At 37.1% G+C, this 143288-nt stretch overlaps 12 protein-coding genes across 20 annotated transcripts; 9 read left to right on the forward strand and 3 right to left on the reverse strand.

Annotated features, from left to right (window-relative positions):
• Positions 1-8530: 8530 nt before the first annotated feature.
• LOC141652654 (uncharacterized) lies at positions 8531-15181 on the forward strand. The gene is made up of 15 exons (XM_074460206.1): positions 8531-9276; positions 10052-10149; positions 10294-10394; positions 10484-10562; positions 10704-10764; positions 10855-10901; positions 11004-11096; positions 11207-11297; positions 12779-12827; positions 13725-13841; positions 13952-14099; positions 14209-14301; positions 14380-14448; positions 14748-14790; positions 14871-15181. Exons 1-15 carry the CDS (start codon positions 9219-9221, stop codon positions 14969-14971), a joined length of 1248 nt encoding a protein of 415 aa, XP_074316307.1. The 5' UTR covers positions 8531-9218; the 3' UTR covers positions 14972-15181.
• Positions 15182-15592: 411 nt separating this feature from the next.
• Positions 15593-19115, reverse strand: LOC141652655 (E2F transcription factor-like E2FE). 2 transcript variants are annotated; one of them, XM_074460208.1, is made up of 11 exons: positions 18649-19115; positions 18444-18511; positions 18123-18175; positions 17888-17965; positions 17731-17784; positions 17555-17648; positions 17158-17225; positions 16989-17061; positions 16840-16901; positions 16342-16741; positions 15593-16215 (listed from the first exon to the last, which is right to left on the reverse strand). In XM_074460208.1, exons 1-11 carry the CDS (start codon positions 18741-18743, stop codon positions 16124-16126), a joined length of 1137 nt encoding a protein of 378 aa, XP_074316309.1. In that variant the 5' UTR covers positions 18744-19115; the 3' UTR covers positions 15593-16123. The 2 variants fall into 2 exon arrangements, with proteins under 2 accessions (XP_074316309.1, XP_074316308.1); XM_074460207.1 differs by having other exon boundaries at positions 15714-16215; positions 16840-16910; positions 18649-18922.
• Positions 19116-21646: 2531 nt separating this feature from the next.
• LOC141652656 (anaphase-promoting complex subunit 8) lies at positions 21647-25807 on the forward strand. The gene is made up of 4 exons (XM_074460209.1): positions 21647-21860; positions 22338-22647; positions 24011-25261; positions 25480-25807. Exons 1-4 carry the CDS (start codon positions 21775-21777, stop codon positions 25582-25584), a joined length of 1752 nt encoding a protein of 583 aa, XP_074316310.1. The 5' UTR covers positions 21647-21774; the 3' UTR covers positions 25585-25807.
• Positions 25808-35867: 10060 nt separating this feature from the next.
• On the forward strand, positions 35868-80271 carry LOC141652657 (jasmonate-induced protein homolog). Of its 7 annotated transcripts, none has more exons than XM_074460210.1 (3): positions 35868-36004; positions 79431-79752; positions 79843-80271. In XM_074460210.1, the coding sequence occupies exons 1-3, from the start codon at positions 35883-35885 to the stop codon at positions 80038-80040; spliced, it is 642 nt and encodes a 213-aa protein (XP_074316311.1). In that variant the 5' UTR covers positions 35868-35882; the 3' UTR covers positions 80041-80271. The 7 variants fall into 7 exon arrangements, with proteins under 7 accessions (XP_074316311.1, XP_074316313.1, XP_074316314.1 ...); XM_074460212.1 differs by having other exon boundaries at positions 79434-79752; XM_074460213.1 differs by lacking the exons at positions 79431-79752; positions 79843-80271 and adding exons at positions 36549-36864; positions 36989-37432.
• A 9550-nt stretch (positions 80272-89821) lies between these two features.
• LOC141652663 (jasmonate-induced protein homolog) lies at positions 89822-91589 on the forward strand. Its single transcript, XM_074460224.1, has 3 exons — positions 89822-89915; positions 90402-90720; positions 91188-91589. Exons 2-3 carry the CDS (start codon positions 90418-90420, stop codon positions 91380-91382), a joined length of 498 nt encoding a protein of 165 aa, XP_074316325.1. The 5' UTR covers positions 89822-89915; positions 90402-90417; the 3' UTR covers positions 91383-91589.
• Positions 91590-93816: 2227 nt separating this feature from the next.
• Positions 93817-99170, forward strand: LOC141652659 (uncharacterized). Of its 2 annotated transcripts, none has more exons than XM_074460220.1 (3): positions 93817-93903; positions 94790-95105; positions 98740-99170. In XM_074460220.1, the coding sequence occupies exons 2-3, from the start codon at positions 94800-94802 to the stop codon at positions 98929-98931; spliced, it is 498 nt and encodes a 165-aa protein (XP_074316321.1). In that variant the 5' UTR covers positions 93817-93903; positions 94790-94799; the 3' UTR covers positions 98932-99170. The 2 variants fall into 2 exon arrangements, with proteins under 2 accessions (XP_074316321.1, XP_074316320.1); XM_074460219.1 differs by lacking the exons at positions 93817-93903; positions 94790-95105 and adding exons at positions 96962-97107; positions 97428-97743.
• Positions 99171-101521: 2351 nt separating this feature from the next.
• Positions 101522-102858, forward strand: LOC141652660 (uncharacterized). The gene is made up of 3 exons (XM_074460221.1): positions 101522-101609; positions 101868-102183; positions 102464-102858. The coding sequence occupies exons 2-3, from the start codon at positions 101878-101880 to the stop codon at positions 102659-102661; spliced, it is 504 nt and encodes a 167-aa protein (XP_074316322.1). The 5' UTR covers positions 101522-101609; positions 101868-101877; the 3' UTR covers positions 102662-102858.
• A 2025-nt stretch (positions 102859-104883) lies between these two features.
• Positions 104884-106668, forward strand: LOC141650966 (uncharacterized). The gene is made up of 4 exons (XM_074458699.1): positions 104884-104948; positions 105490-105542; positions 105630-105805; positions 106395-106668. The coding sequence occupies exons 1-4, from the start codon at positions 104884-104886 to the stop codon at positions 106584-106586; spliced, it is 486 nt and encodes a 161-aa protein (XP_074314800.1). The 3' UTR covers positions 106587-106668.
• A 4857-nt stretch (positions 106669-111525) lies between these two features.
• Positions 111526-113780, reverse strand: LOC141652664 (uncharacterized). The gene is made up of 2 exons (XM_074460225.1): positions 113631-113780; positions 111526-111981 (listed from the first exon to the last, which is right to left on the reverse strand). Exons 1-2 carry the CDS (start codon positions 113750-113752, stop codon positions 111828-111830), a joined length of 276 nt encoding a protein of 91 aa, XP_074316326.1. The 5' UTR covers positions 113753-113780; the 3' UTR covers positions 111526-111827.
• A 9961-nt stretch (positions 113781-123741) lies between these two features.
• Positions 123742-127058, forward strand: LOC141652662 (two-component response regulator ARR17-like). The gene is made up of 5 exons (XM_074460223.1): positions 123742-124062; positions 124206-124294; positions 124486-124563; positions 125205-125275; positions 126368-127058. The coding sequence occupies exons 1-5, from the start codon at positions 123906-123908 to the stop codon at positions 126672-126674; spliced, it is 702 nt and encodes a 233-aa protein (XP_074316324.1). The 5' UTR covers positions 123742-123905; the 3' UTR covers positions 126675-127058.
• A 186-nt stretch (positions 127059-127244) lies between these two features.
• LOC141652661 (uncharacterized) lies at positions 127245-129121 on the reverse strand. Its single transcript, XM_074460222.1, has 3 exons — positions 128908-129121; positions 128510-128576; positions 127245-128392 (listed from the first exon to the last, which is right to left on the reverse strand). Exons 1-3 carry the CDS (start codon positions 128974-128976, stop codon positions 127497-127499), a joined length of 1032 nt encoding a protein of 343 aa, XP_074316323.1. The 5' UTR covers positions 128977-129121; the 3' UTR covers positions 127245-127496.
• Positions 129122-132143: 3022 nt separating this feature from the next.
• LOC141652665 (GDSL esterase/lipase At5g14450) lies at positions 132144-135933 on the forward strand. Its single transcript, XM_074460226.1, has 5 exons — positions 132144-132505; positions 133852-134061; positions 134158-134330; positions 134457-134730; positions 135471-135933. Exons 1-5 carry the CDS (start codon positions 132241-132243, stop codon positions 135719-135721), a joined length of 1173 nt encoding a protein of 390 aa, XP_074316327.1. The 5' UTR covers positions 132144-132240; the 3' UTR covers positions 135722-135933.
• The last annotated feature ends 7355 nt before the right edge of the window (positions 135934-143288 follow it).

Genomic DNA, 143288 nt, shown 5'->3' on the forward strand with positions numbered 1-143288 from the left:
TTTCTCGTAACATAATTTCTATTTCTAAGTTATGCTATGACAACAATGCTTACGTTCTCTTTACTGACAATTTTTTCTTTGTAAAGGATCGTCGAACCCAGAAAACCCTCCTCCAGGGCCGAGCAACCAAAGGGGTGTATGAATGGCAACCACCACCCGTCGTCAATCAGGCCGCGCTTCATCCTAGAGGAACCACGCCTCCTTCGTGGAAAGGAACCACGCCTCTTTCGTGGCACCATAAGTTAGGTCATCCCACAAACGATGTAACCAAACTTATTAATAAAAATTTCTCTTTTCGCATTCCTAATTTTGATCACTGTGATTCGTGTTGTGTTTCGAAGAGCACAAAATTGCCCTTCTCTGTTTCGTCACTCACCTCGCACGCACCACTGGATTTGCTTTTTTCTGATCTTTGGACTAGTCCGGTTCAATCTTACGACCATTATAAGTATTATGTAATTTTCGTTGACCACTATACCAAATATGTATGGCTATACCCTTTAAAACGTAAGTCCGAAACCACTACAATATTTATGCAATTTAAAGCATTAGTTGAAAAGTATTTTAATCGACCCATACGACGATTTTTTAGTGACAATGGTGGAGAGTATGTAAAATTAAATCAATCGCTTCTCATCAATGGTATTTCACATAGCACTAGTCCTCCACACACACCGGAACACAATGGCTATGCTGAGCGATGGCATAGGCACATCGTCGAAACCGGCCTTGCATTGTTGAATCATGCCGGCCTCTCCACGTCCTATTGGCCTCTCGCCTTTTGTACCGCTACTTACTTAATTAATCGCCTTCCCACAAAAGGTTTGGGAGGAGACACTCCTTACTTTAAATTACATAATATACCACCGGATTATAATAAATTACACAATTTCGGGAGTCTATGCTACCCATGGCTCCGACCATATACGAAACATAAATTAGAAAACCGTTCCATCGCATGTATTTTTGTAGGTTATTCGAATACACAAAGTGCATATCACTGCTTAGACCCAAAAACCCATCGCATTTACACTTCTCGTCATGTAAAATTTTGTGACGATTCCTACCCATTTCGAGACACTACTTCGCCTCCTACTCCTTCTCCATCCGTCACCACTGATGAATGGTGCACCCTTCACATTCCACTCCTTCCTCCCTCGGCACCTACTACCACTACAGTCCCGGTTACACCCTCCAACCCGCCACCCATTCCTCCTGTCAAACCGCCAATTACTCAGGTTTACACTCGTCGCCCTCAATCCTCAACCAATGTTACTTCAAACCATGATCAACAACCTCCTACCCTCCCTTCCTCTTCCGCTGCACCCCTCCAACCAAATCCCAAGCCACGTAAAGGTCCAATGCCACCACCAACTAGGACCATTGTCACTCGCCTCGCCAATGGAATTAGAAAACCGAATCCGAACTATAGCAACAATCTAGCTCAAGCTTCCTCAACCAATGATATTCTACCAAATACGGTCAAGCAGGCACTTGTTCTCCCTCAATGGCGTCATGCTATGCAAGAAGAATTTGATGCGCTTGAGCGAAATCAAACCTGGACTCTTGTTCCACGCACCTCCTCACAAAATGTTATAGGTTGCAAGTGGGTTTACCGAAACAAATTTAATCCTGATGGTACCCTTAAACAACACAAAGCTCGTCTAGTTGCTAAGGGATTTCATCAACGACCTGGTATTGATTTTAATGAAACCTTTAGCCCAGTTATTAAACCTACTACAGTTCGTCTCATCTTAGCCTTAGCTGTCACTAACTCGTGGTCTCTTAGACAATTGGATGTTAATAACGCATTTCTTCAAGGGACACTCACTGATAATGTTTTTATGACACAACCTCCTGGTTTTGTAAATCAAACAAAAATAGATTACGTATGCAAATTAAACAAAGCAATTTATGGATTAAAACAAGCTTCACGCGCTTGGTACACCGAATTAACCTCTTACCTCCTATCTTATGGTTTTAAACAATCTATATCCGACTCTTCCTTGTTTATTCTACACACCAACGATACTTTTATTTACATGCTCGTTTATGTTGATGACATTATAGTCACTGGACCACACCCTACTCACCTTCGTTCCTTTATTGATAAATTATCGCAACGTTTTTCCCTCAAAGACCTTGGTCCGCTGTCTTACTTTCTAGGCATTGAAGTCACTCACAACTCACATGGTCTTCATCTTAATCAATCTAAATATATTTTTGATCTTCTAACCAAGTTCAAAATGATAGATGCTAAGCCTAATACCACTCCGATGGCTTCCTCACCCACCTTAACTCGTGAAGACCATCTACCTATCCAAGACCACTCTGATTATCGTGCTATTGTTGGCAGTCTCCAATACCTCTCTCTTACCAGACCCGACATTGCCTTTGCTATTAACCGTCTAGCTCAATTTTTGCATCATCCCACCGCCACTCACTGGACTGCCCTAAAACGTCTCCTGCGTTATTTGCAAGGGACTCAAACCATTGGCCTTCAGTTGTACAAAGCTTCCTCTTCTCGCCTTCATGCCTTTTGTGATGCAGACCATGCTGGTGATAAAGACACCTATGTTTCCACCACGTGGCCTTGCTCTCTCCACTACTGAAGCTGAATTTCGCGCCGTTGCATCCGTCACAACCGAGACACTTTGGCTCCGTAACCTTCTCCACGAGCTACATATCTCCGTCACCAACCCTCCAGCAATCTTCTGTGACAACATCTCAGCTACTCTCTATGCCCGAAACCCGGTCTTTCATTCCCGCATGAAGCACATGGCTCTATCCTTTCACTTCGTCAAACAGCAGTTGCTTCATGGTCACATTCGAATTCAACACGTTGCGAGCAAAGATCAGTTGGCAGATATTCTCACCAAACCGCTTCACAAAACTCACTACCTTGAACTTCGCTCCAAGATTGGTCTTACCCCTCGGACGTCCATCTTGCGGGGGCGTATTAACCATATTTCCTATAATTAGGAAATATTCAAGTAAATCTTTGTATATTGTAAATATAGCATCTCATATCTTTTGTAATTATAGTTCTTACCTTATTTGCACAAATTGTAAACTATATAAACCATGTACCATCAGCTTTGTGAATACAACTTATTATTCCCATAAACTTCTAAGTCTTATATATACAATGCAGCAGATGAATCACGGAAACTAAAATTAATCCAGCTATCGCTGTTAAACCTATGACGTAAAAATGGTTATTGTTAATGGCAGTAGACAGTCCCAATAGTCTGTGTACCCGACCCATTGACATTTCTACCTATGTAATTGATAACGCAATTGTTGTAAACATTTGGCTGTGTTCGTTGAAGTTCATCCCTAAGACGTAACACTTCTCCAACGCGGTGCTCAAACAAATGTAATGTCCAAATATGGTTCCCATCTTTACATTCCGACTCATGAAGCCATTGAACTGTTCCATCTCTACAAGCTGCTAGACAATATTTACCTGCTCTTTTCCTCTGACCAGAACCTCTCATGTTGCTACAGACAGCTATCAGCTCGCCGCAAGGTGGGAAACCCGGCACTGGGGACCTGAACTCAACCTGCGTATCACCCTCATCCGACGGCCACAGGTACTCCGATAAACTGGCCGACAACTTTTTCCTCCCATTTCTTTCCAGAAACGATGTTCTGAAGAAAGTTTCTATTGCTTTTGCCACTTCGGATTTTATATTGTCACAAAATCGGAAGATAGTATTAAGGTCTACTGACAAATCATAATTTGGCTCAACAAGATACAGAGTTTTCTCAGAAGACGCCACATTTTTTCGGTCCAAACCCTGGTAATTCGTTATGGTTGTTTTTAGGCTCTTATTTAAGTTTTCGTGTATCTTGTTATTATGTTCTTCGATCCTCGCCATTAGATCCCCTCCAATACTCCTTACTGTCACTACAATGTCTGTATGAGATTAATATTGAATTAGCAACACAAAATGATTAATACATTATCAATATTCATTGTAAAAGACTATTTGTAACAAATGAGGTTTTAACCAATAAAACAGCGTCTTATAGTTATGTATTAACCATACTAGTACATAAAGGCAGCTAACTTACCTTTTAATTGATCAATTTCACGCAAGGAAAGGCAATCTTGAAGACTCATCTCCGCAAGTATCTGGCTAATGAGAGCTAAACAAACGGCCGAGGAGAAGTTTTAAGGTCAGGAATTGAGATTTTTACAAAAGAAATGAGGAATGGAATCTAGGGTTGGTTCGACTTTAACTCGCAATTTATAGCGAATTTGATGATCAATGCAAACACTGAGAAACTTTTGTGTTCAATCAATGCAAACACATTGAAACTTCTGTCTTCACTTTACCTTTTTCTCAGCTCTCAAACACTTCAAAACTCATTCTTCTTCCTTAAGTTTCCTACGCGTGAACAATATTCAAAGCCTAATTCTTCTTCCTTAAGATTCCTGAGTAGGTCTCCTGAGAGACGGTCTCTTAATAAGCTTTATTGAGAGACCATTGTACAATTTTAAGAAAAAGTGGTACTAAAGGTAATAAAATAGGTACAAATCATGATTAATGATAAAATGGGTATATTTATTATGTAAATAGGTATGAAATTACTATGTCACGATCAACCATAAAAGAGGTACGAAATACAAATAAAAGGGTACGAAAAATTGGTCTCTCAATAACTTAGTGAGAGACCGTCTCTCCCAAGTTTTGCCCAAGATTCCTACGCGTGAACAATATTCAAAGCCTATTATTAGTAGATTTAGTACACCATGTGTGAATGGAACCCTCCTTTGTTATTTATTTCCATATTTGGGTGTACCGTGTACCAATCTAAATAAAGATTTTGTGTTCATTTTACTCTTTTCTTTCTCTATATACAAGATATGCGCGTAGGCAGTATGTAAGAATCTCTCTTTTCACAAAAGAACAAAATCTCATTATAGACGGTAACTATCCGTCTATAACTAAAGACGGGCCAAGTAACATACCACATTACGCATCAGACAAACAACAACTTGCGTGGTGGGGCCCAAAAATGTCACACCCGTCTCTTGCTATAGATGGATATATCCGTCTATAGTAAGACTTGCTGTCCCAAAAGAGTCCGTCCTAGACTCCTAGCCCTTGTGGGTGTTCAGACTGTTCACACACTGAAGTGATAAAACTGATTCAAGTAACATGGTCCGATAAATCCGGAAAAGGGGGTGTTCACACACTGAAGTGATAAAACATTAAAACCGATTCAAGTAACATGGTCCGATAAAACCGGAAAAGTGGGTGATCTGAAATCTGTTGTGCGGAAGCGTGAATATCTCGTGTTGGGATTCTGGTGCACCAGTGTCAAATTGTCCATTATCCATAATAGTACGATATTGTCCGCTTTGGGTCAAGCCCTCACGGATTTACTCTTGGACTCCTCCCCAAAAGGCCTCGTACTATTATATTTTCTACACTTATATTTTCTAGACACACTTATATTTAACAAAATCGAAACTGAACGGAGATTATCAAACTGAAGGAAATTCCACTCTCCTCTGTGAATTAGTTTCCAGAGCATTCTGCCAGTTTTGGCGACTTAATAACAACCTTATTTGTCCCCCACTTCGAGCCCGACCTCAACCGATCCGAATTGACCTATTATTCAAGACATTCAGATCAGGTCATACTCGGCTTTTAAAATTTGGGTACGAATCGTGTCATGCTGGGTCATGTGCCCAAAAATAGAAAGTATTTTATGTCAAAAGGTGTAGCGTTAACCCTCTGGATAATCAATCACCTTTAAATTGTTGAAAGATGTCAAAAATATTAGACTTTGAATCCACATTTGATTGAGTTGAAGTTAGAAGTCCGAACCCTAATCCCCTTTTCACCAGCAGCTGCAGAAGACATGGCAATTCAGGATTGTCTTTCTTCGAGTGATGTTGAGCGTTTAAAGTGTAAGCTACCTGATTTTACTGTTGTTTATTCATGCTGTAATATATTCGGAGCAATAATTTATTGTCAGTTTTTGTTTTTCGTAACGGTATAGTTTTACTGTTGTTTATTCATGCTGTAATAATATTCGGAGCAGTAATTTAGTGACAGTTTTTGTTTTTCGTAATGATATTAGTTTGATCATCTAGTTTTTCAGAATTAATGATGAATTAGAACTTGATGTAAACAGATATTAACGTGACATTGGAGAGTAACGAAGGGGAATTTCTGTCGCCGATACGAAAATTTCTCCAGGAACAAAAGGATGAAGTTTATGAAGTTGTTAAACCAAATAGTGATGGGTCAATCCCCGAAGATGCTATCTTCTCCTTGCGACCAAGGGAAATACTATCCCCGAAGTTTATGAAGTTGTTAAACCAATTAGTGGTGGACGAACTCATTGAGTCTTTTGAGAGGATGTATCGGGAAAGATATAAAAGAAAGAAGGTGTCGGCGGGGATGTCAGAGTTTCTGTGGCCATCAGGTAAGGGTGATACTAAGGTTGAATTCAGGTCACCTGTGCCGGGTTTCCCACCTCGTGGGCAGCTCAGAGTTGTGTGTACCAACATGAGGGGTTCTGGTCATAGAAAAAGAAAAGCAGGTGGTGAATATTGTCTTGCAGCCAATAAAGACGGAACAGCTAACTGGCTTCCAGAGTCGGAATGTGTAGATGGGAGCCATGTTTGGACAGTTCATTTGTTTGAGCGCCGTGCTGGAGAAGTGTTATATCTTAGGGATCAACTTCAGAGAACAGAACCAAATATCTACAACAATTGCGAGTTTACTTACATTGGTGGAAATGTTAATGGGTCCGGAACACAGACTATTGGGAATGTCACTACTAACCAATTGTTGGGCTTCAGCCTTCAGAAAGGTTTATCAGCTGGTGCAGAAGTTTAGTGAGATCATTTCTTGATGATAATGCGCATTTCGTCATAGTTTTCCTTCTCTGAACGACTGTCAGTTACGACCATTCATTGATCATATTTTGTTGTAGACCTGTAGTACATGCTACCAAAGTGATCATTTTAACAGATGCTAACTAGTATAGTTCATTGTAAGGATGCAAGTTTTTGGCTTTACCTTGTATTCCATGATTGTAGCATAGTCATTAAGTACATGATTAATAAAAGTTTGGTATTTGTCGTCCTCTCCATTTTCACCAATTTAAACTGCATTCCTGGATCCCCATGGATTTTCTTCAATCTAGTTACTGCAGAAATAATCGAGATAGAAAATTTTGCAACTGAGTTTAGACTGATGGTTCTTGGTACGCCTTATGAGAGGAGGATGCTTGTCAAACATTTTTCTGTGTAAACCGAGTGATGCATTTTTTATATTGACTTGCTGATAACTGCTGCACATAGTAGTCAATGTCTTTGCTGATCAAGGGCTGAATTTGATTCGCTCAATTGGTTGATCACTGAGGCATTTTGCAGGAATGTACAAGTGCGCTTTGAAATTGAATTAATGTTAGGCTCATCTTAATGTGTCCTAACTTCTGCATGTAATCTTGCAGGGGTATCGAAAATTACTTGAATATCAAGCAGGTAACTGAATATATCTCTGACGAGCCGTGGGGATGGTACAAGTCTCCTTAAAAGCTGTGAAAACATTCAACAAGACGCCTTTCAAACGACCTTACTGTTGTTATCAACAGAGGATTTGAGTCTGTTTGCATCTTTCGGAAATCTGGCTTATTTATCTATTTCATTGTCTCAGTCAATTGTTTACCTTTCTATTTTGAGAATGCATGTAATGGCCAATTTGATCCTCTACATTCAATTTGGTATACTTGTCATCTAATAATTGGTCTCTTCCTCTTTTTTTGGTCTTTGTGTTAAAATTAAAGGTAAACAAATGACCGGTACGGATGGAGTACTTGTATATGTTTGTGGTGCACAATATTTGAAGCTCAAGTTGTTAGGCTGCTGTTGTGTGGTAAATGCATATGCAGTAGCTATCTAAGGGATATTCTTCTTCTGCTGTAGTCAACATTTTTTGGTTAATTTGGATATTCTTTTGGGCAATGTATTTAATCAATGTCGGCAGATCACCATTTTATTTTTTTTTGACAATAATTAACTGTCCTAGGAATAAAACGAATCTACAAAATTCTACATCATGGTGAGCCAGTGAGGTTGTGAATAAGTCCCATTTAAGTCGCATTAAAGTCATATTTATGCATTTCATTGATCTAAGATGTAATGAGATATATTCTAAATTTCTAAAGGAGTGCTCCTAAAATCGGTGCCAAATTAAGAAGTCTATTTAACTGCTTATTATAATACGATTATCCATTAACGAAAATGTCTCAGCCTAGTAGTTAAGAAGGAGATATAGTGAACCGCATAGGTCATGGTTCAAATCCCTCTACTCCCATTATTATAATGCTCTTGTGGCTCATTTAACAAAAAAAAAAAAATATAACAAGATGATTATCCACTTGTAAGTGTTATTATATTACATTAATAAAAGAGACTAAATTATCCTCACTTATAAAAAGAACTACTCATATTACCCGGAGGCTTTAAGATGAAAATACAAAGGCAAATTAGGGTCAATTCTATTTTATTTTTCTCGTTTTCAAACCTTCCAAAAACATCTTATTGAGGTCCAGACCGGGTTTAAAGTTGTTCAAACCTAACCGAACATGAATAAGGGTCCGATCGGACCAAGCTGGGGTTGGATCGGGTAGATTAAGGGCATGGGACTCGACCAATCGAATTGAACCGAGTCAATCCAGGTCGACCGTCTTGTTGCCACCTCTAGTTAAAAGTTGAGACACATTGAAACTTGCATTGAGGGTACTCCAAGATCCTGAATTGGACACAGATCGATTTGAATAAGTCTTGCTTAAAACCGTCTTTAACTCTTAATAGTATTTGTGAGGATACTAAAGTGTAATATTTCCTCTGCATGCCACTTGTATATATACACAAAGTATATCTCTCTCCCTTCCAATCTTTTCTGTGCAACTTAATCAACAACAATCCCGCATCTCTAGATCTTCATTATCCTCACTCTTTTTCTTCGATCATTCTTCAAATCCTTTTCCTTAAACTCATCAACATTTCCCTTTTCAATTAATCACTTAACTTTTTGAATCAAATCTCCATTTAACAACAAACCCAATTCACTGTTGTATAAAAGGGCACATTTTGATCATCCTATAACACTGAAAGATCACTTCTTTCTTCAAAATTTCTGACTTTTTTTGTGTAATTTTTGTGGGTTTTTCAAGTTTTTACAATGGGGAGTTCAGATGAGAGAATTGTTGCTGTGATCATGGTCGGTGGACCCACTAAAGGTATGAACTTTCTCCCTTAAGGCGGTTTTACACTAATATATTTTAAACGGATTCAAACACAACCCTATTAGTAGTTACAAGTAGTTATTATAAAAATCCGTTTTACAATAAATTTGTGTAAGACCGCCAAAGACATGTATTTGTGAATAAATCATAGTTTTTGATTCAATTTTTTGTTAGTTTTGTTATAATTTTGAATGTGTGATGCCCGGAATATCCTAAGTAGAACTGTTGATTGAATTTTGGTGAATCTAGTTAATAGATCAGGCTTGTTCACTTTCCAGCTCCGTTTCAATTATTTGTTTACCTTTGATTAAAATACTTCTCGCAAAGAAAAGACAAGAAAAGAAAAGGTAAACAAATGATCGGAAGTTAGTGAGCATTTTACACTAATATGTTTTAGACGGATCCAAACACAACCCTATTAGTAGGTAGAAGTAATTATTATAAAAATTCGTTTTACAATAAATTTGTATAAATTTTGTTAGTTTTTATATAATTTTGAATGTGTGATGCCTGGATAAATTATCCTAAGTAGAACTGTTGATTGAAATTTGGTGAATCTAGTTAATGGATCAGGCTTGTTCACTTACCAGCTCCGTTCCAATCATTTGTTTACCTTTGATTAAAATACTTCTCGCAATGCGAAAAGAACAGAAAAGAAAAGAAAAGGTAAACAAATGATCGGAACGTAGGGAGTATTTTGCATAGTGAATTTGTACTTTATCAAGGTAATTTTTGGTGGGAATTTTAATGCTTTGTTGGTGATTAATAGGTACTAGATTCAGGCCATTGTCTTTGAATATTCCGAAGCCACTTTTCCCATTAGCTGGGCAGCCTATGGTTCACCATCCAATCTCAGCTTGCAAAAGGGTATATATTCTGTTACCAATTTCACCTTATTTGATTAGTTTCGGTTACTCCGTCTGCCCAAGCTTTTTGAGGTGAACAAATGATTGAGACGAGGGACTATATGATAGTTTGGATTCATTTCTCACATGTTTCATTTAATTGTAGATTCCAAACTTAGCACAGATCTACTTGGTTGGTTTCTACGAGGAGCGAGAATTTGCTTTATATGTGTCTGCCATATCTAATGAGCTTAGAGTTCCTGTCAGGTGATCTCTTCCTCAACTTATTTCATCTTCTGGCGTTTCTTCCTATCAAAGTTTAGTATTGATCGTTTTATGTTCTCTTTGTAATTCAGATACTTGAAGGAAGACAGGCCTCATGGTTCGGCTGGTGGCCTATACAACTTCAGGGATATAATCATGGAAGACAGTCCGGTTTGTAACTTCTCCTTTTTACTTCTTGTGGAACGGCCATGATTGACCGACATTTGTGATCTTTTGTTTCGTGTGTTTCACAATTGGGTTTCGATAATTGTTAAAGGCTTATAATGATTGATAGTTTTCATTATATTGCAGTCTCAAATATTCCTGCTAAATTGTGATGTTTGCTGCAGTTTTCCATTGCCAGAAATGCTTGGTAATTTATCGACATTGCTCAGTGCTTTGTTTCATGATGAGTCGTCCTGGTGAAAGAGTTTTAAATTTCTCTTTCTTGTGTTTTTTTCAGAGGCTCACATAAGATACGGAGGAATGGGAACTATACTAGTGAGCAAGGTCTGTCAGCGCCTTCCGCTGTATTGATAAAGTATATTTGCTTGTTTGGTTTCAATTATGTTATGTATATTTAGTTGGTGATCATTAATTGTACATGAACAGGTCTCGGCAGAGTCTGCTAATCAGTTTGGTGAGTTGGTTGCTGATCCTGACACCCATGAGGTTTTGCATTACACTGAGAGGCCCGAAACTTTTGTAAGTGCACTATTCTCAGCTTGGGTCATGGCTGTGTGCTCTTATGTTATGACTATCTCAACATTTGATTTGATGCATGCTTTATTGTTTTAAATATAATTGTGTCGCAGGTTAGTGATCGGATAAACTGTGGGGTATATGTATTTTCACCTGAAATATTCAATGCTATCCAAGGTGTCTCCAGTCATCGGAAAGATACAGGTAAATGACCCAAACAATCATCTTTACTTCTTCCTAGTCCCTGGCTTTTACTTTTCATTTACTTGGACATCAGAAATGCAGAGTTACTGTTAGTTCCCCCCCAAAAAAATATGAAACCTGCGGTGCTGTAATACTCTGTAGCTTTTCATTTTAGATATAATTTTCAGTTCTGCAGAACTACACAGTTACCTGCAGTGCCGTTAGTCCATCTGCAGTACTCGGATAATTTATGAAATATCAACATGTTTATTTGCTTAAAATGAAGTGTTCAATTGTCAGACCCATGTCTAAAGGTTAATATGGGACACGGGGAACACAGGGTCATTCAAAGAGTTGAAGTGAAGTGCAGAAGTTAAAAAAAGTTTTTTTACATAAATAGTTTATTTACACTGAGAGTTGAACTGTCAGACCCATGTCTGAAGGTTAATATGACACGCAACCATGATCATCTATGTTACTCAACAAGTCAGCTGCAACCACAAGAAAGACTTAGTCGCAAACTGATTTGGGGTGGGCTACGATAAACTACTGAGCTGTTGTGATGATGTCATGAATATTAACCTCCATTTCATTGTGTTCTTCCCACTTTTCAAAATTATGTGAGGGGAATTTCGAAAATGGGAACATGAAGAAATGGAGGAAGCTATGTTACTCTGACTCTTCTTATTCTCTCATGTACCCGTTCCCTTGCATAGTTGTTCCCGACATCAACTTTCTGGCATGGGTATAACACTTAGACACCTCATTTTAAGCGAAAATATGTGTATTTTTCATAAAATTAGCTGAGACCAACACTTGGACACGCTGTGAGATACTTCTAAACGAGTCTTAATAAATAGTAATGTAGGGAGGAAGTACTAGTTTGTTTATGATCCTTGTAGAAGGCGAACAGTCTCAGAAAGGAACCTTGTTTTGGCTCTAGATATCCCATAATGTTATGTAGTCAAGCAAATAGGCAGTTATCCTTCTTGACTCTTGATTGTTTATTTGGAAATACATTAATGGCACGTGTTTTCACTTGAATGTGCAAAGAATGTAAGTAGTGAGGCCAATAAGTCTTAACATGTGTTCACTTGCTATCTCCATTATGTGCAATGCTTAACAATAGAAGCTTGTGATTCAATTGGTGGTGTTGGGATCTCTTTATGTTGCAGTATCCTTAAAATATTATCGTTGTACTAACAATGTCATCCTGCTGAGGAAATCTGACATGTAGCAGGATTTACTCTCCTTTACTTTGAAAGCGATATGCTTAGTTATGTACTCTGTATAGGCCTGATTCCTTTTCAACCTTACTTTTTAATAAATGGTAAAGTTTGCTATCTTCACCCACGGACGGTTCGAAAGGATGATTCATGTCAGCCGACCCCAAATCATTTTGGGATTAAGGCTCTGATGTTGTTGTTGTTGTTGGTAAAGTTTGCTATCTGCAACAATGGACTAAGATTCTCTAGTGTCTAATTCTGAACTTTTTCATGCAGCCAATATGAGGCGTATATCAAGCTTTGAAGCACTTCAATCAGCAACGAAGTATTTCTCTTCTCCAACTTCTTTATTGTATTGTTATGTAAAATATACAGGGCCGTCTAATGGGTTTGAGAGGCCATGTTCTAAATGCCAAAATGGGGCCTCGAAAATATAAGGAACTATATCGTATATTATATATTTTGTTCAAAGCAATACAAAAAAATTCATATTTTTTACAAGATATTAAAAGAGATCATGCATTTTGAGGCCCTAATATGTTATGGCCCCGGTTCCAAGAACCTCTTGGAACCCCCTCTTGGAACCCCCTCTTAGACGGCCCTATTAAAATTTACTTCGTACCTATTAAGCACATGTTTTACAGCTATATTTGTGAATTAAACTTGTATTTTAGTTCGTCACTCAGTTTACGACTGTAGGGTCCCAAACTTAAATCATTGAACGTGGAGCTTACATTCCTGGCTAGGGCTTCTAAATTTGCTATGTTCTAAAATATTAGAGTTAGGCATAGGTTTTTAAAATCATGTCCTAACACTCCTAAGAAATTTGAGCGAGTGCTTAAACTCCAGTGCAAATGATATTATCTTAATTATATATCTCCTAGTTCTGGCTACATGCCTACGTGTATCGATATAGTCCTGTCTAGTATGCACTTTTGTGAGATTTTAGAAAGTTGGCAAACTTTTTAAATCTCCTAAGCGTGGAAAATTTTTCAAACAAGTTGAGAATAAATAGTGGAGAACAGGGATTTCTGTATATGTATTTAAGACAGACAAGTAAATTGTACAGGTTTCTCCATAAACCTTATTCGCATTTTGAGGCGTGCGTTCACCCATGGACGGTTCGAAAGGATGATTCATGTCAGCCGACCCCAAATCATTTTGGGATTAAGGCTCTGTTGTTGTTGTTGTTGTCTCCATAAACCGAGTTTTTGTGTTGCAGGAGTTTTCCCTCGGATTTTGTGAGACTGGACCAAGATATATTGACACCGCTTGCAGGGAAGAAGCAATTGTATACATACGAGACCATGGACTTCTGGGAACAGATCAAGACTCCTGGGTAAGATATATCCATCAAGTTAAAGGCCTAACGCAAGTCTTGCAGTAGGAGACTTGAGACCATGGTATACATACAGTTGATCGTTTTACTATCACTTCTTGATCTTGCAGGATGTCTCTAAAATGTTCCGCTCTATATCTTCACCAATTTCGAGTCACTTCCCCTCATCTTTTAGCGAGTGGCGACGGCTCAAAAAGTGCAACAATAATTGGTGATGTATATATCCATCCATCCGCTAAAATACATCCAACAGCGAAGGTATGCCCTTAAATCTGTAATAAACAGCCCATCATCTGTCAGCGAGACTTGCTTTTTTTTTACTACACACCATTACTCCAAAAGTGATTTCTCCACATGGCAATGACAGATTGGTCCGAATGTGTCAATTTCTGCGAATGCGCGTGTTGCAGCTGGTGCAAGGCTACTGAATTGTATTTTACTTGACGCTGTTGAGATCAAGGTGATCTAAACACATTGAAAGATGGTATTTTTCACACAACTGTTTGCATGATTTAACCTTTAATGTTCCATCATTCAGGAAAATGCGGTTGTTATCCATTCAATCGTTGGCTGGAAGTCATCCGTTGGAAAATGGTCCCGAGTACAGGTGAATAGAAACCCCCTTTATTTTTTATGGTGTTGCATCGCTATGTTGCTCGGACTCTTCGATATTACCTCGCGTACCCGTGTCGGACACTGGACACGGGTAGGACACTTGGACACTTCATTTTAGACGAAAAACATGAATTTTTTTAATAAAATAGATGAATCGACACTTGGACACGTACCCGTTTCGGATACTTGTGACCGAGTCCGAGCAACCTCTAGGTTGCATGTAAAATGATGAAAACTGTTGTTTGAGGTAGCCGATCAAGCGTTCTAATTTAGTTTGATTCCTTTTAACAGGCTGAAGGAGACTATAATGCCAAACTTGGAATCACAATTCTCGGTACTTTTATTTTCTTCTGTTCTCCATGACATTTCCTGGTTCATCCTCATTCTTGATGTTTTTCTCTTCATTTTTTTCAGGGGAATCTGTGATTGTCGAAGATGAAGTTGTGGTAACAAAGAGCATTGTTCTTCCGAACAAGACCCTCAATGTCAGTGTCCAAGAAGAAATCATATTGTAGTCATAGATATTCATACTTCCATGAAAGGATGAAGGATCTTCCAAAACAACTAGGGATGACCACAGATCGAATATCTCATTTTTCCTCGGACTTTGCATACTGAATTTTGTTTTGTTCCCTATGTCGACATTGTATACCTATAGAGCATATTTGTATATGTTTCATACATTTTCTGAAGAGAATAAATGAATTCAAATTACTTCAAGCATTTTTCAGTTCTCTAAAGACTCACCGAAGCTCTGTATAGAAATATTGCGGAGTAGCAAGGTTAATATAATTCTTAGCGTCATTATAATCGTGATTACGCCAAAGGAAAATCGTTTTTTTTTTTGTTTTTTTAACACACGGCAAGGCTCCATTCCCGCCTGCCTTATCAGTATTTTTTAGGCAGTGTCGAAAAAGGTCTACTCATCTCTGATCTGCACTCGATACCTATTACCACGGCTTCAGTACCGCACTTCAGTTCTTGAAAATGGTTGGAATTTGGTTTAATAAAAGACAAATAACAGAGAAACTAGCTGGTTCATTGTAATCAATTGTATTTGGCCCGTCTTTTATTATAGACGGATAGTGTCAGTCTATAATGAGAATTTGTACTAGAGCATACAGGATACTGTCTTCTTTAATTTGCACATCAAACTATTTTTTTTTAGTATTGTTTGAGACTGAGTTCATCCCACTTGATTTTTTTACTGCAAGTAATCTCGGAATGTTTCAGACGAGTATCGAGCTCTGAACCCAGTTGAGGAATTATAAAGGCTACATATAATGTAATTTAAAATTTTGTAAAGTCATGGGAAAATACAAGACTACAAGGGCATCTACTTTTCAGAAATACAACAGCATCCCACAAATTGAACAGCTTGTGAAATGCAGTTGCAGATCAACTATATGCGCAAATTACACAGACGGAATTGGATAAGAAATCCATCTACATTCTGATTTCCCCATCCCATCCAAATTCATTCTCTATCGTGTTTTATAGGTCGAGTGATGAAACCAATGGAATGAGTGAGCTTTCCTGTGATTGCGCATATCCTTAAATCACTGTAGTTGGGTGCATCGAGAATATGCGTCCAATGCCAAGCTTGTATCTTGCAGTGAGAGCGTGAGACACAGAGACAGTCTTCTGGCTCAGTTGAAAGAAAATTTTCAAGAAACCTGCCCGACAGAAGTTCTTCCTGCTACTTCAGAGTACCACGAACTCCATGCTTCCACATAATGATCAAAGAGGTCCTTCAATGCTGTCAAATTAATCGGCAAACAATTTTAATTAGAAGACGAATAAACCATTCTAGTGCAACTACTTTTTTTTAGATAGTAAGCAACTAAGCAATATACCAGCCTGTAACTAAAAATCTGCATATTACCTTGATTGTGATACTGAGGGCGATAGCTTGTGGCAAGAGTTTCCAAGTCATGGACACTTTTCGAGTTTTTTTGTTCAGCAACACTTGCTTTGGCCACAGTAACAGGAGCAAAAGGGCCATACTGGTAACTTCTAGAACTCGATTTTGGTTCTTGCTCTAAAGAGGTTGCATAGAATTCATTTTCCAAATTTTCGGTTTTCACTTGGAGCTTCACCTGCTTTGATGCTTCTCCCAAGGGATAGTCCACCTTAGTTCTCTTAAAGTTGATGTTGCTGAGGTCAGTCCCGAATGTCCTTTTCTTGGGTTCGCTCGAGAAAGGGATAACTGAATTAGTATTCCCTGTTCCTTCCCTCAAGCCTAACCATCTGAATGCCGGCTTCCTGTTCTCTGTTTGAGTAGTCTGGAGAGTAAATCAACAAATAATCTTCAGAATTCTAGACTACTGGAACAGCAGTCCTGAATTATTTCGTCCAGACGAAAATTGAACTTAATTTTTACCTTTTCAATGAGTTGCATGGAGGATAATACATTGGCTATATCATACAATCGTCTCACTTTAGCTGCATTAACTTAAGGAAGGAATTATTAGTAATAAATCGACATTTTCTAACCATGAAATCAGAACAAATGAACAGAAAAACTCGTACTTCGCATCACTTGTGCATTAAGACCATCTCCAAGCAAGCACTTTGCAGCTTCCTCCAGAGAGATCAGCTCAGCCTGAAATTATAATAAACAGGAATACAGGATGTAAGTAAAATATAGCTAGTTAAGCGAATGACGGTACTAAATACAAGATCATAAACTTATACTCACCTCAGAACAAAGGAATAGCTTCACAAAGTTCTGTGTTAGAAGCCCCAATGACTTTTCCCTTCTGTTATCTGTCAAAATACCAGTAAAGCACGTAAATTTTCACATAAGTCGGACAAGAAACATGTCTTCCATAAACTCAATCCAGCAGTAATACAAAACTCGTCTAATAACCAATTAACAACCTAACCCCAGTGCCTCGCAAGCTCCGACAAAATGGGGTTAAGATATACGCAACCTTATCCCCTATAATCCTATATATCAATATAAAAAGGTGCTTTTTATCGAGAATTGCATCTGATGAACTACTACTTCACAACAAACTCGCAAATAATCGAGAAAAAATAGCCAAAAAGCAGATGAAAACTAAAAGCAGATAACTTGAGGGCATCAGTTTTACCAGGCTTAGAAGCACCACTATGGGTTGGTGCCTCCGATTGGCTTCCGGTGTCAGGGTTAGAAGCTACATCATCATCAAAGTCTAAAACCTGAAACTGTAACATGTTTTGCATTAATCTTGCTGCAGCCAGAAAAATAGGAAATCAATAAACCAAAAACTAAACACCAAAGACTCACCTTTACTCTACTTCTTCCCTCTGCAGTACCAAAATTCTCCTTCAAACCATCTTCCTGATGACCGAATCAACCCCGTAAAACATAGTTAGCACACCAAGTTCGCTTAAAAACAAATCACTGATTGAACTTAACTGAATTAAATGTTCAAAGGTGTTACCTTTAACAAGGCAAGAGCCTTAGGAATTGCCTTGTAGCCCTTCCATGTGTACTGATTTTTCGCTTTTCTCGCTAACACCTGCATTCATGTGCTATCTAATTACACTATAATCGAAAAAACTAATTAATTCATTCCATGTCAAATCATTGATATAATGCAAGTACAATTTTTAAATTTTTTTGAACCATGTATTAATAACAGTAATTTGAAAAGAAAAAAGAATGATGAATCTTACCCCTACACTCTCCAACACATTAACAATATCATAGATCCTTCTTCGCTCGACTCCTACAAGAAATCCAATATCACTTTCAACATAACTCATATACAAATATCAGTGGCGGAGCCAGGATTTGAACTCAGCAGGGGCAAATGGGTAATTACATAAGAAAAACTCGAAAACAATTGGAAAATTTTAACTAAAAACTTTGAAATTTTCATCCTCGAGTGGGCCGAGCAACCCTGATAACCCTCCCCTAACTCCACCACTGAAATATGCAACTAAAACTAAAGAGGATGAATTTAGAGAAATTCAGATCTGATCTAGTTAGTGTACCTAATTTACTGGCAGCATCATCTAGACCAATCAAATCGACATCGTCTCGATTATACAATCTCAAGAAACTGCAAATAACAAAAAAACTAAATCAATCGATAACCAAAAAAAAATCAAAAAATCAATGAACAAACAGTAAACACCCAAATAACACAAGAAATCAATTAAATTTAATAAAAAAAAAATAATTGAGAAAGAAACTTACTTTGAACAAAGAAGGCCTAAGGATTTCTGCTTTCTACTATAACCATGATGCAAAGATCGATTTTCTGATGGTGATTGCAAAGGTGGTGAGGCCATTGATGAACAAAAAGTTTCACTTTTTTCCTCTAATTAACAAATACCCAGAAAAATCAAAAGATTGCCCAGAAAAATTCGAAGAAATCCCAGAAAATCCAGATGAACAAAATTGGAAATTTCGAAGAGATGAAAATCTGGGTAAAATTTGTGTGATTATAAAAGGGGGATTTTGAAACATCAAATTAAGCGGGAATTTGAATTTACTTTAGGTGAAGAAAGCGGCTAAGTTGTGAGCCATGTGTTTTTGTTTGTTGTGAAATGACAATATTACCCTCAATAATGGGTAGATATTGGGTTTTTTATGAGGGGTTTTTGGTAATTTAAGTAAGTGAATCTTTGTGTTTATGATAGTGATTATTTTAATATTTTTTTGTTGTGTTTTGTATGTGGGCTTGTGGCACGTAGAGGGATGAAAGTAGGATTTTTTTAATTTTTTAATAATTTCCCGCCGATGTTTCAAAATGTGAATATTCATGGAGGGGGGAAATGGGCCGTCAACAAAAGGTACCCGCTCAAGATACTCTTATTCAAGAGAGTGTATTTCGGAACTCCGAGCTTCTTAGATGTTTTCAAGAGATGGTGGGCCACTCGGCCAATTTGGGAGGTACCACTTGACCCGCACTCCGACTACCCTGAGGTAATTTTTGTTAATGCTATACTTCGTCAACGTTTCTTTGCCTTAGAGAGCTGTGATTTTCTGTCTACTAAATTTTTATGTCGTAAGTCACTTGATAGGCTAGGTATTTAGGAGCCTGTAAGAAATTGATTAGTGCGTATGCCATGCTAGTAATTATGACTTTGGAATATGCTTCATGGTAAATGGATTATATATATGGGTAATTATTATGCCATAAAATTATGAATTGATTTGACTTTTTAATTCATTGTCTATAAGGTCTTGTTTTTTTCGACTGAAAAGAGTTGAACCGAACTTAATAAAACTTAACTGAATTTAATTGAACTGGGCTGAACTAAATGGAACTAAACAGAACTGAACTGAGATGAAGCAAAAGTTCACTTGTGAAAAAATGAGTTGAATTGAACTGAAATAGGCTAAATTAAGTCCAAAAAAACAAGGTTTAAGAGTATATATGATTATTAAGATTAAGATTGTCATATATCATTACAATAGGATTATATTATGGGTAATTTGTATTAGTGTATACTCAATATGAATTGCACTTCTTTAACAAGCTTAATACATGAGTTATCGTTCATATGAATAATGAGCTTAGATGAGTGGTTAAAAGATGTAAATATCTCATCCAAGAAATGCGTAATTCGGTCAAGTTGGAGCACTCTTATCGAGAATCTAATCGAGTTGGCGACTGGCTTGCCAATCATGAAGTTAATTCTGGTTTAATCGCTACGCTATTAGAATGTCCTAATATGGAATTACAATCTATTTTGCGTAAAAATATTATCGGGGTGACTATTCCCTGTATAATAGTTTATTAGCTATCAAGGTTCACCCCCTTTACGTAAAAAAAAATTATAAATTACACTTTTGTACTCTATATTTCTTACTGCCTAACTACTCAAATTAATCTACTCGTTTGCTCGCTGAATTCCTTGGGTTAAGTGTCATGTTCATTCAGAAAGATTTAGGATAATTTACTCTCAATTGAAGGTATATTCAGTTTGCTCACATTTCACCTTTTATTTCTACGCTCCTGTAAAGCAAGTACATATTATTCCCATCATCACTCAACTCAAATATATCAATATTTTTTCCATAGGTCTTGGTATAAACGGGTGGGGCGAACAGACGGGTAAAAACCTCTAATAAAATGGGTAGGAGGAACAAGGTGGGGCACCCCATGTGCTTCTCACTTTATGCAAATGAATATTTTGTGAGGGAAAATGGTATCCATCTATACGTATAGACGGATAGTGTCCGTCTATAATGAGAATTTGTGATATTCTTTAGAGTTGCTGAACATCTAGATGTAGTGGGTGACTAAATGATGAATCTTATGTCCAATCAACTGTGCTACAAAACATCATGTTATTAATGAACAACAATTATTGCATAAAATTGATTTAAAAGTATTATTGCAAGATTTTGTTACTTTTATGTTTTATTATAAAACCGTTTTACAAGAAACTTACTAATCGATAAACTCATAATTAATTCTACTTTTATAACACTTCATTTACATTAAAAAAAAAAAATCTAAAAGAACAATTTTTTACACATATATATATATATATTTTATTTTTTATTTTTATGAGAGGGCGTCCCTACATTTGGTGCGCATTGAGTTAACCCCCAACCCCGGATATATGTGATATCAGTCATATCACCCACACTCCGAGAGTGACAAACTCATACTTAGCCTTCAAGCCATTAAACACTCAAGAATAATGTATATCAAGTAAGCAATTGAAGAGTGATAATCAAAATTTATAAGGCATAGACTCAGCAGTCAGCCTTATTCAAGAATAACAGACTGAATTTTATAAGACTTAAACCTAAATTACTTGGGAATTCGAATCAAGTTGTAACCACCATACTCCACCTTTGCGGAAATCTTTAACTTCATAGTCGTTAGTTTTTTTATTTGGATCAACGAAACTTGCACTTAGTCGCAAACCACTAGGCTAAGACATCTTCGGTAACTTTATAGTGGTTAGTTTTTTTTTTTTGGTGTTGACAAGGAGTATCCCCAAACGATTGGAGCAATCTCGCCCGATCGAAGCGCAATTTAATGGGTTGGCCCCTCTCAAGTTTGATTGACTTTTTCGTTCTCGCAAAGTCGGGAATCAAACCCCCGACCACTTGTTTAAGAGATGAAAGTCATCGCTATCGTTATCATTTCCATTTTGAGTCAACTTTGGTACTTTATAGTGGTTAGTGAGAACTAATGACACTCATAATTAGACATTTAAATTCAAAATAGAACCGCGATGAGTAACACTAACACACTCACATATCACTTTCCCATACGGATGACAGAACTCCTTCCTTCAAACCAATAATTACCAACTTTTTCAGAAATCTTGTTAAAACTCAAGAACACTGCAAACAATGGATGCCAAAGAAACATGTCGAAACGAACTCAGAACTGCAATTCGTCAACTTAGCAATCGTGGTCTCTACACTGCTTCCAAATGGTCTCTTTCTCTCTCTTACCATTTTTCTTCATTATATTTATGCAATAGTATTCAATTTGCATCTTTTTAATTGATTTCTACGATTTTATCATATGGGTATGCCCTAATTTGTACCAAGATTTGATTTTTGAGGAATTAGGATGTTATTTGATTTGTTTTCTTTGATGGGTTTGGTTTAATTTGTCAAAGATCTGATTTTTAATCTCCAAATTGTGGGTTTTTGATTGCAAGATAGCCTGTGGGGTTAGAAGTTTTTAGTGATGTTCATGATTTTGTGTGATTTATGATGGATGGTGGCAGTTTGGGGAATGTTTAGGGCGGTTTGTTTTGCATACCAAGTGTTCGACGAAATTCCCAATCTTAATTTTTTGCTGTTTGTTGTGGAAAAATTAGTATTTCATTCGTTTTCGATTCAAATATCGATTAAAACAGCTCTAGCGAGGAAGATTTACTGAAAAGAGGCTGATTTTGTTCCAGGGCAGCAGAACAATTATTAGGAATTGAGCAAGACCATTTGAAGTTCACGCCTTCGCATACCCGATTTCAGAGAGGGAGCTCTAGTATTCGTCGTAGATTTAGAACTAACGACCCTACTGTAACGCCGAGTCCTAGTGTTTCATATGTTACTCCCCCACTACCAGAAGACGATGATGATGCTGTGGACAATGATTTTTACCTTTTGGGTAAGACATACTTTGATTGCAAAGAGTATCGAAGGGCTGCCCATGTACTTCGGGACCAGACTGGACGGAAAGCTGTCTTCTTGCGATGTTATGCCTTGTATTTGGTATGCCATTTTCTTAGCATTTTAATCATTTATGCTTTGTGGTGATTTAAGCTGCTTCATGCTATGAATGTTGACATTGATTATGTTTGAGAACCGTAGGTTGAACTGGTGGAATATAAATGTTGATAAAGATATAGGAATCACCTAATAGTGATACACCTAGAAATCTAGAATACTCAAACTGAGAGGAATATAGTAAGCAATTATACAACTATTTGTTAATATCAGCCCATTAACAAGGCCTGCAAGATGTTTCTTAAGAGAGTAGATCAGGCCAAATTGCTATTTCAGTGTCAATCGTTCATTGACAAATTCTGAATTTTACCCTAAAGGCCTAAAGAAGAACATGCCATAGTACGAGTTCCAGAATAAGACGTCCTGATCCCTGAACCCGGCTTATATGTTTAGCTATTGGTGTGTATGAGCTTGCGTGATTTTGTGGGGAAGAAGTATAAATGTCTACATCTATAGTTATTGCAAGCATATTCCTTTTAAATATATATTCCCTAGCTCTGTGCTAGATTTGGAAGGAAAGGGAAGGGAGGGGACAATTTCCCTTGTTTGGTTAATACGTTGGTTTGGAGGAAAACAGAGTTGAGGGAAGCAATTGCCAAATTATAATTCTTTCAACATAAGAACAATTTGGAAGGAAAATACCCTCTCTCCATTCCTCCCCGTCCCTGTTCTCCCCTTTCATCTCCCCTTCCACCCTAGTACTTTATCCAACCAAGACCTCTGTGATGAGGTGGAAACCAGCCTTTTTACGTGTTAGTGGCCTTGGAGCATTACTGCATACTTTGAAACCCCCAGCGTGGCCTTCCCCTACTTCATCCCGGGCCAAAGGTTTTTAGAAGAAGCACGAGGATAATTGCGTGGCAGGGCTATATGGGACATATTTACCATTTCAATCTTGATTAACCCATCTGATTATGCTAATTAATTGTTAAAAACCAGTATATGTGCAGTGTGCCCGTTCTTATATTGATGCGTGAGACACTGAGAGCACACATGAGCCAAAAGATGTTTGGAAGATTTTAGCTACTTCGGCTATTGTCTGTCTGCAGTCATCATGGTTGGGTGTATTGTATTTAAATTCGTGTGATCTATATACTTGAATGCAGTCTACCTTGGCTAATAGTGGTATTAACTGTTAATTCTCTTAGTTTTATTTACTTTTCATGTTAAAAAAACACTGATTTGAGTGCTATACTGACATTGCCTCAACCATTTGTCATTAGACACCAAATTAACCACCATTTGTCGTTTCTTCTTGTAAAAACTTGCATCAAATGTAGTAGCTACTGTTTTTTAACAGTACTTTATGGATTTCAAGTTACTGACTTGCCCGTGTATTGTTGCTAAGGCTGGGGAGAAGAGGAAGGAAGAAGAGCTAATAGAGTTGGAGGGTCCCCTGGGAAAAAACAACGTTGTGAACCGTGAACTTGCTTCTATTGAAAGGGAGCTTTCCTTGCTAAAAAAAAGACGCGTTCTAGATCCATTTGGAATGTATTTATATGGACTTGTGTTAAAAGAGAAAGGAAACGAGCAATGTGCTCGTGAAATCCTTGTCGAGTGTGTAAATAGCTATCCATGGAATTGGAACGCTTGGCAAACTCTGCAATCTCTCTGCACTTCAATCGAAAGTTTGAACATCCTTAATCTTAATACCCATTGGATGAAGGATTTCTTCCTTGCAAATGCTTATGAAGATCTCAGATTACACAAGGAATCATTGGCCAAGTACGAGCAACTCCGAAAAACCTTTTCCTGTAGCAACTACATACAAGCTCGGATAGCCAACGTGCAATACCATCTAAGAGAATTTGACCTGGTCGAAAACATCTTTGACGAGTTGATGACAAATGATCCTTACCGAATAGAAGACATGGACTTGTACTCGAACGTCCTCTATGCAAAGGAAGCGTTTTCTGCTCTGAGCTATCTCGCCCACAAGGTATTCTTAACTGATAAGTATAGACCCGAATCATGCTGCATTGTCGGTAATTATTACAGTTCGAAAGGGCAGCATGAAAAAGCAGTTTTGTATTTCAGAAGGGCTCTTAAGTTAAACAAAAACTATTTATCCGCCTGGACGTTAATGGGCCACGAATTTGTCGAGTTGCAAAACACGGCAGCAGCAGTGGATGCCTATCGTCGGGCTGTAGACATAAACTCGTGTGATTATCGGGCCTGGTATGGTTTGGGCCAAGCTTATGAGATGATGATGATGCCTCTCTATGCATTACATTACTTCAGAAAATCAGTATTCCTGCAGCCGAATGATCCACGTTTATGGATCGCCATGGCTCATTGTTATGAGAGTAACGAGCTTCATATGCTTGAAGAGGCAATCAAGTGTTATAAGAGAGCTGCAAATCAACAAGACACCGAGGCTATTGCTGTCAATAGGCTGGCGAAATTGCACGATCAGCTAGGGCACCAATCAGAAGCTGCATTTTACTACAAGAAAGATTTGGAAAGAATGGAAAATGATGAAAGAGAAGGGCCAAACATGGTTGAAGCTTTAATGTTTCTTGCTAAATATTATAGGTCCCAGAAGCAGTTTGATGAAGCCGAGATTTATTGCACCCGTTTATTAGATTATGCCGGGCCTGTAAGTGATCCAACTATCTCTTCATTCTAAATTCGTCTTTAGCAAAGTCTGTTGCAAGACGGTTTTACTGTAAGATATTGTTAAACTGAATGTTATCTACCCAAATATCCCCCTAAATGTACTTAGAGGTATTTGGTAAATAACATTGCGGTTTACCATAAGTAATAGCATTTCGCCTAAAGTATTGACCAGAATATTTGATTCACTAATCTCTGCAGGAAAAAGAAACAGCAAAGAGTTTGCTAAGATCAATAAGAATGGGGCAATCTGGGTTCTCATCAATGGATGTGGAGCATTTTCCACCCTTCGGATCGCGTTCATAAGTGTTAATTACAGAATTTATTTAATGTCAGTGAAATTATTGTTTTACTGCACAAATTCTGTATATGCTATATCATGCATGCTGAAATTTAGTTGGTTCATGGTAGATGTAATGTAACAATAGAATTTTGCAACTTTTTAGTCAGTCCTGAAATACTTCAAATTATTTATTAAATCTAATTGTATCTTTAGGAGACGAAATTGATTAGAACTTTTCATAGTAAATTTTATCGCTATTCGTTTAAATTTAATTTGGCGCTTGTACACCGTATGTATACTCTGTATTTATCAATCTTAGAAGTCGTATATATATGAGCAATAGTGGGCATCCGAATATATCAATCTTAGAAGTCGAATATATATGAAATAGTGGAGACGGAACATGATAAAATTATTATTTAGCTTGAAACAAAAATGCAATAAGCATATGTTCTTCCACTGATGTTGAATGTAACACAAGCCGGGGTACGGTACTATATAAAGGCTATTCAGCAAGCAATGTTAGTGCATAACAACAGCTTGAGCAACAATAATCAATCATTCTTCTTTCATCACTACAAATCTCTTGTTGTTCGAGGTAATACGTCTTTTGCTGCTTTCATGTTTGCTCGTATATATTACTCCCTCCGTCCCAATCATATGAATTGGACGGAGGGAGTAGTAGTACAAGTTACTCTACTTTATACTCAATGTATTATTGAGAAAAGTCGTTCAAATAAATTGTGTAGCATGAGAGTTGTGTATTGGAAGTGTTGTGCGAAAGGGTGAATATCTTGTGTTGAGCCTCTGTTGTAACTAGACCTGTTAAAACTCGACCCCGACCTGTTTGACCTGAACCCGAAAAGATTCGTTATTTTAGGGTCAAGATCCTACCCGAACGGGTCGACCCGTTGGGTCAAAGGTAAATCATGAATTTTATTAAAATATTAATATTTATATACTCCCTCCTATTTCATATGTTGTTCCCTTTTCAATAATATAATACTCACATATATTAGAAAAAGTGGAACAACATATGAAATAGGAGGTAGTATTATATTTGTAATTTTTTTTATTACTTAAAATTAAGCACAATTAAAAAATCAATTCTATATAACTTTTATAATATTTAATAGTAATAAAATTTTTAAAAATTTTTATTTTAATAATTATGTCAATATAATTAATTTAAACGTTGAATATGAATAAAATATTAATTTTAAATATGTTTTACATTTTAAAAAAAATATTTTTTAATTAAAAAAATCGTTTATAAAACACAAAATCTCACCGTTTCCTCTCACAAAATGCTCATTGAGGGGTGTAGGAAGCACATGGGGATGCCCCAGCTTGTCCCCTCTCCCTTTTTGTGAGAGGTCACAAGCTTGTGACGGGATTAGCCCGTCACAAGCAAGACTAGCTGTTTATAAAAAACGTTAAAAACTAGTTCTTGACCCATATTCTGACCCTAATCCGACCCATATTCGACCCGTTTGACAGGTCTATCTGCATTTGTGCCCACAACCCCATAATATAATGATTTTGTCCGCTCTAGGCCAAGCCCTCACGGATTTACTCTTGGGTTCTTCCTAAAAATGTCTCGTACTATTATATTTTATAGACACTTATAAAGATGGGACAAGGGTTTGCACCCTAACAAGACGGATGATGAGGACAAATATGTTAGAGCCTCCCCGCTTATTATCCAACTTGGATAGGAGCTGGGCATTACTCACTGATGGGGCATATTCTGCACCCGCTGACCAGTCAACACATTGAGTAAGGTCAAAGATATCCGCAGCAAGTCAACGGCTTAGACAGCCTAACCAACGAGGCCTGTCGGCCTGTCACTTGGGTCTCGGCTGGTACAACGGCTAGCCGGGGCACATATCCGCGAACTCATATCCAAGACCCCTCGGCGGTGAGTCAACAGGGCCCGCCGGCCTGCCATGGGTCCCTCAGCCGAGGGTAGATAAGTCTTTCCACCTGCTAGCCACTTGGCCACTTGGCCACTACGTGACAAAAGGTGAAAGTCTATAAATATTCCTCAACTATCATTGAGGAAAGAATACACAATTAAACCTAAGAATCACTATTCATCTGGTAATATCTTCCTTATCTCTCTACAATACATACTTCGCCAAGTAACATCTTATCTCTCTAAGTTTACTGACTTGAGCGTCGGAGTGAGTTCGCTCGGTCCAAAGCCGAGCCCTCAGTTTGTTCATCGTTTCAGGAGACCGCAAGGAGGATTCAACTAAAGACGTCATTCTACAAGCACGGGTGGTAACTTATAACTGCTCTGGAATTACACCCGGAACAATTGGCGCCGTCTGTGGGGAAAAGATACTAGAAGCTAGTCACATTCATTCCCAAAAAAAAAAAAAAAACAAAACAAAAACCCACCCAAAAAGCTAAGAAGATGTCAAAACAACAAGAGGTATTCAGAATCGACGAAACCGAGTTCGCAAGATGATACCGTCCACAGTTGCGGGAGTTGCATGCCCTCCACCGGTCGGGTAATTCAACCGGAGTACGGGATGCCAATAATACCAGATACGCCGCTGCCCGCCAACCAGGTCACCATCATGGGACATGTGGTTGATGTAGCAAAACTGAAGCTACTCCTGGACCTCATTAGTAGTACGTCGGCTCACACTGTCACACCGACAAGAGCGGCGGAACCCGTCCAGGAGACCAGGGCCCAGAATGTGACTCCAAGAGACTTAAATGGAGCACCGGAAGAGGCCGGCCCCTGTCAAGACGCCCGGAGGAGCGCAGAATGCTAGTGGTAGACCGAGTCCTTCCCGCACTCGCGGGGAGGACGCGTCGCCGCAAAGATCGACGAGGCACCCCCGAGGAGTGAAAGAAGTCCGACTCGCCGAGTCGAAGAAGAAGCCCGACTCACCGAGTCGGAGAAGAAGCCCGACTCACCGAGTCGGAGAAGAAGCCCGACTCACGAGTCGGAGAAGAAGCCCCTCCCGCCACGGGAGAGGAGCGGACTAGGAATGCGAGGAGCCGATCGCCGCGTGTCGTTCGACACGTGGTCAGACAGCCCCTCAATGCCTACGTCCTTGAAACCGCCGTGCCAACCAAGCTAAAGTTGCCGGCGTTCACATACAAAGGGGATAGCGACCCCACCGACCATGCCGAGGCCTTTGAGTCGTACATGTCGGTGTGGGAGCAACCCGACGAAGTCTGGTGCCGAGTCTTCCCAACAACCTTGCATGGGATGGCTCAGAGTTGGTACAAGGGGCTGCCCGACGGCTCGGTATACTGTTACGCCGACCTAAGGGATGCCTTCTTAGCTCAGTACTCTTGCAATAAAAGGAGGGCCGTGGAGACATCGGACCTCCTGACTATCAAGCAGGAGGGAGGCGAGTCTCTCCGAAGCTACGTAAAGAGATTCGACGCCAAGGTTCAGCAGATTCGGGAGATTAACCCCGAGCTGGCGGCCTTCGCGCTGATGAAAGGTCTCCCAAGGGGAGACTTAAAAAATGAGCTCATCAAGTACGGAGGCCTGGGCTTAGACGCCGCCAGGAAAATGGCCGACCAGGCCATCAAGGTAGAGGACTATCACAAGACCTGGGTAGGCCACAGCGAGGCTGGGCACTCAGAAAAGAAGAGCCACCGGGAGGACAACCCGGATGAAAGACGCCGTGACAATAATAGGTCACGGTCTGACAAGTCTGCCAGGAAACAGAACTCGGCGGACGCAGGGGGGAGCTCGGGACTGTACTACCAAAAGCGGTACAAAGATCACACCCCCCTGGTCGCATCGGCCGCCGAGGTCTTCACCCTGAGCAAGGGCGAGGGCCAGAAATGGGAAAGGCCCCCCAAGCCGAAGGGGGACGGTGACACGAGCGCGATCGCGAGTACCACGGCCACACCGGTCACCTTATCGACAAAGGCATCGAAGAATGCCATTGAAGAGCTGATCCGGAAGGGGAGCCTCGGCAAGTATGTTGCCAAAGGCCAAAAGACCGATGCCGGCGGCTCAAACAAGAAATCCGTCTTTGAACGGATAGGGGTCATCCACGTGGTCATCGGGGGCAACGAGAACTGTGGGTCCGCTCATGGGCACAAACGACACCTGAATGAGCTATATCAGGCCATCAACTTTGTGCCCAACACAGCGACCCCCGCTTCCAACATCCCCGATATAACTATTGGGAAGAAGGACTACGAGGGAGTCATCGCCCCTCACAGCGACCCACTTATAGTCCACTTGGACATATCCAACCACCTGGTCAAGAGGTGCCTGATTGACACAGGCGCCTACACGAACATCATGTTCAGGGAGTGCTTTCTCAACCTCGGCCTGAAGGTCGAGGACTTGAGCCCCTGCACTAATCCACTGTACAGCTTCTCCGGGGCCGGCCTGGTACCCCTGGGGTCAATCAGACTGCCAGTGATGTTCGGCGAGGGGAATGCGGCCAAGAATGTCCTGTCCGAGTTCGTGGTCATCGACGGCTCGTCCGCCTACAACGTTCTCATAGGTCGAGTCACTCTGAGCGAGGCTGATGCAGTAATGTCCATCCGGGCCTTGACACTAATGTATGTCTCGGACCGGGGGGAAGCGCATAAGCTCGTCTCAAAAGACGAGAGGGACGAGGTGGTCAACGTCCAGATATCTGCCAGAGGATGCAACATGCAATCCCTCAAAGTGGCAAAGAGGTCAGAGAAGGGGAAAAGCCCATCCTTACAACAGGAGGGCGACCTCATGGATGCAACTGACGGCTAACTGGGAAGGTCCCTACCAAGTGGTTGAAGAAATAAGGGTGTGCCTTGGATGAGCCATTAGAACACTATCTCGGGAAAGTCTTTGTATAGCGGCGGAGGTGCCCAAGACAGTTGTGGGCACCCCGACGCGTGTTTTTATCTAATGAAGAATCGTCCAAGTTTTCCATGAAAGTGTTCATTTTCCCCCCATAGTCACTATCAGAAACAGACGCCGGCTCACACTGTCACACCGACAAGAGCGGCAGTCATCATCAAGAAACAGGCGCCGTCGCAGTCACCCCGAGTAGTAGACGCTACGGCAGTCGCCCCAAGAGGTAGACGCCGCAGCAGTCACTCCAAGTGGTAGACGCCACGGCAGTCACCATCAAGAAATAGGCGCCGTCGCAGTCACCCCAAGAAGTAGACGCTACGGCAGTCACCCCAAGAGGTAGACGCCGCAGCAGTCACTCCAAGTGGTAGACGCCACGGCAGTCACTATCAAGAGGTTGATACTCGCAAAAACGATCAGCATGCCTTAGGAACGTTAAACACAGTTGAGACACGCACTCTAGACTGCCTCGGCCAAGCCGAGGCGGAAACAAAAGAGGCGCTCAATTAATAACGTAAGACAACTCAGACGAAGACGAGAAAAGACCTCGGCCAAGCCAGAGGCAAAGTGAAAACGTTAAGTACAGTTGAGATGCTCAACTATTAGCGCAAGAAGAAAAAAAAAAAAAATGAGGTAAAGACCTCGGCCAAGCCGGAGGCAAAAGAAACGAACTCTTATTAAAAAAGATAACAGGTTACAAATGAGGAGAATACAGACGACGGCCGTCCCCATAAGGATAAGCCAAAACACAACCTACCAAAGTTGTACAAAATACAAGGAAAAGAAAGGCAAAAGATTACAGACATCATTTAAGCGCCAAAAGATGGCAGGGAGGAAAGGCTTAATAATTGGCCCCCGAACAGCTAAAGCTATCCGAGGCGCCGGGTGAGCCTGGTGACAACCGCCCGTCTCCCTATGCCTGTTGCTGCTCGCCGTCGCAGCGTTAGCAAAGCATCGTCCTTAATAGGCGACCCGGGTTGTCTTAGCGAGTCTCGGCTTTCTCGGCCGCCAGACCTCGGCACCTCGGTTTGCCTTCATCCTCTCGGCTTCCTCTTTGGCTGCCTTAGCCTCCTCAGCAAGGGCCGCCTTCTCCGCGGCCGCCTCTGCCTCCTTCTTCACCCTTACCTCCTCCTTGGCCTTTTTCTTCGCCTTTTCCTCCTTAGCTTCGAGCTTGTCATCAAACAGCTCGTCAAATCTGTCCCACGGAAAGGAGCCATCGAGAGGGAAGAGCTCCTCAATCACTTCCCGGGCGCCTTCTTCGGCCAGTCCCGTATTGGGCGCACATGTTAGGGAGAAGAACGGTTTGGAGTCTCTCAATGTCCTCCTCCCTTTGGGCAATGATAGCATCCTTGTTCAGGACCACCTTCCCCGGGTCCGGAACAGTCCCTAAATTCGTTCCTCGTGTAAGGTAAAGGTCGGCGTGCTTCCGAACAAGGTCACGCATCTCCGCACTTGGCGACTTCACTGCCGTCGCAGCCTCGGCCTTGGCTCTCTCGGCGAGGACTTCCTTTTCGGCGTCCTCCCCGAGTTTTCTCTCAAGACGGACGCCTCTTGACCTCGCCTTGGCCCTCTTAGCCTCCTTGTTCGCCGCGTCAAGTTCCGGCCTTAGCCGCTCGAGCGTGGGCGACCTCGCCCATGGTCTTCTCTTGCTCCATAATGTGGGAGCCGGCTAGTAGCCGAGTCCATTTCGCCACCTCTTGCCTATTCTCATCCCCTCTCGCCACAAGCTCGGTGGGGAAACCTTCCGAGGTAGGGGAGCGACGGTGACATTTCTATCACCCGCCTTCTCAGGCTGCTTCTCCAATTGCCGCACAGTGAGAACGGCGGCTGCCGACGGTTGATCTACAAAAATTCAATTAAAACATCCGTGTCAGTATACATGGACATATCGGAAAGCCACTCATCAGGAACGCCCAATGAACCGGCTGAATTTGAGCCATAGGATAAATCGGTACCAGGCTTGGACTTCTTTGTCGGAGGGCCCATTTCCTTGCCGCCCTCGGTAGCAAAGAATGGCAACAGCAGCAGCAGCGGGGGTGGACCTTTTCCTCTTAAGGACGAGGGGAGATCCCTCCGCATCAGAGTCCTCCCCATTGGTGATGTCAACGATCTCCACCGTCTCCTTCTGGACTGAAGGGATGGAAGGTGGAACGGATGTCGACGCCGTCGCCGCCGAAGATTTTGTTTTCCGCGTTCGACGCGGCATGTTACTAGCAACCCTCGCCCGGGCCGCCTCCACATTCAGGCCTTTGTTCGCCGATCCATCGGGTCATTCGGCGACGCCCCGCGATCACGGGCGAGCCTTAGGGTGCAAATCAGCAACGGTCTTATCCTTGTGCAGCCCCATCCTCCGAAGGATATCCTCAGACAGGTCCGGTCCAAAATGGTCTGCAAAGGAAGCAAAGCAAGAGTTAAGTAGAAGTAAATCGAAATTCAAGAAACAGAAACGTTGAGGGCAGAGGTGGGCCTCACGCCGACCCCACTCACCCTGCGCTAGGGCCGGTATGAGGCCGACATGGCAGAGCAGCTCATCCTGAAGGATGATCTGCGTCGGGGGGATCCATCTTTTCGACACCCCACTCTTGTCCGTCTCAAAGAGCCTCATCGCCAGCCTCTCATCCTCATTAAGAGGGACCTTGTCGGCGTCCATCTTAAGCTTTTTCCGTTTGACCCATCTGTCATGCTCCGCCTCAGTCTCGCACCGCAAATTAACTTGGTGCTGGAAGGACCGGGGCAGCGGATAGTCATCCGGCACCTCAACGTACACCCACCGATCTTTCCAATCCTTGCAGGAGGAAAGCTTATCAACAGAGATGTACCCCGGCTCCACTTGCACGCTGTACCACCCCACCTTACCGGGAAACGACGGCCGAAGGTGGTGAAGCCGGCGAAATAAATTAACCGTTGGGACCTCCCCCCTGAAGAGACAGAGCCAGACAAAGCCGACTATGGTCCTAATAGCCAACGGGTGCAGTTGGGCCACGACGACGTTCATGGCTCTAATGATAGCCATGACATAATCATTCAGCGGAAATGGGAGCCCGTACTCCAAGTGCCGGATGTATACGCCGGTGCAACCCGGTGGAGGACAACAGATGGCCTGGCCCTCCTCAGGGATAACAATTTTGTACCCCCTGCCAAAGTAGAAATGGCCCTCGAAAAATGTCTCGCCGGAACAACTGGCGAACTTATGAGTCCAGACCCGGTCCAGGCGGACCTTACAGGCCTCGCCGTGATCCATGACGTACTGCCTCCCCTCATTGGGACGAGTCCTCCCAACATCATCACCGTCATCGTCACCATCATCATCATCATCGTCATCATCCTCCCAGTCCTCCAAAACCTTTTGGTCGACCTCGGGAGAAGGAGACCTAGGACCCCGGACCTTAGCGGACGGCGGCCGTGCCTCCTCTTCATCCGACGCGAGGGAATCCCCGGCGCACGATTACTAGGTCCGGCCTCAGTAGAAGAATGGTAGCAACAGTTATTCAACAAAATAAGAGATCGAGAAAAGTTTGATTGTTTACCTTGAAGAAAAACACTAGGCGAAGTAACGACACTGAAGATTAGAAAAGAGAAAAGCCCTTGGAAATTTGGAGAGAAGAAAATTTTAGAGAGAATGAAATTGGTGCCCAATTTCAAAGACTAACTGCCCTATTTATAGGAGAAAGCCCGTGAAGAAGGACCAATCGGCACGACCCATGAAACGTCGACCAATCAATCAAAGAACAGACACGCGTCAGACATGCAACCACGGAATGTCAATCGTTGCAACAGTTGAACGTCAATCAATACAACAGTGACCAAGCGTCTTCAACATGCCCCTTCATATCTCTCTGCCTGTTCATCTTCCTCAAGAAATTCCTAGGTATCCGTTTCTCCGCCGGCCATATGATCAACCAAGCCAGAAAGCACCGGCCAGGGGGCAATCAGAAACAACCGGCACTCTCCACCCTGGTCCCAGCCAGCGTCATTGCCTTTTTCCACATCGGATGTCCATTACACATCCATGTGGAGGGGGGATATGGTACGGCCTAAGCGAGCCATCTTGGGAGAAGAAGAAGCGGGGCGGTAAATTTTTACTTGCGCAGAATATACGCTCAGCATACATCGGAGCCCATACCACGGCATAGACTACGCTGGGGGCAAATTGATGGGGCATATTCTGCACCCGCTGACCAGTCAACACATTGAGTAAGGTCAAAGATATCCGCAGCAAGTCAACGGCTTAGACAGCCTAACCAACGAGGCCTGTCGGCCTGTCACTTGGGTCTCGGCTGGTACAACGGCTAGCCGGGGCACATATCCGCGAACTCATATCCAAGACCCCTCGGCGGTGAGTCAACAGGGCCCGCCGGCCTGCCATGGGTCCCTCAGCCGAGGGTAGATAAGTCTTTCCACCTGCTAGCCACTTGGCCACTTGGCCACTACGTGACAAAAGGTGAAAGTCTATAAATACTCCTCAACTATCATTGAGGAAAGAATACACAATTAAACCTAAGAATCACTATTCATCTGGTAATATCTTCCTTATCTCTCTACAATACATACTTCGCCAAGTAACATCTTATCTCTCTAAGTTTACTGACTTGAGCGTCGGAGTGAGTTCGCTCGGTCCAAAGCCGAGCCCTCAGTTTATTCATCGTTTCAGGAGACCGCAAGGAGGATTCAACTAAAGACGTCATTCTACAAGCACGGGTGGTAACTTATAACTGCTCTGGAATTACACCCGGAACACTCACAATTGAAGAAGGGTGTGATCCTGTGTGCTGTCATACATGGCAGTTGGCAGCGTACTATCATCACATTTGAAGGCAGTTTGCTTAGGCCTAAGGTAGTTGGTGGAGTGATCAAGAAGGAGTTGTTGCTCAGATTGTCAATACGACTCACACCAGGAACATATAGACGAGATGTAGATGGGTGGTTAATTAAGAGTGTTAAATTGCAATTGTAAAATCCCATGTTTGGGTGTTTCAAAATGTTTGTAGCCAAAATGATATTGTTCAGTTGTTACATTATTGTTATGGTTTAATGAAAATGCTTATATTTCATGATTTCATCTATAAAAAACTTAAAGCTCTACTGTAAGTCTATTAACTTATTCATGCCAGTTGTCAAAAAAAGCTTGTACATCTTATACGTGAGCAATATTTTAATGAAATGTAATGTTGCAATTACAGAGAGCGGGAGGGACTACTCCTCATTATTTATTAATCTTAGAAGTTGAATATATACGAACAATAGTGGAAATCCGAATTTATCAATCTTAGAAGTCGAATATATGTATAGTGGAGACGGAATTATTTTAATGGAACGTGTGCATGCAAATACGAGGTTGCAATGAAGAAGAATATGGACAAGGAAGTAAGGAATCAAAAATCAAAAAACATGATAAGATTCTTATCAGCTTGAACCAAAAAAAAAGAAAATAGAGATAAGATTCTTATTCAGGTTGAACCAATAGTGCAATAAGCATATGTTCTTCAATTGATGTTGAATGTAAAGCAGAAGTACTATATAAAGGCTATTCAGCGAGCAATGTTAGTGCATAACAACAGCTTAAGCAATAATCATTCTTCTTTTATCACTACAAATCTCTTTTGTTTCTCCAGGTAATAAGTCTTAATTTGTTGCTTTCATGTTTGTTGCATATTATATTACTCCCTCCGGTTCCGTCCCATTTACTTGTGTAAATTGGACGGAGGGAGTACATACATGTTACTCTCTACTTTGTACTTTTTCTGTATTATTTTTCAACTCGCATATCCCAAGAAAAATCATTCAAAAATTGTGTATATATATATTGGATCGCGATGACAAATGTCTTAAAGCCTCCCGCAATTATTTATACCCAGAAAATATATACTAAAAACGTACTCCCTCTTATTTCACATAACTGTCCCATTGTCCCTTTTTTGTAATGTTTTTTCTTACATAATGACTCTACTACCCTTGTTACTTTTCATTATTTACAACCCAACCCACACTTAACTCATCCTATTAGTACTTTTCATTGTCTATTTCCGTCGATTCACTCACTTTTTTAATTCTTGTGTCATTTCAACAATGAGACAGTTATTGGGAATAAGAGGGAGTATATATTTTTACAAAAATTTCGTTAATCGGGTAATATACTAATATATATGCACTATGCAGCAATCAAGACATGGCATCAGCACAAGTAGTGTTGCACGATAAGCTTCAGAATGGTACCTCAGGCACTCTGAACAACCAAACTCCGGCTGACATGCAGCTCATCAAATCTATCTCTTGGGATGGTAGCTTCGTCAGCGGACCACCTGCAAATATCTCGGGCAATGGTGGCGTGGCTCATTTTACCCATCTCAAGGGTAACCAAGGCTCCAAGGCTGCCGTGGTTTATACTATCACTACTGCCACCGGTAAACCTGGTGCTGTCATCCTGGGTTGGAGCGCACCCGCCGACTTCAACCCCCCCACCTCTCCCAATATGGTATGTTTTACCTTGGCGGATCTATAAAATTAACTTTCTATTTTTACATAAAAAGTGTGAATCATGACTCCGCCGTTGGCTTGTAATGATGTGTTAACGTTGTCCAATGATGAATGTTTTGTAGGTTTTCGGAGTTGCGGGCCCTAGGGATGTCATTGATAAAATGAGTTGGGAGCAGGTTCAAGTGCTGGTTGACAAGAGTGGGTCTTCTATTATAATCGAAGACGGAGTTTGTATGCAGGCCACCATCCTTAACAATCCCACTGCCAAAATGGCTGATCTTCTCGCCAATTTCAGCTTATCCCCTTAATAACCATGATGAATGCCTTCCATAATAATAATAATAATAATAATAATAATTAATAATAATAATAATAATAATAATAATGTTACTATTGTTACGTAATTAAGGGTCACTATCAGCATGCAACAATCTAAGTAGTAACTCATACGGAGGCTTGCCATGCATATATAATTGCATGTGCATGTATACGATGTATGCCTGTTTACTTGTTCCTACGTGTACTAAAAGTTGATAAATTAAATAAAATTGTCGACCCTTATTCTATTCGTATTTTGTTATCAATTAAGGATTCTATAATCATCAAATATGTTTACGGCGTAGTTATGGACATGAATTATTTGTCTAAATTCCGACCATGGCCAAGTAATAAATGCAAAAAAATTGAAGGATTTTTTAAAGATTCGAGTATACAACAACAATAACAAAGCCTTAATTCCAAAATGGTTTGGGGTCGACAGACATGAATTATCCTTTAAAACCGTTCATGGGTGATCGCACATCTTAAAATACGAAAATACAGAAGCCAAGGTTTGGGGTCGGCAGACATGAATTCGAATATATCAATCTTAGAAGTCGAATATATATGAATTATTGGAAACGGAACATGATAAGATTATTCTTCACAAGAGAAGAACCAAAAAAAAATAAAAAAAATAGTGATATATAGATAGAATCCTTAATTGATAACAAAATACGAATATTCTTCAACTTAAACAAAAATTTGATTCCATCGTGAAAACGACGGATCAAACGATTTCCGACTACATGAACTCCATAAAAGTTTGTGTTGACCAACTCGCCCTCTTGGGCAAAATACTCGATCCCGAAGATATCATAGCCCAAGTCTTGAAAGGCCTTGACTATGAAACATACAAACCCGTCATCACTACGGTTCAGGCTCGTGATACACCAATAACGTTTGAGGCCCTTCATGAGAAACTGTTACAACATGAACTCCTCATCAACCATGACAACACCCCAAACCATTTCCCACCTTCTGCCAATGCGGCATATCGACACCAACAACACCACACTCGCGGCTTTCCTCGCACCTCCAATGCTCATGTTTACTCGCAAACCCCTCACCCCAACAACTACAACAATTCCAACCAAAACACCTACACCAATGCTAACCCACGTCCCTTCAAGGGACGCTGCCAGTGGTGCCGTGAGACGGGACATGTCATAGCGAATTGTCCCTTGTTTCGCAAATTATTTCCGAACATTATATTTCCCGAACCAAACTACCGTCAACACCAAGGACAACCTCAGGCTCATCTAGCCAACCATGGCGGCTCGCAACCTAACCCAAATTTCCTTCTTGACAGTGGTGCATCACACCACTTGACCCACGACCTCGACACCCTCGCATTCCACTCACCCTACGACGGCTTGGATGACCTGATTATAGGTGATGGCTCAGCACTCTCAATTGATAATACAGGTTCGTTTACAATGCAAAATTCAGTGTGTACTACAAATTCAAAAATAAAATAAAATAAAATTGTGGACCCTTCTATTTGTGTATGTGTTAATTAAGATATGTTATACGGTTTTTCTAACGTGTGCCATAAACTAGACACACGTTGAATAACGTTGATAAACTAAATATGAGAAGATTCATAAGATATTCTCTTCCGAATGAATCTGTCTAAATTCAGAACATGGGCAGAGTCAACTTTTTCAAGACTAATTGATGGACTGTGCCTTAATTTGGTGCAATATGTTAAACTCACAAACTAATAATAATGCGATCCAAAATTAAATTGCTACTAGATTTCATGCCCGGGCATTGCCCGGGTTATAACAGAACAGTGGCTTCAAAGTATATCTCTGTGTCAGTTTTCCGTTTATTATTTCTTATAACTTTACTACGTATCTTCGATGTAGGTTGATTTGCCATATCGATTTTTTAAGCTACGCTACTTTCCGGCTATATACTGCTCCAATGACAGACTACAATATCTTGTAGCTTGTATGGGTCCACATTCTTATTTTCAACCAATGAGATAATTTAGCTTTTATTTTTTTTTAAGCAAGCCATGTAGCTTGACAAAGCTACAGTGCTTGAAAGCTACACATAAATTTCCAACTCCAATGATAAGGTACATGTAAATAATTTTGTAAATAGACAATTTATGTACCTCGAAAAATTTAAGGACTTCAGAAAAGAAAAAAAAGGAAAAAGGAAAAAAAATCGTCAAATTGTGTCAAATAATATGGAGTTGGAGGTATACCGTCCCAAAGCGTCTTGCTTGTGACGGACAATATCCGTCACAAGCTGAAGACCTCTCATAATAAAGCAAGTGGGTTGGCAAGTGGGAGGGAAAATGGAGCACCCATACATATTGCTACTTGCATCTTGTGAAAGGGGCACTATCCGTCTTCAGCTTGTGACGGATAGTGCCCGTCTTCAATGAGATTTTGTGATACCGTAAATGGACACAAAATATCTACAACTACATGTTTAACTCAATCAATCAATCAATAAATTGATATAGACTCCGTATATATTTATCCGTACACGTAGTAGACTTTGCAAGGTCGTATTTAATCATGCTTTGCAAATAACTGAAGGAGGGAAAAAGTAGGCACACTCATTAAGACCATCCTCAAGCAGTGGTCACGCTAATTAGATCGCGACCCAATTTTACTCTTAATCCCACCTTATTAACCTTGATCCATTTTCATCTCCCAAGCAGAAGGTCGCGGCCTAGGTCATCAACCCAATCATTTTTCACCTTCCAGCACTTGTTGTTTTGTTTACGACCAATGATAATTTGACACCTATTGGTTCACCAATTGACCTAATAAGGTCAAGAGCAACCAAAGAGGACACAAATTGACCTTATAAGGTCAAGAGCAACCAAAAGGTCACGCTAATCTCATGCTTAATTGTTGGTTAAGGCGACCCAACAAGGTCACGACCGCCCTCGTGACCTTGCTTGGGGATGGTCTAAGTAGACTCCTTCACAATCAACAGTTTGTATTGTTTGCGGAATTACCGACATACTGTATATTTTTTTTTCCACTCAAATAAATAACTTTTCTATTAGCCATTATGTTCAATTAGGTATTTGACAAAATTAGGTTTTAAATAGTTTACGAAAGTTGGACTCTCTGTAATTGCGCTCGAAAAACTTCTTATGTGTCTCAGTTCAAAGGGAAGGAAACTTAAATTTTGAATATATCTGCAATTTTGTAATGAAAATAGACTTAGGTAGAGACTTTAGAGTGAACTTTTGATACTGAATTCTTAAGGCCTTCGTTTCGGAATCAAAATAAATGAAGTATAAATTATAGTGTACTTTTCATATTTGAATTCATAAGACCTAACATTTGTCAAAACTTTATGTTGAACGCTTACCCAGGATAACTTCATCCGACGTTATTAAATCAAATTTTTATAGGTAATAATGCTCCTTGATTTCGTAATCTTTTTAGCTTTTGGTATTGTCATTCTTCAGACACTATACCGTGGCTTTCTACTTCATAGGAAAGTAAACATTATTAAAAATCATAATAATAAAGCGTTAAAAATCCATGACATGAAGTTTTGGTATCCTAATGATACTAAATTTATTTTAGCATTCAAATAATCAAATCCTCTAATCTCTATCTATCTCAAATTTATGTGAAACGGAGTACTATTTATCAACTAATTTACAAATTAATGCTTAGGGTAGTTCACCATTATGCAATGATAAGAAAGAAAAATTGATTATAAGTTAGTTGCGCCTATGAACTACTGAGCTATGTGCCCACTTTTCTCTCCATACATGTACATGAAGGATGAGAAACAATAATAGTAAAAGATTATACGCTATAAATCTGAAATTGGAACTTGACTTGCCCAAAGGTTGATTAAGTAAAGCACACTATACGGATCGATCGAATCGTAAAAAGAAAAAAAATCCCACAATATAGATTATAATACCTTTTGATTATAACTTCTTCAATCTTTTGTTAACCTTTGTCAAGTACTTTTTGCTTTTTTGATCTGAATATTCATGTAAAACAAAAATCAATTTAGCTAACAAATAAATCGATGTAAAGTAAAGCAATAAATAATATGCGAGTGACATGAAACCAAAAATTCAAGCATACAAAGGTGCATAGAATTACAACTTTGTGTAATAGACAAACTATTTGCATCTTTATAGTCTTTATAGTAGAAGAGAATGTATGCATCCAGGATAAGAATTTTTATTTAATATTTAATGCTATGCACGAAGTGGAGGACAACTCTAAAACATACGTTTTAGTGCTAACTTGTAAGGTAGGGAATTTGCATTTGGATATAATTTGGCTACTTTTAGTTTCAATTAATTAGTAGAAGTCTAATCTTTGCTGAACTATTTTATTATTATAAATATATTTTAATTAAACAAAAGCAATAGCCAATCAAATTAAACAAAAGTAATAGCCAATGAAATCGCTTTAAAAGTTCCTCTTTTAAGTATATACTAGATTTAATGCCCGTGCGATGCACGGGCCAATTTTTAATATTCTACTTAAAGATTTTAAAAATATCAATTGCTTTTGCTTTTGTCATATGATCTTTCACATCTTGCGTTTAAATAAAGTAACTTATCCAACTCTTTTTTATTTGTCTTTTGATTTTCACCGCTATATTTAAAACGACATTTTATTTATTTACACAAACTGATTTTTTATTAATCAACCTCCAATCAAACCCAACTTTAATTTCAAGTGGTCAATATGTTTAACCAACAAATCTTGAGGTTATTTTGTAAATGGGACGGTAAGACTATCAAAGTTCCGAATCCAATAATGCATTGCTTTCATACTCCAATCTCTCGCTCAAACACCTTACACCTTACTAAGACTAAGTTGGACAGTGAATATAAAATTACTTGTAGGTTAAATTTAATGGTTTGAACTGAGTATCGATAGTCTAGCCCATTCAAATTCGTGCCTAAGTTGGATTTGATAACAAAACAAAAAGAACAAAGTTTGATCATGTTCTTTTCGGCTGGAAGGAGCTAAACTAAACGAAATGGTGCTGAACTGAATTAAACTGAACTGGATGTAGCTCATCTGAGCTAAAGTATGAGTCGTTTTTTATTTTTTTGTGAGATGTATTATAATGAAAGATGAAAAAACAATTGAATAAGGGAGTAATAATGAAACTTTGATTAGACGATTTGTAATTATTCGTATTAATCAGATTAATGTCTTTGACTTTCATATAAATTCTCTTGAATTGAAGTGTACATACTCACGGGCAATGCTAGATGAGAAGCATGGCGTCTGGCGAATTATAGTTTGAGATGTCATTGGTTGTGGAGCCATGGTGTTAACATGGGAATTTTTTTTTCTTAAATGGCGTTCTAAACCAAAATATTTACAAAAATAGGGCTTATTTCAAACTATTTACACCAAATGAGTCCACGTCAGTACCTTTTTTTTTATAGATTTTTCAACTTCTCGACGAATGATTCAGCGAGATGTATTTTTTTTAATTTCAAAAACTTATCGCCATGTGATATAGCGAGAGGTTTGTGTACGTTGCTTCTCCTTGGCATGCCTACTTGTTCATCTTCGTTCTCCTTGCTCCGACTACCAAACCACAAACCACCACTACCATGATCTTCCTCTCCCTTCCCTTGTCCTATACACATTCTTTATTTGAATGCTTATCCTAGTAGTTTGCAAAGAAAAAAGCCCGTAATATTGCTGTACATAACTATTTTTGCGATTTCGGTAAGTTGGTCTTTACTTGAGATTGATGGTGGTTACGAACATTTTGTTCACCAAAGAAACTGTCAGGATAGTTGAAGCCTAAGGTATCTTTTATCTTGAACATAGTGACCACACTCTCCACACGATGCATCTTGAACCGGATAAAGCTTTAGACGAATATTGGTTGTGTCGCTCGATTGTGCTTTGGAATAATATTCTAGTACCAAATTAAGACCCACCAGGCCACCAAGTCACCAACATCAACCACTACACGTCTCTAGGTTTACCCATGATGAGTTCCTCAACTATTTACATACCCTAATCAACCCGATGATAGCAAAATACACCAAAATCATTCAAAGAAACGGAGATAACCGGCGACGGTACTGAAACAGCCTAAAAGTAGTGTTACCCGTCATCGACGTAACTGGTGGCATAACTATCGGAATTTCTCTTGTTCCATACGACACATACAACGAAGAGTCGGCGTAACGGCCGAAAATAGAGCATACTCGCTGTATTTTTCATCCTATTTGTGATATTCATGCTATGGAGTAGTATGTAAGATGAGGAATAGAATGTGCATGGTTTGCTAAACTTAGGCCATGCACAATAATCATGTTTATTAAATTACTTCATTAGAACGGTAATTCGGTAGGCTATAATAATATCAATAATATATAATCATGAGACTCCAAGATTAAAACAACTGCTTCTCCAAACTTATTATACTGATTAACATTAAAAAAATTATCAATTTAATCTCTGACATTCTTTACTAAAAACAATCTCGTGAATTCATCCATTATATTTATCTCATACGGTGCGCCAGTGCGGTATAAATTATAGGGAGTTTATGTTTTTTTTTTCATGGATCCGTCTGTTAAACTCTATATTTTGTATAACAATAATTGTTAAACACTATATTTTGTATAATTGTTATTCAGTTTTTACATTCTTGTCAGGTTCATGCTCGACCTTTCGCCAATGTATCAATTTTTTGATAAATTAAAGTGTAAAAGTACATACAATGAACAATAGATATGGTCTAATTCAATGGTTAATAATGAATATATATGCTATTAGTGGCGGATTTAGGGGGCTAGCCACTATATACTACTAACTATTAGAGCATTCATTTATAGATACAAAGTAGGGAGTAATAAGCAATAACACCATAGTTATTATTATAACCATAATTATACCCTCACTATACATAACACAAATCTAATCATAACTTAATTAGTCAATATGATGTTAACAATATTCTTAGTACTCTGTAAGAGGGGTAGTACCAACTTACCGTCAGTATCATCATCATTATGTTAGTAAAAAATACTTGTAGTAATTTTATTGCAACTTCAATTCTTGCTCTTTAAATGCCTGAATTTCATTGTTCCTGAAAAATCACAAAAGTTGTAAAATTAGACCTCATAACATATAAATTTAACAGCATATTAGTTGTGGCAGATTAACATGAGACGTAAAAAAACAAACACAATAATTTCTGTCATGCTCAATTAATTACGGGAATACGATACATCACAAGGTTAATACCAGACTGCCAGGCTGCCAGACATTCATAGCAGGTTTATATAGGCTATATCGTAGTTCTAGTTAATTAAGACTACAATACAAAAAGATAATATTTTAATTACTAAAAGTAATTTATTTCACAAGGTTAATGCCAGACTGCTAGACATTCATAGCAGGTTTATATAGGCTATCTCCTAATTCTAGTTAATTAAGACTACAATACAAAAAGGTAATATTTTAATTACTAAAAGTAATTTATTTAATATTTTAATCACTAAAAGTAATTTATTTCCAAATTCAAATTCTAATCAACTACTATGTCCTCACATATGCAAACACTAACTAAAGATAATATGACATACGGTAAAACAATTATAGTAGGATACTATATAATAATTAAAAGATAAATACACAATATATATCTTCTCTAAATAATATAAAATAAAGTAGTTTTATGGCTCAAAAGTCATTCACAAAAATTGGACTCTCTAAAATCGCTCGAAAAAAGCTTCCTTTATTAATATAGATAGATATTGATACTCAATTCATTTAAACCATTCGAAATTCATACAACAGTGAAAAGGACAAAGACAATAACGAGAAGCAAATGCTTTCAAAACCAAATTTGTTCAATGTAGGGATTGAACTCATGACCATTAACAGAAGGATGTTTGTTTCGTATGTGGCGTGAGTTTGAAATTAATTTGTTCAATAATTAGGGACTTGCTGTGGTATTATTCTCCCTACTTCTAGTCTGTTGCATTGGATTGGAGCTGGGCATTACTCACAATTGAAGAAGGGTGTGATCATGTGTGCTGTCAAGGCAACGTACTATCACATTTGGATGCAGAGAAACAAAGCTCGGGTTGAAGGCAGTTTGCTTAGGCCTAAGGTAGTTGGTGGACTGATCAAGAAGGAGTTGTTGCTCAGATTGTCATTACTGTTGTAACGGAGGCGTCCCGTTACACAATAGTTAGTTGATTAGGGTGATAAGAACAAAATAATAGCGAATAACAATAAAATGACACACAGATATACGTGGTTCACCAGTCAAATAACTGGCTACGTCCACCCTGAAGGAGAGCAAATTCACTATTGTGGAGATAATAGTACAACAGCAGACCGGTATACACGTGCTCTTCATGAGCCAAAAGTATACCCTATTCTACCAACAAAATAGTAATCTCAAAGAGACAAAAGAGACTACCCCAAACGAGATGAAGGACAAACGATCTTGAGGCCGCCAAGATCCGAACAGACTCAACAAACTGAAGCTTCCTCCCAGAGAGAACCTCACAAATCGACTCTCATAAGATTGTGCTCACAAATACTATCTCCATCTCCTTAATTTAACCTAGACTAATATTAAGGCCTTTATATAGATTTATTCCACCCTAAATAAAAGATCTAGTCTAATTAGGAAGCAAAGACAATTAGGAAATTATTACTAATTTCCTAATTCTATACAAAGACTAAAAGACAAAGCAAGTAAACCAAATTAGAACCAAAGTGCATGGCAAAGAACGTGACCAACTTGCCATAACACACTTAAGCCTAAGCAACTCATCAACGTACGAAACCAAAGTACTCATGGAGCATTACGCAAATGCAGGACTTCGCACAAATCATTAATCTTGCTGTCCTCGTCTTTTCTTGTTCTTCTTGCGTTAGCTAATAATCCGTTTTCGACACAAATTCAAGGCATAAATTCCTAACAATTACGACTCAAACAAGTAACATATAGACGAGATGTAGATGAGTGGTTAATTAGCTAGGAGTGTTAAATTGCAATTGTAAAACCCCATGTTTGGGTGTTGGAAAATGTTTGTAGCCAAAATGGTCCAGTTGTTACATTATTGTTATGGTTTAATGGAAATGCTTACATTTCATCTAAAAAAAACCTAAGGCTCTAGTGTAAGTCTATAACCTATCCATGCCAGTTGTCAGAAAAAGCTTGTACATCTTATACGTGAGTAATATTTTAATGAAATGTTGCAATTCCAGAGAGTGGGAGGGAATACTCCTCATTATTTATTAATCTTAGAAGTCGAATATACTCCATCCGTCCCGGTCATTTGTTGTACTTTTCCATTTTGGGGTGTCTCAGTCATTTGTTGTCCTTTCTATTTTAGGAATACATTTGATGAACAATTTGGTCATTCACACTCAATTTGGTCCACATGTCATTTAGTAGTTGACTCTCTTCTCTTTTCTTGGTCTTTGTGCTAATGATAGGGCGCCACCGGGTGACGCCCAAACTGGGTGCCACCCTCTCACAACAATTCTTTATTGAAGGGGTCCCCACTCACCCCATGTGATAGGGTGGCGCCCAAATTAGGTGTCACCCGGTGGCGCCCCTTCATTTTCCTTGTGCCAAAACCAAAGGACAACAAATGACCGGGACGGAGGGAGTATACGAACAATAGTTGGAATCCAAATTTATCAATCTTAGAAGTCGAATATATATGAATTAGTGGAGACGGAATTATTTTAATGGAACGTGTGCATGCAAATACGGGTTGAAAAGAACAACAATATGGACGTACAAGGAAGTAAGGAACCAAAAAGATGATAAGATTCTCCATAAGAGAACCAAAAAAAAAAAAGAAAATAGTGATAAGATTCTTATCAGCTTGAACCAATAGTGCAATAATAAGCATATGTTCTTCAATTGATGTTGAATGTAAAGCAGAAGTACTATATAAGGGCTATACAGCAAACATTGTTAGTGCATAACAACAGCTTAAGCAATAATCATTCTTCTTTCATCACTACAAATCTTTTGTTTCTCCAGGTAATAAGTCTTTTGTACCATTGCTGCCTTAGTCCTAAAACCGCGTCCATTGCTGCCTTAGTCCTAAAACGTACCATGAACACACCATTAGGAAGGAAGGATAGTTTATCTACCTGATAATTGGTTCAAAGACGACGGATAAATCCCTCCACAATCTCCTATGGAGGGTTTCCACCAAGAATGAAACAATATACATAATTGCGCCAATAATTCAACTCAACCTGCACGATGTATGCATGTTTACTTGTTCCTACGTGTAGTAAAAGTTGATAGATTAAATAAAATTGTCGACCTTTATTCTATTTGTGTATGTGTTATCAATTAAGGATGCTATAATCATCAGATACAGGTCTGGCACGGTTCAAGACCGCATCGGACCGGTTAGAACGGAATTTGTCATAATATGCCAATTTTTTCAAATTTCGGATCATTGGACCGGATCGGATCGAAAATCATTGCGTTGACTAGGAAAATCATTCAGTCAAGCTGTGGTAAAATTAAACTAGATAGCACCAAAATGGATAGGGGCACGAACACGGACATTATCTAATTAAAACTTGATGATTCAATTAATAGTAACACATATTCCAATACAACAACAACAACATCAGAGCCTTAATCCCAAAATAATTTGGGGTCGGTTGACATGAATCATCCTTTAGAACCGTCTCTGGGTGAACGCACACCACAAAATGTGAATAGAAAAGGGAAAAATGAAAAACAAAAGGGAGAGCGAAAATGTAATACAAAGTCAAGGTAAACTTACAGGTTTTAAAATCGAATTCCGGATTTCTTTTATAAAAACTTAAAATTTAAATCGAGTGACAAGATTAAAACGGTTTTGAAAACCAAAATAGAATTAAGGATCCGGAATGCCTAAAAAGTAATTTTTTTTTTTTGTCAAACACGACTTTTTGGCTGAAGGACTCAACATTTTATAAGGGTAAATTTCAGTCGATGTTTGAGATAGCAAACGATATCGGTTTGAGGTGTTCTTGGACTCGTTGGAAAGGTGGAAATACAAGCTTTTCAGGGGTTATCAACACGATGGTCAAAGGTGAACTTATGTGGAGTCTATTGATGTGAAAAGTAAGACTTGTCGAAGAAGCTAGATGAAAGCGAGTGGTCATAAGGTTTTTGGTGGGTCTTTAAATGGGGTTAGGGTGTTTTTTTTGGTCTGAAATTTCGTATGTAAGTAGAGGAGAGTGTAAGGTAGGTCATAGTTGTGTTGGTTTGATGGTTGTTGGTTGCAAGTGGTGGTTTGAGGTGATTGAATTGATCCACGAAAAAAAATCCTACTTTGACATTATTTTAATTGTTTTTTACCTTCAATTTAACTCCCCTTGAACCACCACTTGCAACCAACAACCACCACAAACAACACAACTAAGACCTACCTTGCACTCCCGTCTACCTGCATATCAAATTTCAGACCAAACAAAGCATCATAACCCCATTAAAAGACCCACTAAAAACCTCAGACCACCCGCTACTCTCTCCGACCAGCTTTATTTTACACATCAATAAACCTTACATAAGGTCACCTTTAACCATTGTGTTGATAACGCCTTGAAAGCTTGTATTTCCACCTTTCCAACGACTTTAAGAACATCTCAAACCGACATCGTTTACTATCTCAAATATCGACTGAAAGGTTACCCCATTGCAAAATGTTGAGTTCTTCGGCCAAAAAGTCGATGTTTGACAAAATATTTTTTATTAAAGGTTGTGTGTTACAAACTTTTTTTGAAGGTGGTGTTTGGAAGAATTTTTTTTTTAAAGGTTGTGTTTGACAAAAAACCCTATAAAATATTGATATTTAATTAAATCAGTTATGAGTGTGGATGTTGTGACGATCACAAGTAAAAATCTGTGTATATTACTCCCTTTGTCTTAATTATTTATTTAGCGTTGATTAAAATACCTTCGATCACTACAAAGAATAAAAAGTAAACATTAAACGAGACGGATGGACTCGGGAGTACATGTTACTCTCTACTTTGTAACATGGTTGTATTTTCATCTACATCCCTTCCCGTCCCTGTTTATGTGTTAGGGGCCTCTGTGATGAGGTGGAAACAGCCTTTTTATGTGTTAGGGGCCTTGGAGCATTACTGCATACTTTGAAACCCCCAGCGTGGGCTTCCCCTACTTCATCCCGGGCCAAAGGTTTTTAGAAGAAGCACGCGGATTATTGTGTGGCATGGCTATATGGGACGACATATTTACCATTTCAATTTTGTGAGAAATATTTTAATTAAAAATAAATAAATGATTGAGACGGAGGAGTACAAAAGATCTCTTTGCATTAAGCAATGAAATAACTAAGTACCCTCAACTGATGAGCACGCGGTAGTTGACACGAGAGTTGCCAAGATAATTAGGGACTCGCTGTGGTATTATTCTCCTTTTACTTCTAGTCTGTTGCATTGGATAGGAGCTGGGCATTACTCACAATTGAAGAAGGTAGGGTGTGATCTGTTGAATAATGCTTCAAAGTAAGTAATTATAATAATAATGCGTTAGTATGAATGTGAGTTATTGATATTATGAGTTATTGTTTTAAGTATAAGAATAAGTTTTTAGTTTACGATAGAAACGTAGAACATGTTAATTAATTCATACATTTAGTTTCTACGTTTAAAATGTCATATGTAAGGCTATATAAAGGCCTCTAATTTTACTTGTAATATGTATCTGTAGATACCCGTATCCGTCGATATTGGAATTTATAGAGAACCCGACAAACACCCGATGATGATAGGACACATGTATTCTTTAGTTGTCATTGTCATTATTTGGAGCTCGTTTTACGAGGTAGAATGGGCGTCGTCGATGAAGTATTTTATTAATTTAAATGATATTTAAATTAATGTTTTTTTTAGTGAGTTCATTTTATTAATTTAAATGATATTTAAATTAAAGTCTTTTTTAAGGTGATTTCAATTTAATTTATTTTATTTTGACTTTATTTTCCCAAGTTTATTTTATTGAAAATAAAATAAACATTTGATTTGAAAAATCATTTTATGAGTATATTTGATTTGAAAAGTCATTTATTTTAAGGTGTTAATTGATTTGAAAAATCGATTTGAAAATCGAAAAGAACTCGTTTTGAACATGTGTTTTTGAGCTCGATTTTAGCTCGGTTTTTGAGCCCGTTTTCTTTACGAATTGGCACGAATCTCGAGTACACTGACCAACCTAAGTCTCTACCCATCCACCCCTGTTCGAACCCCATAACCATGGCCCAAATCCTGCCCCAAATCACCCCTCCAAGCAGCCCACGCATAAACCGAGCCCCCTGTTTTTGCGAGCCAATTCTCGAGCCCAAACCCGCTCCAAACACTACCAAGACCCGTACCCATTAACCCTAACCCATACCCTAGTATCCTACCCATATTATCCTAGCTTAATCACCAAGAAAACCCTCCTCAAACCCTCACAAAAATCGATGGACAGCAGCCATCCGTGAGCTAGCCCGATTTGCCTCCCCTCTCTTTTAACCTATTTTAACTCCTTATAAATACCACCCCTTCACCATACATTCATTCCTCTAAGTTCTATATACATCCTACCATCACACACAAGCTTTAAACCTCAGAAACAAACCCTAATTGCCTCCCAAAAACCCTAAACAAAACCGACACACAAACTGAAACTGTTTGTGTGTCCTCCTCGAAAACCCACTCGTTCCTCCATCAAACCTCCATAAAAACTCGAGTTTCTTGTTTCTAATTAACCACATAACATCCATCTACACATTAGACAAAGAATTACGAGCCAAATTGCCCTTGAGAGTACACGAAATCCCTCGAAAAACAGAGTGAAATAATACTCTGTTTTCGCGGTTTCTTCTTGTCTGTCCAGTTCTGTTTGTGCTCGTTTTTCGTGCCCAATAACCCAAAACGAGCAGGGGTTGCTTTAAGATCCCTGTTCTCCTCTCTTTCTAGTTTCCAAAACATCTTTTAAATCGAATTTTCGTCGTGAAACGAGGGAGATATCACTGTTTTAAAATCGCTGTCCAGAAACTTTCCAAAACCCGTGTTTGCTTTGTTCTTCGTCGACGACGGCCTCTCGAGATAAAATCTACCATCGATTACGACCCAAGACGGTGTCAACGATACATGTAGGTTGAGGGTGCATCAAATCCCCTTCTCTTCTCTCTTTTTATTTCGTTTTTTTATGCCTTTTTTATTGTCCTTTTTTGTTTGTTTTCGTTTTGTTTATTGTTTGTTCTAATTAACTATGAAACTAGTTAGTCCGAGTATGAGTTAAAGTACCACCATGAACACCCGCGTTGACTTGAGATGGGAAAAGAAACCGCTACATCAGTCGGTCGTACACCCCCGTCTCATTTACATATCCTCGTGTTCAAGGTAGGGCATAAATAAAACAAGTTTCTAACTTCGCTCTTCGCTTTTGACCCCTTTGTTATTTCGGCCAATTCGACATACCCTAGGACCCGTTGTATGTTAGTTTAACCTCTGATTGTTAACCTATGACGTATTTAGATGACATTAAATTAATTTAATAATCTAATTAGACACTTTAGGGTACATCGACATAGCTTTAAAAATCAACTAACAATTCTGTAAATAATTGAACGCATCTTTCTCTTTCACTTAATCTCTCGCTAGCATAAGAGTGCGTGATTAGCACCTTCTTATTAACACTCAATGAGTTAATCTAATTTGCAAACTTGACCTAATTCAACCCCTTTGGGCCGTGTGGAACACTCGATCTTAAGCGAAGCTTTCTGACCCTTTTTTATCATCGTTTTCTAATCCGTTTTGCAATCATTCGATCTAACTAATGAACCTAACTTAGGAACTAGGTTGGCCTTGTCTTGGCCGTGAGGGTTGTCGTTGGTTTGGGCCGTGAGTTGGCCGTGTGTTTTGGCTTTCTTATTTCGTTTCTCTTTCTTTGTTTATCATTTGTTCTTTGTTGTTTTGTAGCTTGTAATTTACAGTTTGTTTATCGAGTTGTAATCTTTCAAGTTTGTTTTACTTTTATTGAGTCAAAACCTTTTCTAAAAACCTTAGTCTTGTTTGGTTAGACGGTTGTTCCCCAATGCTTGTAGGAGCGTAGTAAACCGCATGTTGTTTAAAGCAACATGGCCGGTTTATGCTAATGCATGCTTTGGTGCGTAGCCCTATGTCTAATTCGATGGGATTAAGTGAAAGCACACATTACGAGGAGTGACCCAAGGCCGTGTGTCATGTGAGCCGTGGGCCACCCCTCATGTGCACGGTTTTCTAGGCCAACGACCGTGTGTGGTGTCATGTATTGCGTCGTGTGTATAGCTTTGTATTTAGATCGAGTTGTATCTTTAATTTGTTGTTGTGTCGGCATGAAATGCCTGGTTTGTAATAGGTAGATCCCAACGGCTCCCCCATTCCCCATCAAGCCTTGTTTGTTTCGTTTGAATGTTGCTAGATCAATCAACCCACATGCTAAATTACAACTTTGACAAAGTTAGTTTAGTTGCATCTAAAACGACATAGAAATTGTTGTCACATGATAGGGTTAAAACGATGTTTGCATATCATATATCGTAGTAGCTATGACCTTGTTTGAAATCCGACACTTGACTTAGTAGAGGCCGTTATCAACGGGCGGGGTTGGGTGTCCTTATGGGCTTCCCAACACGTACCCTCACCCCTTACTCAAGATCTATGGTTTGTGGATCCGTCTAAATACCATGGGATTACGAGAGTCATTCAAATCGAGTGATATAGGGTACAAGTCTTTATCTTTAATCACTCGTAGTCGATTGGCTTTATGCTTTTCGATGAAAGGTGTAAAGTTGACTTGAACGGTTCCAAGTTCCCAAAAACTTGGTGGCGACTCTAATATGTCTTAATTCGATTCGAAAGAACCTCGAGTCGATTTTGCCTAGTGTGGATCCCCGGGACGCGATTCCCGAGGGCCTTGTCCATTTGGCGACTCTCTTTGGGAAAAGAGGACTAGTTACACTTTGTTTCTAGGGTCTTTTCCTCCGAGGTGAAACTTGAAAAGAAAGTATTGGAAAGTAAAACATTACTCATAGTGCTACGATTCATGCATAAACCCTTAAGGACTTGCCGGGCCGTCCCAGCGTTTCTTCGTGATGCGTGGGGGCGACGTCCCACTATGCTAGGAAGCTGCACATTGCTCGCTTCCACTTCACCTCGCGTGGTTCTTGATGGTGGGGACGATCTTCTAGGTACTCTACCTTAAGACACCTTGCTCTATAAGACCGCAAAAGGATGGAGGGCATAGACCTTCTTGTAGAAGACTTGCCGAGACTTAGAGATGTCTAGGAGCATACATCCTTATAACATGAGAATGACAATGTGCAAATTGTTTTCCTGAGTCTTTTCGAAATTTCCCATGTCCTTTTCAAAACCGAACTTTTGAACAACTTACTTTCAAACTAGCATGGTTTTAAAAACGCGGAATCTTTGCCCAAATAGGACTAGAATTTTCGGCCCAAAATGAGCTTTTATAAGGCATGATTGCCCATTTCAAATCTCATTTTCGAATCAATCTTTCGTTTTTTCAAAATCAATCCAAAATGCCTCTCGAACCTCAACCAAGCATGAAATGCGTCAAGTCGTGTCCGGGTCATGGCCGTGTTAGGCCGGGTGTGTTTCGTTCTAAGAGTCTAGAACACGACCTTGTTGGGTCACCCAAGCTCACCTCTTGGGCCTTGAGTCATGTTGGTCGACCTTTTGGTCTAGGATAGTCCACAAAAACGCCCAAGCTAGGCCATTTAGGGCGTTTCACCCGAACCTATGGGCTATCTTAGTCCAATCACGGGTTTGGTCACACCGAGTCCAGTTTAGAATCGAGCTATGACAGTTTGAGTCATGTTTGTTTTGTCGAGTCCAAATGAATCAAGGTCTAAATCCAACCGCGAGTCGAACCTTTGGTTAGCCAGTCTCAAGTCGAGTCTTTGCTTGAGTCAAGTTGGGGTCGTGTCCTTAAGTGTGCAGGGGCTCTTACTTTAAATATTGACTCAATACGGGGTTTTCTTGTAGAAAGGCCGCCAAAAACCCGACGTCAAGCAATGGAAGATGCTGTTAACAAGCTCACTGAGGCCGTGAACCTCATGATGACCCGAATGGATGCAATCGAATCTAAGCTGGGTGAAGATTCCCCTCCACCACTGACTGATCTGGAAAAACGGTTCAAGTTCATCGAAGACCGTCTGAGACTCTCCCAGGGGAAGAACATCCACTATGAAAATGCTAGGGCCTATGCCCCAGTTCAGGATAAGTTGCCCACGAACATGGTACTCACTGACATCCCAAAGTTTAAGGGCACAGAAGATCCAGTCCACCATGTTAAGGCCTATAAGGGGTACTTAGCACTGAAGGGAGTACCCTGCTGACATGCTCTCTTGAAATTTTTGCTCAATCTCTGGGGGAACACCCGAAGGCGTGGTTCTACAATCTTGACCTTAAGAACTTCCCCACTTTCGAAGATATTACGGTGGAGTTCTGTAAGCACTATGCTGACAATGTCGAGATTCGAACCAATATAAGAACGCTAGAGGTTATGACCCAGAAAGATAAAGAAGGCTTTACCGAATTCCTTGCAAGATGGCACGCTGAAAGCGTGAAGTTAGCCAAGAAGCCTGACGAAGTTGAAATGGTAGATAAGTTCGTAAACAATCTACGACCTATTTACCGCAATGCTCTGAAATACCAGAATTTTGGCTCTTTCAAAGAATTGATAAGAATCGGGATAAAGGTAGAAGATGATGTCAGAATGGCAGAGGCTGAAAAGCCGAAAGGGTACCAAGGGGCCTCATCATCTAAGGCCAAGGCCCCAACAACCACCCATATTGATGAAGCCATCAATCTCTTAGAAGGGCAATCGAAGAAGTCGCAGCGCCAAACACCTAGGGCATTCACCGATATCGGATGCACTTATACATACGCTCTCCAAAGGCTCATAGCCCAAGGAAAGCTGAAGCCTATTGGTCCAACTCCGGATTCACCTGCTGAACAACAAGGCAAATGGCATAAACCGAATGCCTACTGTGCTTTCCATCAAGGAAAGGGACACGATACTGAAAGGTGCTTTAGACTAAAGCACGAAATTCAAGACATGATTGAGAATGGAACACTCCCAATCCCAACTGTTAAACCCAATAACATCACCAATCCATTTGTCGATCACGCCAACTTTGTTTCTGTCGAAGACAATGTCGATTATTCCCATCGTATCCGCCCATGTCACTTGAAAGGGGTGTTTATCGGGAAAATATTTGTGGATTGCTCTGAATTCTTGCCGAACCCGAAGAATGAAATTCAAGTCGGGAGTCTTGCTCTAGAATGTTGTCCTCTCATTAACGAAGTTAATAAAAGACAATTCGACTCACCAACCTTCATCACTGGCGTAGATCCTCAGAGGACTACCTCGGGATGGAGGCATACCATCAAAGGGATCAAGGACAAGAGCCGAGCATCTAAGTTGACAACTGAACAAGGGAAAGCTCATGACCAGATTTGAAATTATGAGTCGGGATCTGTTTTCTTATCTTAGTTGAGTCGAGTCTAGGACTTTCCTTTCTTGAATTTGAGTCGTTTGTTCCGCGATGACCTAGGGTGTGTCCTAGGAATCGTTCCTTTGAGTCTGTTAAGCAATTGTCTTTCCAATAAAAGTCGCAGTTTCGTTTCCAAATATGTCTTGTTTCCAATCCTCAATCATTCCAAAACATGATAAAATGCACAACACACTCAAAGGCATCCCTGGGGTGGAAATATGTCTCGTTTCAAAATGTAAGGATACATTAGGATCCCGTGTCTGTTTCCTTTACCTATTCCATGTCTGGTGGTAGAAAACCTCCATCTGAACCAATGTTTGTGACAAGCTTTTAGATGATTCTATGACAAACCCGGACTAGCTCCTTGTTTCCCCTATCGATGATGGAAGGCAAGCCTTTTCCCCAACAAAATCATCCCATCTCGAAGAGAGAAGATATCAACCCGTTCTAACAAGGAATTGTTAGTTCCTACCCAAATTAGTTGGCGAAGCCCAGTTTTCAAGGTGTATCCATTTATGACTAAGAGAATGAATAGAAGATCATTTTCAAAGAGAGAAAAAAGATGAAAAAGAATGAAAAAATTAGAAAAAGAGAAAATTTGAAAAAATGAAAAAAATGAAAAAAAGAAAAATGAAAAAAAAAAGATGAAAGAAAAAGAAAAAAGACAAAAAATGTTGAAGTTATTGCAGAGTGCTTTTGGTTGGATGTCGAAGTTACGGAAGCCAGAATTCAAGTCAAGTACCCATAGTTGAAGTTCAATGGGCGAAGCCCAAAAGCTTAAGTAGTAACCTCTTTACCCTCTAAGTCCTTCCGAGACGATTCAAAGGGATAGTCGGGAATTTTGAGAATTATTCCGCTTGTGTTGCTACACCCAGCCTTTAGGGTCCAGACATGGAAATTTGAACCCACATCGATTTCCAACCCATTTGTACTCGGGTTTCATCAAACTCGAGACACCATTTCCAACCACGTTATAAGCCATAACCCGTTGGCCTTAGCACCACAAAGCGAACCTTCAGAATGATGGTTTACCTTGCGAACCTATTTTTACCAAGCTCCACATCCCAAAAAACCACAACCTTTTGTACCAACCCTAGACACGGGATTTAACGGTACTTTACAGGCTAGAATGGGATATGACATGATACCTTAGGTGAAACCTTCGAGTGTGTACACACAATCAAAATGCCATGTTTATGCACCATGATCGAACTACGTCGGATTTGATTTCGCTCCACGCGAATACGTAGGCAGTCCTTCAGAATAAGGGATTCAATCCACTCATCATCCAAGTTGTCATCTTGTCGGTTTCTTACGGGTTTTAACCAAGTCCAAATGAAGCCACCTTTGTTTGAGTTGGTATTAGTACTCGATGTAGGCTAGGATGAGGATATAGGTTCGGATGAATAGTATCAAGTCTCAAAATGAGCTTTATCGAATGGTTTAGGCAAAGATGCCGAGTCATATAGATGTAGGTTTGTGTTGGGAACAGAAAATATGAAAAACCCGCTGAAAAGAAAGAAGGCGTGGAAGAAAAAATAGTAAAAGCCCGCTGAAAAGAAAGAAGGCGGTGGCAAGAAATGATGAAACTCGCTGAAAAGAAAGGAGGCGAGGAGAAGAGTGACAGAATGTTCCCAACAAGAGTGATGTGTGATGTCCAACTGTTCTCATAAAATGAGTCCGTGTTTAGTGTCTGGGCGAAGCCAACGTTGTTGCTCTGTGAGTTTAATCCACCTTATCAATGCCAAGTGATCTTGATCCCCATGTGCCCCCGGGAGCACGCCCATGCCATACGAAATCTCCGTCCCAAGTTCGACGACCTTGTGATTCCAATTTGCCATCTTTTGGCGCCAGAATGGCCAATTTACATTTCTACCCCCAACAAGTCAATAGTTGAATTAAAACCCGTGCACACTTAGGGTTTTATTTTCTTTTTTTGTTTTACGGTAGCGGGCTACGCCCACGTTGTTTACGGGTCATACAGAGTGTCTGAGTCGTATTTCATGCTTACCCATCAAGGTTCGATTTCAAGAAAATTTCAAAATTTCAAAATTCCAAAAACTTTTTGCGAATTATGGATAGATGATCCAAGTAGTGGAATCTTTTCGGGTCGATGACCCCAATCTTTCGAAATTCAAAATTTCAAATTCAATTTTTGAAGGGTCGATGGCCCAACATACCAAGTGATGTCAAATTTAAACTTCGGGTCGATGGCCCAATTATTCAAAATTTTCAAATTCAATTTTCGGGTCGATGACCCAATCTTTCAAATGATCTAATTTTAGAATCGATGATCCAAATGTGCTTATGTGATGATTATTGCTAGTATGTTTTTGTGTTTCAAATATAGCAGGATATGCTTCAACTGGGGGCTCTAAAGTCTTCGACTTTAGAGCCATTCAATGGGGAGCTCGAAGCCGTTGGCTTCAGAGACCATTATCAAGATGTAAAGGATGACATCCACTCAGAATTCAATTCAATACAAGAGTAAGAAATGGAAGAATTCCTTAGCTGAAAGCAAATGGTGAAAGCGGCGGCAACCTCCTCGGAAAGTCCCGTCCCATTTGGACACTGCCATTGAGATGATAAATTTTGGGCAAATGTCGGTGAGATGATGAATTTCGAACAAGTGCCGGTACCGATGATAAACTTTGGGCATGTGTCAGCAGAGGCCGAACTACGACGCGGGTTTGATTCCGTCAGAAACGGATACGTAGGCGCCTAAGGATAAGGCTCAACTCACCATATATGCAATTTTAGGGGTCGACGACCAACGACGATAATTTGACACAACAGAAGCGAGAGTCAATCCCCAACGAAGTTTCAGGTATGGTCTCTTCTTATGGCTGGCGAGCTTATATACGCAAGTCTAATGGACTATAAACGACCCGAAGAATCCTCAGGTCGAGAGGGACCTGGGGTAAACTTTGACTTTCGCCTTGTCCAAGCCTCAGTCAAAGTGGGGGCTCTGTAGATACCCGTATCCGTCGATATTGGAATTTATAGAGAACCCGACAAACACCCGATGATGATAGGACACATGTATTCTTTAGTTGTCATTGTCATTATTTGGAGCTCGTTTTACGAGGTAGAATGGGCGTCGTCGATGAAGTATTTTATTAATTTAAATGATATTTAAATTAATGTTTTTTTTAGTGAGTTCATTTTATTAATTTAAATGATATTTAAATTAAAGTCTTTTTTAAGGTGATTTCAATTTAATTTATTTTATTTTGACTTTATTTTCCCAAGTTTATTTTATTGAAAATAAAATAAACATTTGATTTGAAAAATCATTTTATGAGTATATTTGATTTGAAAAGTCATTTATTTTAAGGTGTTAATTGATTTGAAAAATCGATTTGAAAATCGAAAAGAACTCGTTTTGAACATGTGTTTTTGAGCTCGATTTTAGCTCGGTTTTTGAGCCCGTTTTCTTTACGAATTGGCACGAATATCGAGTACACTAACCAACCTAAGTCTCTACCCATACACCCCTGTTCGAACCCCATAACCATGGCCCAAATCCTGCCCCAAATCACCCCTCCAAGCAGCCCACGCATAAACCGAGCCCCCTGTTTTTGCGAGCCAATTCTCGAGCCCAAACCCGCTCCAAACACTACCAAGACCCGTACCCATTAACCCTAACCCATACCCTAGTATCCTACCCATATTATCCTAGCTTAATCACCAAGAAAACCCTCCTCAAACCCTCACAAAAATCGATGGACAGCAGCCATCCGTGAGCTAGCCCGATTTGCCTCCCCTCTCTTTTAACCTATTTTAACTCCTTATAAATACCACCCCTTCACCATACATTTATTCCTCTAAGTTCTATATACATCCTACCATCACACACAAGCTTTAAACCTCAGAAACAAACCCTAATTGCCTCCCAAAAACCCTAAACAAAACCGACACACAAACTGAAACTGTTTGTGTGTCCTCCTCGAAAACCCACTCGTTCCTCCATCAAACCTCCATAAAAACTCGAGTTTCTTGTTTCTAATTAACCACATAACATCCATCTACACATTAGACAAAGAATTACGAGCCAAATTGCCCTTGAGAGTACACGAAATCCCTCGAAAAAAGCAGTGAAATAACACTCTTTTGCGTTTCTTCTTGTCTGTCCAGTTCTGTTTGTGCTCGTTTTTCGTGCCCAATAACCCAAAACGAGCAGGGGTTGCTTTAAGATCCCTGTTCTCCTCTCTTTCTAGTTTCCAAAACATCTTTTAAATCGAATTTTCGTCGTGAAACGAGGGAGATATCACTGTTTTAAAATCGCTGTCCAGAAACTTTCCAAAACCCGTGTTTGCTTTGTTCTTCGTCGACGACGGCCTCTCGAGATAAAATCTACCATCGATTACGACCCAAGACGGTGTCAACGATACATGTAGGTTGAGGGTGCATCAAATCCCCTTCTCTTCTCTCTTTTTATTTCGTTTTTTTATGCCTTTTTATTGTCCTTTTTTGTTTTGTTTTCGTTTTGTTTATTGTTTGTTCTAATTAACTATGAAACTAGTTAGTCCGAGTATGAGTTAAAGTACCACCATGAACACCCGCGTTGACTTGAGATGGGAAAAGAAACCGCTACATCAGTCGGTCGTACACCCCTGTCTCATTTACATATCCTCGTGTTCAAGGTAGGGCATAAATAAAACAAGTTTCTAACTTCGCTCTTCGCTTTTGACCCCTTTGTTATTTCGGCCAATTCGACATACCCTAGGACCCGTTGTATGTTAGTTTAACCTCTGATTGTTAACCTATGACGTATTTAGATGACATTAAATTAATTTAATAATCTAATTAGACACTTTAGGGTACATCGACATAGCTTTAAAAATCAACTAACAATTCTGTAAATAATTGAACGCATCTTTCTCTTTCACTTAATCTCTCGCTAGCATAAGAGTGCGTGATTAACACCTTCTTATTAACACTCGATGAGTTAATCTAATTTGCAAACTTGACCTAATTCAACCCCTTTGGGCCGTGTGGAACACTCGATCTTAAGCGAAGCTTTCTGACCCTTTTTTATCATCGTTTTCTAATCCGTTTTGCAATCATTCGATCTAACTAATGAACCTAACTTAGGAACTAGGTTGGCCTTGTCTTGGCCGTGAGGGTTGTCGTTGGTTTGGGCCGTGAGTTGGCCGTGTGTTTTGGCTTTCTTATTTCGTTTCTCTTTCTTTGTTTATCATTTGTTCTTTGTTGTTTTGTAGCTTGTAATTTACAGTTTGTTTATCGAGTTGTAATCTTTCAAGTTTGTTTTACTTTTATTGAGTCAAAACCTTTTCTAAAAACCTTAGTCTTGTTTGATTAGACGGTTGTTCCCCAATGCTTGTAGGAGCGTAGTAAACCGCATGTTGTTTAAAGCAACATGGCCCGGTTTATGCTAATGCATGCTTTGGTGCGTAGCCCTATGTCTAATTCGATGGGATTAAGTGAAAGCACACATTACGAGGAGTGACCCAAGGCCGTGTGTCATGTGAGCCGTGGGCCACCCCTCATGTGCACGGTTTTCTAGGCCAACGACCGTGTGTGGTGTCATGTATTGCGTCGTGTGTATAGCTTTGTATTTAGATCGAGTTGTATCTTTAATTTGTTGTTGTGTCGGCATGAAATGCCTGGTTTGTAATAGGTAGATCCCAACGGCTCCCCCATTCCCCATCAAGCCTTGTTTGTTTCGTTTGAATGTTGCTAGATCAATCAACCCACATGCTAAATTACAACTTTGACAAAGTTAGTTTAGTTGCATCTAAAACGACATAGAAATTGTTGTCACATGATAGGGTTAAAACGATGTTTGCATATCATATATCGTAGTAGCTATGACCTTGTTTGAAATCCGACACTTGACTTAGTAGAGGCCGTTATCGACGGGCGGGGTTGGGTGTCCTTATGGGCTTCCCAACACGTACCCTCACCCCTTACTCAAGATCTATGGTTTGTGGATCCGTCTAAATACCATGGGATTACGAGAGTCATTCAAATCGAGTGATATAGGGTACAAGTCTTTATCTTTAATCACTCGTAGTCGATTGGCTTTATGCTTTTCGATGAAAGGTGTAAAGTTGACTTGAACGGTTCCAAGTTCCCAAAAAACTTGGTGGCGACTCTAATATGTCTTAATTCGATTCGAAAGAACCTCGAGTCGATTATGCCTAGTGTGGATCCCGCGGACGCAGTTCCCGAGGGCCTTGTCCACAGTATCAAATAATAAACAAATATCTCTTTATATTATTTACTCTCTTCTTTACCAACAAGTTTGGTATCAAGAGCACTATAGGCAAGAGAGAAATTTTAAGAGCAACGCAGCTCCTCTCTGTCTAAATCAGGTAAGATCAAATAAAAAATTAGTGAGTGAAATATACGGAGTTTTCCCATAAAATAATTTTTAGAGTGTCATGGCCACTAATGGAGTCTCCACCAGTTCTCAACCATTAATTCCCAGTTTTGATGGGGATAAATATGAGTTTTGGTCGATTAAAATGAGAACTTTGTTTAAATCTCAAGAGCTATGGGATTTAGTTGAAGATGGTTTTGACGACTCGGATGTCGAACAACAAAGATTGAAAGAAAATAGGAAAAAAGATGCAAAAGCGCTCCTATTTCTTCAATCATCTGTTCATGAAAATATTTTCTCAGCAATTGCATCGCAAACAACTTCGAAGGAGGCATGGCAAATTTTAAAAACGAATTCAAAGGCTCGGATAAGGTAATTCTTTGTTAAGCTTCAAACGCTACGCCGCGATTTTGAAACTTTAAATATGCAAAATAATGAGTCCGTGCAGGATTACCTATCTAGAGCTAGTACAATTGTGAATAAAATGAAGTCTTATGGGGAAGATATTTCAAATAAAACAGTGGTTCCAAAATTTTTGAGAAGTCTTACTTCTAGATTTGATTCTATTGTCGCTGCAATTGAAGAAGCTCATGATATGTCAACTTATTCTTTTGATGAATTAATGAGTTCTTTGCAAGCTCATGAAGAACGATTAAATCGTTCAAAAGAAAAGAATGAAGAAAAGGCATTTCAGGTGAAGGGAGAGTCTTCAAACGAAAATGACAATAATAATTTTGGTGGACGTGGAAACAGTAGAGGTGGTTTCCGCGGTCGAGGTCGTGGCGGTGGCAGAGGCCGTGGCCAATATTTTGGGCAGCGACAACATGGACAAAAGTCGTCCATTCAATGTCATCATTGTAAAAAATTCGGTCACAAAGAAGCAAATTGTTGGATAAAGGCACAAAATCAAAAACAAAATCAAGCAAATTTTGCGGAAAAAGAAGAGGTGGAAACTCTTTTTATGGCACACTTTCATGACAATGCAGTCTCGGGTGATGTCTGGTTTGTTGATAGTGGTTGTTCAAACCATATGTCTGGTTCACAGTCTTTGTTCATGGATTTAGACACCTCACAAAAATCAGAAGTACGCCTTCACTACTACAAATACAGGCAACCACAACGGCCCTTTAACAACGCTTATTCACGAAAATCATCAAAACACGTTGTAGAATTTATTCCGCGAATTTTACCAAACTTAATGACAACGGTTATGTGTTGTTAACCGTTGTCATTAGTTTTAACAACGGGTCATACTGAAACAACCGTTGTTAATGAAAAAACTAATAACAACGGTTAAATTTTAACCGTTGTTAATGGTTTGGCGCCAAATTAGTGAAAAGTAATCACAACGGTTATATTAGAACCCGTTTTTAATACGTTTTAACAACGGTTTTAGACTCAATAACCGTTGTTATTAATATTATGAAAATCTTAAGAACAACATATTGCTTTATTCTGCTATACGCTACAAACACAAACACAAGCTAAATATCTTTGCTACTATATCATCCTCCATTCCTCCCCGATCGTCTCTCTGTCTTCATCTAAAATCTTTGTTGTCACGTCTTCTCTCCCTCATCGCGCGTGTTTATCAATCAGGTATATATATGTTTCTTAGCAACGCTTATTATAACTAGATATAGGATTTTTTGGTTATTATCTAATTTGTTGATAATTTAGCTTAATTGCTTTCCTGAATTTCGTTTATTTGTTTGCCTATTATTGTATTTTCTGAATTAGTTGCCTATTATTACGAATGTAGAATAATGACTCGAACTTGGATGATTGATGCAAATATGAGTGACCGCACCAACAAGGATGGTTTAGCTGAATTTTATGAATTCGTTTCGAACAATTTGAAAGGTTCTTCTAGTATTGCATGTCCTTGTGAAAGATGTGGTAATATTAGCTATATGGCTTTTCCGGACGTTAAAATACACCTAGAAAAGTGGAGATTTAGTCGATCCTATACACTTTGGATTTTTCATGGGAAATCATTAGAGGAAGAGAATAACTCTGAAGAAGATGATGTTGAGGTACACGAAAGGCTAAGCGATGATCCCGAGGGTTTGCCGAGGGTTTTTGAGTTGGAAGAGTTGGAAGTAGAGAAGTTGAATGTTGGGTCTATAGATAATGAAGAGAATGATGATGAGTCCATTGCTTTTGAAGATGTAGGTGATGACACTAGTAATTGGGATGACCTTAACAACATGTATGAGAAGTTGTGTGAGTCTGAAGCACCTCTTTATCCTGGTTGTAAGTTCACAAAAATGTAGAATTTTGTGGTGAAGTTGTATAATATCAAGGGGGCAAATGGGGTGAGTGACACGTGTTTCACTAGTTTTTAGCCTTGATAAAGGAGTTGCTTCCAGATGGTAATGTTCTACCTGTTAAGACATATGAGGCGAAAAAACTAATAAGAGGAGTGGGTATGAAATATGAGAAAATACATGCATGTCCAAATGATTGCATATTGTATCGGAAATTATATCAAAACTTAACCAATTGCCCTAAATGTTTGGAGTGGCGTTATAAGGATAAGGAAGGGATCCGGCTAAGGTGTTGTGGTATTTTCCATTGATACCAAGAGTCATAAGGATTTATGCGAATCCCGATGATGCAAAAATGTTAACTTGGCATGAAACAGGAAGAATAAATGATGGAAAGCTAAGACACCCGGCAGATGGTAAGCAATGGAAATCGTTCGACGCTAAGTATCCCGAGTTCGGCAATGAACCTAGAAACTTACGTCTAGCGCTGTCCACTGATGGAATGAACCCACACGGAAACATGAGTAGCCAACATAGTACTTGGCGAGTAGTGTTGGCTATTTATAACTTACCTCCATATGTGTGCATGAAAAGAAAGTATTTGATGTTGTCGTTGTTAATTTATGGCCCTAAACAACCTGGAAATGATATAGATGTATATTTGGAACCTCTTCTAGATGATTTGCGATTGTTGTGGGATAGTGGGATAGAAGTATTTGATGCATATAAGAACGAAACTTTCAATTTGAGAGCGATGTTATTGTGTACAATAACCGACTATCCGGCTTATGGCGACCTTTTCGGGCACACAGTTCATGGGAAAGAGGCTTGTCCATTGTGTGGGGAGGATATCGAGTCTGAATACTTGAAGTCTTCTCGTAAGTATGTGTATATGGGAAATAGGAGGTTCTTGTCTCATGACCATTGTTATCGCAAGATGCAGAAAGCATTCAATGGAAGACAAGAACTTCGTCAACCTCCTAGAATTTTGAGTGGGCATGAAGTTTATCAGAAAGTAAAGCATATTGAGATAGATTATGGGAAGAAGAGCGGCTCTAAATTGTCTACTCGTGGGTATAAGAAAAGATCCATATTTTTTGATAAACTTCCATATTGGCCTGACTTGGAGGTCAGGCATTGCCTCGATTTCATGCACATTGAGAAAAATGTCTGTGATAATATTATCAATACCCTTCGAATGTTCCGATAAAACAAAGGATAACGCCGCAGCTAGGGAAGATATGAAAATGATGGGTATTAGGCTAGAGTTGGCACCACGGAAGAGAGGTAATCGTACATTTTTACCGCCAGCATCTTTTACCCTTTCACGGAATGAGAGAAAAGAGTTATGTGCATGCTTGAATGGAATTAAAGTGCCACATGGTTATTCGTCGAACATCAAAAGCCTAGTGTCGATGCAAGACCTAAAACTCAGCGGGTTAAAGTCACATGATTGTCACACTTTGATGCAACAATTACTACATGTGGCTATTCGTTCCATTTTACCGGAAAAGGTAAGATATGCTATAACTAGATTCTGTCTCTTCTTCCAGTCCATATGCGAGAAAGTCATCGATCCCGATGACGCGGATTCATTGCGGGACCTCGTTGTAACCTCTCTTTGTCGTTGGAAATGTATTTTCCACCCTCTTTCTTCACTATCATGATTCATCGGACCATTCACTTGGTTAGGGAGATTTTGTACCTTGGGCCCGTGTACTTGAGATACCAATATCCTTTCGAAAGATTGATGAAAGTCTACAAGGACTATACATCTAATCGGTATCGTCCAGGAAGGTTGTATTCTTTGAACGCGCTATTTTAGACGAAGCTCTTTCATATTGTTACGCTCATCTCTCCCGTGAGGAGTTGATTGGCATTCCTAAGAATCGTCATAGTGACTGGATGACCGGAAAAGGTATTAGGGGCGGGTTGAAAAAATTGTGACACGTGAAATGTTGCATTTAGCACACATGTATGTGCTAAACAACGAAGATGAGGTGCAACCTTATATTCAACAACACAAAGATGAGCTCAAATACGATCACCAAAACAAGACCGAGAAGTGGATTGCGAACGAGCATACGAAGACGTTTCAAGAGTGGTTTAGGAATATTGTCTTACGATGTATCTTGATCAAACGGTGATGACATCTCTCCTAGGTTACTACGTCTTGGTTTAGGTCCAAATGTCAGGGTCACCTTTTACAACATTTTTGCCATTAATGGATATACTTTTTACACCCGCGAGCAAGATGAGGTGAGCACAATGCAAAATAGTGGTGTGAGTTCTGAATTTGAGGCAATGTACTTTTTTACTTCAAAAGATAAAAAGCCTATTTGGGAAAATGCCTTTATTATGGTGTTATTCAAGAAATATTGGTACTAGATTACATTGATTTCACAATGCCTTTGTTTCGATGTAACTGGGTTGATAACAACATCCATTGTGTCCGAAAGGATAAGATGGGATTTACGTTGGTCAATCTGGGTAAGGTTGGCAATAATAAGGATGATCCTTTCATAATGGCATCCCAAGCTAAACAAGTGTTCTATGTCACCGATCCTATGGATAAGAAGTGGTGCATTGTATCTGTCTATAAGGAAAAGAAGGAGTAGTCCATCCGATAATGATGATGATGATCGGGATGTCGTTTTTGAGGGAATGGATCGAGTCTACCACTTGTATCTTATTTCGACGATGTTGACACGATCATGAGGACACCTGAAAGCATCTATATGCGTGATGACCATGGTGAAGGTATTTGGGTTAACGAAGAAACTATGACATCAAAGAAACGTCCCCGATCCTGAGATAGTTCATCAGGACATGTACAGTATGCATGCATGCTGGTGTAAGTTGTCTTATTTTCTTGATCTTATTATTAGATGTGGATGCTGGTGTTGAAATTGCTGAATAATGTTGCAGTATGTATTGTTACTGAGTTTGGACCGTAATGGAATTACGATAATTTTAAAAAAAAAAAGACGTTCAACAATAACAACGGTTATATTTAAATTACCCGTTGTTAATACTTTCAACAACGGTGTAGTACCTCTACCCGTTGTCAATTATTTTTTTGACATATTTCATTTTGGCGCAAATTTGGTGAACATATATTACAACGGGTATATTTTACCCGTTGTAATAAACTTTTGACAACGGTTGACTTTTATTGACCCGTTGTTATTAACATACAACAACGGTTTTGTTTTGAGCACCCGTTGTCAATAGTTTGTCTTAATAAAAAACTAATATAGAAACCCATCCAGCATGCCATACACAAAAACACACACAACATTATTACTCCAACCGTTGGTATCCTGTGTTAATTCTTCTCTCTTCCTCGCTTTTTACATTCTCGTCGCCGTCGCCCGATTTAAAGCCCAGATTCCGTTGCCTTCCCTTATCATCCTGCTCGTTCTCTTTATCATCATCATCAACAGGTATGTTCACTTTAATTTTGTGTTTCGTCATTAGGGTTTTAAGACGATCATCTTGTTTCTTTTTCATGCATCTGTTTGTTTTTCGTTTTCTTTGTTATCTTTATCATCCCGCATCATCTACTTTACTCCTCTTATCGGGGTTTAGGATTTTAGAAGCTCAATCTGTTGTTTTAAATTTTCATTCCTATTAGGGTTTAGGGTTTTAGATAATACTGTGCATGTACGTTGTTAAGTTGTTCATTTCCGGCTATATCATTCATATTTGGGTTTTAGGATTATCATGGGTGAAAAACGTAAAAGAAGTCAAAAGAATAATGAGCCTGGTGATAATAAGCCTGGTGAGAGGGATGCTACGAAGTGCAAGAGAGTCCTTGACTATAGCCGCTAAACAGTAGTTCGAAATAACATGGAGTGAGAAGGGTTTCCCTCTTTGGTCCAAATGCGGGTCTTTTCTCCGGTTGGATTGGTGCTTGCACAAGACAGTTTGTGCCTATCCATTTAGATGATGTTAGAACTTTGAATCCAAAATTGGCGGAGTTATACTTGGCTCGTATAAAGGAAGGCTTTATTATACCCGATATAAGCCATGATGAGTATTTAATGCATAAGGCAGCGGATGTCCACGAGTGCGGTGGAAGTGTGGCGTTGCTAGGGATTGGTTGTATGTGGACAAGGCAACGGGGAGATGCGTAAGAGCCCACCGGAAAACAAGTGTCCCACCATCAGCGGGAAGAATGGGATCTTTTCAAAAGATGAGAACTACCGAGAAGTTTCGGGTTAAATATCCTCGCCTTTTAACGATTAACCTATCATTTTTTTTAATTAATGAGTCCTTTATATAATCTTTTTATTATCTCATCTACTTGCGCTTTTATATAATTATTTGAAGGCCGTTAGCAAAAGAAATCGTGCTAACATTTCATGCAAGAAGGGGAAATTCTATGGTTCTCGAGGCGGTTCTGAGAAAGATAGAAGAGGACCTCGTAAGTAGCATGCATTATTGCCATGTGAGACTTTATTTTTTAATCACACTTGGACTTGCATTGATACACATTTACGTGTATAAATGTTACCATGTTAATGTGTAGGTGGCAAAGGGAGTGAAAGAGGTGGATCGGCATGTAACTTATAAACATGGGCACACGCCTAAAGGATCCCGGTCGTCGCATGACAAATACGATGAGGAAGTTTTGGCCAACATAGTAAGCATTATTTTATTAAGACGAGTTCATTACTAACTTTATTATTTTAGTCACAAATATAATTTGAAGTTTATTTAATATATTATAGGATAACGTATTGAAAGAGGTAGAAGAAGGGAAATTCACTCCCGGTGGTCGTAATGACGTTCTTGCTAGAGCGATCGGCCGACCCGAACATCCAGGTCGTTTGAGGGGCGTCCCGTTACGGGTTGGAGTAACGAAATATTATGGGAAAACCGCCGAGATAAAGAAGAAAAGGAAGACTAAGTCGAGAACGCTGACATGGTAACATTTATTCTATTATTTTCATTTAAGTTCAATTCACCATGTTATTGTTGGGATAAAAATTGCTGACACATTACATTCTTGGCAAGCGACTTGATTAATGGCATCCGTACTACTAAAGTGAATCTTTGGAGGTAAGCTTTCAGAAGAAGAAGTGAAGATGATGGAGGATGTCATTTCTAAAGGGGGTAATAATAAGGTACAACAGATTGGTGAAGAGGCTGCTACTACCTTGGCAATACATGAGAAGGAAGTATCGGTCAACGAGATTCAGAAAGATCGGGTACCTAATAATGCTTTCAAGTTGTAACAACTAAAGCCGATCGGTACCTAATATACTTCCTTATTTTTCTTTTGTTTTTTTTTGGGTAAGATCAGGGGGTGTGTTCACTTTGCCAACTTCCGACATGGTGCCATTGAATTGGTTAATTTTATTAGGTAAATAATGGGTCTGAAAAGGAGATGCAACTTGATGAGAAGCGGTGATGGAAAACAAAGATACATCCCCTTCAAGTCGGTTCCTGTTTTGGTAAGGTATGCATGAAGTGTTTAATTAGTTAAATTTATATGAATGCTTAAGTTTGTGCAAAAATCGGCTGAGACGTAAAGCGTTTTTGCAAAATCTTTTGAATCTTTGAAGCGTTTTTGCAAAGATATAATAATAATGTATGTATGTGTATATTCTTGAGCCGTAAACAAGAGGCCGTTATTCTTGCGACCCTAATAGAATCGAAAAGCCACTGTGCGTGTTGGCCGAGGTCTCGTAGAAAACAAATTTGCGTGAAAGCGTAGTTCATGGCGAAAAACTTTTGCCGAATCATAGAATAGTAGAGATAACTACAGTCAATCCAGGCCATGAAAAATTTCCACTTTTTGTCCCGATTCGTGACGACATTACCATTACGGGAGATGCGCTTGGAAGTTTCATCCAATGGCTCGATACTCACATCTACTTGGCGAAGATATCTCGCCGCCTCCCCGAGCAAATGGAAAGCGATTGGGGTTAGAAGAAATACCTTTATATATATATATATATATATATATATATATATATATGTGTTACATTTTTAATTGTTGAATGTTTTTATATGTTAAATTTATATGTTATTTTTTTTTGTAGGGAACAAAAAAGGCGGCTTTGGCGGATAAGCCTAAGTCCACAGACATGCCAACGACCTCGACTTCACAACAACTTGATGAGGTATGTATTTAATTAACTTCTCCATTTTTTAAAAAATTAACCTCGCCCCTTTATTTATATTTTGTCTGTATTTATAAAAAGCATGGTAATTTTGTGTAGGGGACAAAAAAGACCGATAAGCCTAAGTCCCAGTCTTACTACTACTACTACCTCATCATTGAAAGAGCAGTTGACGAGGTATTTAATTAAGTACGCTTTTATTTTTATTACTCCAACTAGGATATGTTACCTTTGGATTTTTTATTATTTTAATTATCTATACTACATGTGTAGGATGGTGGTAGTAGCACCACATCAAAGACTCATTCTTTCCGTAGTGAAAGTTAGGAGTATAAACTCCACAAAATATAAAGGGAAGGATTACATGCAAAAAGTAAGAACGGGGACGATGATGAGAGGCGTATGAGGAGGATGGCCATCGCATAGCCTCCGAGCAAGCGATAATTATTCCGCTCGAGGAGGATATTCTAGAAATTTGAGCGCCAAGCGCTTATATCATGGGATCCGCTAGCCGTATGGTAAATTTGGACTAGACCGATTGATATAGCACACATATTTGTTTGGATGAAGTAAGTTTCTTAATAAATAATTTCATAGTCTAATATTCGACTACTAGGTAGATAGTGTTTTAAATACCGGAATTAATACCGTAATAATGTAGGATATTGCAATTGAGAGTGATCCCCGAGAAGAATATTCCATCTGATCAATACGGATTCCTGTGCCCCTATGTTTTATCTTTATTTATTCCGGATTTCTCGTTCGAACAACGGGTAGATTATATTGCTCAAAGAATTGACGACAACCAAGAAGCGATTTTTGGCGCTTATAATGAAAAAGGGTAATAAACAAATTAATATTACGTTTCCCCTACAATTGCATTTTCATAACTAATATATGTACTTGTTAATAATGATGATGTCTCTTGATGTAGGACTCATTGGGTGCTAGCAGACATCATGCCGACAAAGAAAAAGTTTTCTGGTTGGACTCTTTACATCATCAACCAAGCGAGACTTTTAAGCACTTGATTAAAATGTAAGTTTATAATACTGATTTATTTATAATAACATTTTCAATTTTTATTTATAGAAAAAAGCTCGTTCATATTTTTGCCCCTAAAAAAATTAGTTTCTGCCTCCTTTTTTATTTTTTTAAAAAAAGGGCCTTTAAGAAGAAAAGAGCAAACGAGGAGGATCAACCCACGAACGATTCGATGTTGGCCCCGATTTTATTACGATAACAGGGGTACGTGCTCAAATACAATAACATTAAGTGTAAAATCTGTGTTTAATACTAATACAATACCTAAAGTTCAAGATTCTGATGTGAGCCTTCTCTCGTCTGTTTTTTTTATGTAATAATAGGCCCCTCGCCAGCCAGATAACATACAATGTGGATACTACGCTTGTCGGTTCATGTTGGAGATTATTAGGCGAAGATATCTCGTTATTCCAGAAAGGGTTAGTAATAATTTAAACATGTGTTTATTACTTTTTTTAAATTAGAGCTAATGTTGTCTTGCAATTCTTTGCTATATATACCATGATGTTGCTAATGTTGTCTTGCTTTTTCGCTATATATACCATAATGTATTCTCTTTGTTTTTTCCGCAGTATGTAATCAACCAGTCACAACAGATTGAGCAATACTCAAGTATAGATATAGACGAGGTAAGAGACATGTGGGGCAACTACGTCTTAGAATATATATAGATAGAAATGCATGATACTATACTCACAGTTTAGATCAACTTATTAGTAATTTTTTTGTTGAAGTTAGGGAATGATTAATTAGTTCATGTAAATTCAACTCCTTGTAATTATATATATATATATATATATATATATATATATATATATATATATATATATATATATATATATAATCTTCTTTGTTGTGGTTGAATTGAATCTATTGAGTTCGATGAACCCAGCTATGATTTATCTTTGTCTTTGGTATATGGTCTTCTTTGATATATGCGAGGTTTTGAATGGCATGAAACAAATTTAATTTTTGAGAACATTAGGTGTACGTAATAAAAACGGTTACTAAAAAAACCGTTGTGAATACCTTTCACAACGGTTAATAAAACTAACACCGTTGTGAATGACATTTACAAATACCCGCGCATAATATTCAACAACAGGTTTTAATCAAAGAACCGTTGTTAAAAGTATTCACAATTTTGGAGGTAAAATTACAACAACGGGTATTAAACAAAGAACCGTTGTTACTAACAATTTCAACAACGGGTATGTAACATAAACCCGTTGTCAAAAGACTTCATAATTTTGGAGGGAAAGTTACAACAACGGTTATACATACGACAACCGTTGTTATATTATTCCCTCCAAAATTTTGAAACACTTTCCACAACGGAGAACACCCAACAACAACGGCTTTTAACCGTGGTGAATACTTTAGACAACGGTTTCACTAAATAAGCAAACCGTTGTAAATACCTTCTACAACGGCCGCTTTAACAACGTCCGCTTTTTTATTTTACAACGGTTTTTACCCGTTGTTATAGGCTGTATCTGTAGTAGTGCTTGGTGATGACAAGGTAGTACAAGTCGAAGGTAAAGGTACAATTACTCTTTCCACTAGCTCTGGCAAGAAGAAATTAATTCATAATGTGTTATTTGTGCCTAGTTTAGCTCATAATTTATTGAGTGTGGGACAGTTGATGTCTAGTGGGTATAAGGTCTTATTTGATGATGATAGCTGCACAATATTGGATAAGAAATCTGGGCAAACTGTAGTTACTATTAGTATGACCCAAAATAAGATGTTTCCGTTAGACATAAATTGTTTTGAAAAGAAGGTTTTTATGGCTAAGAAGTTATGTGAGTCTGATTTATGGCACTTACGATATGGTCACTTACATGAAAATGGATTAAAACTCCTAAAAAGGAAAGACATGGTCTTAGGGTTGCCAAAGGTTGTTGACCTAGAATTTTGTGAAGGGTGTGTCCTTGGGAAGCATAGCAGAAGTTCATTTCCTGTTGGGCAATCCTGGAGAGCGTCTAAATGCCTTGAACTAGTGCACGCAGATTTGTGTGGACCAATGAAAACTCCATCTATGAATGGAAGTTATTATTTCTTGTTGTTTACTGATGACTACAGCCGAATGAGTTGGGTATATTTCTTAACCTCAAAATCTGATTCTTTTGAAGTATTCAAAAAGTTCAAAGTGCTTGTAGAAAAACAGTCAGGAAAGGTCATAAAGATACTCGCATGCACGAGACGGGGGAGGTGAGTTTTGCTCACAAGAGTTTGATAACTTTTGTGAAGAGCATGGTATTCGTAGGGAGCTTACTGCACCACGCACTCCGCAACAAAATGGCATTGTTGAACGGAAAAATCGTACTGTTGTTGAAATGGCCAGAAGTATGTTAAAGGCGAAACATCTTCCAAATAAGTTCTGGGCAGAAGCAGTTGCTACATCAGTCTATCTTCTAAATTTATCACCCACAAAAGCAGTTCTTAACAAAACACCTTATGAAGCATGGCGAGGTTCTAAGCCTCGGGTAAGTCATTTAAGAGTTTTTGGTTGTGTAGCCTATGCTTTAATAAAATCCTATCGCCACAAGCTTGAGGAAAAATCCGAGAAATGTGTGTTTATTGGTTATAGTATGAAATCTAAAGCATATAGGTTATATGATCCTGTTAGTGGCAAGATTATTATAAGTAGAGATGTGGTGTTTAATGAAGATGCTAGTGGCCATGGAACAAGATCGATGATAGATCGGTTCTATTTCCCGAAGATGATGAAATGCCAAAAGCAACAATTGAGGAGCCTGAGAATTCTTCTTCTTCACTGGAAAATGGTGGTGGCTCTAGCCATAATTCACCAATTTCAAATCCTTCTGCTAGCATAATTCAAACACCGCTTGACTCACCATTAAATAATTCATCTCCTACGAGTTCATCTTCAAGCTCGTCCGAAGAGACACCTCCTAGGCGTTTTAGATCACTTCGAGATGTGTACGAAAATTGTAATTTTGCTTTATATGCCTCAGATCCTCTTACTTATGATGATGCCGCAGAAAGTAAAAAATGGCGGGGATGCAATGCACGAGGAGATGAAATCCATTGAGAAAAATGCTACTTGGGAGTTGGTAAATCCACCCGAAGGGAAGAATGTTATAAATTTGAAATGGGTGTTTAGAACAAAGTATAATGCGAGATGGAAGTGTACAAAAGCACAAAGCACGGTTAGTTGTTAAAGGATATGCACAGCAATATGGAGTTGACTTTGATGAAACATTCTCACCCGTGGCTCGCTTTGAAACGGTGAGAACTTTCTTGGCCTTAGCTGCGCAACTTAATTGGCCTGTTTTTCAGTTTGATGTGAAGTCAGCTTTTTTAAATGGAGAATTGAATGAGGAAGTATATGTGTACCAACCGGAAGGTTTTGTGAAAAATGGAGAAGAAGACAAAGTCTACAAGTTGAGAAAGGCTTTGTATGGTCTTAAACAAGCTCCGCGCGCATGGTATAATAAAATCGACTCTTATTTCCATGAGTCTGGATTTACAAGGAGCGAAAATGAGCCGACTCTTTATTTGAAAAAATGTGGTAGTGAGTTTTTGGTGGTATGTCTATATGTTGATGATATGATCTACATGGGATCGTCGGACTCAATTGTTGCCGAGTTCAAATCTTCTATGATGAATAAATTTGAGATGTCGGATTTGGGATTGTTACATTATTTTCTTGGTTTGGATGTGAAGCAAGATGAAAATGGCATTTTTATATCTCAAGAGAAATATGCAGTAGACTTGGTTAAAAGGTTTAATTTGTTGGGTTGCAAAACATCAAGCACTCCAATGAATATAAATGAGAAATTATCATCAAATGATGACACTGGTGATGTTAATGTCAGATACTATCGACAAATGGTAGGTGGTTTAAACTACTTAAGTCACACTAGGCCACGATATTGCATATTCGGTGAGTTTGGTTTCAGTTTATGCATAATCCGTCAAAACAACATATTGGAGCAGTTAGAAGAATTTTGAAGTATGTAGCCGGCACTATCGAATATGGAATTTTCTATTCGAAAGTATCAGACTTCAAGTTAGTTGGATACACAGATAGTGATTGGGCCGGTTGTCTTGATGATCGAAAAAGCACTTCGGGTTATGTTTTTACTCTTGGTTCAGGAGCTATTTCATGGAGTTCAAAGAAGCAAGAGACGGTAGCTTTATCCTCATCTGAAGCAGAGTATGCGGCAATTTCTTCAGCTACATGTCAAGCTATTTGGCTTAGACGGTTGCTAAAAGATCTCCTCCATGAGCAAAAGTCTCCTACAACTATTTACTGTGACAATAAAGCGGCAATATCACTGACGAAGAATGCCGTTTTTCACAGCAGAACTAAGCACATTGATATTCGTCATCATTTCATTCGTGACATGGTTGCAAAAGGAATGATCGAGCTCAAGTTTTGTGGAACAAATCAACAAGTAGCAGATATCCTAACAAAGTCCCTTTCAATAGCAAAAGTTGACGATTTCCGATCACAGATGGGTGTTTGCAAGCTTTGAAGCAAGGGGGTGTGTTAAATAATGCTTCAAAGTAAGTAATTATAATAATAATGCGTTAGTATGAATGTGAGTTATTGATATTATGAGTTATTGTTTTAAGTATAAGAATAAGTTTTTAGTTTACGATAGAAACGTAGAACATGTTAATTAATTCATACATTTAGTTTCTACGTTTAAAATGTCATATGTAAGGCTATATAAAGGCCTCTAATTTACTTGTAATATGTATCAAATAATAAACAAATATCTCTTTATATTATTTACTCTCTTCTTTACCAACATGATCCTGTGTGCTGTCAAGGCAGCGTACTATCATATTTGGATGCAGAGAAACAAAGCTCGGGTTGAAGGCAGTTTGCTTAGACCTAAAGTAGTTGTCAATACGACTAACACAGCAGGAACATATAGACAAGATGTCGATGAGTGGTTAATTATAATTAGGAGTGTTAAATTGCAATTGTAAAACCCCATGCATGTTTGGGTGTTTGAAAATGGTTGTAGCCAAAATGGTCGAGTTGTAACATTATTGTTATGGTTTAATGGAAATGCTTACATTTTATTTAAAAAAAAAAAAAAAAAAACTAAGGCTCTACTGTAAGTCTATAACCTATCCATGCCAGTTGTAAAAAAAAGCATGTACATCTTATACGTGAGTAATATTTTAATGAAATGTTGCAATTCCAGATCGAGAGCGGGAGGGAATCATTATTTATTAATCTTAGAAGTCGAATATATATGTTGAATAATTGATTCAAAATTAGTCAATTTATCTTAGCCTATTAATTTGTTAATTAGTTACATACAGTATGTGTGGGTTTAGCATTATACCCACGTTTCCTATTATGTTGCATGTTTCATGGGTTAGTTGCTATGTTAGTGGTCAATGCATGTAGTTAGCTTAAGTTTAGGAATTTGTTAACTAGTTAGCCTATATAATGGGCATTATGATGTACGGTTTCCTTTGCAATACAAAGTCAGTTTCTTCTGTTTCAAGTACAATTGCTTTGTTTTGTCTTCTTTCATCTCAAATTTCCCAACAAAGTGGTATCCGAGCATCAGGTTTCGATCCTAAAGTTTGTCAAAAAAAAAAAAAAAAAAAAAAAAAAAAAACCAATCAAACTCACCAATGGCTTCCAATACTTTATCTCTTCCATATCCTATTCTTAAGAGAGACAATTATCAATCTTGGTCTATCAAAATGAAATCTCATTTGAAAGCCTTGAATTTATGGGAGGTTATCGAGAGTAATTATGAGCCTAACCCTCTTCCAGAAAATCCTACTCTTATTCAAATAAAAAAATATGACGAGGATAGAGCAAAGACGCCAAAAGCACTCTCGTGTATCCATTCCGCGGTCTCTGAAGAAATCTTTTCTTTCATTATGGCATGTGAGTCTCCAAAAAAAGCATGGGAGGTGCTAAAGCAAGAGTTTGAAAGCAATGAGCAAACAAAATTAATGCAAGTATTGAATCTTAAGAGGGAATTCGAGATGCAAAGAATGAAGAAATCAGAGACTATCAAAGAATATGTGGGTAAGCTTACGACCATTGTCAATCAAATTAGATTACTAGGCGAGAGTTTTCCCGATGAAAGAGTGATAGATAAAATTTTAGTCTCTGTTTCTGAAATTTATGAGAATAAAATCTCATCACTTGAAGATTCAAAAGACCTTTCCAAAATATCTTTAGGAGAGTTAGTTAATGCTCTTAGTGCCGTAGATCAAAGAAGATCTATGCGGGGGGAAGAATATGACAAAGGTGAAGGGGCATTTCTAGCTAAAAAGTCTTTGTTCAAAGGGAAAGGTAAAGGAGTCCAATGTAACATTTGCAACAGATTTGGTCATGCTGAAGATAATTGTTGGCATAAGGGCAAGCCCCAATGTCACAAATGCAAAAAATATGGTCATTTGGCAAAGAATTGTTGGTCCGGAGAGGAGGCAAGTATGGCACACATTGCCGAAGAAGAAACCTTATTTTGAAGGTATGGTGAGAAGTGCACCATAAGTAAAGTTAGAGAGAAGTGCTCTAACAAGAGTATTGGAGAGAAGTGCTCCAAATGAATGTTGGTGATTATGTGCACCAAGATAATGGTGATTATGTGCACCGTTAAGATGGTGATGAGAAGTGCATCATAATCTGAAGAGAAGTGCTTCACAAGTTTGATGGAGAGAAGTGCTCCATACCAAGAAGACATTTTGAATCAAGGGAGTGTGTTGAATAATTGATTCAAAATTAGTCAATTTATCTTAGCCTATTAATTTGTTAATTAGTTACATACAGTATGTGTGGGTTTAGCATTATACCCACGTTTCCTATTATGTTGCATGTTTCATGGGTTAGTTGCTATGTTAGTGGTCAATGCATGTAGTTAGCTTAAGTTTAGGAATTTGTTAACTAGTTAGCCTATATAATGGGCATTATGATGTACGGTTTCCTTTGCAATACAAAGTCAGTTTCTTCTGTTTCAAGTACAATTGCTTTGTTTTGTCTTCTTTCATCTCAAATTTCCCAACAATATACGAACAATAGTGGGAATCCGAATTTATCAATCTTAGAAGTCGAATATATGTATAGTGGAGACGGAATTATTTTAATGGAACGTGTGCATGCAAATACGAGGTTGCAATGAAGAAGAATATGGACAAGGAAGTAAGGAATCAAAAATCAAAAAACATGATAAGATTCTTATCAGCTTGAACCAAAAAAAAAAGAAAATAGTGATAAGATTCTTATTCAGCTTGAACCAATAGTGCAATAAGCATATGTTCTTCAATTGATGTTGAATGTAAAGCAGAAGTACTATATAAGGGCTATACAGCAAACATTGTTAGTGCATAACAACAGCTTAAGCAATAATCATTCTTCTTTCATCACTACAAATCTTTCGTTTCTCCAGGTAACAAGTCTTTTCTTGCTTTCATGTTTGCTTGTATATATATTACTCCCTCAGGCTCCGTCCCATTTATTTGTGTAAATTGGACGGAGGGAGTACATGTTACTCTCTTTTTTGTACTCTTTCTCTATTGTTTTTCAACCCGCAATTATTTTTATCTTGAAAATATATACTAAAACATACTTCCTCCTATTTTCGATAACGGTCCCATTGTTCATTTCCGTCTATTCACATAACTGTCCCATTGTCCCGTTTTTGTAATGTTTTTTCTTACCTAATGACTCTACTACCCTTGTTACTTTTCATTATTTGCAACCCAATACCCACCCTTAACTCATCCTATTAATACTTTTTATTGTCCATTTCTGTCTATTCACTCACTTTCTTAATTCTTGTGTCATTTCAACAATGAGACAGTTATCGGGAATAAAAGGGAGTATATATTTTTACAAAAAATTGGTTAATTGGGTAATATATATGCACTATGCAGCAGCAATCAAGACATGGCATCAGCACAAGTAGTGTTGCAAGATAAGGTTCAGAATGGTACCTCAGGCACTCTGAACAACCAAACTCCGGCTGACATGCAGCTCCTCAGATCTTTCTCTTTTGATGGTAGCTTCGTCGGCGGCGCACCACCTGCAAATATCTCGGGCAATGGTGGCGTGGGTCATTTTACCCATCTCAAGGGTAGCCAAGCCTCCATGGCTGCCGTGTGTTATAGTATCACTACTGCCACCGGTCAACCTGGTGCCGCCATCTTGGGTTGGATCGCACCCGCCAATTTCAACCCCACCACCTCTCCCAATAAGGTTTGTTTTTCTTTCTTTTGGCTTCAAAGCGCACCCGTCGGACCATCCATAAAATTAATTATGTGTTGTTGAATGATGAGTGTTTTGTAGGTTTTCGGAGCTATCGGACCTAGGGCTATCATTGATCAAATGAGTTGGGATCAGATTCAAAACCTAATGGTTAAGGCTGGGTCTTCGATTGAAGTCTGTTTTGAGGGGGTTTGTATGCACGCCACCATCCTTAACAATCCCACTGCCAAAATGGCTGATCTTCTCGCCAATTTCAGCTACTTATGCCCTAAGCCATGATGAATAACTTCTATAATAATAATAATAATAATAATAATAATAGTAATGATAATATTGTTATGTAATTAAGGGTCACTATCAGCATGAAACAATCTAAGGAGTAACTCATACGGAGGCTTGCCATGCATATATAATTGCATGTGCATGTATACGATGTATGCATGTTTACTTGTTCCTACGTGTACTAATTAAAAGTTGATAAATTAAATAAAATTCTCGACCCTTATTTTATTCGTGTATGTGTTAAGGATGCTATAATAATCAAATATGTTTACGACATACGTATATGGACTAATGAATTTTGATTGTCTAAGTATAATAAATGCCAAAAATTGAGGATTTTTTTTCAAGACTCGAGTATAATTGCATAAAAGTATTCCACATCGATCCTTCATTTGTATCCTGAAAATATGAACCAAAATAGTTTCAAACGAACGCTAATTACCTAATTAATTTGCTAATAAACACTCATTATCCAAAAAATTCTATATTGGATGGCGATGACAAATGTCTTAAAGCCTCCCGCTTATTTGTATCCTGAAAATATATAAAACGTAAATATTTTTACAAAAATTAGGTTAATTGGGTAATATATATGCACTATGCAGCAATCAAGACATGGCATCAGCACAGGTAGAGTTGAAGGATCAGGTTCAGAATGGTACCTCAGCCACTCTGAACAACCAAACTGTGGCTGACATGCAGCTCATCAAAGCTTTCCCCGGGGATGGTACCTCAGCCACTCTGAACAATTCCAACTCCAAAATGGCTGATCTTCTCGCCATTTTCCTATAATGCCCTAAACGCAAATAATAATAATAATAATAATAATAATAATAATAATAATACCATAAAACTTTAATTTACGTTTGCTTGATTTTCCATCACAAAGTAGAGCAACCCTAAACTATTCACGGGAACAGAGAGGATAATCTATTACAGAGTATAATTAATAATGATAATATTGTTATGTAAATAAGGTTTACTAATCAGTAATCACTATCACCATGCAGTAGGGATTTCCACTTATTGCATGTGAGAGAGTGGCGTCGAGATTGAGTGCCACCAACTTATTTTCCTTCCAATGTGTACTACAAGTCTACAAATTAATAAATCCTTACCCTTTAAAAAGATCAAACTTGCCTCTACTGTAGCTATGAACAGTACACAAACAACTCTCTTTTCTACCGTTGATTTTCTTCCTTTAGATCCCATCCCTCCATTGTTCTTTCATTCACAGCCACATTCTAACTTACTCTTTCTGTCATTCCACTCCATTCATTCTTATCGTCTCTCGATTTTTCCTCCTCATCCTCAATACAACTCTCTCAGCAAAACTAGAATCTCACATCCTCTCAATGATATTTACTTTTAATCCCATTTTTGTTGTTTATTTCAATTTTATTTCATTGTTATTATTGTTAAGCTATTAAGATGTTGTTGGGTCTGTGTGACTTCCACTACCTTCCGCTCTCCACCACCGATACTACTCAAAGTTTAATCATAATACTCACAATATTTTTATACATCCATAGAATTTCTGGCACTTGATTGATCAAACTTCAACCTTAGCTTTCACGGGTTTGAATTTTGCGTTTTGAGGTGCTTTGATTTTACGCTCAGGTAATTTTCGCAATTGATGGTTAGAAATCCTAGAATGTAAAAAACTAGGGTTATGGGATTTTGATTTGGTTCATTTTGATTTCATTTGATGTGGGAAAGTCTATTGGCGTGTTGAATTTCGCTCAAATGAGATTATTTTTACATTCTATTGCAAAATTGTTGCTGAGATTGTGATGGGTATTGAGTTTTGGTTGAGTTTGTGTTTTATGAACTTGTTTATGTGTGGCATTTATCGCTAAGTGTTTAACATGAATATTCGTGTTTCGAAATGAAGTACTTGTTGTCTAGGCTTTACTTTGCTCACAAACTGTATGTAATGTGGCCTTAGTACTTACCTGGAATCTCTAAATCATTGTTATGTCCATAAGATCAGTCAGCAACTGGTTTTCCAAATAATTAATCGAGTTTCCTTCAGGTATTTTGCGCTTCTTTAAAGTCGTTACAATTTCTTAATGGATTTGTTAATTGTTCTCATTTATTTCCCATTCAGCTTGATTTGTCACGGAAGATGAAGCAGAATTTCTGAGGTATGTTCAATTCTTTCTTAAAGGTTTTATTATTGTTGTGTTAATTTAGACTTCAAATGATAACTTTGCTTCTACCAGATTGTTCTTAAAAATCATCGCTAGGTTCGCCTTTTTTGAGATATGGCGATGGCCGAAGATGTGAGGCAGAAATGTTTAAGCCAATGTAAAAAGAGCTATCACATCATTCTCGATGCTTCGCTGTTGGTTATTGTATCTTCTTTGTGGTCTTGGTACGACTCTTTCTTTTTTTCTTTTTTCCTTACTATAATTGTTGTCTTCCTAGGGTGTTTGGTTGCTAATCGGATCTGGCTTTAATGACCAGGTTGTTGTCGTCGTGGTTGGAGTTGTCACGATTCGAGTTAGAGATTAAACTAATAACAGGAGGTATTAGTTCTACCGTGTTCCAACTTAAGACAGTTTGGAGACGCTCACAGAGTACGATTACTTCCCTTTTTAATTGTTGAAGTTCCTGATATTTCTTCCTCACTTCTTCTGCATTAATTTAAAATAGTCGTTGGTTACGTAATTTCTTCGAGGTGAACGTTGCTATTAATATCTTACCTCTTGGCCTTTATAAAAGAAATTATATTTAACGTACAATGAACTTGAGACCCTTTTCATCTTATTTTCCTCCTAGCTTTTCTATTTCTTTTTCCAATGCGCAAAATAAACTCTTACTTTGTTTATGATATATTAATGTGTATATTGTTGTGTTAATAGTGTGTTTACTTATAACGCTAATCGCTATATCATATTGCTTCTTAGCCTATATGGCCATACAAATATACTGATAGTGCAATTTGATTAAAATCAAGCTGGAAGGAGTAGTTTTATAGGATAGTAGATTTTAGGTAATGGATTTTAGGTAATACTATTTGTGATTTTATACGATTTAATCACATATAGGAATTTATTTTATAGGGATTCCGGGGGAGTGCGAAACTATTTACCACATTACCATTCACAAATTTGTAGGTGTGAATCTCAGAATTAATTAGTTCAGCGCGTTTTGGTGGTTGCTGTTATTTGGGATCGTAATTTCGGCTACGTATTGATGGTTTAAGCTATTACACTGGGTTTTGTGAATAGAAAAGGCTTATTTTGCAGTTACTTAGGCCGGAATCTTAGTAATTGGAGGGGAGGAGAGTAGATTTAGATTGGTGAGATTCAAGGTGTGGCCAGTTCATTGTATTTGAGTGTATTGCTGTTGCACCTTCTTTGGCTAAGGGGTTGTTGTGGGTGTTGTAAATGTGGACATGAATCTAAAATAGATCGGTGAGATTAATGGTGTGGTCAGTTGTTCATTGTATTGAAGTTGCGCCTTTTTTGGTCATAAATTTGCAGGTTCTTTTGGTTAATTGTGTAAAAAAGTATATATTGATGTCGTTTTGGTGTCCATATTCCATAGGTATAATAGATTATTTCATGTGCATTAGGCTACGAAGACCGCGTCATACTGTCTTGCATATTCTGTTGAAGTAGTTGGTGGTTTTGGTTAATCGTATTGGCACCACAACTTTTAATTGTGCATACATTTGATCCTGCTTAATTCTCCTTGATTGTGACACCACAACTTTAAACCATTTAAATTTAAAGCCAAGCCTAGGTTACTGGTATAATTGTTGTCTTCAATACAGTGCCGGAGCCACATGGAGTTCAGCGCATATTTCTTGACTAATGATTTCTTATTTACTGGGGAGCCACATAGAGCTCATCAGGCTCTTGAAACAACCATATTTTTTTTTTTAGTTATACTTGGCTGAATAGTTGCCCTCTTTAATCTTTTAGCTGATATTGCTTAACATGTACTGTCAGGTGAACAACGAGACAACCCTAATGTTGTCCGCCTTGATCAATGATGAAGTTCATGAAAACATTTTCTAGCGAGAGCTGCCATACCTGACTGATGAACATGGAAGTGAGTTATTGTTAGTGTTTCTCCTTAAATAGTTATTGAATTATGAATTTCTATTTCCTTCAGTCTTTGCTGCTAAAAGTTATATATGTGGCTTGTTCACAGATGTTTACTTCCAGGTGAATAACGACGAAGACATTATGCACTTCTGATAATAACTATGTTGTAAGTAGCATGATGCTTGAGATTTGTTATTGTGATTATTATAGTGAATTGAAGGTCTGATATTTAAAGCGTAAAATTTCAGGTGTACTCTCATGTTAATTTCAAAACTTAGAGATTCTTTAATGCAGCAAGTCATCATTGGTCTTGATAAAAAGGAGATGTTGAATGAGATGGAGCTATCTGGCCCAACGTCAACTAATTTTGGCATTGAGGAAATTGAGGAGGAAGAAAGTGATTTTGATGATGAGGATGATGATGATGATGATGACAACAAAGAAGATGGCGATGATGGGTTTGAGGGGGTGAGAATTTTTTATCCGTACATATATTTTCCTGATGATCTTGATTTTCTCTTTTATAAGGATTGACTTCCTTGAAGGTGAAGAGGATGAGGCTGATTCTGACGGATCCTTGGGGGTCTGGGATAAACTGGACTATAAAGTAAAAGTTTAATTGTATTAAATCTCCAAAGATCTTTATTAGAAATTAAAAGGTTAATGTTGAGATCGGTTGACCAACAATAGGCAGATTTGGGACTATAAAGTCAGGATGGAAGAAATGATTTATATAAGCTTATTACTCTTAAAAAATTTGATGTGGTTTCAGTGTATGCCCGATGGCCCAAAAGATTTTATGTCAAACTCAGCAGTGTCTAAAACCCTTTTACTTTGTCCCAGGCTGCATCCGATGGCCCAAAAGATTTTATGGAGCAGCAACCAGCTGATAAGCCATTCAGGGCCTCATAAGACCTGCCTTTATTGAAGATATGACTGTTATTCTGAAGCACACGTCAAATCATAGGGAGAAGAATGCTGACGCTTGCAAGGGTGCAAAAGCCAAGGAAGAAAAGGTAGAAGATCAGCTCGTGTCAGTTTTGTTTCACGTCACTTTTAGTAAACTGTGACTTGTTATTTGCCAGTATGAGTACCGTAAGAGTATATGAGCCTCTTAACAATATAGACACAGTCTTAAAAACAATGCAACATAAATTGTTATTCTGCCTTCCTCCTATAATAAATCTTCTAATAGAGTTTGATCTCTTCGGATGAGGGTTTGAAATAAGATAATGACATACCAATGTGATCTTTATTTGTGGTCTAGGCTTTACAACTCTGTATTTTTTTGTGTATACCAATGTGTTTTGTGTGTATACCAATTTTTGTATTAAACTTTTATTTTGTTCGTACATTACATCCTTCAGCTCGTTTTATTGTTTATTATTTTGTTATTTCCCGGGGCTGGAATTAGATTGCCTTAAATTGAATTGGTTAGGGTTACACTGTAGTAATACTCTGTTTGAATATTTCTTTACGAGGTTATACGTTTATTTTTCATTTTAGATTGATTTTATTTAATAGGTGTGTGATTTTTCCGCTGCTTATAACTCAGTTTTTGGGGGTGTTGTTGCATTTGTCTATAAGGGCTATGAAAATCAAGCTTGAGTTCAGGTTATAGATATGTACAACAATTTCTAATTCTTTATGTTGCTTGCATTAATTTATCCTGCTCTTTCATCCTTCTATTGGTAGTAGGTCCATTCGCTGTTCTAATTTGCATTTTAATTTAAGTGTTTTTGTTGATTTTAGGTGTTGAGAGCTGTGGCTTTTTTTTTTTTTTTTTGGGATTGAAGGTATCGTCGAAATGTCACTGATTAGAATGGTGCGTTAAATTTTGTTGATTCTCGATATGCTTTGATTCTTGTTGCAGCACAATAATTGCGTCTTAAACTGTTGTTCGATGGTCGTCCTAATCTGTTATTTTGTCTACAGGTACTCATAGTGTCCAAGCTTTAAGCGTCTGCTCACTTGTGGTGCATTCGAACCCTTAGCGCCGTCACTGAGTGTGATCCTTTAGTTTGTGGTGGATTCTAACCTTTGTTGCCCGTGTTGGGCACTTCGGATGTCACTGAATGTGATCCCTTAGTTTGTTCGGCGGTTAGTGTATGTGATCCTTTTATTTGTTCTTCTATTACCCTTGGCTCAACTTCCTCGTTGTATGTTTACATCTGGTTACTATTGCAGTACCAGCACAGTTGGGGATTACGCGTTTTGTATTTGGCACTCGGCTAGGATTGTCGATCGTACTGGCTGTTGCAAAATCCAGGTGCCGTTTCTGTTTGTTTCTACTCTTCTCTTTCGGTTTTATTGTCTACTACGTGTCTCTAACCATCCTCAGATTGCGTTAACAACTAATTACAATTGCAAGCCCACGACACACATGGAGTTCAACATGCTATTTTGGCCACACCATTAGGATTAACACACGTCTTGGGTATACTGTAACTCAGTGCCGGTTGGGTTGCCCTGAAATGTGCTTGATTATCTTTCTCGGTATATACTAATATTGTTTCCTCTTCTTTTAGGTGGTCAGTTATGACTTATGAGTGTTAAGAGGGAGGGGTTGAGTGGGAGTGTGGGATAGGGGAGAAGGGAGGGAGAACGACTATTTTTAGGGAGAAAAAGAGAGGCTTTGTTTGACTTTGCTTAGTTTGTGAGGTAGAATTGGAGATAGTTGCAGAGAGGGAGGGATAAATATTTTCTGATTTGTTTTGTTCAGATTGAGAGGAAGGTAAGGAGGGGAGAGGATTGGTGGAAAGGAAGGAGAGGTATGTGACTTTTCTCAGTTTGAGAGGAAAGATGGAGAGATATGGAATTTTGGTTGACGGCTTGTCGTATTTTGGGAGTAGTTGTAATGAGGTACAATATAAGTACTATCAGGTCAGTGACACTGGCCTCACCTCTGAGAGCATGTTGTATCAGAACTTAATTATTATTTCTCTATAAGACACATTTTATATATGCATCATGTTATTTGGGTTACTTCACTGCTTAAATGCATGTTATGCTCGCAGATCTCTTGGGGTATGTATCACGTTTAGAAGGTTCTTTGAGGCACGCAACTAGGAGTTTAGGACATGGCCACAGGCGCATAGCTTGAAGTTCTCTTCTGATCTAATGGTTTAGCTGCTGAACGTGATGTCATCTTGTGTTATCTGAATCTAGCAAAAAGATTAGGTTCTCACTTTAGTAATTAGTTAATTGTGGTGTCTTCTTGTGTTGTCTGCGGATTTTTCAGTTTTATCAATTGTGTTTAATTGGTTACGATATGATTCGGATGGAAACTTTCACCTCTACTGAATTGGAGTTGATTTGTGCACCTTGCTTCAGGCAAAATCTTAAAAGACTGTTTCATGTGACCACATTGTGCCCATGTGTGTAAACTATAGTATCTTAGGCATTGCTCTTGTTGTAAGATTCAAAGTATAATGTTGTAATTTTCTAGCCTGTGAAAAGGTTTATCTGATATGTGATATTTGTTTTAGGTTGTGTTTTATTAGCATATAAGATGAGCTTGTTTTCAATTACTCGGAAGACTGCTTTCCTGAAGCACGGAAGAGAAAAAAAGGCGAAAATGACAGTTAAGTTATGATTTGAAATTTATACAAAAAGAGGCGAAGATGAAGGAAAGAATGTCGTATTGCCCGTGACTTTAGATTTATATTTAACCTGTGTTGTCTTATCAGTATTTTATTACATAATTACTTATTTACTTGTTTATGCCCATGTCCTGTATGAAGTATAGTACTTACTACTTACTTTGTTCTATACAATTTTTTGGCAAAATGAAAGGCTGTATCGATTTCTATTGCGATGCATTCTACCGAGGTTGCCTACACGATTTGACAAATTGGGGCACCGCGCCCGGTAGGGCGCGGCGCAACAACTAGTTAATAAAAATTGCTGACCCGGCCTTCTGTTTGTGTATGTGTTGATTAAGGAATGCTATAATCATCAAATGTGTTTACGATTTGTCCAAATTCCGAACATGGCCGGAGTTACGATTTTTTAAAGACTAGTTGGCGCACCGCACCCCTAAGCCCTAATTTGATGCAATAGCATGTTAAACTAACAGGTGTTTTGGAACAAATACGTACCGTATTGGTTAAACTCACAAACTAATGCGATTAAATTGAATTGCTATACGAACAAGCGTTCATTTGCCACTCTAGACGATGTTCATGGGTCGTGTCACGTGTGAGCACTTTTATGATATTTGTTGATCAGTAAGTCTTCTGAGAGACTGTCTCCCACTAAGTTTTTGATACAAGTTAGTGAACATGGTGACACTTTACCGCCTTGGATGACACTCATGAGAGAATGAAACTAATTATGTCAAATTTTTTTTTAGATTATATGGGAATAAGAGGATTGGAAGATGAAGATGGAGGAGATACAATAAATTAAATATTGTGCAAATGACCATGTTAAAGGAAAAGTAATCGAAGTCCTTATTGCTAAACATTTGAATTTCGAGTCCTTACCGCTGAAAAAAAAAATAGAAAGTCCGAGTCCTAATTGTATGGTTAACTCCTTCGTTTCACATTTTTACATATAATAATCTACAAATCTCAAAATCCAAATATTAAAATAAGTAATTGAATTCAATAAGATCAAAAAGCAAAATTAAAGCGAGGTGGTACAGATCCATGATGAAAGAGGACTAAAATTATTTCGTTAAGACTACAGATCATGCGTTCGGATTTGCCATTTTGTGGTGATGTTTGTGGACACGAGAAGCGACAGACTAGGTCGTTATTTATTGCGAAATTATGAAATGTGCTATTATCAAAGTCCCGACCCATATCACATTGAAACGGTTTAATTTTCCGATTAAACTGATTGAGCACAAATTTGCTAAGCTGACGGAAAGGCGATTGATACCATGTTAATCAATTATGATAATCCCTAAATTGGGATGACTGATTCTATTCATATTTATAATCAGAGTACAAGAGATTACAACCTTAATTAGTTAGAATTAGAATACAATCCTATAATTATGGAGGGTTTTTCTAACATGTGACCTAAGGACACGGGTTAATAATCTAAGTAGGAAAAGATTTTCAAGATTATTTACATAATATTTGACCAAGAAATATCTACAATATTTTGGTTAACATAAGAAAGCATTGTGGGGAGGTTGGTATTTATTATGTTAATCTACCAGAACGTCAAGTGTTACGTCCATACGTTGTTGTCGTCTTGGTACGCTATGTATTAATCTTAGAAGTCGAATGTATATGAACGATAGAGGGAATCCGAATTTAGCAATCATAGTGGATAAGGAATTATTTTTATGGAACGTGTGCGGATGTGGGTTGTGAAAAAAGAATAATATCGACTGAAACCAAAAACATGATAAGATTCTCCACAAGGAGACGCCAAAAAAAAGTAGACTTTTTTTTTTTTCTTTTTTTTTTATGACGAGGGGGTTGAATCTCCCGGGCCCATGCATTCCCGCACCATCACATGGACCATGTAAGCCCCACCCTTTCGAAAAGCTGCGGTGTAAGTGATCATCACCAACCGGTAGTCGAACCCGAGACCTCTCAACTCCCGCATTTCTGCGAAACGAGAGTTTAACCCATTATCATTTGACTAACACCACTTGGTTGTGATAGATTCTTGATTAGCTTGAAACAATAGAGTTACGAGATAGATATTTCTAACTTATATTCTCCTTGTGATGTTGAATGTTAAACCAAGAGTAGTATATAAAGGCAATCGAGTAGCCATATGTTAGTGCATAACTACTTCTTAAGCAATAAGCATTCTTCTTTCAAGTTGAAATCTTTGTTTCTTGAGGTATGAAGTCTTTTCCTTTCATGTTGCTTGCACTTGTTACATGTTTTACTCTTTAGCTTAGTAGTTTTGTACACTCATTTAGTAGAGGGACTTAGTTATATCGGAAGGGGATCTGATCCTTGCTGGCTTTTTATATTATAGTGTAAAATTATCAGTCAATAGTTGAACCTCGGCCCTCTAGCTTTATTTTATTGTTTACTCCAAAATCTACTACTGCTCTCTGTATCATTTTTTTTAACTCAAATATTAGGAAAAACAGGTTAAAAAAAATTATGTAGATTATCATATTAGAATGATATGCAGATAGTAATTCTGTATTGGATGATGAGGACAGATGTCTTAAAAACTCCCGCCTATATTTTAAATTGGTTTCCGATAATTTTGGGATGGAGGAAGTAGAACATTATATTTAACTACTTATAAGAAATTTTATTAATTGACTTGTGCTTAACAAACTTGATATTCCATAAATTGGGTATTATGCAGCAATAGCAATCAAGACATGGCATCAGCACAAGTAGAGTTGAAAGATCAGCTTCAGAATGGAACCACAGCAACCCTGAACAACCATACAGTGGCTACCATGCAGCTCATAAGATCTCACACTTGGTCTGGTAATTTCACCTCACTACCTAAAACTATTACGAGCCACGGTGGTGTGGCTCGTATTGACCATCTCAAGGGTAGCCAAGGCTCTAAGGCTGGTGTGTCTTATAGTATCACTAGTGCTGCCGGTGCTCCTTACTCCGTCATCCTAGCTTGGAATGCACCCACCAACTTCAACCCCACCACCTCTCCCAATAGGGTATGTTTTTTTTTTCGGAAACTGCACGCGATTTCCTTGAAGTTTAGAATTTTGCCTGAAATACCAAACTTTTTGTTCCGGAAAACTTTAAGATGTTATAACTCGTGTCTACGAGTTCAGAGAGTGATAAGTTTTTTTTCAGATCGATTATCTTTCCGAAAACTACGATTTGAAAAAAAATTGTCGTATTTGGATCCCATAGCTAAGAGTTTTTGTATGTCAAAGTTGTTTTTTACAAACTTTGAGTGACCATATATCTTTGTCAAGAATTCCAAACTCTACAAATTTTTTTATGTGTGGTGACGATCGGTATTTACTGATCAGTTGGTCTCACTTAAGACTATTGTATAAGTCATTTTATTGGTAAATGAGATGATTTACGAACCAAAGCGAGAACTTATATTCATTGACATGCTTATATTACAATCTCTTGAAGAATTGGCTTGACTCGACAATTGTTTTTGCAGCTATTCGGAATTTGTGGGCCTAAGGCTACCATTGATGCTCTGAGTTGGGATAACATAGGACAACAATTGGATAGGGCTGGATCTTCTGTTGTAATCAACGACGAGGCGTCAAAGATTAGTGTGCACTCCACCATCATTACCAATCCTAAGACCAACATGGCTAATGTTCCAACTAATTTCCTACTTATGCCCTAAATCATGGAGTCTAATTATGTACTATTAAGTAACTAAGGGTCATTAATCACTATCAGCACGCAACAGCCTAAGCGGTATACTCTTCATTCCACAGCTCATAATCGATATGCTTGTGTTTGTGTAGCTGTGTACGTTGTATGCTCGCTTACTTGTTTCTATGTGTACTACTTATAATTATATTGAATAAAACTTTTGACCCTTGTATTATACTCCCTCCATTATAATAATTTTCTTACCTTATAACCAAAACAACTAACAACATTACAGCATTCTTTGGAGCACCGGCTTATTGCAGGGCGGGAGAAGTCGAATATACTCAACCGTCACTCTAAAAGAGGTTGTTCTAGTTGAACCGCCATAGCAAAATGTCATAAACAGGGCCCTATTTTTTTGGAGTGAAACTAATCTGATCTGAACCGAACTCATAAGATCTGAACTGAACTGAACTTGACTTATAGGATCTGAAATAAACTTATAGAATTTAAAGTGAACTTAAATTAAGTGATTTAAGTCCAAAAGAGCAGAACCTTATTACTACTTCCTAGGTTAATAAGTACGGATAATTTCGCAAGTCATTTCTTACTTTATTTCATCATACTCCAAAGCAAAGAATCAATCTGAATATGGTTACGAGATTCGTAAAACGACCAATTCGAATTCGTAATTCAAATACGCAATTCGCTCAAATAGAGCATACTTCGATAAAATTATAAACAAACACCATAATTTGATGCAATTTGAATTTGTAATTCGCGCGAATTAATTCGCTTTTCGTTAGGCAATTAAGCGAATTAGGTTAACGCAGCTTTAGCATGTAACTGAAGAACGATGTTTAGAGCGGCCTCTTTAGTTACGGTTAGGATCAGCGAAGAAGCTGTTGATAGAAGGCATGATTTCTGGTGCTTTATTGCGCAGATATTTCTTCAGCGAATGGTCTGCATATTTCTCTCCCTCAGCATAATTTTCCAGAACTCCTGCTGCCCTTTTGTCCTTGCTTACCCTGCAGGGTTCAAGCAACCAATAACATAGACGAGTAATTCGTAAGTACGATCATTAAAACAGAAGGCTCTGCCAATGAGCCAACAAATGTAGTCTCTAATTACATGTCTTTGAACCTTTGGGGCCGCTTTAGTCGAAAACTCTGTTAGAATAGTTAGATTCATTTCCAAGAAACACATCGTTCCACCTATTCAACGTTCCAGGTTGTCTCATTGAAGACAGGCATTATCCGTCACAAGCTGAAGACGGATAATACCCCTCTCACAATATCACAGGTGGGAAGGCAAGTGGGGTGCTCCATATAATTCTTACTTGCATATTGTGAGAGCAGCATTATTCGTATGATTAGTTAGGTTTGTCAAAGTTCGCTCACAAAAAACTGACTCTTTACGTTTGTCAAAATTCCCACACAAAAACAAATAAATGTAAATAATCAGCTGAATATAAGGGGATATATTACAAATTAAAGCTCAAATATTTCATATATATAACTTTCATTTCAAATAGAAAAATAATTGCTTTCTCGATCATTCATACTGCTACCAAAACTGTTAGCTGAAAACCCGTCTCACATCGCTTGTGTAAAGAAATTCTAAATTTTAGTTTGCATAAAGTAGTTAAAACGGTTTATAATTTTGTTTTATACATAGTATATGAGTCAAATCATTTTCAAATAATAGAATCAGTAAAATATTTAATAAATCATGGTTTGATATAATTTTTTTATTAAAATATTTTAATTAAAAGATTATAGATTAGAGTTTAGTAAAAAAAATATAATTTGATGAAAAGATTAATTTTAATGAAAAGATAATATGTTAATGAAATAAATTATTATGATTATTAGTTACCTTACTTAGTTAATGTATACATAAGTGTTATTAGCTACCTTATTTAGAAATATGCTTTTTGGAGGGAAAATTTGTGAGGTTGCCTAATTATTTAGTAAATAGGGGATTTGACATGTTTTGTGTTATTTTTTTTTCTTTGTACAAGAATACCTACGTAAAACCGTCATCATAAGTATTCTTATTTCGGGTAATGTATTGACACAAATTATTGATTCACTAAACCTTGTAGGAAAAAGAATCATCAAAGAGTAGTACAATGAAACGATAGTTGAATGTTAAAGCAAGGGTATTATATATGAACAATATTGTTCCGTATTTATTAATCTTAGAAGTTGAATATATACGAACAATAATGGGAATCCTAATATATCAATCTTAGAAGTCGAATATATATGAATTAGTGGAAACGGAATTATTTTAATGGAAAGTGCGCAAATGCGGGATGTCGAAGAACAATATGGATGGACAATGGAAGTAACCAAGGAACCAAAAACATGATAAGATTATTCTCCACAAGAGGAGAACTAATAAAAAGAAATGCAATAAGCATATGTTCATCCATTGATGATGTTGAATGTAACACAGGCCGGGGTATACGGTACTATATAAACGCTATTCAGCAAGCAATGTTAATGCATACAACAACTTGAGCAATAAGCATTCTTCTCGAGGTAATAATTCTTTTGGTGCTTTCATGCTTGCTTGTATATATTACTCCCTCCGTCCGGACGGAGGGAGTACCTGTTACTCTCTACTTTGTACTCTCTGTGTATTATTTTTCAACTCGCATATCCTAGAAAAATCATTCAAAATATTGTGTATATATTGGATGACGATGACAAATATCTTAAAGCCCTTTATTTGTATCCTGAAAATATATATAAAACGACATACTCACTCCGATCCAGACAGATGGTAATATATACTCCCTCCCATTCATCATAATCTTCCCCTTTGGTTTTGGCACAATACTTTAGGAAAAGTATTAAAATAGGAGTAAAAGAATTGTGTGGGATTGGTGATAGGAGAGAGGGACGAATTATTAGTAGTTAAATAAAGAATTGTGGGGCCAAAATATAAAGGAAAGTAATAAAATAGGAGTAAAAGAGTTGTGTAGGGTTTGGTGATAGGAGGGAGAAATGAATAAAATAAGAGTAAAAGTTTCTAAAAATAGAAAGGGGAACATTAGTTGAATAATCCGTTTCGGGGAAGAGGGAACATTATAGTGACTGGGAGGGAGTATATGAAAAATTGGGTTATTTAAGAAAAGGTGGAAAAGTTAGGGGTAAAGTTGGAATGTTTGGTTGAGGCCACATAAAATGAATTGTGTAATTGTGAGTGAGAGAATGAATGGAAAAGTTGTAAATAGGTAGTGGGTATAAGGGTAAGTTAGTCATTTTTCATGTCAAATAAGATATGTTACCATTTGTTCGTTTTAGGTAAGTGTTACCATCTGTCTGGATCGGAGGGAGTATATATATTTTTTATAAAAATTTCGTTAAATGAGTCTAAGGACAATTACATTAATTGGGTAATATATATGCACTATATATGCAGCAATCAAGAGATGGCATCAGCACAGGTAGAGTTGAATGATCAGCTTCAGAATGGTACCTCAGGAACTCTGACCAACCAAACTGTGGCTGACATGCAGCTCCTCAGATCTTACTCTTGGGATGGTATCTTCGTCGGACTACCACCTGCAAATATCTCGGGCCATGGTGGCGTGGCTCGTTTTATCCATATTCAGGGTAACCAAGGCTCCAAGGCTGTAGTGATTTATACTATCACTACTGCCACCGGTCAACCTGGTGCCGTCATCCTGGGTTGGAACGCACCCGTCAATTTCAACCCCTCCACCTCTCCCAATAAGGTATGTGTTTCTTTCTTTTGGCTTCGCAAAAACAGTACTGACGGACTATCCATAAAATTAATAATGATGTGTTGTTGAATAATGATAAATAATGTTTTGTAGGTTTTCGGACTTTATGGCCCTAGGGCTGTTATTGAGAACATGAGTTTTGATCAGATTCAACAGCTAATAGATAATGCTGGGTCTTCTGTTGTAATCGAAGACGGGGTTTGTATCCACGCCACCATCCTTAACAATCCCGTCGCCAAAATGGCTGATCTTCTTGCTAATTTCAGCTTTTGCCCTAAACCATGATGGATACCTTCCATAATAATGGTAATAACAATAATAAATAATAAATAATAATGATAATATTGTACGTTATGTAATTAAGGGTCACTATCAATATGCAACAATTTAAGTAGTAACTCATACAAAGGCTTGTCATGCATATATAATTGCTTGTGCATGTGTAGGATGTATGGTATGTACGTTTACTTGTTCCTATATATGTATTACAAATTAAATAAAATAAAATTGGTGACCCATGTATTTGTGTATGTATGTATTGATTAGGGAATGCTATAATTATCAAAATAATGCTTGCTAGGTTTACTAGGTACTTATGGACTTATGGATTAATATTTTACTTTGATATTAATAGTGATGTTGAATGAAACACAGGCCGAGTACGGTACTATTTAAACGCTATTCAGCAAGCAATTTTAGTGCATAACTCTAACTTTGAGTGAAATTTGATAATCATGAAATAATGGATTAATATTCCATAATTATTTTAAATTGATTTAATACATATATGTAATATATTTATATAAATATATAAGTATCTTAAAATTATATTCTGTATTTTTGAATCTTAGAAGTATTAAATCGTTTCATTGTATTACTCTAGTTACTATCCTGACAAGATAGTGCCGCATAATATAGGCAAGAAGGATTTGCTATAACGTATCCATATCATTTGTCAAGAAAAAAAGCTTGTAGTCCGTATACTTCTTATTTATTAATCTTAGAAACCGAATATAAACGAACAATAGGGGGAACCCGAATATATAACAATCTTAGAAGTCAAATATATACGGTGTGAATTAGTGGAGACGGAATTATTTTTATTTATGGATGTGTGCAAATACGAGTTGCAAAGAAGAACAATATGGAGAAGGAAGTAACTAAGGTAGTGTTTGGATACCCGAAATTGATTTCATTTTCATGATTTCAATTATAGAAATCAAAATGTTTGAATTCAATTACAAATCTAATTCCAAAAATTCGTTTGGAGATCACATGGAATTCGATTCCGGATTTCAATTTCTCATTGGCGTTTGGGAACTCATGGAATTGGAATTGGAATTGGAATTGGGCGGGTCACGTATGGGTCAAAGTCACCAATTTTTTTTTTTTTGAGTTTTTTATTAGGAAAAAATAAATCTTGCGACAGAAAATATTTGCGATTTAAAAAAAATCATAAATAAAAAAATTTGCGACGAAACTTGCTTCCCAAAAAAACCGTAGTACTGACGGAATTGAAATGACTACTATATGGTAGGAATTTGAGAGTGCTAAATTTTAACTAAGATAGAATTGAGTCCAATTCCAATTTCAAATTTGAGAGTGCTAAATTTTAACTAAGATAGAATTGAGTCCAATTCCAATTTCAAATTTCAGGGACTTTCAAACGCTTGAATTATCTCAATTTAGTAACTCAAATCCAATTCTAGGTTCCCAAACACAACATTCGAAAAGGAATCAAAAACATGATAAGATTATTCTCCACAAGAGGAGAATTTGAATCAAAAAAACAAAATAGTGATAAGATTCTTATTTAGGTTGAACCAATAATGCAATAAGCATATGTTCTTCAAGTGATGTTGAATGTAACACAGGCCGGGGTACGGTACTATATAAACGCTATTCAGCAAGCAATTTTAGTGCATAACACCATCTTGAGCAATAATCAATTAATCATTCTTCTTTTATCACTACAAATCTTTTGTTTCTCCAGGTATGTAACAAGTCTTTTGTTGCTTTCATGTGTGCTTAGCTTGTATGCATTACCCTCTCCGTCCCAATTATTTGTATAAATTGGAGAAAGGGAGTACATATTACTCTCTACTTTGTACTCTTTCTGTATTATTTTTCAACTCACGTGTCTCAAAAAAAAATCGTTCACAAATTGTGTATATATTGGATGGCGATGACAAATGTCTTAAACCCTCCTGCTTATTTATATCCTGAAAATATATAAAATTTATATATTTTTACAAAAAAATTGTTAAGTATAAGGACAATTTGGTTAATTGGGTAATATATGCACTAATGCAGCAATCAAGAGATGGCATCAGCACAAGTAGTGTTGAATGATCAGTTACAGAAAGGCACCTCAGGCACTCTGAACAACCAAACTGTGGAAACCATGCACCTCATCAGAGCTCACTCTTGGGATGGTAGATTTGCCGGCGTGATACCTCAAATTATCTCGAGCGATGGTGGCGTGGCTCGTTTTACCCATCTCAAGGGTAACCAAGGCTCCAAGGCCGCTATGGTATATGCTTTCACTACAGCTACCGGTGTTCCTGTTGCTGCCATCTTGGGTTGGAGCGCACCCGCCGACTTCAACCCCTCCACTTCTCCCAATAAGGTACTCCCTCTGTCCCGGTCATTTGTTGTACTTTTCCATTTTGGGTGTCTCAGTCAATTATTGTCCTTTCTATTTGAAGAATGAACTTAATGAACAATTTAATCATTTACACTCAATTTGTTCCACTTGTCATTTAGTAATTGGTCCCCTACTCAATCTTTGGTCTTTGTGCCCAAACTAAAGGACAACAATTGACCGGGACGGAAGGAGTATGTTTTAACGTGGCGGATCTATAAAATTAATTTACTATTTTTACATAAAAGTGGGAATTTTATCTTGGCTTGGAATAATCTACATAGTATAAAGCCAAGTTTTTTTATTGGCTTTTGATTGGCTACTGATTTTATACATGTGGGTCCCTTATATTTCATATTCTATTTAATTAGTCTCACTCCTCACTCCTATTTTTTGAAATTGTCATCTCATTAATAATCAACTAAGCGTAGGTTACAATGAAGATAACAAATAGACAAAGGAAAATCAAGATTGCTAACGTAAAAAATACATTCAAAATAACTATCTAAATACTGGTAATGGCGCTGCCGCTCCAAAATCATAAATTTCTTGAATCTATGAATAATCGATGTCTTTGCATACTCCTCACTCCTATTTTAATTACTTATGTTAAAACATAAGTTTATAAGTTAAAATGTTACAATTTACATAAAATGTTTCAATTTACATACATTCAAGTTTCAACGAGTCTAACATGTCAAATACCTTTAATATAATTCTAATAAAATACGGTTGTATATTATCTGATATTTAAATCTAATATTTATTAAATATTCGAATCTCCAAATATGGACTATTCATATTGTCACGGTAAAACACTTAATCACGCTCAATTATATGTTCATGTATCTAATGATAGCGCATGTTAGCATTTTTTACACGGGTATAAAACTAGTGTATTGTGGAAAGATGTGTACATAAAAATATTTTTCGTCCAGCAATGGGTGCATAATCTCTTCTCACTTGATGAATGTTTTGTAGGTTTTTGGAGCTGTCGGCCCTAAGCCTGCCATTGATAATATGACTTGGGATCAGATTCAAGAGCTGGTGGATAAGGCTGGGTCTTCTATTGTCATCGAAGACGGGATTTGTATGCACGCCACCATCCTTAACAATCCCGCTGCCGAAATGGCTGATCTTCTGGCCAATTTCAGCATGTGCCCTAAACCATGATGGATACCCTTCCATAATAATGGTAATAACAATAATAAATAATTATTAATAATTAATAATTAATAATGATAATATTGTTATGTAATTACGGGTCACTATCAGCATGAAACAATCTAAGTAGTAATTCATAAAGAGGCTTGTCATGCATATATAAGCATGTGCATAGAGCCGATGTATGTCCATTTACTTGTTCTTATGTGTACTACAAACTAATAAATAAAATTGGCGACCCTTCTATTTGTGTATGTGTTGATAAGGCGCGACCAGGTGGTGTTGAGATTGGGTGTCATCCTCTCACATATATCCTTTAATTACATGTGAGAAGGTGACGCTGAGATTGAGTGCTACCCAGTAGCGCAAACTCATTTTCCTTATTATTATAATTATTATCAAAATATCTTTACTAGGAGTCATGAATTTATCTAAATTTCAAACACGGCTAAAGCCAGGATTTTTTTTCCAAGATTTGAGTAAAAATGCCAAATTTTATTCCACATCGATACTACATTGCTTTGACTAGGAAATCAGTCAATCAAACTGTGGTAAAATTAAGTTAGGTCGCACCAAAATAGACACGAACACGAAAATTAACTAATTTTGACACTCTCCCTCCGTTTCACTCAACTAGCAACATTTTCTTCTTCAAAATCCTCGTCTCACAAGGAATAACAAACTACAGTTATTGAGTGAAGTAGATGGAGTACAACATACAAAATTAACAAGGACGTGACCATCATGCATCTGCCATTGAAAGTATATGCCAACCTTACTATTCATGAACATGGACCAAAACCAACAAAAACATGATAATTTTTTTCAAGCATCTTTGGGTACTATATAAAGGCTATTGAGTGAGCAATAATCATTCTTCTTCCATCAGTAAAAATCTGTGTTTCTCCAGGTAATAAATTTGGTGTTTTCATGTTATTGCTTGTACATATTACGGAGTACAGGAGAAAAAGGTTCAAGGAATTATGTACTGTGTATTGGATGACTAGGACAAATATATAATAATAAGAATAAATAAAACTAAGTAGTATACTGATTTTCGTGCGAGCTGTTTTAAAATTTTATTATTATTATAAATAATATATTTCATATATAACCTTTAATATTTTTACTGATAATAAAAATAGATTAATTTTTCTCAAATTTAATTTTTTTTGTTTAACTTTAATGTCTTAAAATAAAATACATAGAATTTTAAATAAAACTAATAAGTGATAAATAATTATTCATGATCAACGTTTTATAAATAAATTTATGACTGATCAAATATCATATTAATTAAAATATAAATTATTTGAATAATGCAACAATTAAAATTAAGTTCACAAATTATATCATTTTATGATAGATTATGTTCCAAATCAGTTAATATTTGTTCAAAATAATGTGAATATAATTTTATGTAATTTTTAATTTTTTATGTAAAAACGTGTAAATATTTATGTATCAAACATACCGCCGATACAGGGTCCAAACTCAACTTATTCAAATGATGTGATTGTGTCTTGCATGTGCTATGTGTCAAACATATCTATAAGAAATTTGCATCTTTTATTTTTTTATAAAGAACAACAAGTATATAATGATGTTTAAAAGTTTAACTGTAAATAAAATAGGTCGAACTTTCCCAAATATTATTTTTCGAGGTTTAACTTCAAAGTATTTAAAAGATAACTGTAAAATATTTAATTAAAAGTAATATTTAGTTAGTCCTAATCAATACATATTTAATTGAAGATATTAAAAAAAAATGTACTGTGTTTTCTACTCTTTCATGTCGTTTATAATATTATATTACTTAATAACCACAAATACTATCCTACAACTGGTTGTATAATACAGTAGCATTTTACAACCGCGGCAAAGTTATTGAGCTCCCACACAAAGTTGTTGAGTTATTTTACAAGTTATTGAGCTATTTTACGAAGTTATTGAGCTTAATAATTATTCTGTTAAGCTCAACAACTTTGTACCATAGCTCGATAATTTTGTTAATAAGCTCGACAACTTTGTAACAAAGCTCAACAACAATGAATAAGTTGTATATAAAACCAGTTAATTTTGGAACAGAGGGAGTAATGAAAATTATAACCGGTTCGTTATCGTCCTAGGAGTCTGAACTCTGAACCGCATAATATATTAATGTAAATGTAGCCAATAAGGCTTTACTCGATCTAACCTAAGGCTCTACTATAACCTATCCATGAAGTGAATATATGTTAGTAATATTTTAATAAAATGTTGCAATTCCAGAGAGCGGAGGAAATACTCCTCATTATTTATTAATCTCAGAAGTCGAATATATACGAACAATAGTGGGAATCCGAATTTATCAATCTTAGAAGTCGAATATATGTATAGTGGAGACCGAATTATTTTATGGAAGATGTGCAAATATGGATTGTGAAGAACAGTATATATGGAGAAGGATATAAGGAACAAAAAACATGATAAGATTCTCCACATACAAGTGGATCGAGAACCAAAAAAAAGAGAAAATAGTGATAAGATTCTTAATTAGCTTGAAACAACAATACAATAAGTATATGTTCTTCCATTGATGTTGAATGTAACACAGGGTGGGGTACTATATAAAGGCTATTCAGCAGGCAATGTTATTGCATACAACAACTTGAGCAATAATAAGCATTCTTCTTTTGTTTCTCCAGGTAATAAGTCTTTTGGTGCTTTCATCTTTGCTTGTATATATTACTCCCTCCTTTCTAATTATTTATGTAAATTGGACTCTCTACTTGGTACTCTTTCTGTATTATTTTTCAACTCGCAAATCCCAAGAAAAATCATTCAAAAAATTGTGTATATAATATTGGATGGCGATGACAAACGTCTTAAAGCCTCCCGCTTATTCATATCCTGAAAATATATAAAACGTATATATTTTTATAAAAATTTCTTTTAATCAACAGGAATCAAGACATGGCGTCAGCACAAGTAGTCTTGCATGATAAGTCACAGAATGGTACCTTTGGCATTTTGAACAACCGAACTGTGGCTGACATGCTGCTCATCAGATCTATCTCTTTGGATGGTAGCTTCGTCGGCTCACCACCTACAAATATCTCGGCCGATGGTGGTGTGGCCCGTTTTACCCACCTCAAGGGTAACCAAGGCTCCAAGGCTATTTTGAGTTATAGTATCACTACGGCTACCGGTCAACCTGGTGCCGTCATCTTGGGTTGGAGCGCACCCGCCAACTTCAATCCCCCCACCTCTCCCAATAAGGTACTCCGTATGTTTTTCATTTCCTTGTGTCCCGGGACTGTCAATCATAATGTGTTGTCGAATGATGAATGTTTACACAAAATCTCATTGAAGACGGCACGTATTCGTCACTTTGGAGTGACGGATACCATTTCCTCTCACAAATGACCCAAATAGAGGAGAAAGGAAAGCGCATGGGGGTGCCCCCACCTTGTCCCCCCTATCTATTTTGTGAGTGGCATTACCCGTCACTTGCTCCAACCCGTCTTCAGCAAGACTAACTGAAATGTTTATTTTGTAGGTTTTCGGAGCTATCGGCCTTAAGGCTGTCATTGATAGAATGACTTTTGATGAGATTCAAAAGCTAATTGAAAATGCTGGGTCTTCGGTTGAAGTCTGTGCTGAGGGGGTTTGTATGCAAGCCACCATCCTTAACAATCCCACTGCCCAAATGGCTGATCTTGTCGCTAATTTCAGCTACTTATCCCCTAAACCATGATGAATAACTTCTACAATAATAATAATAATTAATGATAATATTGCTATGTAATCAAGGGTCACTATGAACATGCAACAATCTAAGTAGAAACTCAGAGGCTTGCCATGCATATATAATTGCATGTGCATGTTTACTTGTTTCTATGTGTACTTAAATTAAAGTTGATAAATTAAATAAAATTGTCGACCCTTATTCTATTTGTGTATGTGTTACCAATTAAGGATGCCAATATGCCATAATCATCAAATATATATGTTTACGACATACCTATGAATTTATGAATTTGTCTAAATTCTGAACATAATAGCCAAAGTATAAATGCCAAAATTTGAGGATGTTTTTTCATGATTTGAGTATAAATTAAATGCCAAAAATTATTCCACATGGAAAATCAGTTAGTCAGACTATTGTAAACTTAAGTTAGGTAGCACCAAAATGTACATGACTGAAAAAATCAATCAGTCAACTATTGTAAACTTATACAGAAATAAAGTTATGTATATAAACTTAAGCTAGATAGCGCCAAAATAGATACGGACACGAGTATATTAACTAATAAAACCTAACATGATTACATTAATACTAAACTCATATTTATTCCAACATATACAAATAAAGTTATGTACACAAAACATAATCATGTTTTTATCATAAAAGTCTTTAAAATACATCATATTTGTCACACCCGCAAATTTTATTGAACTAATATTTTCTTAAACCGTTAATTTTTGAAATATATAGATTTATGTTTTGAAATCGGACCGACTTGTGCAGCTTTCCGACTTTAGCCGACTTAAGCTATCATTACAAGGAGAAGGTCAATTCACAACCAACTGAGTTGGCCGCCAATCGGCCGAAAATAGTCGCTAAATGCAATTAGCGACCAATTTTTATTGGTCGCGAAAGGCTCATACGCGAATTACAGTTGGTTGCAAAATTGGCCGCAAATTTAGCTACTAATCTAAAATTGGCTCAAACTAGCGACTAACTTCAAAATAGTCTCAAATCAGCAACCAACAACAATAGTTTGACAATAGTAGCAAACTGGCGACCAACTAAGCCTTGGTTGCTTATTTGCAAACCAGCGACGAAAATCGTCAAGAAAAAAAAACACTTAGTACAGAAAGAAAAGAAATCTCTAGTGTATTTCAAAAAGTCAAATTATCACTTTAGAGAGACACTATCTGTCTCTCTCATAAAATGAAAGCAGATAGTGCAAGTGGGTGAGAAATGGATACCCCACTTGTCCTTCCATTTGCATTTTGTGAGAGGACAACTATCCGTCTATAGTTGTCCGTCTACAATGAGACGGATTGAATAAAAAGAAAAGTTTATACACAAGAAAGAAATGAGATTTTTGCAAACTAAGATGCAATCAAAACCTAGCCTAGAACTTTTGCCTAGTCATTTCCTCCAACTTGTTCCTCATTGTCTTCGAAACTCTGAAAGTTTAAACAAGAAAGAAATGAGATTTTTGCAAACTAAAGTCTACATTTACGGCAAAATCTCAATAGATAGATCTATCTATAAATACAACTTATTTATTCTAATTTGAGAGACTAATACATAACCAAGATTTCAACAATAGGTGTAAGATAAATGCTGCCAAAAATTATTCCAGAAACTACTAAAATGTGGAGGGAGTAATAAAGAGTTACATCCCAGAAATTAAACCCTAAAATTTTTAATTGAAAATCAGAGATAAGAACGAACAATCGACATAGAAAAGAAGCAGTACACTCTACACAAAATAGATTTAACTCTTAAATTAACATAAAAAAAATAAGCAAAATTAACAAAATAAAAACAAAAAAGGAAAAACATTGAGAAATTAGATCTTGGCCCTTAGATTTCAGGGCAATCATTTTATGGCCCCTGGACTTGGGGTAATTTGACCCTCCAATAGATTTTTGGTATTGGAGAGGATCCTTACTCATTCTACGCTTCTACTATAACCTATCCATATCAGTTGTCAAAAATAAAAATAAAAACCTTAGAAGTCGAATATATATGAAGAATAGTGGGAATCCAAATTTATCAATCTTAGAAGTCGAATATATATTTAGTGGAGACGGAATTATTTTAATGGATCGTGTGCAAATAAGGGTTGCAAAGAAGAACAATATGGACAAGAAGTAAGGACCCAAAAACAGGATAAGATTCTCCACAAGATATGAGAACCCAAAAAAAAAAAAAATAGTGATTAGATTCTTATTTAGAATATGTTCTCCATTGATGTTGAATGTAACACAGGCTTGGGTACTATAAAGGCTATTCAGCAAGCAATGTTAGTGCATAACAGAGCAATAAATCATTCTTCTTTTATCAGTTTTGTTTCCCCAGGTAATACTAAGTCTTTGGGTTCTTTCATGTTTGCTTGTACTCAGTGGTGGAGCTAGGGAGGGGCTAGCAGGGGCGGTCGCCCCCCCTAGCGGATGAAATTTTCGAAGTTTTAAGTTAAATTTTTCGAAATTTTTTCGGGGTGCCTTATGAAATTAGTCGTTCGCCCCCCCTAAAATTTTTCGCCCCCCCTAAGTTCAAATCCTGGCTCCGCCACTGCTGTATTACATTACTACTCTCTCCATCCTAATTATTTGTGTAAATTGGACTGAGGAAGTACATGTTACTCTCTACTTGTACTCTTTCTGTATTATTTTTCAACTCGCATATTACAAGAAAAATCTTTTAAAAAATTGTGTATATATTGGATGGCGATGACAAATGTATTAAAGTCACCCGCTTATTTGTATCTTGAGAATATATAAAACGTATATATTTTTATAAAAAAATTGTTAGATGAGACTCTAAAGACAATTTCGTTAATGCAGGAATCAAGAGATGGCGTCAGCACAAGTAGTGTTGAATGATAAGCTTCAGAATGGTACCTCAGGCACTCTGAAGAACCAAACTGCGGCTCCCATGCGCCTCTAGAGACTTCACTCTTGGGATGGTAGCTTCGACGGTGCAGTACCTGAAATTATCGTGCGCAATGGTGGCGTGGCTCATTTTGCTCATCTCAAGGGTAACCAAGGCTCCAAGGCTGCTTTGGTTTATACTCTCACTACTGATGCCGGTGTTCGTGCTGCTGTCATCTTGGGTTGGTGCGCACCCGCCCAATTTGACCCGGTGACCTCTCCCAATAAGGTATTCCGTAGGGCTGTTAATGAGACGAGACAGCTCGCGAGCTACTCGAGATCGGCTCGGTCAAAGCTCGGCTCGTGCGAGCTAAACGAGTCAAGCCAAGCAAAGGCTGGCTCGACTCGAAAAGCTCGCAAACGGCTCAAAATTGTGTGATTACATAAAATATTGCTCATATTTTATAAAAATATTTATTCATGATTATATTTTGGTATCATACATATCAAATGTCTCGCTGATTTGCCTAATATTTTTTCCTATAACCTTCGAGCCTTATTATTGAAAATATTGGAAAAAAAAAAAAAAAAAAAAAGCAGTTTTATATAGGCTCGAGTTTGGCTCGAGATCGCGTTAAAGCTCGCAAACTTTATAACGAGCACATTTTTTTAGGCTCGGGCTAGCTCGAGATCGGCTCGAGCTCGAGTTTTGGTTATTGAGAACAAGCCGAGCAAGGCAAAGTTGAGGCTCCGCTAGGCTCGTTAACACCCCTAGTACTCCGTATGTTTTTCATTTCCTTGTGTCTGGGGACTGTGAATCATGGATTCGCCCTTGGCTTGGAATCATAATGTGTTGTCGAATGATGAATGTTTTGTAGGTTTTCGGAGCTGTCGGTCCTAAACAAGTCATTGATAATATGACTTTTGATCAGATTGAAGAGCTAGTGGATAAGGCTGGGTCTTCTGTTGTAATTGAAGACTTGGTTTGTATGCACGCCACTATCCTTAACAATCCCATCGCCAAAATGGCTGATCTTCTCGCCAATTTCAGCATATGCCCTAAACCATGATGCATGGATACCTTGTATAATAATGGTGATAACAATAATAATAATAAATAAAATAATAATGATAATGTTATTACTAAGTAATCTACTATAATAATGATAATAATTGATATGTAACTAGTGTAGTTCCCGTGCTATAGCACGGTATTTTTAAGATGAAATTTATAAAGAGGGACTTTTAATAAAATTGTTTGCATAAATTAAAACTACTTTTAATTTAATGTTATAATATACTAAATATAATAATAGTATAGAAAAGAAAGTTTACTATTAATAATAACACTATAATGTTAAATCGATAAGGGGAACTAATTTATGAAATTAAGTTAGATGTAAAATCTAGTTAAAAAACATATTAGCCTTATTAAGAAAATTGGTAAAAATAATATACTACGCGTCTAAAAAGACAATTTAAAAATTATTAAAACTAACATTTTCACTTTCTATTTCCTATAAGAAAATACATAAAAATTGTTATACACTATTTAAAAAATACTCCATACTCCATATACTCCATATTACTAAAATAAAGATTTCATAATTCGAGAGTACAATTGATATGTTGTAAAATCTATATATATATATATAAAAGAGAGTTTTTTCGAGCAATTCTAGAGCGTCCACATCATCAAAAATTAATTTAGGAAAGTTTTATTTTCCACATAAAAAATAAAGTAGAGAATCTTTTAATTCTTTTAATTATTATAATACTATATTTCCTATTATATATTCATGAGAAGTTTCTAATTTTTATATAAAAACTTTGACATTTTATCTGGCAAAAAAATGTTGTTATAAAAATTATGAAAATCAAATAATTAGATTCGTGGTAAAAATGTTTTCATTAGAGTATAGATTTCATATGATTTGCACATACGAGTATTAAAGATAGTGTACTTCTTTTAATATGTTATATGTCCCACATTGAAAAACAATGTTAGTGTCGTGTTTATAATACGTATAAATTATATAATTGTCCCACATCGAAAGATTAACATAAGGTGGGTGATCCTATGATTATAAATAGGAGTCATCATTGGAACCTATATATCAACCAAAAACCTTTTGAGTCTCTTAAGTATTGTTTTGGAGATCTCTTAAGAGTTTATATCATTATCTTCACAGTATGATATATACATATTTTTTTTATATTATGCATTGTATTCAAGTGATGTTTCTAATCTTTATATAAAAACTTATACATCTCATTTGCCAAAAAAGTATTATAAAAAAAACGTGCCAATATTAATAAATAGTACTCCCTCCATTCAAGACCAAATACAACATTTTCATTTACACACTTGCCAAGACACAAATTACAACGTAAATATCTTTAAGTTTTCATTATAAAAAATTTAAAGTTTGATTTTCTCATTGTACTTTATAGGTGAATCAAATAAGATCTCACATGACCATATTTTGTCTTACATATAGCAAGGAATCGTAAAGATTCTATTCGTTCATGAATAGTGTAAAAAAAGGAATGTTGTATTTGGTCTTGAATCGAGGGAGTATAGTATTTGCTCATTATTATTAACCTGGGTTAGATGTTGAATTATGTGTAAAAAAGATGGTGTATTTCTAAGTATGTTATTTGTCCTACATTGAAAAATATGTTGGTGTGGTGAATATATTACGTATAAATAATAAAATTGTCCCACATCGAAAGTTTAGCATAAGATGGGTGATCATATGATTATTAATAGAAGTCATCCTTAGAACCTAAATACCAACCCAAAACCTTCTGAGTCTCTTAAGCATTGTCTTGGAGAGCTCTTAAGGGTTTATATCATTAACTCCACGATATGATATATATATATTTTTCATATTATGTCCAAGTGGTGTTTATAATTTTTATATAAAAACTTATACATCTCATTTAGCAAAAAAGTAACATAATTTGTTTTTTTTTGAAAAATTATATAATTAGATTCGTGGTAAATAAATGCTAACATTAGAATATAGTATCATATTATTTGCACATATTTTAATTACGATAAGAAGTTAAAAAAAAATGTAATATACGAATATTAATAAATAGTACTCCTATAGTATTTGCTTATTATTATTAAACTGGGTTAGATGTCGAATTAGGTGTGAAAAGATGGTGTATTTCTAAGTATATTATTTGTCCCACATTGAAAAATAATGTAGGTGTGGTAAAAATACTACATATAAATAGTTGAATTGTCCCACATTAGAAGATTATCATGAGGTGAGGTATCACATGATTATAAATATGAGTCATAACTTAGGGGTATCAACCCAAAATCTTTTGAGTCGCTTAAAAATTACCTTAGAGAGTTCTTATAAGAGTTTGTATTAACGGCAAACCTTAGTTACAACAATATCATACAAATACTAATCACGTAGATATTTATAAAAGCGATTATATATTACTATATTAGTGATATTATAATGTTTATTTTAAGACAATCGATAGTATAATAACTTTATTTAAGACAAAGTTATAGTTAAAAAATAAAATAGGTGCTAAATATACATAAATTTGTTTGTGTCATATAATGATAATCTCTGCACTAAAATAGAAAATTTATGAATTATAATACCCAAAATCTTTTGAATCGCTTAAAAATTATCTTAGAAAGTTCTTATAAGAGTTTGCATTAACGACAAACCTTAGTTACAACAATACCATACAAATATTAATCACGTAGATATTTATAAAAGCGATTATATATTACTATATTAGTGATATTATAATGTTTATTTTAAGACAATCGATAGTATAATAACTTTATTTAAGACAAAGTCATAATTAAAAAATAAAATGGGTGCTTAAATATACATAAATTTGTTTGTGTCATATAATGATAATCTCTGCACTAAAATAGAAAATTTATGAATTATAAAACAATCAAGTGTTGCATAAAAAGATCTTAAATCCACAAACAAATCAATAATGAGCTTTTTTACTTTGATAAATAGTAGAATTAAATCTTTTTAACTTTCAAATATAGGTAATTAATATGCCTCATTACATTTGTGTAACTAAAATACATCCTAATTTTTAACCATTAATCAAAATCGCACCAGAAAAAGGAAATATTTTGCATTTTTTTATACATTCTATTACTCCCTCAATTACATCTTAAAAGTCGTATTAGGAAAAAATTGTAATTTAAATTATATCATTTGTACATATTTTAATTATGACAAAAAATGGAAAAAAATGTACGAATATAAATAGATAGTATAATATTTTCTCATTATTAAATCGGGTTGAATATCGAAATAGGTGCAAAAAAGATGGTGTACTTTTTCGTGTGTTATTTGTCCCACATTGAAAAATAATGTAGGTGTGGTAAATATACTACATATAAATAGTTGAATTGTCCCACATCAGAAAATTATCATAAGGTGGGGTGATCTTAAAGATTAATTTAGGAAAGTATTATAAATAATATTTTTTGATGTAAAAAATAAAGTGGAGAATCTTTTAATTATTATAAAATTTATTTCCTATATTATATTCAAGTGATGTTTGTAATTTTTATATAAAAAATTTTACATTTCATTTGGCAAAAAAATATCATTAAGAAAATTATGAAAATAACATAATTTGATTCGTGGTAAAAATGATATCATTAGCGTATAGATTTCATATAATTTGTACATATATAAAATTGTTTACTTCTTAGTATGTTATATGTCTCACATTGAAAAATAATGTAGGATTATATAAAAATAATAGAATTGTCTCACATCGAAAGATTAACATAAGATGTAGTGGTCTTATGATTATAAATATGAGACATCCTTGGAACTTAGGTATCAACCTAACATCTTTTGCGCCTCTTAAATAAGATGTTTTGACTTTTGATCATATCTAAATAAATGATTAGACATAAGATGTAAATATCAAGACCTTATAACCAAATTTTTTTAACTAAGTTAATTACCCCGTTGCAACGCACGGGCATCCAAACTAGTTGCATAATATATTAGGGGGTAATTGATTGTGATTGCATATTTTCGGGATAATATTGTAAAGATTGCATAATTTGAGAGGTTGTTTCCATGTATAGGATTGCATTTATTCGAAAAGTCAAAGCATACATTTGTTTCCATATATAGGTTTTCAATTGATTCAAATCATACGTTAGACTTGACGCAAAAGCAAATTTGATTTATTAAAAGTCGATGGCCCAACTTAGATTGGCCCATCAAAGAGTAGTGTAAGTTAGGCGGGAAAACTACTTGAGAATTTTATTCTCTTAGTAGTAGGGGAGATTAATAAGGATCAGTATTTCAACAATCTAAGTAGTAAGTAACTCATACAGAGCCTTTCTATGCATTTATAATTGCATTTGCATGTGTACCATGTATTCCCACTTACTTGTTCCTATGTGTACTACAAATTAATGAACTCAATAAAATTGCCGATCCTTTTATTTATGTATGTGTTAATTAAGGAATGTTGTTAAATCTGTAATCATTGTTAGAGATATACGGGACGTATATCGTATTATACCGATATCAGAATAATATATTGGTTTTATAGAATAATATCTAGGTTACTAACTATGGAAGATTTGAGATTTATTATTAGTGCAATGTCGTCTACTATATATGGTCTCATATGTCATCGATATTTCGGTATTTTTAGTAAAAGAACTAGCAGGGGCGGTGGTCTCCGCTGTCGTTTGAAAATTTCGGTATTTTTAGTTAAAATTTAAATTCCATACAAATTAATTACTGTATATTGAATAAAACTGTTGACCCTTATTTCGTATTCATAATTCTTGTATCGGTGTGTTTGTTGTTCAAAGAACGATATGTATATCAAATACGTTTCTATGGAAATAACACCGGGTATGTAGTTTAAATAATATATTTACGTCCTCAGAAAAATCATTAAACATGCTCAGAAAACCGACTCCTTAATCTCAAAGTACTGTTCAGAATCAACTTCCTTCCCTCACCTCCAAAGGGATCTGATAACATCTACGATAATAACATCAGACATTATAGTAGTATACTTTGGAGCTTCTGCTTATTGCAGGCAGTGGCATCAGCGGAGGCGAGGTTAATATTATAAGGGGGCCTCGAAAGAATTTGAAAATTTTAACTAAAAATTTCGAAATCTTCAATCTGTTTATCAAATAAAGATCAAAACAATGAAGTAACTAGAAAATAGAAAATATGCCAATATTTGTTTCATAGCAAACACACGCAGCTCTGAACGGGCAACAGAAGAAGGTTAATTTAGAGCCTCTTCGATCAGTTACGGTTAGGATCAGCGAAGAAGCTGTTGATAGAAGGCATGATTTCGGGTGCTTTATTGCGAAGATATTTCCTCAGAGAATGGTCTGCATACTTCTCTCCCTCAGCATAATTTTCCAGAACTCCAGCTGCCCTTTTGTCCTTGCTTACCCTGGAGAGTTCAAGCAACCAATAGCATAGACGAGTAGTTCGTAAGTAATAAGATCATTAAAACAGAAGGCACTGCCAATGAGCCAACAAATGTATAGCCTTATTACATGTCTTTGAACCTTTAGGGCCGCTTTAGTCGAAAACTCTGTTAGAATAGTTAGATTCAATTCAAGAAACACAACACATAACATACATGCACGATTTATCTTTCGTTCCTCCTATATATTCAACTGATTACTTATGTTTGTTCAAAGTTCCCTCACAAAAAACTGATTCTTAACGTTTGTCAAAGTACGCTCACAAAAACAAATAAATGTAAATAATCAGCTGAATATATGGGGATCTATTACGGATTCAAGTTTCGGGGATGGAAAATTTTAGGAGGTGATATTAAGGTACACTTGAAAAAAAATCTAAAATTCTAAATAAAAATTCCAAAAAATTAATCCAACGGGGGAGCGCCCCCTGCTAGGTAGAGGCGTAGAGCTGGCAAAAGTTGACCCGACTCGACCGAAACTCGACCCGATACAACCCGAAAATTGGGTGAACCGAAATCGAACCGACCTGATAACCAATAGCAGCCTTATTTTTTCCAACCCGAACCCGATCTGCTCCGACCCGACCAGACCTGTGACCCGATATTTTCTCAACCCGTAGATGACCCGATAATAAACTAGCTTAATAATGGCTTAAATAACACCAAATTGACATTCATCTTACTTATTTTCACTTAGAACTACACCTACGACCTACCCATTATTTAAATTATAAAATTACCTTCTAAAACTAAATAGATAAGATAAAATATACGTTGATAACCTGATCCGACACTGACCCGCTAATGACCCGACCCGACTTGCTACCCGTTGATGACCCCACCTGAAAATGACCCGACATGAACCGAACCGACTCGAACCCGTTGGTGACCCGACATAACCCGAACCCTATTTAACCCGACCCCTTTTACCCGACCCGTAACCGACCCGGGTCTCAATTGCCACCTCTACGTGCTTTGCCCCCAGCTTCACCACTGATTACAAATTAACGCTTTTATACTGCTACCAAAACTGTTAGTTGAAAACCCGTCTCACATCGCTGGTGTAAAGAAATTCTAAATTTTAGTTTGCCTAAAGTAAGAATCAGCGCCTGTAATACAACAATCCTCTTTATATACAAAAATTCTCAATTGTGACAATGGAAAAATGTAACCATTTTATGATAAAATGTAGATCAAATTTTGTGACGCGTCACCAGTTTTGTATTAAAAAATTAGTACAAATCATAAATTGGCTAGATTATAGAAGATGGGAAATACTATCTACCTTCTCATTTCTGTCTTCTGTCCAACCTTCCCCTCCAGATACACGTTTGGATCAGAATAACATTTATTTTACGCACTTCTTTTAACATGTTATCGGAGAAGGTTGATAGCATTCCTCGTAAAATACCGCTCATGCATTTCAAACCAAAAAAAAAATCTGACAATCTACATTAAATCTTTGGGCTCTCAAAACAGAGAATATCAAATGATCAAAATTTCCACAATCAAATGAATGGATACATGTTTACAAAATAATCTCAAATCCAAATATTTAAATAAATAATTAAATTCAATAAAATTAAAAAGCAAAGATTAAAACGAGAAAATACCTGACTTCGGGATTAATACAAATGTTACGAACAAGTTGCATGCCGCAAATGCCAACGGCAACACCGACAGCGGCGAAGAGTGGATACACTTCCGGCCTCAACCATCTGTTTGCCGCTGCCATATTCAGTGTCGTGTCGTGTCGGATACTCGGGATTTTAAGAGTGTGTGGAAATTTTGTAGCATGGGTGAGTATATATATAGAGGAGAGAAATGAGGGGTGGGGTAGGTGAATTGTGAGTTTCAAGGTAGTCAAAGTAGTCAACATCCAATGAGAGGTTGACACGCTAGATGTGAATTCTGTGTGCGGCACCTGAAGAGTTTAGTTTAGCCCATAGATTTTACCAATTTGTCTAATTGGGCGGCCCATTAAGGAATAGTTTTTTGCGTGCATATAAGGTTTTTGACCACCGTCCATTTTCACATGGCTACTTGGTGTTCTATTTCGGACTTTTAAATTTGACCCGAATCGAATGATTTTTTTTTTTTGTGAATGCGTTTCACTTCTAAAGCCACTAGGTTTAAACCCGTGAAAATTCACGGGTCTGATATAAAATATTTAATATAAAAGATTGCAATTTCATTGTTAATATTCATAAAAATTAATATTTTGATATTGAAATTATTTTTTCAACGCGTTCATAACCCTCATAATATGTCAGGCTTTAAATTTTTTCATTGTTTTAATGTACTCGGTCATCTTATAAACATTTATCATGATTTCTTATTTGTTTTCTATTGAAATAAAAAAAAATTATATGGTATAAGTGAAGTCATAGCATCAAGAAAGTTTATCACTTATGTATATTCTCGATTTTTTACTCACAAAGTTTCTTATGTGCATAAGTCTACTATATTTTTGTACGCCCTAAATAATAAGACCGCTCTCGTTTTTAAGACAATGAAAGTTATTGTTTGTAATTACAATCTTCTAATAGGTTTAAGTGCATGATAACGTCTATTCCCGGGTACACCTACGAATTTTTCTTTTATTATGACACTAATGCTTACCAAATTCACCAATTAATTAATCTCTTTTATCCCAACTTACCGATTGTTCACTTTGTCTATCTATAAATATTCTATAATATTAACTTTAGTTGTCTCGAATATATAAGAACCCAATAAGATAATTATATTTTTTTTTAATATAAAGTGTTTTGTCATATGTAATTTATATGCATAAATACAGTTTTTTCTTTATTTGTGTCCATTAATATACTTTGAATAATGGTATAGAGATCATAAAATAATTACTCCCTCCAAATATATATGTTCTTCCCATTTCTCTATTATATGTGAGTAGTATTTTAATGAATTGGAAAGAACATTAAAACTTGGAGGGAGTATATCTTATACTGTAACATTTTAAAGTAGTTGAAATATTTTTGAAATAGGCTATGGCTAGCTAAAATTTTGTCTATTAAAAAAAATTACTTAGTATTTTTCAAAATAATTTTGGCTAATTTTTGGAAAAGAAATTAATAATTTTGTAAAAGTTATTTGGAAAATCACGTTTTAATCCTCTTTTAATTAGTACAATTGTAGTCGTAATTTGTAAGTCTTATAAATTCAGTTAAAATGTATTTCAAAATAGATATGTAATATATCATTCAATGAGACATTTATAACGCATTAAATGCCATTGAACATAAGGATTCAATATAATATTTTGTAATACCGAGTAATTTTTTATTAAATGGCAGGTTTGAATTAGTCTTTATTTTTTCCTTATTTAGTTGTGCTTTATTTAACTGCCACATCAACTCTGAATGAAAAACTATGATGCCACATCTGCACTTTTGGCTATTGCATTAAAGAAATATATGATATGATGTTTTTTTAAACTTTTAATTTCAGTTCAACTTTGTTCACTTTAGTTCAGCTTTATTTATTTCAGTATATCTCTTCACATACACTAAAACTTGAACAAGACCTAAGACTATATTTATTCCCGGAATAAATATGAACTTAATAATAGTAAAATATTATTATTATAATCACTAAACACAATTCTTACTCTCATATTTCTGTGAGTTTATCCCTTGGACTCAACTCATATACTCTCTTATTCTCAACAATAATATTACACAAATTCTTATTTAAAATAGTATTATCCATGTTAAACTTAAAACGAGTCAATTATTAGAGATGATACAAAAGTATAATGTATAGGGAATAACAAAATATTTGTCCCTTACATGAAAGTGGGGGTACATTCACAAAATCTCATTGAAAACGGACACTATCCGTCACAAACTGCAGACAGATAGTGCCCCTCTCACAAGATGCAAGTGGCATGGATGCTCCATTTTCCCTCCCACTTGCCAACCCACTTGCTTTACTGTGAGAGATCTTCAGTTTGTGACGGATATTGTTCGTCACAAACAAGACGCTTTGGGGTACATTTGACCCATTTTTATCTTAAAACGAATACACGAGTTTTAAGAGAGACTAATTGTATTTTAGACCCACTTTTTATACACAAAATATTATTCATGAGGTTTAACATGAGTCTTGGGATCTTGGGAATCCAAAACTCACCGTAATACCCAATAAAATCGATCATGTTAAATACTTTAAAGTATAACCCAAGTATAAAGGTAAGAGCATACGACACAAGATATTATTCATGAGTCTTGGAAATCCAAGACTCACTTTAAAACCCAGTAAAATCTTAGCTACTTTAACCCAAGTATAAGGATAAGAGTGCAAGACACTAACAAATCTCAAGCTAAGACCCGGTATTAGTAGTTAGTACCATGATAATGTTAGCCTAATCCGATTCGAATTTGGGTACAATTTGGATGAAGATTGAAAGTCGGAATGTGGCCTCACTATAGACAATTGTATAATTGACACGACTCGGAATAAAATCGATGTAACATATATATAGAAATAATTTTATTTTAAATAAATGTAAAGCTGAAGCTTAATAAGTACCGGGTAACTCATCCTTGATTTAGGAGTACTATTTTCCGTATATATGAAAACTGCAAATTCTGATTTATAACATCCGTATTAAATATGATTTTTCGTATACACTATATAAAATACGGAGTAGTGACGGCCACTATTTCCATTTGATGGTTTAAAATAATGGTTGACAATTTTTTGGTTTATACATTGACAATGTTAAAGTCTACTTAGTTATTTATTATCTAATTGATTGAAAAAATATAATACTCCCTCCACTTTTTAATATATGACGTTTTGCTTTTTCGAGGCGAGCCTTTGACTTTAATATTTACAACAAAATATTTAGTAAAAAATTATAAAAATTATACCATTAGATTACTTAAGAAAAACTCTTTCATATGAGTATACATATCACTATATTTAAGCATATAATTTGAGAGATATTTAAGAGAGAAGTGTGTATCTCGAAATGTGAGAAAGTCATATAAAGAAAAATAGAGGAATATAATCAAATTAACATTCCATAAATGGCTTAGACTAGTTCATGCTAATTCTTAACGACTACGGTTAATTTTATGTGACACAAGGTATGATGTATGCTATTGAATGAGTTGATGATTATAATAATAGTAACAGTTTTATTTGAATTTTCGCATTATTCTATCAAAAATCTACCCTTTTTTCAAAATTTGAAAATACGATTTTCATTCATTTCACTTATATAGGTTTGCTTAAAATTCTTCTACCATCTTTATGCTTGGCTTCGTTGTACTAGATTTGCTAGTCGAACTTCTAGTGCAACTTAGTCTGTTACCTTGTTGTGTAACATTTGGGGTACTACAATTTCCTCTCTTGCTGTCAAAAAAAAAAAGAAAAAAAAAATAATTCTACCATATTTTGAATAATAGTAAAGTGTTTCTAATTATAAAACATCCTCCTTTTTTATATTTTTTTATCTTTAATTAAAAGTTCTCGCAAAAAATATACTCCCAAGAAAGTTCATAATTGTAGGAATACGACGATATCAGGCTAAAATTGAATGATATGCACGAGCAACATTGTATTATATTGTGGATGATTATCTTAATCTATTCGAAAATTCAGGTCATGAATTACGTAAGTTAAGGATTACTCCGTATAACATAATTCTTCAAAAAGAAAATGTGAACCTATTGGATGATTATTATATTGACTTGGTAATTCTATAAATCAACTAGATCTTTGTTTTAATAAAGATAATACTATTGTTGTCAAAAAAAAAAAATAATACGATAGAGTTGAATTTAAAAATACTTCATCTGTTCCGGTTATTTATTTACCTGTTTTATTTTTTAGCTCAATTTTAGAAATGTTTTTGATGAACAATTGATCCTCCACACTCAATTGGTCCACCTATCGTCTAATAATTGGTCGTCTTTTTTTTTTTGTCTTTGTGTTAAAATCAAAGGTAAACAAATAATTGATACCCTAAGAGAGTATATATAAAAGCAATAGGTCTTGGTATAGACGGGTAGGGCGAACATACGGGTAAAGACCTCTAATAAAATGAGTAGGGAGACAAGGTGGGGCACCCCCATGTGCTTCCCACTTTATGGGAAATGGATATTTTGTGAGAGTAAATAATATCCGTCTATACGTATAGACGGATAGTGTCCGTCTATAATGAAAATTTGTGATATAAAAGATGAAATTTCCAGTTTTGACCATTAGAAAGGAGTTATTACGTTAAGATTTTAGCTTATTACCCCCAACTATGATAACCAAATCAATTGAAATCCTTAATGTGATCATTGATTTCCTGATCTTAAGGATAATGTCTCACTGGTCACTACATATGTCACTAACAAATGCACTATTGCTTGTTCAATAAAGATCGATACACTAAAATTGTCCGAAATAATAATATCAATTGGCATATAAGTTTAGAAGCTATAATTCGTATGTATGGTGTGTTAAAGTCGTATGTTGCCAAAGATAATATCTATACACTTAAAATTTAAATTAAAACAATAATAAAAGGCGGTAAGTATTATTTGTTAGGATTGGAGCAATAAAAGACGTTAGAGTTCTTTATTTACTGTAATGTTGTTTTCTAGCATTCCTTTGTTGTTCAGAGTTTCTTCGAGATAGGGGTAGGTTAGGGATGAGTCGGGCTCTTGGCCATGCCTAAAATCGGTCTATCTAGGGTTACATGTTGCTCTGTGAGGCGAGGCAAGCCGAGCTGGAGATATTTGGGCCTAACCCATTCCAAGAAATATATTTTTTTTCTAAACAGGCTTGGCGCGTCGGGGCTGAATTTTCCAGGCCCTAAACAAGGCCGGGCAATGTACAAGCTGCACGTAGGCTAGCAAAAAAAAAAGTGACTCGACAACACATACGGGTTGGGTTATGCTGACCCGTGATTTTGACTAGCTCTAAATCATACACACCATACTACCTCCCTATCTTTACTTTTGATACAAAGCACAATGCTAATAGAATAGAAGTATACTTTACACATAAATAGTAGTGTTCGAATAAAAGAACAAACAAATAACATTTATAATCCAATATCAATGACAGGGCACTATGAAATAATACAGAAGTTATACCACCTTCTCACTTAGCCCGACATGTAATAAGATACATACATAATAAAAAGAAAATTATATAAAAATGTATATTAAAACTAGATATTATCTAATAACGTGTTTTTTTTTTTAAAATATCACTAAATTGTCCTACAAAAAACACTAACTTTCCCCCAAAAAAAACCCTAAATCGTCTCCTTGTCTGCGCCGCCGCCTCCCCGACCACACACCGCCCTCCCGTCTCCCCCTTCTAATCGCCGGAGATGAGGTCATCTCAAGGCCCATCTCCGGCGATTGAACGCATCTCGTCGCTGTTTCCTTCCCTTCTGTTTAGACCTCGACTTTCGTCCTCTTGACGTCGTTCCGTTCTGATTGGACCGTCTGATGGCGGTTAACTGTCTACCTGGTTTGTTCTCCTGTCTTTTCCGCCCCTACGATTCTCTATCCTGTCATTGAAAGCCTCACATGCAACCCAGGGACGGCGGCTCCCCTTCCCTTCGCTCCTTCCCTTATCTCTGGCAGAAATCAACTTCTGGTTTGGTGTTTTGTCGAGTGGTTGGCTCTTCTTGTATGTTTATGCGTTTTTTGAGTGTTGCGTTTTGGGTCGTTTCGGTGTTCCACCTTCCCTTTCCCTTCTGGATGGTCCATGTCCGTGTTGTGTTGGTCCCTTGTCCAGGTGGTGTTCGTGTCAGTTGCCGTGTCCTTTATGGCTGATCTAGTTGCATGTAGGTCAATGGTCCTGGGGAGTTTTGTGTGGTGTCGGGTCTTGTTTTTTGGTGCTTTTTTGTGACAGTTTGATCGGTTTTGTCGGATTGGGGTTCGGTTAGTCCGTTGGGTTCGTCTCTGTCTTCGGTATGTGGTCTTGGGTGGGGTTGGTTGGTTTGTGATGGGTGTGGTATGGTGGTGTGGGGCTGATGGTTTTTTGGGGCGGTGTTGTTGGTTCGGATCGGATGCGGTGGGTTTCTTTTTCATGTTGAAGTCGTGTTTGTGGAATTGTTTTGTTTTGTTGTTCCTGTTAATAAACACCTGGTGGTTTGGGGTGTCATGTCCCCTTCTCCACGGGTTAGTTTCTACGACTGGTCTTTTGTATCGGGTCTATGTTGAGCCTGGATATCTGCGGTCTCCAGAGATGTTTTTGGTTAGAGGGATGTCCAAGTGGTATGTTCATGTTGTACCCACCTTTCTACTCGATTTTCTTGGAAACGAGGTTCTTGTCAGCGGGGGTTGTGTTCCAAAGTGTAGGAGATTACTCTCCTTTGGAGTCAGATTTCACTGGTCTGTGTTTCGTCTTTTCTTTCTACGTCCCTGTGGCGTAAGTGTACTTTGTTCTCTCACGTTGGGTCAAGGGTCTCGTGGATTTCAAGATAACGTGTATCATAGTTAAGGAGATGAATCTCCAAGACGCTTTATTGAGTCTTGTCGTAGGTATTTCTCTGAAACTGTATTGACTAAGACGAGTAAGGATAGATTTATGGGGGTTCGTTGGTTCCCAGAGGAAGATTATCATAGCCAAGGAGATGAATCTCCGAGACTCTTTTTTGGGCCTTGTTGCAGGTATTTCTCCGAAGCTTCATCAATCAAGACTAGCAAAGATGAGTGTTTTCCTATGGACAGCGCTACTCGTCCATTAAAAATTGCTGTGTATGTTGAGTTTGAAGTTCATGTTCAGACATCCGTTGTACGCCATCAACACGTTATAGATAACCATTGTTATTTTAGTTTATGTTATTAGTAGTACTTTGGGGTTTTATGTTGTAGTTATAGATATGGCCTAGTGGGTTGTACGCCTGTACCACTAAAATGTAAAACACCCTGTCAAAAAAAAAAAAAAAAAAAAAATCTAATATGGAGTAACGTTTTTTTCATTTGGCATAAACAAATGTCCAATGAAGAAAAAAATTCTTCACTTGTCGGCATGAATAGTATCATCATTACACCATTACCTTTTGTTTTCCATAACACTTGATTTTACATCAAGAAAGTAGAGCATTCAAGGTTTTAGACCATTTGTGGAACCTCATACCGTCTCATACATGATACACCGTACAATATATTTACATAAATGGAGTTTGATATTTCAATAATGGATGAAGACACTCAGTGACTCAAAACAGTCATAACAAATGATTATGTTCACTATTTTGTTAGTGATGGTTTAATAGTGCATTTTGTTATGCAACAAACTAACAATTAAACACCAATGACAAGGTCACAATCAAACTATTGATGTGAGTTGACTCGTTTGATTAAAATATTAGTGGATTATGAGTCTCGAGATTGAGAAACTCAGAAACTACAAGATATACGATATTTTTTCAGAGATGAAAACAAATTAAACGATAATGTTTTATAATGTCACATTAGAGTCGGTCGTACCGATAAAAAAAATGGAAAATTTATTGAGAATATTTGTTTATCTATAACTAAAATATTTATCACAAAGAATAAAAAGAAATTAAACAGATAATTAAAACCCCAAGTATATCAACAAAGTTTCAAAAGTTACTTTAATCTAAGGTAAAAAAGAGACAAGGTCTCTATCACATGCTCAAAATGATGTTGAAATAGTCATAATAAGTCAATACACTTGACAATAAAACATGACTTAATCGCCATCTACAATATCCAATAAAGATAACGACTGGAATTGGCCAATACCATGTAGGATTACAGGAGATTGTGTCCTTCCAAATCCAGCAATTTTTGGTGTATTGTTCACTCAATAATATCAACTTGCATGACGCAATATTACTTTTCCGTCACGATTATTTATTTACCTATTATCCACTTTTCACTACTAGATCTGTAGATTTGGTAAAACTGACCACGATTCGAATGACCCAACCTGATAAGGTACCTGATAAGGTTGATTGAGACTCGGGACCCAACCCGACTTGAGTGACTCAAAATGACCCGATTGAATCAAAATGACTCGAAATGACTGAAGTAATGCAAAATCATGACCCGAAATGACCCAAACGATCCAGACCAACCTGATCTGAAATGACTCGACCCGAATGACCCATTTGACAGGTTTACCATTTAGACCACCCCAAGCAGAAGGTCGAGTTAATCGGGTCACCAATATTTTTTCTCTTAATCACACCTTAATTATCTTGACCCACCTTCACCCTCCCAAGCAGAAGGTCACGACCTAGGTCAGCAACCCAATCATTTTTTACTTTCCAGCCAATGAGAGAGTGTCACCTACTGTCACCATACTCAACCGAAGGTCACCTTCCCTTTGTTTTGACGATTGTCCTTTTTTTGTTTCCAGCCAATAGGTCGGGAGACTGTCACCTACCAGGTCACCAACAAGCTTACCAACTCAATTGAAGATCACCAATTGACCCTAAGTACTTCAAGGTCACCAAAATCATTTTCTTAATCCTAATTTAAGGAGTCATTAAGGTGACCCAACAAGGTCACTGACCCAGTCACCGTTAGAAACATTTTTTATAGTAATTTGATCATTCACATAACCTATTTTCCACTTGTCACTCAATAACAATACCTACATATGATCTTTTCCCCTCTCTTTGATCTTTGTGTCAAAATCAAAGATAAACAAATGACCGGAACGAAGAGAGTAGTATTTATTTAACTCAATATATACTTACGACTAACAGTGGTCAAATATTCGGGCCGGGCCAGGCTTGACTAGGCGGATCAAGTGCCCCGGGTAGGGGTGGGTCAACACGGCCCAAACGGGGTCCAATGGAGGTGGACCCAAAACCGCCTAGGTCCGGATCGAGGGCAGGTCTTGGCGGGCCGAGTCCTATAGTTCAACATTCTTTTCGATCATACATATCAAATTAGAGGTGAGTTAAGGCGAATCTGGGCAGGTCAAGCTGGATTTGTTCGACCCGAGACGGGTCGGGTACCTCGAATGTTTGACTAGGGCCACTTGCGATTGTCGTCTCATATGACAAAAGAAAAATGACCATGACGTTTTAATGTTAAAGGGTCACCTTTTTATAAAAGGTAGTTCTTTTTTTTTTTTTTTTTTTTTTTTTTGGCAGCAGTAAAATGGATATTTTTATCCGTGGTACCATGTAACAATCGCATCCAAGACCTATAATTTATTAATTTAATGCAAATAATCTAGATAGATTTGCACCAGTTGAAACTGACAAACTCTAATTAAGATATTTTTAATATAATAAAGAGATGTGATTATCTTTAACACAAAGATCAAGTGTCCTTGATGAAATAAGTTAATCACACTTTAGCCTTTTTAGTTTTTAACCTTTTGGACAAAGAATAGACAATTAAACAAGTGGGACGACCGTATTTGGGAAGATCACACAAAATCCGATCTTCAGAATCTTAACTTTTGGCTCTTTTTGCTCACCTTAAAAATAGGGCGCCCATAAATACACGGGCAACATCTACTTGGACACGGAAAATGCTCTCTTTCAGCTCTAATTTGCAGAGTGGTGGGGTCCACTTACTTTGTCTATATGCAAGATTATCCGTGTCCCAGTACAATCCCTCCGTGAATTTATGGGCACCCTAAAAATACCCATTATTTAATTAAATTATAAATTAAATTAAACATTTCATTTAATATTATTTGCAGAATATAAATACAAATTTTCTCTCTTCTGATGTTCCTGCAGAAACAAACAAGAAATACCAACCATAAAGCTTAAAATCCCAGCTCATTTCCTAACAAAAATCCCTGCATTTACTGCTCAAAAATCCTGTCTTTTAAATCTGTTTCGGAAAATTCTCGTGGTACCCCTGAGGTTTACGACATTTGTCGATCTTATTAATTATAATATAATGTCAAGAGTTGGTGGAGTTCACAGGAGAAGCTCATCTGAGTTAATTCAGGCTTCTGAAATGCATTGTATGGAAGAATTTCATGTGTTAGCTGTTGATGATAATTTTGTTGATAGAAAAGTTATTGAGAAACTCTTAAAGATTTCTTCTTGCAAAGGTTAGCAAACAAATTAAACATGTCAAAAATGTTTTATGTCATTTGAATATTTGTTTTTCGTCAACAACATCGATGACAACATTACCCCAGTGCCTCAATAACTCCCGCTAATTAAAATTTGTATGAAAAAATTATGTTTGCAGTGACAGTTGTGGAAAGTGGTAAAAGGGCATTGCAGTTTTTGGGACTTGATGAAGAGAATGACTCTGCAGGATCAACAGGATGCTGTAATGTATGTTAAAGTTGGTGTCTTTCTTTCAAATATTTGAATATTCACAAATTTCTGTTTAAGACGGATATAGCCGTCTTAAGGAAGACTAACTGTTGAATGTTTTTTTTGTAAAGTTTTGATCTTTAAGATTATTTTTGGTAAATTTTCTGACCATGAAATGAAAGATGATGTTAAATGGTTTGATGTTGCAGGGAATGAAGGTGCATTTGATTATAACAGACTATTCAATGCCTGGAATGACAGGATATGAGTTGCTAAATAAAATCAAGGTTTGTTCTTCACTTCTAAAACGGATATTCCCGTCTTAAGCAAGAATTTATGTATTTTTATATGATATTCCTTTCCATTTGTAGGTATTTCTTTCAAAGTTCCTGTCTTTTCAGCTTTAATTTGTATATACTTTTTTTAACTCACTGGTTCAGATCATGCTGCAGAGAATCTGGCTGTTTTTCTTTTTTTTTGGTGATGAATTTTGAATGACATGTTCAAGAATCATGCTTGTTTTCCCTGAAAGCTTGAATTTTTAGGTTTGACATATGCATAACATACAATCATAGGTTTATGCACATGCACTGGCGGAGCCAGAGGGGCTAGCAAGGGCGCTTGCCTTCCTTGGACCTTAAATTTCAGATATTTAGTTTAAATTTCCATTTTTTCTGTTCTTCGAGTTTACCTTCTGTATAACTCGTCCACCCTCTCGAACTTTTTTAGCCCCTCTAAATAATAATCCCAGCTCTGCCATTGCGTACATGGTACATTTGAATTTTGATAATTAGAGCAATTGTTGTCTGAATTAATGGATTTTGTCAATATCTAGCATTACATGTGATGTATGCTGAATAGCACGAAAATGGTGCTAAGGAACATATTTCGGCTTCAGTCTGATTGGAATTCTGTTTTGTCCTAACAGGAATCGTCGAAGTTCAGAGAGGTACCTGTGGTGATAATGTCTTCTGAGAACATTCTAACTCGAATTCACAGGTACTACAGAATAACATGGCTTAAATTTTCATGATGATTATTTTTGTTTAAAGGGTCGGCCAGTCGGAGCCACCTATGACAATATCGATACTGACAGATTTCGAACCCCATGAGCCGCATCACTCCATAACTGTACTAACTACTAACCTGTCTTTTGGATGATCTAGAGTAACAAGTATAGATTGATTGCATTAGCTTCTTTGCCCTATTGATGCTATTGGTCATGTATTACTGTCATCTATCATCTTCACTGTTTGCCAAGTCCTTAAATTGCTTTAATAACAAAGTCAGTTTGGTTGACATCTTAAAAATCTAATTGTTCCTGTTTCTTCAGACAAGAAGTTTATGTGTCTGACTTGTTATATGAACGCGGAAAAATGAACATTGTAGATAAACATGAAAGTATGATTTTTTAATCTTCCTGCTATATAGCGAAATGTTGTTAAACATTTGCCCCAGTCGTAATCCTGGAATCGGTCATCCAGGTCTGATCTCAGTTGTTGTGGCTGAAAACGCCTCCAAATCGGGATACAGACATACAGTCATAATGCCATGTCGCGTTTCGTGGACTGGTCTAATACTAATTGACTGTCCTTAAGGTCATTCTGGTATAAACTTGAATTAATCAAGATATGGAGATCAGTTGACTTATATTTAATTAATATGCAAAGATCTAGTGACTGCTGTAATCAGATTTATTTAGTTTAAATAATACTAATTTGAGTAGCATATTCAGTGAGTCTAAAGAACAATCCTGTTTTTTATTCAGCAACCAAATCTATGAATTTATCAGCAAATCTGTTTATAATTTATGGTTTGCATTACCTCTTCGAAATAAAAATATAGCCACAGAAGTAAACGAAACCGTTGTCTAAGACAACCTTTTACTTGTACCATAAATACTTTTAAATTAACAATGAGTTTGTATTTTATATATTTCTGAGTTTCTGACTATTTAGCAACATCAATAAAAAAAAGTCAGTTTATTATGATGTTGGGTACTGCTTTGCACATTTGCTGCATGTTACTCTGACTCGCAAAATTATGTGACCGTATTAGTGTCTGACATGATATTTGCTGTAAATCTAACAGATGTTTGGAGGAAGGAGCAGAGGAGTTCTTACTAAAGCCAGTGAAGTTAGCAGACGTGAAGCGCCTTAAAGACTTGATCGTAAGGGGTCAATCAAGCAGAGTTAAGGAGACAAGTACGTCTACTAATCCAATACTACATGAACTTCACGGTCATTCATCAGTGCCTCCATCGTCACCCTCAACAAAAGACATCAACCCTGTTATTCTGAGCTACCCGTGTCCCTCCCCAAAGAGCGCTTGCATTTCAAAGCGTTCTCGACTTCGTTGCAGGAGCTCCAAGTACCATTCCGAGTTGTCTCTGCACTGAACACCTAACACTGAACACCAGACAAAACTGCTGTGGTTTTTTGTGCCTTTTTTTTAGCAGTAACTTGCATAATTACGGGCAACGAAGAGAGAGAGAGGTTTTGATGTGAATATGAAAGGTGAAGGAAGAAACCTAATCTCAGAGAGGAAACATGCATAAATCAGAATACCATGAGTTTTTCCCCCTCTCAAAGTTATACTCCACTATGGAACATGATGTTTTTTGCTGCAACTGCGAATGACTCGACTTTTTTTTTTTTTTTTTGGCTTCCAGACTCTTAAAACAGAAATTTATTTAATTTTTTTTGGTAGTTATATCTGAGAAAATGTTGGGCTTCCAAAATTCTTAGCTGTAAAACTTTTATTTACGGTATGTTGCTGCTTAGAGTGGATCTGAAATCCAATTCCGACCGTGACTGCTGAAATAATGCAGTCTTTCTGAATCTTCCCTATTTGCAAAAATGGGAACTGAGATAAGTAACCTGGTTTACATACAGAAGCAAATTATGGATGAACCATTGTGAAAATTGCGTCGGGAATTACATCAAACGACCGATACTTCACAAAAAAGTAGGGAAATAATTGGTCTGAAATTTAGAGTATGAATCTTTATACCACTTATCTATTCACATACCAACATCAATTCATCTACAATCAGCAAAAGCAACCAAACTCACATTATTCTGTTCACAGCTCAGTTACCTTAGTGCTCATAACCGCAAACTTATACGCTCATCTACCAGCTCATATCAGACTCGATGAAAAACAAACAACTGATAGACAGCAGTAAATTGAATAAGCAAAATACAGCGATTTTTCTCTGCTAAACCCTGGAAAACATGCTACAGGAGCGTGCCAGTCGAATTGGTGTATCCTTCTCATCTGCCTCCGAAGAGTAAGGCTTCCTGCAACCTGGACAACGTGCATCCTCTTCGAGGATTCGCTTGTGACAGAAAAGGCATAAATGGAACCCACAAGGGCAAGGGAGAAAACTCGAGTCTGTCAAGTCCAAATCTTCACAGCATATAGGACATGAGGTAGGAACAGGAGAAGTCATCTTACGACCCCAAGGATTACCAAGGAAGCTCCCGCGGGTGGACAAATTGGGTAAACTTTGAGGTCTGGAAGCATCATCCGGTCTCCACGCCTTGCTGTTCACTCCACCCCGACCGACAATACCCACACAGTCAGACTTCCCCTTTTCTACTTGTGCATCAACATTTTGAGCAGAGCCAACCCTAACTTCATCATCAAGACTTCCGAGTTTATTCTTAGTTTCAACACCAACCAATGCGTCTGCCACCGTCTCCCAATCATCAAGACACCCACCATCACCATCATCATCATCACCTCCAAACCCCGGCCCACGGCCTTCTTCCTCCTCAGTCACACTCCCAGAACAGCAACCCCCACTGCCAAAACTTACACTACTCGCGCTACTCCTACTAGAACTGCTGCTGCTGCTACTCCCACCATAACTATTCACCGAATCATTCACACTACTCGTTGGACTATTCGCCATTACCTCCTCCTCTTCCTCCTCCGAATCACCGTCACAATTTTTAATCTGCTCAACATTCACATTCCTCACCTCCACTCCCTTACAACAAACCTCCTCCCTCTCCCTCTCCTTCCCCTTCCCCTTCTTCTTTTCTTTTTTCGTCTCGGTTATCGGCCCATTATTACCGTTCCCTCCCGAATTCGAACCATTATTACTCACTGTCAAAACACATAACACCCAAATTACTCAAACTAATCAAATAATTTCACAATAAAAACTAAAACATCACCTCATAATTAATTAATTAATTAATTAATTACGGAATATATGATTACCTTGATTAAGCCATTGTTGTCGTCGAGCATCAAGCTTACACTGCTTCAATTTCGCCGACCTATTCGCCTACCAAATCAAACACATTTCCTCAAAATCAAACACAAATCTTTAACAGTCATCGTATGCGACAAACAAAATGTGATCACTTTACGATAAACTGCGATCATTTTATGTTAAAAAGTGAAAAAGTGACCACTTTTTAACATTAAAATTGATCACTTTTTTCTGTTGTCGACATCATAGTATAATTCGCGCAAATCATTAATCTTTAATCAATGCATTCATCAACAGAATCATATCACAACATAATCAAATAAATGAAGAACAAATAAATAAATAAAATGCATGAATTAAAAATAAAATTAATCGAAATTAAGAATTAAAGAGAGAAGATTACTCGTTTTTTCTTGCCGAAATCTTTCGAAGCACTAGGAATTGATGAATTGATGGTTGAATCAGAAATCATGATGATTGTTATTACAAATTTACAAGAATCAAAACCCTAATTTTTCCCCCTTTTTATGATTATTTAATTGATTTTATTTTTGGGCGAAAATTTTAGGTGATGACTGATGAGGATAGATAACGGAAACTGCTCTGCTCCTCTTAATATTTTCAGAAATAATATTTTGTTGGTATATATAGTTGGGTAATCCCAATTTTACCCCTAGATATTTTGAAAATTTACGGTGTGATTAAGTGGTGGTAATTAGGGTTTAAGGGAGATTTATGAGGGTGAGCTAGGTTAATTATTGTTGATGACTAAAACGACAGCGTTTGGAAGGGGTGATGCCGTGATGGTGTGCTTGGGCTCCACGGTAATTGATTGGGTGAAGGGTAGTTTGGTCTATGGTGAGAGAGATAAATGAGGTAAGTGACAGTCATTAGTGGAGGTAAACGAGGTGGTAGTTGCTTGGAGGAGGGTCTATTAATATATCCGCAAAGGGTTTTTCTAACCTATACCAAAATAGAAAGTAATAAATGTATTTTCTTGTAAATCAAAGTAAAAATAGTTGATATTACAATTTTGCATAAAAATATCATTTATTTATTTTCTTTTTGGTTTTCTTATCCTATGCCTAGTTGGCATAGGTTAGAAAAATCGATCCACAACTTATTGTTTAGGATGGATAAGTTTAAAATAGATCAAATAATATGTATAAGAAGAAAATAAAATGTCTATAGAAAAGTAAATGATTCGTTATTATATGTTCAAGTGGGATGGTATTTAAACTCTTTTAGACCCTGTTTTTTGGACTTAATTTCAGCTCATTTGAATTCAGTTTATCTCTATTCAGTTCAGTTCAACTCTTACTTCAGTTCAGTTTAGTTAAGCTCCATTAAATTAAGTTAAGTTAAGTTAAGTTCAAATAATATCAATCTAACAATCCAAAAGAACATGGCCTAAATGTTAAGACAAAATAACACTTCACTGTTTTACCCTTTTTAAGGGAGAATAACGGTAAATAATGATAAATAAGAATTACGGATTATATGCATTTTCTAAAGAGAAATACTATATGACAAATTTATGCGTACATTGATTTTATTAATGTTTGATTTAAACTTATTTCCACTTTTGTATCATTGTCCTTTTTCAAATTACACTTCTATTGTCCTTTTTCAAATTACATCTTTATGCTGGATAGTTTATTAAATTTAATGATAATAATGTCTCTGTTCCGGTTATTTATTGTCCTATTTTATTTTATTGTATTTCAGTCAATTATTGTCCTTTCTATTTTAAAAACGAATTTGATGAACAATTTGATTATTTACACACAATTTGGTTTACTTGTCATTTAGTAGAAGACCCTCATAATTTTCTGGTCTTTATACTAACACAAATTCTTATTATAGACGGACACTATCCGTCTATAGCTATAGACGGATAGCTATAGTCTATAGACGGATAGTGTCCCTCTCACAAATTAAAGTGGGTAGTGCAAGTGGGGTATCCATTTTCCACCCACTTGCACTACCCACTTTAATTTGTGAGAGGGACACTATCCGTCTATAGCTATAGACGGATAGTGTCCGTCTATAATAAGACGGACTGTTATACTAAAACCAAATAACAAAAATTGACTGGGACAGTGTGGGTAGTAATTTAAGATGAATAATGATTGAGATACTTTTGGGCTGAGAACAATAATGTGTGGGTTTCATGTTGGATTGTTGGGTGTGCAAAGTCCAATTCGTTCATCAAATATTGGGTAGAGTGTTGATAGTTCAAAGCAAGGTCCCTCCTAGGCCTCCATTCAACTCCACTCTACCACTTTGTTTTTTCACGTTTTTGTCAACGCATGTTTTACGTAGTAAAATCGTTAGTTACGTATTTGCAAAAAATATAAAAGTTAGATATTTTTAATGTACTCGTAAAGACGAATCAAATAAGATCCCACATAAATATATTGTCACTTATATTTTCAGAGAATTAAAATTGAATGTTAAATTGTGAATAGTGTACAAAATGGAAAGTAGTAGAGTGGATTTAAATGGAGGAAGTTATAACCTATGTTGCGCCTGAATTGAGTTGGGTAAGGTTCTAAGGTAGTAACCTAGTAGGCATGTACGGAGTAAATTATTGGACAATTTTTCAACAAATATCTTGGAACTTATGTATTCCAAGTTTCCAACTTTACAACTAGCCATTAGACCTGTCAAACGATCAAGCGGATTGGGTCAAATTTTGACAGATCTGCTAGCCATGGATCTTCACATTATGAGGATTTTGAGAGAGATTGTATTTGGAGTTTAAAGATTCGGGTTCGATCGATTTCAGTAATAGTTGAATACATTGATATTTGATACTTAATGGAGATTTACTAATCTTGTTTTAGGATATATTTATTTAAAGACATGATTCATTCACTAACTTGATTCAAATCCGAATTAGAGTTAAAATTGGAGGAGATCATCAATCATCTCAATACTATCCTTTTGTATACGGTATATGAAGTATCTTATACCAAGTCTATTAGCGGTATACGAAGTATCTTATACCGAGATCATCAATCTATATATTATGTGCGAGGGAGATTCCAGAGTCCAGACCACCCTTTCAATCACAAAAGTCAACACATTTATATAATATTCCCTTCACATTTTATTGTTCTTCCTATTTCTCCATTATATGTGAGTAGTATTATAATAAAATGGGAAGAACATAGAAATGTGAAGGGAGTAACAAAATTTAAAGAATACTTTACACAATATTAACGATTCGAGGTAAAATCGTCTCACAAAAGACGTACCCACATATCATAACAATAAATAATTTAATTAAAATATCCATAAGTTGTGCCGTAGCAAAAACATAGAAAGAGGTGCCCGAAAACAAGGCCTTGAGACGCGTAAAATCATTCTCAAACCGCATTATTATCCTTCCTCCTTTATATACTCCGTAACACCAATTCTGAATACGGACACTTTTCGTCACAAGCTGTAGACATTTTAACGACAAAACGTGATCATTTTAATGACAAATTATTATAGCTTAGGACATTATTCTGGTAACTTTTTAAGTAAAATGATTACATTTTCGTCTTAAATGGATCACATTTTATCATGTCTTCAACTTGTGACGAAATATACCCATCACAAGCAAGACGCTTTGATTCCGTAATCCTTAACATCACTGGACCATCCTACTTCAGTACTTCACTCTCACACTCTCACTCTAACTACTACCAATAAATAAAACAAAACAAAATAAATAGATACAATAATGTTGGTGACGAAGATGAACAATATATTAGCTCTACTTTTCTGGGTATTGTTATTACAGGGAAGTGTAATAATAGTAGAAGGGAACCCTGTAAAAGAGAAAGCAAGATGCATATTTCCAGCTATGTACAATTTCGGAGACTCCAATTCGGATACAGGAGGTATTTCTGCTGTGTTTAAGCCTATTGCTTCGCCTTATGGCCAAACTTTCTTTAAGAAGCCTGCTGGACGGGATTCCGATGGCCGCCTCATTCTCGATTTCATCGGTATCTATTTCTACATTTCTACCTATTTGCTCCATTTCTTTGATTATGTATATTGTTAGGGACTAGTTCGATTTCAATTTATTATTACCCCTTTCAGTTAGTAATTTGTCGAGTTCAAATCCCGCCAGCCTTATATTTACCTTTGATTAAAATACATTTTACAATCGATAAAATAAAATAAAATAAAATAATGAGAGAGTTTTCCGCTTTATAAGCTAAGAGTTATTCCCTCTATAGCCAATTGGCTTTAGAGTGGAACCCATTTGGGTGTGGCCCAGACCTGTTTGCATTCTTTAACAGAAGCAAATGATTTGGACAGATGAGTGGCCCAGCATATCAAATGATCGGGACAAAGAGAGTAATAAGATTACAACAGCCTATGAACAATTAATTGATGGAGTAGTTTTATTTGAGAATTTGTATTTTTTTGAATTGTCTAATTTGTTACTAGCATACATAACATGTGCTAGTAATGTCTGGGTAGAAGAGCACTGGTGGTTAGTTAGCTAGGTGAATAACATACATCATAACTGTTCTATTTCAATACGAAGCATACATAACATGTGCTATTTTAATTCATTTTAAGGGTAGGAAAGTCAGTTTAAATTCAAAATTTGCTAAATTTAGAATTGGGTAGTTACTTTGATATGACCAAAGTGGGTAACTGAGCAATTACTAAAATTGTGATGGATTTGGTGCCTAACTTAGAATTGATTCTGTTGTTAACAAAACTTCCTAGATCCGTACTCCTTCCATTCTCATCATTTGTAATCATAGGCAAACAAATGAATGCGACGGTGGGACTCGTGGGAGTAGCATCTAGGAACAATATTACTACTAGTTAGTCAAAGGCTTCCCCGCCTATAGCGAGGCAAGGGGCGGATTGTATGTGTTATAACAGAAGCAAGACAGAACTGATAAAAACAATAAAGAGACAAACGCACAGATTTACGTGGTTCACTAACGGTGTGTTAGCTACGTCCACAGGGCAGAAGGGAGAGAGTTTTATTGATATGTGAGAGTTTATATAATACTCTCTAAACCTAATACAAAATGACCTAATAAAGGCCCAAGACAGACCTAGCCCAATAACAGATACGGATACCGTTTAAGTTTCGGGGGCGTTGCCCCCGAACCCCTAAACCAGGGCGCTTCGCCCCTGGACCCAGACTCGCTGACCGGTCAGCGAGACCCCCGCATAGTTATTCGAAGCGGCGGTTAACAGAATCAAGGCACAAACCCAACAGTATGCAAACCTTACCGTTGAAATATAGACTATTTTGAACAGCCCTGGTCAGTACTCAGTAGTGATGAGTTGTGGGTTGTGTTCTGTTTTATTTATGCAGCGGAGCAAATAGGATTGCCGTACCTGAGTGCTTACCTGAACTCTTTGGGCGCAAATTTCAGTCATGGAGCTAATTTTGCCACAGGAGGATCAACCATTCGTCGTGAAAATGAGACAATTTTTCAAAATGGGATTAGCCCTTTCTCGCTTGATGTCCAAATTTGGCATTATGATCAGCTCAAGTCTAGATCCAAGGATCTTTATGCTCAAGGTATAATAGTTTTCGCCTTCTCGTTATTGTTCTTAATGACCTCAATTTAGTACTAGTACTGATGACTGCTACTTGGTGCTTTAAACAATCTCTCAGCTGGGAATTCCTTGATGAGAAGCGTGCTTCCGAGGCAGGAAGACTTCTCAAAGGCTCTTTATACATTTGACATTGGCCAAAACGATCTCTCAGTCGCTTTTCGTACAATGAACGATGACCAAGTTCGTGCTGCTATTCCTAATATCATTGACCAATTTTCTTCTGCAGTACAAGTAAGTTCAGAATATGGCTTATTTAACTTTCTGAGTTTCTTGTATTATGAATTAGTAGTCGACTGATGCAATAGTTGGCGCAATTTTCCTAATGGACATTTTGTGTGCGCTTAAAAATATTGACAGCATCTGTATGAAGAAGGCGCACGGTCATTCTGGATACATAATACAGGTCCTATCGGCTGTTTACCTGTCCAAACATTTTACAACATCAATCCACCACCTGGAGTTGAAGACCAGTACGGTTGCTTGAATAGCCAGAATGCTAAGGCTGTTGAGTTCAACAAGCAGCTTAAAGACGCAGTTACAAAACTGAGAACAAAGCTTCCTGAAGCTGCTATCACATACGTGGACCTGTATGCGGCCAAATATGGATTAATCAGCAAAACAAAAAGCCTAGGTAAAGCTTATTAACTAATATTATGCTCTTCAACTTCATGTTCAATTTATACTCGCGAGTCACGAACAACAAATCGTCTTGATATCTATATTACTCAGATTTCTTTCCAAGTCACTGATATTGGTTTGTGTCCAAGTCATAAATTCTCATTTTTTAAATGAAGTGTTAAGGAGTCACACACATGTTCGAGTGTCAAGAAACCATCTCAATCAAAAGCTTACCTTAACCTGATGGTTGGAGTCCCAAAGATCTATTTTATACCACGCCCCCTCACACAAATGCCCAATGCCTTATACTTTGTGAGATTTGAACCCGTGACCTTTTAGTCACTGGCTCAAAAGCTTACCTTAACCTGATGGTTGGAGTCCCAAAGATCTATTTTATACCACGCCCCTCACACAAATGCCCAATACCTTATACTTGGTGAGATTTGAACCCGTGACCTTTTAGTCACATGGCTCTGATACCATGTTAAGAAACCATCTCAACCAAAAGCTTAAAAAGCTCAAGTAATGGTTGGAGTTCCAAAATCGATTTTATTCTCTTAACACAGAATATCGAGTGTCAGACCCGAATATGCAAGGTAATATGAAGAGATGGAGTAAAATAGCTTGATAGAGGATCTAATTGGGCTAAGAGTCCAACACATAATGCATTTAAGAAGAAACGGTTGTTTAAAAGCGATTCTATAAGTCTAAAACTAGCTCATTTACTCTGTTAGTGTTGCCGTTTGCTAACAGGATGGGCAGACCCAAAGAAGGTGTGCTGTGGGTACCATGAGAAATATGATCATGTATGGTGCGGGACAAAGGGAGTGATAGGGAACGGCACATCAGTGTATGGCTCAGTTTGTTCGCATCCAGAGTTACATGCGAGTTGGGATGGTGTACATTACACTGAAGCTGCTAACCATTGGTTCGCTAATCACATATTGAATGGCTCTCTCTCTGATCCACCAGTCCCGATCAGCCATGCTTGTTATAGGGCTTGAAGGGTTTGCATCACCCGGAAACTCCTGATTCTTACACAGTAGATTTAATGAAGGCCTATTTTCAGTACGGGTAAGTTTAGTGCCATTTTCGGCTTTTGCCTAGAAAGCCAATTCCTATAGTTTAGCATCCTGTACTAGTGTACTACATTCTGTGCCATTGTGTTGCCTTGACTCAGGACAATATTCGGAAATAAAATGTAGTTTCAATCGTTCTTGTAGTGCCCTTTCCGACATATTAATCTAAGAAGGAAACTATGAACTCTCTTCTCAAACCTCTTAACACTCCCCATTACATCCGAGGTCTCTTAAAATGCAGTAGAAATCATCGGTGCGCATTTGCCCTTCCATATGACTATAAGAGGTCTCTTGAAACTCATGTAGAAACCATTGGAGCTCAGTACTTGAATGGTAATTTACAAACCCTTGAAGGAAGGCTTATTCTAGTGGCATGAGAAATCTTGGGCCTGGTCTGACCTCTAAGGAGGAAAAGCCCAGTTCACGAGTCTTAGGAAAGCTCCAATTTTTTCCGTGTAAAACATACACTCTATTAGGCTATTATTGGACTACTAAACTCGTTATGGAGCGGTTTATTTGCGGGTTATTTATGGGTCAGGTTATGGTAGGTTTTCGGGTAGGGCAAGGTTTTGACAGGTCTAACAGTAACCTATTCCTTGGCCAGTTCTATATATGCGTGTGTTATTATCTGGCCGGTGGAAAAAGTGGATTATTTACAAATTATTTCTAGACGGGCTTCGACCGTTTTTCGGGTCAGGTTATTTTTGACATGTCACATAAACCCATTTCTTGCAATTAGCTTGTTTGAAGGTCTTTCATCAAAATGACCATTTTCATTAAACTATTTCCCAAACTAATCATTTTCCAATTTTAATTCCCATTTTAACCATTTCTAGTTTCGTGGCCCGTAAATTTCACGGGATATTTTGTTTTTAGTGTTATGTTTTTAGTGTTTCTAGTAATTGAGACATTATAAAATATCAAATCACATAGTAAGATTAATAATTCATGATAGATCGTGTACTTAAAATACGGGAATTAACATGTTAATATAAAGATCAAAGTCGATAAATTAAAGAGTATTATTTTTTCAAAAGTAAAATGATGAAAAAATCAACAAATACCAAAATAAAAAATACAGTTGAAAAAAAAACATAAAAACTATTACTCATTCACGTTGATGTCGCCAATCTTACACTTAGTTTTTATATATAGTTTTTTAAACAATCCTAATATTTTACTTCTCCATATAATCTTCTTTCTCCCATGAGTCGTCCCTATAAAATTGATACAATTGAAGTAAATATATTGAAAAACATTGAGTAATTTTAAAAATAACGAACTCAAACGAGTTCCCGAGCCGAGCCTTAGTGTGCTCGAGCTCGGTTCGGTTTGGGCTCAGCTTAGTTCGAGCCCGAGCTCGAGCTCAGTTTGACCGATCTCGAGCCGAGCTTTATTCGAGCCGATTTCGAGGGCTTGTCGAGCAGGCTCAGTTCAATTACAGCCCTAAGAATTAATAATACTGACATTACAAGTCATGAAATACTTATGTAATCGACTTGTTGTAGGAACGTTTTAATTATCTATCCAATTATAAAAAAAATAAAAAATTGGAATTGTGCATAAGTGGAATTTTTGTTTCTCACCAAAACATTGAAAGTGGGTTTGTGCAGAAGTGTCAAACTGTCAACGTCCTTAACAACAAAAATAGGCATCAATAGTCGTGGATCTAAAACTAAGCGTTATGGGATGAACGAAAAGTATTAACAATTGTTGGTCTAAAAAAAAAAAGAAAAGTATAACTATACTTCTAGCCAATCAGACTAGATTTTCTCAATTTATCAATTTGTAAAAAAAAAAAAAAAAAAACAACAAAAACATTACTACCCATTGCATCAGTGGTTCTCGCAAATTGTAGAGTAAGGAAGAGTCAAATGTATGCAGTCTTACCCTTGTGTTAATACCACAAACAGTTAGTCTTGTTGAAGACGAGTCGGAGCAAGTGACGGGTAATGCCACTCACAAAACGAATAGGGGGATAAGGTGGGGGCACCCCCATGTGCTTCCCTCTCTCCTCTATTTGGGTCATTTGTGAGAGGAAATGGTATCCGTCACTCCAAAGTGACGGATACGTGCCGTCTTCAATGAGATTTTGTGTACCACAAAAAGGCAGTTTTCGAATTATCTAAGATGAAAACTGCGTCAAAAATTGAATCGAATGACCAATACCTCACCAAAGAAAGAAGGACAACCACTTTAATGAGTTATTTTAATTTATTTCATTATAATCCCTAACTAAAAAGGCAAAGAGCAATTAAAATGGAATGAGACTAGACATAAGAATCTTAACAATCCTGATAAAGACGTGTCAGTTAGAAATACAACTAGTAATGAAGAAATTTGGTGGGAGAAACCAAAAAATGGGTTTTTAAAGCTAAATTTTGACGGATCAAAAATAGATGTTAATAAAGTTGCTTTAGGATATTGTATAAGAGATCATAATGGTAAAGTCATTAGGATATTGTATAAGAGATCATAATGGTAAAGTCGTTTTGCTAGGAGCAAAAAAATGCAGATCTAACAGTATTCTTATTGCTAAAACTTTCTCTTTTAAAAGAGTTATTTTAGCAAATTGTAGAAGGTGATAATTTATGTATTGTCAACTCAATCCCTAATACTTGACAAATTATTTGGAAAATTTCTAGTATTGTCAAAGATATAAAATTAGATCTTCAATTTTTTGAAAAAGTGATAATTAAACATTGCTTTCGTGAAGCCAACAAAGTTGTCGACTTTATGCCTTCTATTGAACTGAATGTCCAACTCTTTCGAGATGGTTTGAAAGTCGATGACTTTACTTCTATCATTCGAAAGGATGAGATATGTTGCCTTCAATCTAGTTCTATTGAATAAAAAAACAATTAAAATGGACACAACTTGCTAATAATTTCCTCATGTGAGCGTTGAACATCAAATGTCTCAATCAAACAATTTAAATGGGAAGTCCCTCTCGGATACTTTATCACAAAACTCGGATTCTACACCGTACAACATATACAACTGGTTGTATAATCCATGAATTGTTATTCCACCCTCCGATCGACCCTGTTTGCTTCAGTTGAAAATATGAAAACATATAAATATCTCAATTCTCAATACTAAGCAAAAATCTTACATTCTTCAAAACCCACCCAACCAATACTACTACTACTACAACCAGAAGTATCTTAGAAAATACATTAGTGATGCAGCAAGTAGTCTCTGTTAGTTCTGCGACGGAGTGCGACAATGATGCAACCCTATTACCTCCGCCGCCACTTCATCACGGCCGTCTTATAATTTCAAGAGTTGTCACTCTTTTTCTCCGTTACGTATCCGTGTTTCGATTTCCATGGTTTCAGAGCTGTACATATTCACTCTGGCCAATAAGGGGCTCAGCACGTCCTCCCGCTGCTAACCAGGTAATGCAAAACATATTCGTATCCGTTTTTAGTTGCTCCGTATTATGTATGTTTATTGGCTGATTTGTCCCCAACTCAACTCGGCCGAGTCGACGAGTTGTCCCACCTTCCCACCGAATTGACTCTGTCTGACTCGGCCACTCGGGTGATGACTCGGAGGTAGCGGGAAAAGAAAGGAAGTTTGGGGGAGAAGTCTGAGGTTGAAAACGCTCAAAGATGTAGTGGGCCTATTGGATCCGGTTCAAGCGGCCCATTACGTGATTGCGGCGGCCGAGCTCCATTTAAGGGTCCATGAATGGGTAAAGAAGGATGGATATGGTAAGGGTAATGGTGTTGTTCGGCCCGCTAATCGTGCTGTTGGGCCTCAGTTAAGGCCTTAAGGCCCAACATGTCCTAGTATCTTAATTATATAATCCCTCTTTATTCTACATAAACTTTCCTCTTTTCTTTTTATCTATTTACAATACATTCCTTATTTCCTTATTTAGTAAAGTTTTATATTTATTTTAATCACCTTACTCCACAACAATACCCCACTTTACCCCACAACAATACTTATTTTAATCAACTTACCAACAACAATACTTATTTTAATCCCCAACCCACAATAATACCCCACAATACCTTCCCTCTCTCCAATTAGCAAATCCCACTACAATATTTTACCTTATTTTAATATCTCCCCTTAATTCTAGTGTCCCATACAGGGGCGGCCAATAGAATTTGGAGGCCATATTCCAAAATTATATTTTGAGGCCCCGTTTCAAATCATTTTGCTTTGTATTGTTTGTACCTTTTTTTTCTTTGGGGGATAATTTAACAGAAAGCGGAAAAATAACAATTTTACCAATAAAGAGATTTTTGCTAATAAATGTGATAAAAAGAGTATTTATTTACATTACATGGATTGAGCGAAAACTCGTCTTTTCCTTAATATATAATGTTAGATGTGACACTAATTATAGCATGGGACGATCTTACACAGTGAATCGGTCTCATCATGTAGGGAAAAAAAAAAACTCAATTGTTAACATTAAATGAATAATCTCGTTATAAAAATGAACTATCTTACGGTTGAGACTTGAGATGTTTTATTTCAAAACTTGTGAAAATGTAAAAGTTAAAGTTTGACAATTAATTAATAAAATAAAAAATTCCACGGAGTTGCAACATAAATATTTTAGCCCACATTCCACAAGTTAATAAAGGAAGAAGGTGAGGCCCACAATAGCAAACCAAAATAAGTGGGAAAAAAAGTCACCCTAAAGAATCGATCGCGCAATCTCTTACAAAAACGAAAGAAACATTACCAGTGAACCAACTCCTACATAATGAATTATATTTGCAGATATACATTAATATTATGAGGCCCTTCTCTCAGTTGGGCCCCGGTTCAGCGAACCGAACTGAACACCCTACAGACCGCCCCTAGTCCATGAATAGGGAGGTTTATCTAGAATAACAGGGAGTATTAATTTATTTGTCTTTTATGTTATTTTTAGGAAAATTTCCGTAATCCGTCAATCTGAAATTTGCACTCTGTCTTAGATTCCCAAAACTTCAAATCGTGGCGCCTCCAGTAGCTCCGACACAACCAGAATTAGCACTCTACCACCTCCCCCCGATAGTCACGTCATAGCCATCGACGGATCACCAACAGATGGTTCAGTAACGGATGCAAGGTCGGGCACCAAGTGTCAGAAACACGGCATAAGCAAAGAAATATCAACGGTGACAAAACTTTTGTTCGCGATGTCAATGGGGTCAATTTTGTTGCACGCAAATGGTTCAAAAGAATATAATTCGGTAGAGGCAGGTGTTGAGAGAACAATTCATCTAATGGCAATAATATTGATGATTGTTGGGATATATATACGAGTTCATTGGCCTACGTCATCGAAATGGTTACAAACATTTGGACATTTTATGTCCTTGTTTTGTATGATCATCATCCACACACCTTTGCTTAAACTGCCTATTCCTTTCACTTGTTTCCTTCTACTTTTACTCTCTCTATTTCTCGTTTCAGCAAGTTACTTATCCGACTAGCACTGGTGCGCAACCAGAAATATTCTTCTAATCATTTTAGGCGTTCAAGAACATTAAATTTACTACTTACTCCGTACAAAACAGTATTTAGTCTTATGCAGTTATACGTATCACAATATGCATGTCCTCACCTCATAATATTTGAAGAAATATTTGTAATTTTGTAAATTTTTGTGGCCTCGCTATTTATTTATAGTGTTTACAAAGCTACTGCCTAATTAGCCTATGTAAAATCAAATACTCCATCTTGCATGTTTAAAGTTGTTGATTAATACAACCGTATCGACCCTTATGTCTCAACTTCTCAACACTAATAAGACCGTGATCATTAAAACCTACCGTGTTTGATATATCCTTGTCTCCACACTACCGGTATGGCGGTATATGTCCACCGGAATTCAAGATAAATCGAGTCATCGCCTTGTAGAAGGCCGGGGCTGGGGTGGCGAAGCTCTGCGGAGTTGGTATTGCTTTCATACATGGTTGCGACGAGGAATATCTAGTGATATGAATCGCAACTCAAAAGAGCAAGAAAAGTAGTTACGGCGGCGGAAAAAATACCAACTCAGAAGATCGTTTTATATATATTTACCAAGTTTTTTGTATACGCATATGCACAAATTCGTAAGTTAATATGCATGTCAACAATTGTGGTCGTGTACTCGTGTGGATACTATAATTAGTAAAGACTAAAGAGTATTATAATTTTTGTGTTTGATTACGTAGTTATTTATGCATGGTGTGGTCGTGTATCGTGTTGATAAGTAATTAATTTGAATTGTTTTCAAAACGGGGCTTAAACACAGACAAATTAGCGAATTGAGTTGAGTTTTAAATTAATTAACCAAAATGCGTAATAATTTCGCAAAAAAAAAAATTAACAATGAACATGGAATGACGGGGTAAAGAAATAGTGTATGGAGTTATAATTTCATAAATGACACAAAGCGCACGCGTGCATGGCAATAATGTCATTTCCCTTTTAAACAATGAACATGCAGTGACGGAGTAAAGATTTCTTGTTAGAAAGGTTGAAAAAAAAATTCAAAAGTTCAAAATTTTAACTAAAACAATTATCGAGGTTGGAACTCGTGGCCAAGAGATAATATGCCACATTGCCACTCAAAGTTTGTTCGTACAAAAAAATTCATGCAATTTTTTTTCCGGAAATAATATGCCACATTGCCACGGTATCCAAACTCGATTTTTTTTCCAAAGCGTATTTCTCGGAAATATAATCAATTTGAAAAAAAAAAAAAAGAATCATCATTTTCTCTACTCCTAAACATGAGTTATGGAAACTTAAAGTTTTCCGGTTCAATGAGTATTCCGTGCAAAGTGTCACATCTTAGGGGTGTCAAGTGAATTTTCTGCTGAATAAATTTGGGCAACATATTGGTAAGAGTTCTATTACTCAAACGGTGAAATTAAGGATTCGATTCTTACCCGTGATATAACACGATCATTTAAACTAAATTTAAATAAATTTAGGCGGATTTATTTTAAATAACTAGACTGGAATAAGGTACTATGCCCATAATAAAACAATGAAGGTTGAGTTAGGCCCAGTCCAAGAATCAATAAGTAGGCCAATGTTCAGCATCATATATGTGTTGAGCGTCCAAAACATAAACTGAACTAAATTGAGTCGAAAGAACTTGAACTGAATTGAAGATTCCTAACATGAACAGAGTTGTTGAGTTGAACTAAAGTGAGCTGAAGTTGTAAATTAGAAACTGAAACTAAGCCAAAAAATAGGACTTTAATGCCACTTTTTTACATAGGTTGGGGATTTAGACTTTAGAGTATAGTTTGACACTAAGCCAAAAAAAAACTGAAACTGAAACTGAATTTGTATTTCATATTTTTATTAATTTTTTATTTATAATTAAAAATTAATATAAAAGACGAATAACTTGTTGAGACAAATAAAATATTCGGAAATTTTCAATGTTACCCTTTAATTTTGTCAAATTTCCTATGGTACCCTTACTTTTAAAAATCCGCCCCTGGTACTTTTAAGGTTTCATTTTTGTGCCCAT

Source organism: Silene latifolia, chromosome 4 (genome assembly GCF_048544455.1).
Source record: "Silene latifolia isolate original U9 population chromosome 4, ASM4854445v1, whole genome shotgun sequence".
NCBI lineage: Eukaryota > Viridiplantae > Streptophyta > Magnoliopsida > Caryophyllales > Caryophyllaceae > Silene > Silene latifolia.

Excerpts from the sequence above, each read along its gene's own strand:
- LOC141652654 (XM_074460206.1), top strand. The coding sequence starts at position 9,219 with ATGGGGAGTTCAGATGAGAGAATTGTTGCTGTGATCATGGTCGGTGGA. Across the intron at positions 10,395-10,483 it reads GAGCTTAGAGTTCCTGTCAG|ATACTTGAAGGAAGACAGGC; the intron begins GTGATCTCTTCC and ends TTTGTAATTCAG. Across the intron at positions 14,449-14,747 it reads GAAAATGGTCCCGAGTACAG|GCTGAAGGAGACTATAATGC; the intron begins GTGAATAGAAAC and ends TCCTTTTAACAG.
- LOC141652655 (XM_074460207.1), bottom strand. The coding sequence starts at position 18,743 with ATGGCCTCACCACCTTTGCAATCACCATCAGAAAATCGATCTTTGCAT. Across the intron at positions 17,226-17,554 it reads TAGTGGTGCTTCTAAGCCTG|ATAACAGAAGGGAAAAGTCA; the intron begins GTAAAACTGATG and ends GTATTTTGACAG. Across the intron at positions 16,742-16,839 it reads CCATGCAACTCATTGAAAAG|ACTACTCAAACAGAGAACAG; the intron begins GTAAAAATTAAG and ends TTTACTCTCCAG.
- LOC141652656 (XM_074460209.1), top strand. The coding sequence starts at position 21,775 with ATGGATGCCAAAGAAACATGTCGAAACGAACTCAGAACTGCAATTCGT. Across the intron at positions 22,648-24,010 it reads GATGTTATGCCTTGTATTTG|GCTGGGGAGAAGAGGAAGGA; the intron begins GTATGCCATTTT and ends ATTGTTGCTAAG. Across the intron at positions 25,262-25,479 it reads TATTAGATTATGCCGGGCCT|GAAAAAGAAACAGCAAAGAG; the intron begins GTAAGTGATCCA and ends TAATCTCTGCAG.
- LOC141652657 (XM_074460210.1), top strand. The coding sequence starts at position 35,883 with ATGTTGAATGTAAAGCAGAAGTACTATATAAAGGCTATTCAGCGAGCA. Across the intron at positions 36,005-79,430 it reads AATCTCTTTTGTTTCTCCAG|CAGCAATCAAGACATGGCAT; the intron begins GTAATAAGTCTT and ends TGCACTATGCAG. Across the intron at positions 79,753-79,842 it reads CCACCACCTCTCCCAATAAG|GTTTTCGGAGCTATCGGACC; the intron begins GTTTGTTTTTCT and ends AGTGTTTTGTAG.
- LOC141652663 (XM_074460224.1), top strand. The coding sequence starts at position 90,418 with ATGGCATCAGCACAAGTAGAGTTGAAAGATCAGCTTCAGAATGGAACC. Across the intron at positions 90,721-91,187 it reads CCACCACCTCTCCCAATAGG|CTATTCGGAATTTGTGGGCC; the intron begins GTATGTTTTTTT and ends TTGTTTTTGCAG.
- LOC141652659 (XM_074460219.1), top strand. The coding sequence starts at position 96,971 with ATGTTGAATGTAACACAGGCCGGGGTACGGTACTATATAAACGCTATT. Across the intron at positions 97,108-97,427 it reads CAAATCTTTTGTTTCTCCAG|CAATCAAGAGATGGCATCAG; the intron begins GTATGTAACAAG and ends GCACTAATGCAG. Across the intron at positions 97,744-98,739 it reads CCTCCACTTCTCCCAATAAG|GTTTTTGGAGCTGTCGGCCC; the intron begins GTACTCCCTCTG and ends AATGTTTTGTAG.
- LOC141652660 (XM_074460221.1), top strand. The coding sequence starts at position 101,878 with ATGGCGTCAGCACAAGTAGTCTTGCATGATAAGTCACAGAATGGTACC. Across the intron at positions 102,184-102,463 it reads CCCCCACCTCTCCCAATAAG|GTTTTCGGAGCTATCGGCCT; the intron begins GTACTCCGTATG and ends TTTATTTTGTAG.
- LOC141650966 (XM_074458699.1), top strand. The coding sequence starts at position 104,884 with ATGTTCTCCATTGATGTTGAATGTAACACAGGCTTGGGTACTATAAAG. Across the intron at positions 104,949-105,489 it reads AAGGCTATTCAGCAAGCAAT|GAATCAAGAGATGGCGTCAG; the intron begins GTTAGTGCATAA and ends TCGTTAATGCAG. Across the intron at positions 105,543-105,629 it reads GAATGATAAGCTTCAGAATG|TACCTGAAATTATCGTGCGC; the intron begins GTACCTCAGGCA and ends TCGACGGTGCAG.
- LOC141652664 (XM_074460225.1), bottom strand. The coding sequence starts at position 113,752 with ATGGCAGCGGCAAACAGATGGTTGAGGCCGGAAGTGTATCCACTCTTC. Across the intron at positions 111,982-113,630 it reads TGTATTAATCCCGAAGTCAG|GGTAAGCAAGGACAAAAGGG; the intron begins GTATTTTCTCGT and ends TGAACTCTCCAG.
- LOC141652662 (XM_074460223.1), top strand. The coding sequence starts at position 123,906 with ATGTCAAGAGTTGGTGGAGTTCACAGGAGAAGCTCATCTGAGTTAATT. Across the intron at positions 124,295-124,485 it reads GATCAACAGGATGCTGTAAT|GGAATGAAGGTGCATTTGAT; the intron begins GTATGTTAAAGT and ends TTGATGTTGCAG. Across the intron at positions 125,276-126,367 it reads ATTCTAACTCGAATTCACAG|ATGTTTGGAGGAAGGAGCAG; the intron begins GTACTACAGAAT and ends TAAATCTAACAG.
- LOC141652661 (XM_074460222.1), bottom strand. The coding sequence starts at position 128,976 with ATGATTTCTGATTCAACCATCAATTCATCAATTCCTAGTGCTTCGAAA. Across the intron at positions 128,577-128,907 it reads ATTTCGGCAAGAAAAAACGA|GCGAATAGGTCGGCGAAATT; the intron begins GTAATCTTCTCT and ends TTGATTTGGTAG. Across the intron at positions 128,393-128,509 it reads ACAACAATGGCTTAATCAAG|TGAGTAATAATGGTTCGAAT; the intron begins GTAATCATATAT and ends GTGTTTTGACAG.
- LOC141652665 (XM_074460226.1), top strand. The coding sequence starts at position 132,241 with ATGTTGGTGACGAAGATGAACAATATATTAGCTCTACTTTTCTGGGTA. Across the intron at positions 132,506-133,851 it reads CCTCATTCTCGATTTCATCG|CGGAGCAAATAGGATTGCCG; the intron begins GTATCTATTTCT and ends TTATTTATGCAG. Across the intron at positions 134,062-134,157 it reads CAAGGATCTTTATGCTCAAG|CTGGGAATTCCTTGATGAGA; the intron begins GTATAATAGTTT and ends ACAATCTCTCAG.